This window comes from Uloborus diversus, chromosome 7, assembly GCF_026930045.1.
Source record: "Uloborus diversus isolate 005 chromosome 7, Udiv.v.3.1, whole genome shotgun sequence".
In the NCBI taxonomy this organism is placed as follows: Eukaryota; Metazoa; Arthropoda; class Arachnida; order Araneae; family Uloboridae; genus Uloborus; species Uloborus diversus.
Window position 1 is genome coordinate 100,236,108 of NC_072737.1, and position 129,855 is coordinate 100,365,962.

General features: G+C 33.6%; 2 protein-coding genes across 3 annotated transcripts; one reads left to right on the plus strand and one right to left on the minus strand.

Moving 5' to 3' along the window:
• Window positions 1-1,794: 1,794 nt before the first annotated feature.
• On the minus strand, window positions 1,795-103,755 carry LOC129226563 (myelin expression factor 2-like). Of its 2 annotated transcripts, none has more exons than XM_054861177.1 (14): window positions 103,622-103,755; window positions 83,387-83,580; window positions 83,194-83,254; window positions 82,149-82,242; window positions 72,688-72,870; window positions 66,027-66,180; window positions 61,494-61,543; window positions 61,366-61,411; window positions 51,237-51,296; window positions 46,392-46,412; window positions 18,368-18,714; window positions 14,181-14,232; window positions 6,524-6,607; window positions 1,795-2,522 (listed from the first exon to the last, which is right to left on the minus strand). In XM_054861177.1, the coding sequence occupies exons 1-14, from the start codon at window positions 103,669-103,671 to the stop codon at window positions 2,467-2,469; spliced, it is 1,452 nt and encodes a 483-aa protein (XP_054717152.1). In that variant the 5' UTR covers window positions 103,672-103,755; the 3' UTR covers window positions 1,795-2,466. The 2 variants fall into 2 exon arrangements, with proteins under 2 accessions (XP_054717152.1, XP_054717151.1); XM_054861176.1 differs by having other exon boundaries at window positions 46,365-46,412.
• A 9,299-nt stretch (window positions 103,756-113,054) lies between these two features.
• Window positions 113,055-114,536, plus strand: LOC129226112 (pseudouridylate synthase RPUSD2-like). The gene has a single exon (XM_054860711.1). The coding sequence runs from the start codon at window positions 113,103-113,105 to the stop codon at window positions 114,519-114,521; it is 1,419 nt and encodes a 472-aa protein (XP_054716686.1). The 5' UTR covers window positions 113,055-113,102; the 3' UTR covers window positions 114,522-114,536.
• Window positions 114,537-129,855: the final 15,319 nt, after the last annotated feature.

Below are 129,855 nucleotides of genomic sequence, written 5' to 3' on the forward strand. Positions count from 1 at the left end.
ACATGTCACTTAATTTTGCAATGCATTGAAGTTAAGAACTGAACAACAATGACAAAGTAAAGCAACAAATTGAATCATGAAGACCTGAAGAGTGGAACATTTCACATACTATTGCAATGGCATTGATGTCAAGAACTGAACCACAGTGACAAAGTAAAGCAACAAATGGAATCGTGAAATCTGATTTTACTGCTAATATGTTTTCACAAAATCATTTTGACCCTCTGCTTTATTTATAGTCATTAGGAAGGCTAATCTAATGGGAAATTGTTTAAGTTTGAATTTAAAAGGCACATTGCTATCGGATGAAATAAATGGTATCCGACGTATGACATTAAAGTTATATAATAATCAACAGTTTTTTTTTTTTGCTACAATAATATTTTTCTCCAGTTTTATAATTATCAGTGTCTTAAGTCAACTCTTTTTCTCTAGTAAGGTGCATGATTAATCCGTAAATGTGTTCGGAAACATTATTGGAATTCTCTTGATTTGAAGACGGTGTGCATTTGTGCACCTTCGCCTATCGGTAACTTTTTTGACTAATCTGCATTCAGATCTTTCATCTAAAGACTCCGTAGCCCACTGCTCTCTTCCTAAATTATATTCAAGTGCTCTGAAGCCCAGAAGCTCAGTGGTAGCCCTTCCACGCTGCAGGTTTAGGTTTGATCTGCGGGTTGGGCATGATTGATTCAGCTGTTCATTCCTTCAGTGGGTTGATAAAACGAGTACCAAGTATGCTTGGGAACTAAACACCGGGGATTCCGTGTTAGGCTGACTTCTTAACCGGAACATCTACCTAGCACCCCAGAGCCCTTGGTCAGAAGGAGTGAGATGGGTACAGTAGGCCTTCGCCCTCATAAGCTGTCGTGCCACTGGATTTGGTTTCTTGATTCTTAAAACACTCATTCTAACATTTTTTTTACTAAATCGCTGCTTTCAGAGAATGTCAGAAGTTGCTTGCTCTTTGTAACTGTTAGACATTCTAAAACATATATACACACATATTTTGACACTGAACATAGTATAGTTAATGACCATGAAATGTTTTTAAGTGTGTTAACATTGTATGGTTTTTTCACTGCAATTTCTTTTGCATTGAGTAAATGTAGGAAACAAAAATTACATTATGTTTGTAATTTTAGAACAAATATGTTCCTTTGCATACTTCTCTCAAAAGATAATGGAATGGAAAACTTTTGCTTTATAATAATCCAATGCACGAGTTGCATGTCGAAGTAATTGTCCCTTTTAAATCTATGAAAATCATAAGTGTTATGATATTCAAATAAAAAAAAAACATTACCCTTTTTTTAATACAGATAAAGCTAGACTAATATTTAGTGACCGGTGAGCGAGCGTAGCGAGCTCGGATCGCGAAGCGATCTGAAGGAACTGCGTAAGCAGTTCCGGGGGTTGGAGAGCGTTAGCGAGCAGGGGGCGATAGCCCCTAGTTTTATATAATTGAGGGTTTTTTTTTTTTAACAAAATCATTGATAAGAATAAATAAATAATATGATATGTATTATTACTTTTTTTCAAAGCAAAATTATTCATATAATGTGTCCTATATTTTTTGCGGAAAATGTCCTATATGTGACAAGTTGGTCACTTCTACCCCTGTATTTGGACAACCTAAGAGTTTGATCAAGTTTAAGGTACAGAAAGTGAATGAGATGATGCAGGACATCATACAGGACTTTCTGACTACTCTTTCTTGGCACACAAATTTTTATGGCAAAGAGTACTGTAATATGGTATTAAGAAATATAGAAAACACACCAAAAGACAAAATATAACTAAAAAGTTTAATAAAAGTTATAACTAAAAGTTACACATTAGAATTCGGTTGACAAAAATGTTATACATCAGAAGCATGTATACAAGTATGGTTATTTTAGTTTTTTGTGAAGTACATATGAAACAGTTGAAGTTTGTTACAATGTAGCTAATATTTCATAGGAAAAGGTACATACAAGTAGTTGATAAGCTGATAAAGCTCATTAAAATCATCTACCAACAACATTAAATAAGAAAATCACTATTCAGATCAAACAATCTACTTATTAAATGAATTAGCACAGGAAAAATGGTGTCACATTTAAAATTAAATAAAATCTGATGCGTCAATATATTAAAAATGTTAAAAGAACATTTAAAAATTATCATTTTCTGAATAAAACATCGGCACACATACTAATCATAAAATACCATAGATAAGAACTAAATTATTTATAAAATTTACAATAAATCTCTTTAAAATATCAAACTAAATTGTGATTTTTTGGGAAAATGGGAACATTAAAAGAAACCTTGACTTGTGAGCTATGAAATAAAATACCAATGGCTTTGTCAAAAAAAAAAAAAAAAAGTAAAGAGTGATGTTGCAATACAATTACAAATGATAATGTAGTAACATAAAGTCAAATTGTCTTCAAGATAAAATTTGTAATGCATGTGATGTCTTCAGTACAAGCGAACTTGAACAGTTCTACCTTCAATGCGATTTCCATTCATAAAATCTATAAAAAGAGTTAAGGTGAAACAGCATGTCCTAACACAGATTTTGAAAAATATAACCAACAATCTTGGTATCAATGACTATTTAAATTCACTAGTTCTGTGAAAAGTTTACAATTGGCAATGAAACTTGAATGTTAACACATTTTGTCAAAATAGGAACAAAAAAATCATTATTTTAAGTCACTCTCCCCCTAATTCTGTTAGTTAATAAAGTACCACAAAATTTCATTTAAAGCAAACAATGACAGGCCAGTCAAAACAAACTATATTTTTTAATTTTACTGCTCTACTGACTTTAAAAACTGTACAAAAGCTTTTACATAAAATCTTTTTGGAGCAGATAAAAAGCTTCAAGTTTATCATATAACTAGGAACAGCTCTTTTTTTTTTAAAAAAACTTCCTTGTGCAAAGTATTGTCATGCATTTCAAAAATGCATGGAAAAAAAAAACTGGTGGTTATGTTTATGAAAATAACTATGGCAAAAAATGCATCATTAATCAGTGATTGTGACTTCCATCACATTGGAAGGAGTTTTCTATACTTCTCATTAAGAAAAATTAATCATTCTTTTTAGCAACCTGTAAACTAGAATATTGAGTTATTCTAGTTTTCTGTTACAAGTTTAACCTAATAAATCGTTAATGTCTTAATATAAAAAAATCTGAGCGGACGTTTGTCACCATAAGGCTTTTAAACGGCTGCACCGATTTTGATCAAATTTTTTGCGTGTAAAAGTTTTGGCAAGCATGGTTTCGAAGCACGATTTATCGAATCGGAAACGTTTTTGTTAATTAATTTAAACATTGGATATTTATATCTCCCACGATTCATATTTATTTTAACCTATTGCTGAGCGAGAACTGAAATAAATATTTAACCTGTTGCCAAAGGGCAATGAAAGCCAGCTCTGCTTTTCGTAATGAAATTTCCTACTGTGATAAGTCAATTGAGAACAGATAAAACATAGAGAGAGAGAGAGTGAATACTCTTCATTTCTCTTAAAAGCAGCAATTTTAGGTCCCGTGCTATATTTTAAAGTAAAGTACTGGAAGAAATCGGGTTTCTTTCACTAGGTTCACGCAAAACGTGTCTTCTGTCCTCGTAGTTATTAGAAATGACGTTCCAACAGTGATCTATGAAGTGAACTGAAGAGGAACCTTGCTAAACGCAAACCAAAACTGTAAACTGAAATGCAAACTTTCAAATCCAAACCAAAACTTTTTCATTTTTGTTCCGCGTTCGCGTCTATATTGTAAAACAGTCAGTCTCTCTCGAACCACCGTAGCATGTAGATATGTGATGTAACGTTAGCTAATAAATGTATTTAATTTCTTTATTAGTTAAATTATTGAGCAGTGACTACATAAAGCATGTAACAATGACAACACTACACAATTAAAAGAAATCTAAAATGATTATAGAGAGAAGTTTCAACGTGAACAACAGATGAACAAATGAAGGTAAGCTCTTTGCTTATCTATTATCATCTTGTTTTATTTAAATTGATTTCATATAAATGGATAATTATTATTAGAATGGCCTACCGAGTTATAACAGTAGTTGAACCATGTGACCGGATCGGTGTTTTAGGTTTTCCTAACCAAATGATCAGAAAGTACCATACCTAGCAACATTTGTTTCTCGGCTCAAACACATCTGAGTTTTGGCACCAATGTCAAGAATACTTTAAGGATTATCAAACTAATCAGTACATTATTAAAGGAAAATATGGGGGAATTTAAAGACGTAACAAATGTCATTTTTGTTCAGATAATTACAACAGGATAGTTTTGTGCACAAAAGATCAGTGCAGTGGAAGATCTTTATCTTTGGTGGAAAGAACAAACTAGGCAATATATCAAGTTTTAAAAGTTTTCGTTCAGAAGATCGGACCGCTAATCGGCCAGAGTTAGCTTTGCTCACTGATCGGCTGGATTACAGTAACATGGTGGCTTGGCGCTTTTGTTTATAAATAATAGAGTTGCGTGATCATTTGTTTACAGTTTAAAGCTACTGTTAATGAATTTATTGTATCTTTTGTTTATTTGGCGAAATATTTCAAATTGCAAAGAATTGTGTTTCGTTTTTAGTGTTTAGTCATTTTAGTTGAAGAATGTGTTTATTTTACATCGGGAGGGATGAGTGATTTTCGCTTATTCAGAGAACTGTTTTTACCTTTATAATTTTTTTAAACGATATGCTTTCAATTGTTTTATTTTTTTTTCATATGGGGGATGTTGCAGCGGAATTTCAGTTTGTTCTAGATGGGTAGTTAGTTTTTTACACTTAATATCTGAGGACATTCATTATTCTTTGAGTATGGCTAAAAGAATAAGCCATCAAGTGTGGGAGAAAAAATAGTTAATAAACAACTGCTCAGTGGGCATTAGATAAATCAAGTTGTAATAAATATATGCATTCTGACACAAAGCAGCTTAAAACATTTTCTTTTTACTCATTTTTTTCAACATAACAGTTCAAACACCTGGTGGTTTATTGAAATTTTTAACTTTTCAATTTACAAAGTTTGAACAGAACAACATCTGTCGGGTCCTCTAGTAAATACTTAAATTATAACTTTACTTTAAATTTGCACCATACTGTTAGTAGAGATATAAGGGCGATTGTCCCTTCCTTGAAGAATACCTAAACCGGTAATTTTCCCAAATTAAAGTCCTGAAATACAAGTACAGTTAACTCCGATTATCTGCGGAATTGGGTGGCACAAGAGCCACGGATAATAAAAATCGCGGTTAAACCACAAAAAGGTTAAAATGAGGGACAAATAGGGTAAAAATTGCCCTTTCTCAAAACTTAGCTGTATTGATGCGTAATACTTTCTACCAACAATGAAAATACATACAGTACGGTAAAACTGTTTTATATTTTTACTGCCGAACTTAACAGAACGTCACATCCATAAAGGAAAAATGTATGTACGATGAAAGAAAGCACAAATAAGTGAATAAATAAAATCAACTGAGCTCACTCAATATATCCTTTTTAATGATGTTAAGAAAAGGAATCGGGTTTGAATACTCCAGAAACTTTTCGGAATGAATTTTCAAAGAGGCAATTTGAGACGATCTTTAGCAATGTTAGGAGAAGTTTAGATGCCTCCCTCTGGGCATTTTGTGAAATGTAAGTCATAAAGATGCAATTGTAGACATCTCCAGTGATTCTAAGGAAAATAATGGGTTCAGTGACTATCCTCTGGCAATTTTTCGGAACCAAGTTTCAAAAATTACAATTTTTTACGACCTTTGATGGTGTTAGGGGGTAGGGGGGTGTCGAAACATTCCTCTTAAATTATTACGCAATTGAAGTTTTAAAATGTAATTTTGGAATACCTTTCTTTGTTAAACTTTCTGGATCCGTCCTTTGCTACAATGCAATCTCTTTCCCCAAAACACAGGGAGAGGTTCTCCTACCATGAAGGGGTGCCTACTCACCTGAGAAAGGGCACACCCCCTCTAAATATCGCGAAGACCTCGCCTCCCCCAAAAGCAAGAGCCCCCCCCCCCCCCAAAAGTAAAAAATACCCCTCAAAACAACCCCGCCTAAAAATTTCAATGCCACAGCCTGCCATTTGTGCTGATTATCTCTAATTTTTTTATTTTGGCAGTTAGATCCTTTTTTTTTTCACTCCCTCATTTGTAACTTGTAAGAAAATGTTAATTTTGTTTCAAATTTATTTGATTTTCACCTTTTAAAAACTAGAAATAAAACTATTGTTTATCTTACTGCCATATTTTCTTGTTTCAATTGCACATGAAGAATTGCAACACAATCTAAATGAGTTCATAATAAGATTGTTAACAATCCATTCATGGAAAAATTTTTCTAGAAAAAAACCATATATATATGCCATTCTTAATCAAGAGGTCAGTACATATCCCAATTTCACCTTGAAATACAAAACTATACTTATATAACATAATTTGATACCTTGATACCATTTTCAAAATTTCTTAATAAAACTTAACAACAAAGGATACCAACTGCACGCTGGGCGTCTTGTACAGTTCCAAATCTGATGATGGCTGAACCTTGACCTTTGAAGTCGGCAAATCTCACATCCCCTGGAAAAATATTTTTCATATTTAAACTGCTTTATGGTAATAATAATAAAAATAAAAACTTGCAGAATTGCAACAAGAAAATACATTTCATTCTCTGTCACAAAACTCGTGAGCGGCAGATATTACGTGCCACTGCATGATTAATCTGAAAAATTACTTCATTCAATTATTGGCAAATCAAAAAAAGCCCACAATTTTGAAATTGTGAACACATTACCAACAAAATATTTACCAATAAAAACCCATGGATAACCATGCTTTTCTTTCAGTTAGTTACCAGTTACGTAATAAGCACGAAACTGCAGTCCTCGGCTGGAATGACTGAGTTGGCAGTTTTCATACATTTCTGCCTTAGCCCTGGCAAAAAGGCTGTAACTAATTGAATATACTTGCCTTGCCTTCAACCTTCGAGTTAAACTGAACCATTGCTTCAGTCACTCGCCTGGTCAATGCTAATCCTATATTAGCTATCAGTTTGTTTGGCACTCTTCGCTTCCTTAAGATGTTTTTCACCTCCAGCTCAGTCACTTCCTATGCCGGGGTGATGAGTGCTAATAAGCACAAAACTGCAGTCCTCGGCTGGAATGACTGAGCTGGCATTGTACAGGGTGGTTATAATTAGAGTTACCCTGTTTAGACCCCCTCTAGTGACCGTTCTACGCATCGGATTTCGATGAAACTTGGAATATATATTATATAGACCATGGGGAGCAGGATTATGCAATAAAAAAATAGTTCAAAAATCTACGATAGGGCGCGCTCTACACACCTAAAACATTCTGCAACAACAATGTTGTGTATGAACAGTCACTGCATCCCGATTACATTACCATATGGTGTGGTTTCACCGGTGATTTCATCCTTGGTCCCTATTTCTTCGAGGAGACCACGCCGCAAGGTTTTAAAAGGTGTTCCCTCACAGGACCCCGATATTGTGCACTTCTTGAGCAGCAAGTCATTCCTGCTTTGCAACAACGATCGTGTTTGTACTCAACTGTATTTATGCAATATAGTGCACCCCCTCACATTGCTCGTCCAATAAAAGCACTGCTCCGTACGCATTTTGGTGATGACAGGACAATTTCTAGGCATTTTCCTACAGCTTGGCCCCCATGATCGCCGGACCTAAATCCGTGTGACTTCTGGTTGTGGGGCTTCCTGAAAGATCGGGTCTATGGTGGAAGCATACGGACGGTGCCTTAATTAAAGGACAGCATAAGGCGCCATGTTCATGCTATTGATAGGGAAACCCTTCGTGCAACTGTGGCTCATGCTATAACACGTTTTGAACACGTGAATGACGCAGATAGAATGCACATTGAACAAATTCTGTAAATAAAATCGATTTTGTGACACAGTCTCTGTCTTATTTGATTCATGCGCCCTTTTCTAACCTGGTGGTAGGTTTTTGAACTAATTTTGTTTATTGCATAATCCTAGTCCCTGTGGTCTATATAATCTATATTCCAAGTTTCATCGAAATCCAATGAGTAGAACGGTCACTAGAGGGATCTAAACAGGGTAACTTTAATTATAACCACCCTGTATTTCATGCATGCTTTTCTTTACTGACCAAATGGTTGAAGAAAGGATTAGATAATAAAATGCAAAAAGAGAAATGCCAATCATGTTTTTTTTTCCATTACTCAGTACCCATTTGATCCAATATTGACTTCACAAAACAAGCATTACTATGAAGATGAAGTTCTCAGCAAATTGCACAAACAAACTGTAGCAAGTGAATTTAAAAACTTTAAAATCACTAATAGCCCAGTGGTTGGGGAGTTGAATACGGAAGTAATTGGTGGAAAGCTGGAAATTGCTTTAATCTATGCCGCATGGATCTGGAATGACCATACTAAGTGTTCCCCCTTCTACTAAGTGAGCTTTAGCCGTTACGCCCGAATTAGTGACAAAAAACACCTGTTTTTTCATTAAAGTAACAATATCTCAAAAATAGCTCTACATGTAGGCATACATATCAGCAAACTACTTGTAGAGATTAAAATTCTGAACAAAATTAGTATCTACAATTTATATCTTTATTAAATACTAAGCGCACAACTTAATTTCAAAGTTAGGCTCAAATCCCTAATCAAGCACTTCAAGTGAGAATGTACCTTTCCCACTCCTACTGGCCCTCCCGGAGACCCCCTGGAATAGAACGCCGTAAAACTAAAACACATGGCAGTGCTTTCCTACTTACGGAAGCAGCTACACAGCAGTGGCGGCGCGAGAACAAAAGTAGACGTCGGCGATGCAGTTTTGCGAGGCCCTTTTAATCATAAAATATTTTCAGGCAAATCATTGAATTTATGAAATTAATTTTTGTTCTAACTATTGGCACTTAGAGTTCCCAATTCACTTAATTGCTAGGACAAAAACATTTCGTGAATAGTAGCGCAATCAAAATGTTTTTTTTTTTTTTTTGGTGGTGGGAGGAGGGAGCGGGACATTGAAGGGGAAAAAAGGACCTGATAGAAAGGGGGGTCCGGGGGTCCTCCCCCAGAAATTTTTTAAAATTTGTAGTTTAAAAACGCCATTTTAGGCTTTCTTTGCTAATGTTAGGGGGAAAATTTACAGAGGTCTCGGTGAAAATTTCTAGAAATTGTAGCCTTAAAAACGCAATTATAGGTCATATTTATTGACTTTAGGGTCAGAGACTGTCCCAGATCGATTCTTTTGTTTAAAAAAAATAGGTCAAAATCAATCCCCTGCTAATTCTCGAAATTGAAGTTTCAAAAACGGAATTTTAGACAAACTTTGAAGATTTTACGGGAAGGAAGGGGAGCTCTTCCCTCGAAAAATTTTGAAAATTATGGTCCTGAGAACTTTAGCAATATTTTGTATTCATGAGCCAGTCCACTTAAACTTTTTGTTAATGTAGTTTAAAAAACCTAATTGCTAATGATATAAAAGAAAGGCGGTATCGGGACCCTTGCCCGAATATTTACTGAAATTCAAGTCTTAAAAATGCGATTGTAAGGTCATATTTTGTAATATTAGGCTCGGTAATTTTTGAAATTCAAGCTACAAAAACACAATTTTAAGCGATTTTCGATCTGGAAACGAAATTTCAGATGCTCCATAATGCTTTCGGTGTTTGTGTGTATGGAGGGGTGTGTGTTCGGAGGAGCAGCATTTTGAATATTTTCTTTTTTTTAGACGAATTTAGGAAACGGGAGAAAAAGAAAGGAAATAGGACGGGGGTAGGGGGAATAGAGTTAGCTGATTAATAAGCTGTAGCTACTGAACATTTTAACTTCAGGCCCCGACAGAATTGGACCCTGCATTTGCTAAGGCTGGCTCTGTGCAGTCTCCGCTGCACGCACTATTTTGATTTCTTTTGTGTCTGTTGCATTTAATAAGAGTTTCAATTGAAAACATGGAAATTTTAAAAACTTTTGAGAATTTAATTCTGAGAATTTTGCGAGGCCCTATCGGCGCGAGGCCGTCGGCAGTCGCCGACGTTGCCGACGCCTAGCGCCGCCACTGCTACACAGGTACGTGTTCATCAAGTTGACATACTAGATGTTGCTGAAAACAATTTATTTCATTAGAATGTAACAAAGAATTAGACTATGGATTTAGAATGTAGCAAAGGATCCTATCTTCCTACAGAATTCATTTTAGTTCTTAAAAGGAAGCGTAAAAATACTGATAGGTTACTTTCAAGTAGAACTATCCAGAGAAAATGGCTGATTGTGAGTGACATAACTTGAATTAGAAAATCAATATTATGTTCCAGGTAAAAAAGTTTCCCAGTTCACTTTTCTTGAAGTAAATCAATTTTTTAATTTACACAATTTGAAGAAAACGTAATTAATAATATAAAATATTTTGCTTTGAGAAATGGTACTAATAGCTCAATCTGTGATTACGTGAGTGAACTATTTAGGAAAAACATAACTGACTTGTGTGTGATTTGGGATAAATTACACTATGTGGAAGGTGACGTGACTGAAGTCAAAGAACGTGTAATTCAGAAATTTGTTGAAAACAGCCATAAAATACTATCATGTCGAATTAAGCGAGAAAATCTATATTGTTTTTATCACTATCCCACGCATTTTTAAACTTTCGCATGTTTTCAAATGTTTTAGCCATGCTCAGCGTATTATTTTGGTGACCCACTTGTATACTATACATTATTTGTAACTTTTTATGCCTGATGTTTTTCTCTATTATGCCCTTTGTACTTCAAATTATCGTAATAACATATTTTTTCCATAGTCAGACGTCTAATACTTATCTAATACTCTTCACTGTATGTAAAATTACTTTTAACTATGTGGTGAAGAATTTACACACTGATGAACTGCAAAAGTTGAGCATTCATGGACATAGGTGTGAATTTTTATTCATTCTCTATCATTTGTTAAAAAGATGAATAATTTTTAATGAATTACTGCTGATCTAGCAAAAAAATACCTCAAATAAGAGAATCAGATGCAATTTCACATACTCTTAGAACGATTTTTGCATTTCTGAACTATTTTTCTTTAAAGTAATTTTTGCAAATTCTTTAGTTTATGGTTTATGTGTGTGAATTTTTAAAGCTTTTCAGCTATGTTTCAAAAACTACTTAAAGTTGCTGCATGTATTAACTTTTTTGCTTTAATATTTGCTATTTACTCTGCTAATAGGAAAATAACTTTTTTAAAGTCCAGATGATTGCCATCTGTACTTGAAATTCTTGTTGTAAAAATGCAATGTATTAAAAAAAAAAAAAATACTAATCTATTGTTTATGCTGATTTCCTAGTTGCATATCATCCTATCTCATATAATACCATGTCTCACAGCAAAACATTTATTAATATACATTAAATATTTAAATTGCGTGAATTAAAAAATTGATTAACTTCAAGAAAAGTGAACTGCAAAACTTTTTTACCTGGAACACAATACTGATTTTCTAATTCAAAGTATATCAGCCATTTTCTCTAGATAGTTCTACTTGAAATTAACCTATCAGTATTTTTGTGCTTAATTTTAAGAACTAAAATGAGTTCTGTATGAAGATAGGATCCTTTTTCATTTCTTCTTTGCATTCTAATGAAATAAATTGTTTTCAGCAAAATCTAGTATGTCAACTTGATGAATACGTACCTGTGTAGCTGCTTCCGTAGGTAGGAAAGCACGACTATGTATTTTAGTGTTACGGCACTCTATTCAGGGGGTCTTCTGGAGGGCCGGTAGGAGTGGAGAAGGTAAGTTCTGGCTTGAAGCGCTTGATTAGGGATTTGAGCCTAACTTTGAAATTAAGTTGTGCGCTCAATACACTCCTGTGTGTGAAAATTGCAACACCATGAAGGAAGCATCATAGTTGAATGAAATTTAATACACAGTTGAGTGGTAATGGTACAAATAAATGATTACATTTTCAAATCAAACAAACAATAAAAAGAGATAGAAATTAGTATTTTGTGTGGCCACCACGCGCCGTAATAAGAACTGCTACACACTCGGCATGGAGTGAAACAAAGTTTGAATATCTGCCTGCGGAAGAGCATTCCATACTGTTTGTATGCGCAATCAAAGTTCGTCTGTCGAAGTGGTGACATATCGGGGAATATGCAGGCCAAGGAAGAAGCTGTACCTGCTGCGAATCAAGGTAGGATTTGACAGTCCTGCCGACATGTGAACGGGCATTATCCTGCTAGAATACAGCCCCTGGCAATCCTTGCAGGAAAGGAATAGCTTGGGACTGTAAAACTTCGTTTATGTATCAGGTACTGTTCAAATTGCCCACAATTTGTAGCAATTGTGATCGTCCATGATATGCTATGGCACCCCATACCATAACTCTGGGTGTTCGTCCACTGTGGCATTTGATAATGCACTCCGGACTGTGCCGTTCACCGGCATAGCGCCTGACATGAACTCGGCCATCATGGTGCCACAAATTGAAGCAAGATTTGTCAGAAAAGACAACCTACTGCGAATCAGCATACCCGCTCCTATGCAGGCGGCGATGGTTTTGCGTGAGAGGAATTCTGTATAAAGGAATCCTTGTGCGCAGCCCACACTGCAGCAGACATCTCCGAATTGATGAAACACACAATGAAACATTTGTAGCTGTTGACCACTGTGCTACCAATTGCCTAGAAGAAGCTGTGCGGTCCGTCAGTGCCATATGCACCAGGTGTCTCATCGCAAGCTGACGTCACATTTCGGGGTCCACTCTTGATTTCCGAGTTGTCCAACCCTCGTCCGTCCACTGCTTCTAAACATGCATGATTGTGCTGCTGTTACGCTGCACACGAGCGGCTACTGCATGATAAGACAATTCACCTTCACGAAGGCCGACGATTCTGCCCCATTCAAACTCCAAAATTTGCTCAAATTTCGCTTTCTTTCGTCGAAGAGGCATAGTAAAGATTCAGTTAACGTTTACTGTAGCATATAACTACCGATAATCATACACGCCTCGCTACAGCCATCTATTTATATTCGGTTCGATCTGCCGTTCAGAGGGCGCTGCTCAGCATACGCATGTGTTACCTGTCTGCAATTCTAATCATTTGCATATCATGCCCTACTTTACATTTCCTGCAATTTTCAGCTCACTCGCGTAAGTCCTTCGTGGTGTTGCAATTTTCACAAACAGGAGTGTATTTAACAAAGATATATATTGTGGATACTTATTGTGTGTTCAGAATTTTAATTTCTACAAGTAATCTGCCTACATGTATGGCTATTGGAAGAGTTATTTTTGAGAGATTGTTATATTAATGAAAAAACAAGTGTTTTTTTCACTAATTTGGCCGTAACGGCTAAAGCTCACTTAGTAGAAGGAGGAAAACTTAGTATGGTCATTTCAGACCCATGCGGCATAGATTAAAGCAATTTTTAGCTTTCCACCAATTACTTCCTTATTTGACCTTTTTTCACTCCCTAACCACTGGCTTATAATCGCTTCAACCTCAGTAAATTTCTAGCAACACTGAATATCAATCCTACTGAAAACGTTGAACTTATAATTTTGTTCCCTTAGAAAACTCATCAAATTTAAGTGATGACTTTTGTGCTACATGATTCAGAATGTGCAATATTCTTTTCTAACAATTGCCGAAATGATAAAAAAAATTAGCAATAAAGAAGCACTGCTATATTTGATGTACAGTAAACTCTCGATTATCCACGGAATAGGGTGGCACGGGTAACCGCGGACAAACGAAAACCACAGCTAATCTGAATAATAGGTAAAAATGATACTTAGTGTATATACAATAGCTAAAAAATATTAATAATGCTCATACATACATTTAACTTTTAACTAAAAATGTTGCTAAATTGTATCTACATTGAATATAAAAAATATGTGTAAAATCTAAAAGCGAACAATAACACAATCATGAGGGAGGAAAAGTGAAAAGACCCACGGATAATCTGACCACCTATAGTCAGGAGTTTACAGTAGTTTAATCACAAATTGAATAGAAAAGTCACTGGCTGGGGTAGAAATAACAATAATAAAGAAAGAAAAAGGAAAAGAATTTTAGAATTTCCTTATTTCTATTGTTCTATGAAGCACCAGCAGCATAATAGTGTGGATTGGTTACACTTACCAATGTCACGGAATCTGTCTTTAAGAGTCTGCAATCTGATGGAGTTAGGTAACTGAAAAAATTAAACATATGTTATTATGGGAACAATAATTCCAACAAAGAAGCTTCACCGATGTGTTTTCCAAGATAGAAGCAGTTTTTTAATACATTGTCTTTTACGGTTCATTACAAGTAATTCTTATGTTGAAGCTTTATAATAATCACTAGCGAATTTTCAAAGGCATTTTATACATTCTTTCAAAACACATCAAAATACTTAAAATTTTTCTCAATATATATATATCTCACAAATTTTACTTCAGTAACAAAATACATTTTATGATAAATTCATTTGAAAATCAAAACTAATTTCCCTGCATTTTATTTTTATTCCAAATAAAAATGGGAATGAAAAATCGTACACAAAATTTCGCTTTATTCTTCGGACAAAATTTGTAAAAAATTTTTTCTCTCTCTCTAAAAAAAAAAAAACACCCTACGCCAGACCTAAGCATAACAGCCAGCACTCTTTTTTCAGCAGCCTAATGTATTCAAATAATATTTAAATAATTGAAATCATTAGCAGTATTTTTAACCACTACAGCATGAACTCAAGGATAGGAGTTTAAGTGATCACCACTAATGTCGGAATTAGTTGAGCACTGTGGGCAAGTTGGACAGTCTCCCAGTCCGGCTCTAAGTAGATGTGTCCTAAGATAGTCATGTCTTGTTGTTATCCTAAAGTTTGCAACACCCGCAGTTTGAAAAGGGTTTTTCATCTAACTTTAAGATTTAGGGTCAATAATGAATTATGAGCAGTTTAGTTCTTACATTTTTTTCTGGGCGTATCTGCCATTCAATCATACATTAACTATTTGTGCAAATATTTTATAAAAAACCTTTAAACAAAAAAAAAAAAAAAATACTTCATGAATTTTGCTATTACTTAAACAAATAATATCTAGGATCTTTTATTTCAATTGTTTTTACTCGGCTTCTTGCTACATTTTTAGCCAATTTCTCATAATACCTTGCAGGAATGCCATACAATCCCTAATTTAGCATAGTGACTATTTGAGACATAAAAATCTAACAGTTTGGCAACAATCACATTTGCATTTTCGTTTGCTTAGTAGAATCTCTATCAAAAAGATTAACAATTTAAACAAAACAAAAAATGCATACACGTGAGCTACTGTTTGACCAACTGTGTGACAGGTTGCACTTAAATAATTATGGCCCCACAATTTTGCATTGAAAGTGAGCAAGCAATGAAAATTGTTCAGTGTGTGAAACTAAGTGTAATTAAAGCAGTCGGCAACTGGCGGACTGATGTCCAGGGGCGGACTGTGAGAGGTCAAAAACAGAACCGCCAAAAATGTTTCAAGAGGAAATATTAAATAAATTATAAAAAAAAAATATATACATATTGCTGCAGCAGTACTTTTAGCCACCATCAAAATCATTTTTTCTAGTATTTTAAAAGTAATTATGGGACTGATTTAAATGCAGAATATGAGGTTTTTTTTTTTTTTTGGACCTTGATGAAACATTCTCAAAAGTATCCGGACCCCAACTAAAATTACTTGCCGACCCCTACTTTAGTACTTCTTCAAAGCGCTCTAAGAACAAGTAGCACAAATGCAAGAAAATACAACCAATCAATATTAATTTGAACCACTCAATTGAAACAATGCCAACGAGATGCCATCCAATGAAGTTTCAGTCCAAGGAAAAAACTAAACCTCTGGGGATCACCTTCAGTTTGGAGACTTCTATGAAATCTAATTTTGCAGATTTTATAAAGAATAGTTTAGTTTTTTTTTTTATTTCAGTATATTATACAACAAAATTTGATATTTTAAGTCTGAAAAGTATATTGAGAATGTAAGACTTTTAGAAACAAAAATTAGAAAAAAATATATAAATAAATTAACTTATGAAACAGAACATAGTTTTAGAAAGTTTATTTTTTATAATTTTTTTAAACTTAGCTTTCTTTTCCCAGGTAAGTACTTTCCTTTTTTGGAATACATTAGTGAAATCATTTTGAACCCAACCTACTGCAGCTCTTAATCATATCATATAATAATAATGATAATTCAAAAAAGCATTTATAATACATAGCAACGTGAATTCTTGTATAATTCTTACTGAGAGGAAACTATCTCCAACAATGCTCTCACATGTGGGGTTATTTACTATTAACCCCCAGGACAAAAAGGGTACAAGTGTCTAATTTTAATTGTTTACTTGTTTGTGCATACTTAATTTGTGTGTTAGTTTTAATGTCTTAAAATAAATCATGTATGTGTGTTTTACGAGATATCATTTTACATTTGTTTATTAATATGAACATCTAGGTAAGCATTCACTAAAATGAGCATAAAATTAGACGAATTAAAGTCCACTGACGTATAACAGGCCTCTTTTGAATTTTTAAGATTACTCTTTTTAAGTACTAATGCATTAATTTTTAGATAATTCTGAGTCAAATTTCAGTTTTTTAATATTTTTTAGTTATAAGGGAGCAAATCAGCAAAAAGTATAAAAACTAGAACTATCTTTTAATACTATTTCCCCAAAACTAAAATTCAGATTTGGTCCAGATTTAACATTTGTTAAATTTTGGAATGTTTGCAGAAAGGAAGTTATTGTTAAAAACTTGAAAGAAATAAGTGAAAAAGAAATGAGAAATAATTTGAAATATAGGATATTACAAAAGGTAGAAGAAAATTTTAAAGCTACTTTTTTTCTTGGGAAAAATTTATCACAGACTCTTTAATAAGGTTTTGAAGAGGGTCTACGTAGATTCATAAGTTATTTTAGCACAACTGAACTAATGATCATAAAAAGAAAACTTCAAGATCAAATTCTGAAAAATTTCAAGCCAATACATGGTTATTAACACTACCGACCTATACAATCACAAAAATGAAACCCACTGTATTAAATTGTTTTCACTTGATTTTCTGCAATACAGTTATTCACTTTACGCACAATTACACTTTCAGCATTAAAACTGAATTAAAGATCATAAAAAGAGAACTTCAAGATCAAATTCTAAGAATTTTCAAGCCAATACATGGTCATTAACACTGCCAAGCTATACAATCACAAAAAAATGGAGCCCACTGTATTAAATTGTTTTCTCTTGACTTTCAGCATTACAATTGTAGAATAATGTTCCATAGTGTTTATACCATAATCATTTATTTAGAATACCTGAACCTGAACTCAAAAAATTGCTCACTACTATTAATGACAAAATTTGAATCCTCAGATAATTCCTAATTCAGATCCAAAGAATTCACTGATTCAAAAATGAAGAGAGTTGACCAATAGATTAGCAATTTAGGAGAAAAAAAAAGGTCTGTTGATACAAACTGGGAAATTCTTTTTAGCTCACAGCATCTTTCCCATCAGGCACACACAGGGCAAGTTCTGAAATTAAATCTCTCACTTCAATAAACTAATTTAAACTTCCATAATCATTCATACCAAGTAAAAGTAAAATATAGAAATCTTGACATGAAATCAAGTTGCTTCAAATGCTGATAAAAACCAGTCTAAATTCAAAAACAAACTTTTCCCAACAGTTGGAGGTTTTTGTACACATTAAATTGTTCACATCTTGTTCCATATTCATTTCAGAAGCAAAACAAATGACATAAAAATCCAACAACATTTCTTTTTTTATTTTATCAATAACCAGACATCTGCAACAGTAGATTGGCTTAGGTTAAAAATTTTGATTTTGCATTGAGCCAGCAGTTTGCTTCTGACCAACACCAATTACTTTAAAATATAAATCTAAACATTACCACAAAAGAAAATATTCTTAAAGCTACTCAGGATGTTGCGCTAATGTTCTTATAAAATATAATGCATGAGCACAAAAAAAGGCAAACTCATTGAAAACACAAGGCAAAATTCATACCTGCAATTCTTGGTGTTTTACTAGCTCAACTAGATTTAGGCTAGAAAGTTCAACACAAGCAATTAGAATGCATGGTATTAAGCAGCAAAATCAAGTCCACAATATTGATTTCTATATGTTACATAACACAAACTGCTGGACTTTTAGAAAAATTCGCAAAACTCTTTCAAGACAGCATCCTACTGCATTTAGAGACTTCTGGTTACTTCAGCACATATTTCACCACAGAAATCACACCTATGGCAATTGATTAAAAAATACAACGTACATTTCCCACTATCACTGTATCAGAAAGACTGGAACTGTTGAAGGAATCATTAGGTCGATCGAATGAGTCTCGGTATCCTCTAGACACATCCGATCCCATTTGATAGGAGTCGCGACCCATACCGTCCATGTTAGAACGCCCCATGACGTTATTATTCATCATCATTGAAGATGTGCCACCCATTCCCACGGAAGGGGAAGGGAGGCCCATGCCCATGGGCGTGGAGCCCATCATTCTGTCACCAGTCATTGAACTGTTCATACCCATTGTTCCTCCAGTCAAGTTAGACATTCCTAAATTAGTTGAACCCATACCAATGCCACCAGACATTCCACTTCCAACATTTCCTGAAATGAAACCATGGACACATGTTACCTGAAATAAAAATGAAGACAGCATTTTCATTACATATAGTGTTCTGCAAGAAGTCATCCAACCGAATTTTTACAACCACAACAACCTCATTTCTGTACACACCATCACAGCAATATTTCACATAATTCAGAATTACGACACATAATGCCTCGCAGTAAAGACAGCAAAACATTTCAAAACCAACAAGAGCTTTCTCACCATCACCAAAGTGTTGAACTCCTTTTTTCTTACTTCAATTAATTCCGCACAACAGCAGTTCTAGAACACTTTACATAAAACAAACTTACAATTAACAGCTCTATATATACACCAGACATAAAACATCCACAAATTCACTTTTTAGTACCAACTAAAAACCAATGATTACAGATGGATTATATGAGATTAAAAGCAGAGGGTCATAGAGAATAATGTTTCTAAAATGTGAAATTTGAACTTGAATCACTTGCAATCATTATGTTTCATTGAAAAATAAATTTTAGAGATGTGAGAATAGAATAAAAATTATTCTGTACCTTAACTAGAGTATAAAAATAGATAAATAAATAAACTTTTCTACTCTACAGTTTAAATGTGAAATTTAAGTCACCTTTATTTGGTTTTTTTTTTCTCTCTTCCTTTATTCTTTATCTCAAATATTATTCTGCTAAAAAAAATTACCTGCACTGACTGCATAACAAATCAAATGTAATGAGGCACAAATTTGAAAAGCTAAGTGCGTAAATTTTATTGAAATACAGAAACTTCGTCACAAGAAAAAGGAATTATGCAGAAAACTTTTTGGTTGTTACCCACCTACATTTATTACAATGTTACATGACCACTTTTCCAGCTACAACAGCTTTCAAACTGAACTTTTGAATTTAAAAATCAGCTTTTTGTTTATTCATTCCTTCATTAATACCCTTTTTAACTCTTCTGCATTTTCATAGCATTCGTGCACATTTTCAGAAGTTTTTATATTAATACAATACAATGTCTTATGAAATGCTTGATTTGTTAGCATATTTTTTCCACATAAACGATAAGAATCAATGCTTAAGAGTTTCATATTTTTCAATGTTCTAAATCATTTTCTAAGAACTGCTGCAGGATCAAAATCTTTTTAATTCAAAAAAAAAAAAAAAAAAATCCCAATGACCTGTTTATTTATTTTAAGCAATCAAAAATTGCTTATTATCTTCACTTAACCGTAGTTGATGTTCCTTTGATTTTTCAGATTAGCATTATGATGAGAATAAGTCTAGCTCGCTATTTTTTAATATTTGTTTAGAAAGACTAATTTTTTCTCGTCATGGTTACAAATTATCTACGGTAATTTTTTTTCTCAAAGCTTAGCTCAAACAGATTTTACATTTAACAAAAATGTGCTTCTTTGTCTAAAATCACGTTTTTTTTTCCAGGAAAAACACCAATGTAGTGGAACTTAAGCAACAAAACTTCATCTTAATACAAAAGTTCCAGACTACTACTTTCCATCATTTAAGATTGGTAAGAACTAAAAATACCAAATTGCACTGTAAATATAATTTTTATGACAAGTGTACAGATGCAAATTTAATTGGCCATAATAAATATCTTTATTACTGCATCCTAATCCCAATTTCTTTTTTTATGGATATGCCTTGTGATATCTAATCTAGAAAATCACCAGTCATAATATGACAGATATGAATTTTTCTTCATTTCCATTCCATTTGCAGAAACAAGAACAAGTCCTATTGTAATTCGAGATAGCAAGAAACATAATTTGAATTCAAGATGTAAAAACTGAAATAAATGTCAGGGGCTGGATGCTGGATCTTTTCCTTCTTTTTAAGGTAGAGTGATTACGAATATTAATGCTAACTAGCAAGCATATTACAAAAGACTTTCGGTAAGCTATATTGCTCTTCTCCAAACATAAATTTCAAAATAGCGAAGCAATACAGAGAGAAGCCTCTAACATTATTTGTGTATTTCAAAAACTCAAAGTAGACCACAAATAGATGATAAAGAACCTTTTTTTTTTGTTACAGAATGCTGAACCAAAACCAAAAAAGATGTAATTTGGTACAGACATTTTAATTAAATGGACAAAATGAATATCTTAATGTTATTTCTGGAGTTAGATGTCTTGCTGTTGCTCTGAGGCGACGACAACAATATTTTACCAGTAAAGATGTCCCACTTCGGTAGAAACGTCTGTTAACTGTGTTTCGACCCGAAACGGAAGAGTGGTTTGACATAAAAGCCAACATCTAGGAACAGGTTGGTGAGACAAGTTTGGGTACAAGCATGCTTGAATAATCCCGAAAGGCACTAAATTGCCAAGGCTGATGGCGCTGCATTTGCAATGCGAATCTTGTACTCAGTAGGGGGTGAAGGGGTGAAGAAATTTTCTTTCTTCTCTGCGAAAGCGCTGAAAGGGAGGTAATTAAGCCTCATTTGTCTGTTGGTTATAAGGAGGTTCATTGCTAAAGGGTAGTAAAAGAGACATTGTAGAATCGTAAAGCGAAAGTTATATGTTAGTGACATGTGGTTTAAAAGAAATGGGGCAAAATTAAAATGGCACAAAAGTATGAAATGAGTAAAAATTTTGAATCCTTAAAATAAATTAATTTTTCAGTAAAAAAGGAAACATGCGTTGTTTTTTTACTGCGAGATTTTTTTCCGTCCTTTTTTTAAATCACAATTTGCTTAACACCAGGGCCTGTCATCAGTCAGTGGACCCTGGTATCAAATATTATAAAGGAACTACTTGCGAACCCCCCCCCCTTCCATCCCTTCCCCCTTCACTTATTAATTTTGGGACGACATTTTGACCTTTTAAATATCCCGCTCCTCCTCTCTTAGTTCTAAAATGAGAGTACTAGTGGGTTGGTAAGATAACTATACATCAAAAGTATTAAATAAACGATCAGCAAACTTCAACATATTAATTAGCATACTAATTTGCATCAGAACTAAACATCCGAAGTCTAAATATTTTATTTTAGTTACTGGAAAAACCAAAGCATACTATTTCATTGTTTCGCACATATTATGCAACTCTACAATGAATTTTTGCAGTCACAATGTTCTTGACTTTTGACAAACACTAAACATGTTTGTTATTTGTTCCCAAACATGCTAAATATCCCTTCTGTTGTTGTAAATCAATTGTTTAAGGGACTTCGAAAAATGAATTCATCATTTACTGAATTATCTTCTCAAATCAATTTGGCCAGTCAGAAAATTTGAGATGGATGGACATCTCCCCAGCCAATTCTAAGTTCCACATTAATTTTTATAAAATTTGACGAGAAAAATATAAAACATACACTTGAGTACAATCTTGTTCCCTTAAGCAGGTGAATCAATTGAATCACTGATATAGTAGAGATATGCAATTATTCAAGTGCATATGCATTTGCTTATAATCTGATCTCCCGTTATACAATCTCCCTCCCCTCCATGAGACTAAGGGCCCACCCCCACCCCCTAAATATTGCCAAGACCCCTGCCCCAAAAACAAAAATCTCCCCAAGAAAGAGAAAAATACCCTTCAAAACAACCCCAACTGAGCTATGACCCTCCCTAGATGGGCACCCTGTGTTATAATGCTATTTAGCCAATTTTATAATATGAAGGAAATAATACCTTTGTGATTAAGAATAAAAGCAAAATAATACAGCGTTAAAAAGCACAAATGTGCAGGAACAGTGCAGACAAATATTTCGGCGTTACAAGGAAAGCCTTAATCAATACAAAAATTTGAGGTCATGGTTGAATATGAATTTCATGAATGAGATGCACACGATGCGACAAAAGATTCGACTCCGGCCATTCTAAAGGGTTTTGCTCTGATTTATCAGATGTCTATTCATCCATAAGCTCAAATTTTTGCATTGATAAAAACGTTCCTCGTAACATAGAAACACGTGTCTGCAGTGTTCCTGCACAATTGTGCTTTTTAGCGTTGTATTATTTTGCATTCAATTTTATAATGCTTCTTGAGAACAAAAAAAGCGTTGGAAATGTGCATTGTTGATAATATCGAGCAATATGGCAGCAGAGCAATTTTAATTGATTAAAATTAATTGGCTACTTAGATTTCAAAACGGTTTCTTCCAAAATACTACCAAATTCACTCCAAATTGTCTTTTGCTTTAAAAAAATATTTCAGATCATTTAGAGTTTTTTATTTATTAGAAACGTTTTTGTTTGTTTGTTTACAAATTAAGTCACTTTTTGTTCTGCGCACTTGGCTTCTAATGAAAACACAACACTGTCCCCTTAATTGAATAACGGATAAACGAATACCCCCTTATACGAATAAAATCTCCTGGAACGGAATATTTCCTGTAGGTGCAATGTTAGAGATCCCGCTTAATCAAATAAATTTCCCCGTTTAATCGAATAACAGTGATTCTCTTTCGTATATATTTTTGCTGAGAAATTTTTTGAATGCCTTAAAAATAAATTAATTAAGAGCAATTATTGATGTAAAAGTTAAAAATAGTATTTTTCGGCAAACAACCAGCAGGGAAAAAACATTCATAATCCATCAAAGCATTTCCACTATTCTATCTAGTTTCTTTTATCGTTGCCATTACTAACAGACAGTTGATAATTAAATTAAAAAACACAACGAAATATAAACATTGCAGAAGATAAGAAATTGATAAATATTAATTGCGGAAAACAAGGTGTTCTCAAAATACCTTGTGTGTGTGAGCAAGGAATTCACTATTATGGACTTTCTCGAAAAAATTTGAACTGAAAAAAGGTGTCGAAATAGAGATTCAAGACCCCACAAGTTGTAAGTTATATATAATTTTCATACATACTTGTATTCTATATACTTAATTATACTATTTTGTTGATTACTTAGCTTATTTAAAAAGGTTTTTAATCAAAAAAAATTTTCTTCTGTTACTTAGATATCGATTTATTATAACGTTTTTAGACAAAAGTTGTCAACTGGGAAAGGTAACTAAAATTTCCCAATATATAAGTAAAATATAATCCCAAATAATAAATAAATAAAAATCCCATTAAGACTAAACTTGATGTAATTTTTTATTTAAGAAAATTAAGGTACTCTCCTGAATTTATCTACATTTTTTCATGTGTACAAGTGTGGGTTGCTCTATAATCTGAATGAGTGGTTTAACACCTCGACACCCCTGAAACCACCACCCCTGATTCTTCATTAATGCTTTTGTTTATAAGGTTTCACTGCAGAAGAGCAGAGTTTGTTTAATGTCCTCCAAAAAAGTCTGTTTAGGGTCTGCATTAGTCTCGGGCCCTGAAAATATTATATACAAAGATCCAATTTGTCACACATCACGACAAGCTAATATATACACATCAAGAACTTACAAGTTGACTTTAATTCCGTTGTTACTAAACTAGCTAGATATTTTCTCCGTGTAGTGAATTTTCCCGAATGTAACTGGACTGCAGACTATAAAGCAAATGTGCTGGAAGCAATCCTTGTTTCAGAAGCCTATACTTTGATTTAGAAGTGGAGTTAAAACTGCAAATTTTGGGTAAAAAAGCTGAACTTATCTGAAAAGTAGAGCTGCTAGAGAAAAGCTAAATTTCATATTCTGAGTCAGAGCCCCAAACATATCTAAAATCCGTTCTCAAACTCTGGGCACCGAACATACAATTTTTTGTTCCCCTGTGTTATTCATTATTGCAAGTGCTCCAAAGTAGATGCTGGGACATTTGATGTTCCTCTCAAAGGGGTAAAATTAAGCAAACAAAACATTAACTATTTTTAAATTTATTTTTTTGTTTAAACCATTTCTTTAAATAATAATAAAAAAAAGAGCACAAGCACCCACAAAGCATCTTAGCATTTGGTTTTCTATTCCCACTCCCGCAGCAAACCAAAAAGGTTATTTAGTTTTTACAATCTTAATGATACAAATCAGCAAAAGTCAAAATAAATAATAATATTTCTTCCCTTAATATATATTTTTATTATTAAAATGAAAAGGATATGATCAGTAAAAGGGGAAAATACGTGAATTTATTCTGCTTAGTCGATGCATCAGTTGTGGAGTTTCAACAATAGCAAATAAAGTCACCTACAGTACATAAGTAAAAGAGAAGAGAAAGATTAAACATCTGAAACTCTTCAAATCTTCAGATACAAAACTTTTTAGAATCTCCATCTCCAATACCAGATGGGACCAGGACTGCCGCTACCCTCTTTTTTTCTTTGAATTAGTAGTCGGGGGAAATGGCAGCCACTCCGCCAAGCCAGTTCAACATTGGCAACAAATGCATGTCATTTGTTCCTAAATATTGCTTTTGTGTCAAATCATGTTTCCGTAAGTTTTTTTTCTCGGCGGAACTTAAAAACTGGTCGCGGAGTGAACGTTAGGGTGTGCCGAAAAAATTGAATTTCTTCGGAGCACTTAGCCTTAGTGCGGAAAATTTGTGACTCCCTAATGTTAATTATTCCGCAAAATTTTAATACTTGGAGTGAATGTCTTCCACTTCGGCAGGAGGCTTGAATTTTAGAGATTTTTAGAAAAAATTCAAAAAAAAAGAGAAAATTTCCAAAATATATTCAAATCTGCAGAAAAATTAGTTTTAGGGCGGAAAATTTGTGTCTTCCTAACACAAATGTCAGAGCAAAATTTTATGACTCTGAGTTAATGCCTTCCATTTTGGCAAGGGACTTGAACTTCAGTCAAAAGAGCCCAAAAAACAGATCTTTTTTTCTTATTGTACAACTATTGCAAAGGGGGAAAATTAAAAATTTAGAAGATGTTTAGTTAAAATCTATTTGCATGTAGAAATAAGGTCAATTAGATATCAAAGTACTTATACAGTTAGAAAATCTCATTGAGAGGTATGCAAAAAATCAGAACTGCTTTTATCATACAGATTTTTATTCATTACGAAAAAAATTACAAAATGGTTTTGAAAGCTTATTTTTTTATGCATTATTAAAAGTTTAAAGTACACAAATCACCACTTTGTAATTTAGAGTTATAGATACATCATGTATTACTGTAATTTGTAATCACTTCTATGCTCAAATGCTAGCATATTGCTGCGTGATTTTAAAACAGCAAAAATATACTCGTCCCTTTTGTCTTGGCCACATACTTGATTTGATTTTTTTGAAACCAATTTCCCGATGCGTTCAACAGCCTGTGTGTGGCAAGGGAATTGAATGAACTTTCAGTTTTCGCATGGAACTCCATCAACCAACACATTTCGTAGATCATCTGAAGGGACGTTGCGGAGAACTGGTGGAGATGTAATTTTGCAAGTGTTCCAGTCTATCAAACCAACATAATCTGCTGCCTCAAAGTGAAGCTTTGGGATATGGAATGTGCGAACAGTTTTTATCCGTGGATGCACTCTCTCTAGCCTTTAGAATTCTATGAATGCCGAGCTCTCTGATATTTACCTTTTCATCTGTTAGCATATTTAATCAATGTTTTCTGGAAAAGTGAAGAATGCATTCCGAGCAATGACAAGATCGATTACATTAAGATATATTTTTGGCAAGTATCTTGATGCATGAATGATTTCCCACACGTCTAACTCCATTTTTAATAGAATGGTATATTTTGACTTTAAACCAGGAAGGAGAATATATGCTTAAAATAAACTCGACCAAGATTTTCAACTCAACTGATGGCTTTATAGTTGAACTGTACAATCTCAAGATTCTATTGGCTATTGTCAGCCAACAAGACATATTTAGAGCACTCGGTTTGTGGTTAGCAAGATCCGGAGAGCATGGCAACTGATTTAATGGCATGAGATATTTGCAATAAATATTGTTGATCCTTACACAGTATCATCGGGACAACATCAGGCAACTTGCAATCCACTGGCTTAAACCTAACTATGGGACGCTTTTCACAGTCGTATAAGCTTTTTTCAATTTCATTGGAGTAAGGTTTTTGGTCTGACGTTTTACCATCAACAAATTGGAAAAGGTGTCACAATGGTAGTTTGTTAAAATCTAAAAGACAAATATGGAGGGGACTGCGAAGATTTTGCTCTAATAAATGAATTACTCCACCTTTTAATCCAGTGTTTACAACTGTTCCATCTGCTCCAATCCCCAAAGCAGAATACTTTGTGATGTTCTGCAACGTAAAGTGATTTGCCCAAAATTGTTCTGCAAGATAAATTCGTACTTTATGTATTTCTTTCAGAATGTTATCAAATACCGTTTTCTCATTTTTGCTCATAATCCATTGCAATTTAGAATTCAGTAAAGAACAACCAAATTTTAAAACATAGAAACAAAGTTTAATGTATACTTGAGTACTTACATGTTGTCTTCCTTAAGTAGGGTCTGGTGGGGTAAAGTGGTCATAAAATCGTAGGTTTTCAACTTAAGTGGATATTAAATAAAATAAATGCTTTAAACACTTAAACTTTTTTTGTTGTTATTTTACATTGCATTATTAAAGAACACAATACATAGAATTTCAGGGAAAAAATATTGATTTAAGTAGTTTTATAACAGTTTCATTTCCCTATGTATTTATGACCACTTTACCCCATGGGGTGGGGGAAAGTGGTCATAGCATGGGGTAAAGTGGTCATAGTTAAAAATAGAAGCAAAACCGTTACAAATAACCGTAATATTTGTATATTTCGGTTATTTTTATAGTTACAAGTATATATGCACGAGTATATGCAGGTATACATAAGAATGTATACGTGATTACCTACAGTATACGTGTCTACAAGAGTATATACGCGTATAAACGAACATCATATGCGTGTATGCACTTGTATCTCGAGTATATACATGCATATCTGAGTATATACTTGTATAGTAGACATATATACGCATATATAGGTATACATACATATACGGGTATACACGAGTTATTTCGAGGATACATCCAGTGCGTGTTTGTACATGTCTACTCACGCACATACATATGGAAGCAACGAGTATGCACGTATGTTTACGTGTAAACACGATTATGTACCAGTATAAACGTATATACGTACATTTACGTGTATATCAGTACATGTATGTATACACGAGTATATCCCCTAATACACATGTATGCTTACAGAGTGAATCCAAGCTCTGGGGCAAAGATAAAATGTGTGTGAGAAGGGAGGATACGAAGCAAAGAATCATAATGAACTTATGGTCACTGACGCGCTACATGCACACTAAGCCAGAAACTGATGGATGCAAAACAGGTCACAAATTTGTTACACAAAGATGATTTTACTTGACCAGCTGGTGGCGTGATGGTTAGACGTTGGCCTTGTACGTCTGTGGAATCGGGTTCTGACCTGGGGATGCCGGTCGGTGGATTTTCGAGATGCAGAAACTCATCAGCGCCCATGTCGTATGATTATGCAGCATGTAAAAGATCTCTATGGTATTCGTTTTGATTAGAATTTCTTAGGCAAAATCAAATTCCTACTGCAATTTCGCATCAAAGAGAGCCCAGGTGCCTCCCCCTGGGGGAAACTGGGCGTCAAAAAAACTGTGTCATACATCAGCGCCTTAATGGTGACACATGAAAGACTGATGCATTGTAGGGGAGCGCACTAGGTCTGGTTATGGCCCAGACGCCTCTTCAGGTAGGACTCTTATACAGCCCCATTGGGGAAAAAAAGATGATTTTAACCAACATTCTAGTTTTTAAGAATTATTTAGAGCAGATGTTAAAGTTACGGCCTGTAGTAGCTCTAATACATGCATCGCAACAAAGGCACAGCGACTGTTGAAAGTTTTTCAAAAGTCTCATTATTGCAACAGAGAGTGCTTTGTGATTGCGACGCATGTATTACAGCAGCCGGCCACAAATTTCATCAATCACTTTAACACTTTCTTAAGACCTAAAATGTTATGTAAAATTGCCTTTGTGTAATAAATTTGTGACCTGTTTTGCATCCTTTAGGTTCTGATTTTGCGTGCATGTAGCGCGTCAGCGTTGTGTTTGTGAATATATGTCTCTTATAATTCTTGCTTCTTCTACTCCCCTCTTACATCTTTTAAGAATTTGCCCAAGAGTTTAAATTCACCCTATATACATGTATATCATGTGCTTGTGTGTAAGTGTCTGCTCGAGTTTCGAGTACGTACGCGTATATACGTGTCTACCTGAGTATATAAGTGTTCGTATATGTACGAGTATAAGCGGGTATATACATGTATCGATAGTCGAATGTATATCTTTATAGACAAAAAATACTTGCAGTTACCCATATACTACGCGTTTATTGGTGCATTTATGTTAATACGTATATATACGTGCCTACATGAGTATATGAGTATGCATACGCATGTACTCGTATATTTAACCCTGTTTACTGTAAAAACAATACATATTAAGTGAAATTAATATTTCATTTATGTTTGCCTCATACTTAAAGTTTAAGTGACGTTAAAAGGACAATATTCGTTAAGCCTAATATTATGGCCACTTTACCCCATCTTACTTAAATTGTTCTAAAAAATTAACCAAAATAGATTCAGCTAACTGCTAATGAGTAAGAGTTCTTGAGACATGTAGGAAACTTCCTGTGCAGTCAATCTGTTCATAATTCTAACCAACAAAATTTTCCAAGAAAGTTAAAAGAGGTGTTTAGATTTTGAAATTTTTCATATTCACACAAAATATTTTATTTTACCAAATAAAATTTTGCCAGTTGTGAAATTTTGTATTCAAAATGTAGTTTTTAACTGCCCTATCGTAAAATAAAATTTTCACATTCATTCGAACATTTATTTCCAAGCTATAGCCATTTATTTGACGTATGACCACTTTACCCCATTGACCACTTTCCCCCACCAGACCCTACATCAGCTTAATTTCTTCTGAATTGGAATGGAGAAACGCAAAATATTGCACTCCTACTAGCCTTTGACAAAAGGCTTAAATATCAGCAGAAGAGAACAAGTTGTAATAGCCCCTCATTGTATAAAGGTCATGCCAGATTTACCCATAGACATTGGTTTGGCCCTGAACCAGCTCCTCGTAGCAACATATGTAAAATCAATCAGACAGTGTTGTATACCCTATCCATGCGTCCTCTCCGATTGTCCAAATTTCAATCGTATTCGTTTCAAATTCTTTAATCATTTTCATTCTTGTTTGAAGGAATTGTTAGGGGGCACATCCCATTGAAAATTTCTCCTTTCCGTCAGGAGATTGGATTTCTGCTTTTAACTTTGTATTTACCTTCTGTTTTTGTTTTCATCTCTTATTTGTTTTGTTCTTCATGGTTTCCTTTTTTTTTTCAAAGGTGGTTTTTCTGTTTATTTTTCTGGTCTATTATTCAAAATTTAAAACTTCGTTCATGTGTTGATTTCGGCAAAAGTTTTTAAAATTTCAGATGCATGTTTCTTAAATTCCAAATTTTGACTTATAAACAATCGTTTGGTGCAGCATAGCCTATTAAGGCTCTTGCATCCTAAAAACTCCATCAATCAACTTAATTTTACTTAATACCATGGCAAAGGCATGGAAGTCATTGTTTTGTGAATTACTTTTGATGTTAAGTATTTAGACATATTTCCTCTATGAACAAAATGCTTATGGAAAAATGGTCCATACATAGATATTAGTCCAGCTTTTAAAAGTTTTCTTAAAGAATTATGCCCAGATGGAGGGCCATTACATGAAATGAACATCCTTTGGTCTGTTGTACCAACATTAATTTCATTCCCCTCATTTGTATTGGGTCGTTTAAAAAAAATTTTGTCGATTTTAGGCCCCCATGTTTCACAGATAGTTTCTGAAATAGGAACAGAAAATGTATGAATAAAAAAATTAAGAAAGTTTGGGATCTGTAATTTCAGTTCCAGTATTGACCTTTTTAAAATCATCCTTTCTTGAAAAATATCTCCATTTTCTTTGCATTGATTAATGTTGTCTAGCACCCAGTCAACAAAGATTTTGTATTCAAAAAAAAGTTGATTTTTTTCTTCATCAGAAGGAGGCACACATGGAAAAGATTTTATTGTTTCGACAAAATTGAAAAGATCCATAACTTTATTTTCAATGTTTGAACTAGGGAAGATCAAATGGGAAAAATTAAAAAGGGATTTAGCTGCAGAAGTTATTATGTCTATTTGTTCTTTCTTTTCAAAGTACAAACAGCATTGGTGTAGTAGTGAATCAATGTATTTTATTATTTCTTTGAGATCATGGCAAAATTTAAAAATAAAAGAACAATCATGAGTTGATCGCAACTTTTTTGAACTTATTGGGAGGTCTGGCATTGGAAAACCCTGAAATGTGCTCTCTTCTTAATACATTGATGAGGAAAACTTTGTATATTTGAAAAATGCATTAGGTAAGGATTCTATATATTTCTTAAAACTTTCAGGATCTAAGCAATCACAAAGGTTTGATAAATGATACTTAATTATGAGTAAATATTCTTTTAAATTATTTATGAAATTTATGTAATCCCAAGGAAGATGGTCACTCTGTTGGATGCATTTGGAAGTATCTGCTAATGTGCAAATAATGTCAGCAATAATTAAAATGCTAAAAATTTTTTTTTTTTGAGATGAGTTTATCCCTTAAACTTTCATCTTCAATCCCTTCACTGGCTGAAACTAGTGCCTCATAGTCTTTCACAAAAGTTTTAATAACATTTGAAGAATGAGAAACAAATTTCATTGTTTTAAAGATCTTTGGTTTATAAAAAAACATATCCAGTTCTTGAGCACACTTGTTCAGGCATTCATAGGATGTGCCCCACATGAATTCCTTCATGCATGAATTTATAAATGACAAACAATCATGCACTAACCTATTACTAGAATGTACCTGCACTAATTCGAGCCTGTGCATGGGATCCCAAGAAACTTGAATATCTTGACGAACTAGGACTTCTTTAAGATGATCTATCACACCTAATCGAATATATTGCCCGTCTACAGCAAGTCCCACTAAATGATCTCTAATGTAAAGGAAGGTTCAGGCCAAATCTTTTAAGGGTATCGAGGATGCTTATACTCAATCCTTTCCCACTTACATCATCGCAAAAATGGTGTTCTAAATAAATGTTTTCAAATAAATTTGAATTGTTTATGTCATAACTTGGTACTCTAAGTCCAATAATGTGGCGAGTTCTGTGATTCACAGTCATTTTATCAGCTACTATGCCGATTGGTACTCCTTCATTCATTATATAAGAGGAAATAGTTTTGGCCAAAGAAGAATATACATGTGGTAAGTACATCCTGGGAAATTCTTTGGAATGATTTTTTTGACCTATAGAAGCTCCACTATTATAAAACTCAGTGATAATATTTTCATAGCTAGAATATGATGTATCCAATTTATAGCTCATATATGCAGCTGAAGCACAAGTCATGGCTATTTGTTTACCATTTTCTTTTAATCTCAATTCTTCTTCTTCTCTCTCTTTCATTTCCAAAAACCGCTTTTCATGAGTATCTGATTTAATGTGCCTTTTCATGTCATATTTTAGCTTCCTAAAACTTTCTTTTAATATTTTCACGAGTGAATGAGTCCTTTTCATTTGCGAAATCATATAAAAGAGTTGAACAGCAAGCTTTGCATGTTAAACCACCTTCAGTTCTAACAAATGTATTATCTTGTGCCCACTTTAATAAACCATCTACAGTTCTTGTGTTTGGAAAAAGATTATCACGCTCTTCATCTGTAAGCAGATCACTGGTATCGATTTTCTGTATTCCAGATGTTGATGGTAGTGACTCTTCTGTGACATTATTTCTTTTTAATGCTTTTACTTAAGCCTCAAGATCTGAAAAAGAAGTTTATTTTGGTGTTTTTCCTTCAAACAAATGAGACTAAACAATACAAAGAATAGCTTATTACATAAAGTTTATTTTTGCTATATAGTGCGTTTAAGCTTCATACAGAATATGGTGATGATTTTAAAATTGATCAAAGCTTCAGTTTTTAGTGAAAGGAAAATAAGTTGTCTTTATTTTCCTTGCAAATAATATGTACCACTAAATTTTTGGCCTACTATTTAGTATCTAAAGAATTTTAAAAATATAAAAAATACTAAAATAAATAATTAATAATTACGTAATGATGGTTAACAATAAATTTACAAACTTATTGCAGAAAATAATAATAATTATAAACCTTTACATCTCTTTTAACACTTATATAACAAGCCTACACTAATATTTATATTGCGGAGAGGATATGGGAACGGTTCACATGTGTCTCTACATGTTGTGTTCAAAGTGACCCATCATCTACCTTAGAACTAATTTTCAAAAAAAAAAAAGAATTTTTAATTTAATTACAAAATTTAAAAATTGGCATACATTTGGTGAAAATGCTCCAATAATAGTTTGCAACAATTAAATTTAGTTTATTAGTTAGTTTAAAATATTAGGTTAAAATTAGTAGAGTACAGATAATAACAAAACAAAACTGGGAAACAAAAATAACTCAAAAAAAAAAAAAAAAAAACGCTGCAGATCTCTTCCGAAAATTACTATATTTAAAACTTAAAAGATATAAAAATAAAATTGAAACATTAGAAAAAACAAACATCGAAAAAAGTCTTACCTTGAATTGATAACAAAATTGTATTCAAGATGTCTTTTTTCACAGAAACACAGTCTTCATTCTGATGATCATTTTCATTTGTACAACTTAAATCGCTTTCATTCAATGTGGCTGTGGATGAGTTGGTTGTTAAATCTTCCTCCAACGGCGCAGTAGTCTCCAGATTATCCTCAGTACTTCCTACATCCCATTTCTTAGAAGAAATTTCATCCACATTTTCCTCCGCTTGCTTTCTTTTAATACTGCCAAACAATTTATTCATTAATAGAACGATGCTTCACAGTCTTGTCAGGATGAAAACGCTGATAGTGTACTTTCAAATTTTTTAAAATTATTTCAGCGTTGCATTCGAAACAGGATACTTTGTCTCTGGCCGACATGTTTATAGTATTATTAAAACTTTGAAAAAAAAAAAAACTTAATTTATTTACAACTCAATCTTGGAAGCGGCAAAAGCTGGTAGAAATCTGCGTATCGGTCTTGGCTCATGTGTAAAAAAAAGAGAACTTACTTTTTTACGGTGGCTCATATAATAGAACAGCATATAACCTAATTCATTTCTCAAGCTGTTAAAGTTTAAAAACGAACACAATATCCAATTTCTGAGAATGAGTGAAAGATTAGAAATGACCCACCAATTTCTTTGCGAAGAGAACAGATTGATTTTGATACATTGGGGAAGGAGGAGTGGACAAAAGCAGGTGCTGTACAGTAACAAAAAGTGTTATCTCTGCTGACAATGTGCAATGAAGTGAGGAAGCAACACGTGTGGTTTTTGAACCAAACAAATAAGGGGAAGAAATGGGGGGAGAAGGGTGCTCTATGTCTACAAAAGGGTTTAAAGCAACAGGTGCTTTTACTTTTTGATATGAACAGAAAGAGACTTGAATTCTAAGCTTACAAGGAAGGAATGGACAGGAGAAAAGAGGGAAGAATTAACAGCTGAGTAATCCTTTTAAAAAAGAACTAAAAGCACAAGCTGGGGGGCGGGGGATAGGTATTGAGACTGCTCACGGAAGAAATTTTCCAAGAATACTGCAGGTAGCTATTCAGAAAATGGCGACGACAATAATATTCAAAATTTATTACATTCTTCTGGAAGGGATTCTAATTTTGAACTATGTGATTTATAAGCTTGAAAATACTTCCTTTAATTTTTTTTAATTCATCTCTTCCTCTTATTAATGAATACCATTTATAATAGCGCATGGGTCGAGCAATTTAGTTCAAAAATAGGCTCGGTATTAAGAAATCGATCACAGAGCAAATGTTCAGAAATTTTTTTCGAATAACCTCCGAAGATATAAAAAACAATGAATCTGGAAATTTTCTAAAATAAAGTCCAACCGTTTTTAATAAAAATTCATGAAATAAATATACTGACACATTCAAACGTAACTTAATATTTCTGCCGTGGGCCGGTAGACGGCAGTATATCTGCAGAAATGAGTTTTTGAGATATTTGAAGAAACGCGTATTATATATAACACTAACAATTGGGAAACGTTGAAATCAGACGTTTTCGCGCTTTTTTGTCAGCAGAAAACAAATAAGCAAGTTTGTACAATAAAGCTAACGTACCATAGATGACAAAAATGGAAAGTGAAAAATTTGCAATTACTCCCCTTTACCTGTCTTAGGCAGATTTTCTATTCGTTAATTAAAGCCTACAAGAAAGCGCGGGAACAGCCGGATGTCCGAAGTTTCCTGTATAGTTGATCACGCAAAATTAGCACTTGTTAAAAATGAATAATAAAATTTTAAGGAATTCAAAATCTCAATTTGATTTAGATACACCGTAGTGTCAGCTAAGCTTGGAAATAAATATTAACTGAGTTTAAACGCAACGATTTACAAAAATCAAACTATAACGAAGTCTTTTCAAAAATACTGACAGCAAAGGTTGATTGATACTTTGCAAAAATCGTCGGTAAAGGCAATGTTTTAAATATGCGTTTAATAACATATGTGTAATTTTTGCTGCAAGTTCCTTCCCTGAAGTTCTGCGGCCGAAAAGGGGGGGGGGGCTGCAGAACTTCTAGTGACGCCCGCTCTTCCGCGATTCTCTCCCGCAGAAACGTTAATTGTTTTCATCATGATTTTAATTACTGTAATTTGTACTTGCAGTACACTGCAAGTTTCTTCCCTGAAGTTCTGCGGCCCCTCAGAACTTCTAGTGAAGCTCGTGCATCTGCGATCTTCATTTTGTCTCTTCTATCCGAGGTGAACACAATCTCTTATGCGAGGCACTTACGCAGGTGCGATCGACATACCGCACTCCCGGCGCATAAAAGCGTTGTCTAAGGCTCCTGATAAACACTAAGTTTATCCTAAGTACAATGTTATTATTTAATTATATGTATCTCATCATTTACAAACTAAAGCTATTTAATTGTAAACTTATTATGCATGTTAGCATGTTCGCGTTGTAATATCCTTTTCGCTTTGACAAGCGATTCTTCCCGCGTACTACAACTTCAGATGAAAGTGTAAACAATGAGTGAATCTGTTTTCGCTTCCCGGCGAATTGAAGGTCAGATGACGTCACTCGTTTTCAGCCATTCTAGAAGCTTTTTGCACACATCTTTTCCGCACGTGTCGAACTTGAGATGACGCGTTATGCTAATTGGGAAAGCAGTATTTATACGCTCGTGCGATATGACTCTTTCTCTTTTTCACTTCTCGCATCTACGTTAGATGTTTTAGTTTGCCAACTTGCAGGTTGCAGTTGGGGTTTTCGGCTCTTGGCTTTTCAGCCATCGAGATAGCCATTCACAGTTTTTAGAATGGATTAATAGGAAGTTAGTTTTCTGATCGGTAGTTAGATTTGATCTAATAGATTCTACTAGAACTTGCCGAACTTAGTGTTCGTGATGCATTATTGAAATGTTAGTATTAGAGATCTATGAATAGAGATCATGAAAACCTCTTCAATGGAATATTCGGTAATACTTAATAGAATTAGTAAATAGATATAATAGGACTACAAAGTTCATGATTATACTTTAATTTTGCATATGGCTTTGAGTTATTGATTCTTCAAGTTACTTTATTATTTTCTCATTTTATCTTTTACAATTGTTAATTGTTTAATAAGTAGTTGATATTTTTAAAGAATGACTTTTCGTCACTTAATATAAGATTCTTCATGCAGTTTCTATTTAATAGTTTGACTACTCCAATCGCGTATTACACTTTGCTAACTTAATAGCTTTGAATTATCATTATTCTTTGCAAAACTTGGGCTATTCTCTTTCTTGCTTTATGCTGGAGAATTATAGCCCATCAATGGTCATGGTAGCCCAGATTATAGAGTTAGTCAAATACGAGATGAAATATAATGATGTTGTCTGAAGTCAGGTTATCGGAAATTTAATTCCTTTTTCAAGTGTCAAGATTTAAAAGAAGATTAGGAAGAATTTTTTGCAAGATAATTGAACTTTTTGTACAGGTTTATTCAAGATTTGATGAATTTTTCCAAATTTGAACTTTTTTTCAAGAGATTACCTTTCTTCAAGATTTCTATGATAGTTAGTGACGGGGGGGACCGTTCACTAATTTACAAAATGAATCGATGGATCCAAGAGTCGACATCTTTGACTATTTTAGTTAAAATTTAAGAAAAATTTGAAATTTTTTTTGAAAATGGCAGGTCCTACTTACACCATAGAAAAGTTGAATAGCAACAACTACACCGAATGGGCGGTAAATGTCAAATTCCTACTTATGGAAAAAGATTGCTGGGATATTGTCAATGGTTCCGAAGAACTTCCCGTAATTTCAAAAGACTCTGACGTCACTAAGCGAGATATCAAAGATTTTCACTACCGCAAGAGACTTGCCCTATCGTTAATTTTTCTTAACATCGAACAAGAATTTAAAAAGATAATTGAAAATATAGAAGAACCTACCTTATCTTGGCGAAAGCTCAAAGATCACTTCTTCCCGGAAAACCGTTGCATTCAGATGCAACTGTACGCAGAGTTAAATAATTGCAAAATAGAATCGGGAGAAAAATTAAACCTATACGCAGCCCGCTTAAGACGCATTTACGAGAAGATAAAAATTGTACACAAAGATTTCCCTGAAGATTTTCTAATTTTTCAATTGTTACAAAACTTACCTATAGAATTTGACCACGTAATACAATCGATATTAATCAGACCAGATGCTACTTTTAAATTTGAAGAAATTATAGTTTGTCTAATAGTAGAAGAAGGACGTCTAGCACTTCGTGAAAATTTAAATACTAAATCAGAAATCGCTCATGTGGAAACCAGAAAAAGGTTGTGTTACTATTGTAAGCAGCCTGGACACTTCAAAAGAGATTGTCCACGACTATATCGGAATTCTTCAGCCCAGAACAGGAAAGATCAAGGATCCCAGGACAGAACCAATAGAAGAGGACGGAGCCCATATAGGAGGAAACAACATTTTTCAAGGGAGAGGAATCGTTCACCTTCAAGCACCCGATGTGAGTACAAGAACTTTTTTATTTGTGAAGCTAACTTAAACCATGTAGAGGAAAAGCCCTCTGTATGGCTTTTTGATACTGCTGCCAGTGATCATTTTTCTGGAAACAGAGACTGGTTTAGAACTTTTACACCTTTAAAAAATAGCAAAATGGCTGTTGCCATCAAAAATCAGACCTTCCCGATTGAAGGGAAAGGAGATATTAAAGTAAGATTTGGAAAAAGGTCTGTAGTTCTAAAAGATGTTCTGTATTCCCCGCAATTAAGGCGGAATTTGTTATCTGGTACAAAATTCGACAAAGGAGGAGCTAAATTTAAAGGGGGGAATGGTTTTGTGGAAGTTTCTGACAAAGAAGGTCTAATTTTAAAAGCAAAACTTAAGAATGGTGTATATATTGTAAATTCTAAAAAGTCAAATCAAATTCCTTTAAATTCTAGTCATTTTAATTCTGAATCTAGTCATGTTGAAGATTTAGAAACTTGGCATAAGCGCTTGGCGCATGTCAATATTGATAGTATTAAGAAAACTAGTAAATTGCAGGGAGCAAGGAGTTTACCAAAGTTTAAAAATTCTAAAATTCAGTGTGACGACTGTAAAATTGGTAAATTTTAAAGAGTCAGTTTCAAGCCGTTGACTGAAAAACGTAGTAAATACCCATTAGAGCTTTTACATGCTGATGTATGGGGCCCTTACAATGTACCTGGTAAAAATGGTGAAAAATTTTACTTATTTATCATTGATGACTTTTCTCGACGCGCATCTTTGTATCCCATTAAATCAAAGGGTCAGGTCGCAGAAATTTTCAAAAAGCATACTACTAGAGCAGAAAGATTTTTAGATAAGAAAGTAAAAGCTATTAGGACAGATAATGGTAAGGAATTTGTTAATCATAATTTGGATAATTTTTGTGAAAAGCTTGGTATTAAACATGAACTTACTAATTATTACACGCCAGAACAAAATGGTTCCGCGGAGAATTATAACAGAATTGTCGCTGATTGTACCCGTGTCTTGTTAATAGAAAGTGGTTTGCCAAAAGAATTCTGGCCAGATGCAATGTTGTATTTTGCATACACTTGGAACAGGGTTTGTCACTCCAATCAGGACAAAACTCCATTTGAACTATATGGCGGTAATAAACCATCTGTAAAACATCTTAAGCCTTTCGGCACAATTTCATTCGTGGGCACTCCACGACAACGTAGAAACAAATTGGATGCTAAAGCCCAAAAAGGTATTATGATTGGATATGTGTTTAGTACCAAAGGTTATCGTATCTGGATACCTGATACTAACGCGGTAATTGAATCCATTAATGTTTCTTTTAAAGAAGGTCATTTTTACAAAGACCATTTTCATTCTAAGTTGGATAATAATACTTTATCATGGCCTCTAACCTCTCGTCAACTCGATAGTGATACGGATGTAGAAACTGAGGAGGAGCAGAGTCAATCTGACGTTGACGCGCCAGAAATCTCTAACAGAGAATCTAACATTCATAGTGATTCAGATTCAAATAGAGATTCAGATACTGAGGGGGATACGTCAGACGATGACAAGTCCAGGATCATGAGGAATCCAACATGGGTCAGAAAAATTGTTCTAAGACCCGATGGGTCAAGAAATGACATATATTATTTTGAAAAGAGTCAATCTAAAAGGTTAAGATCTGTTCATGATGTAAGAAAATATTGTGATAAATTAAATCTTGTTTTTGAACCATCCTTATTTAATTTTCAAGGGAAAGGTACCTTTCAGGGGGAAATTGCAAGCCATAATTCTAGTTCAAGTATAACAGAATCTTGACTAGAAAATGATATTAAAATTCCACGCACTTATAAACAGACTCTTAAGTCAACAGAGCGGGAAAAATGGCATGATGCAATGAAGTCTGAGATCCAATGTATGCATGATAGAAATGTTTGGACTTTGGCCAAATTACCAGCAAATACCACTCCAGTTGGGAGTCGCTGGGTTTATACACTTAAGAAAAACGAACAGGGGGATATTATAAGATTCAAAACACGGCTTTGTGCTCAGGGTTTTGCTCAAATTAAAGGATTAAATTTTGAAGATACCTTTTCCCCAGTAGTTCAATTTGGTATAATTCGGTTTTTCTTTACATTATTAGTAGTATGTTTAAAATGGTCAAATGTTCAATGTGATGTAAAAAATGCCTATCTGTATGCCCCAATTGACGAACAAATATATATGTGTCAACCCACAGGTTTTGTTGAAAAAGGAAAGGAAAATTTATATTGCAAATTAAATAAGGCAATTTATGGATTACATCAAAGTGGACGTCTGTGGTACAATGAAATTTTCAATGTTTTGTCAAAATTAGGATTTAACAAATTTTCATGTTGCAATTGTGTATTTTATAATTCTAGTGTAATTTTGCTATTATATGTTGATGACATCGTTATTTTTGGTAAAAAGGACTATGATATTAAAAATTGTTTAAAATTATTAAGTAAACATTTTGACTTAAAAGTATTGGGTAAGACGAGAAAACTACTAGGTGTAGAATTTGAAGAAGGCGAAAATGGCTTTCATCTACATCAAACTAATTATATTGAAGAAGTATGTAAAAGATTTAGTAAATATAATTTTTCTATCTCGTCATTACCAATTAGTAAAGGTTGTGTCTACTCAACTAAAGATTGTCCGAAAAATGACGATGAAATCAAAGAAATGAGTAAATTACCATATAGAAATCTATTAGGATGCTTAAGTTTTATTGCAAATCGAACTAGACCGGATATATCTTATGCAATTAACATTTTCAGTCAATTTCAAAGCAATCCCGGTATTACCCATTGGAAAGGATTATTAAGATTACTTGGTTATGTTTCTAATACAAAGAATTTAAAATTGAAATTAAATTGTAACAAAATCCAAATCATTGCTTATACTGATGCAGATTTCGCTTCAAATAGAGATGACCGAACATCTGTCGGAGGTCAACTTATTTTGCTTGATAATTCGCCCATAGAATGGCGCACTTTTAAAGAAAAATGTGTAAGTCTTTCAACTATGGAGGCAGAATTTGTCGCAATGACTGAAACTGTCAAAGAATTGATATGGTTTGATAGGATTTTGAATGAATGTATTGAAACTAAAACTGTAAAATCTAAAGTAAAATCCTCGCTATTTGTTGATAATCAAGCTGCTATTCAATTTGTAAAATCATCAGTTGAAAATCACAGAAGTAAACACATCGATGTTAAATTGTTTTTCATTAGAGATTTAATATATAAAGATGTTTTTAACATTAAATATGTCAGAAGTAAAGATAATTTATCGGACATATTTACAAAACCAATGACTCGCATTGAATTGTCTAAATTTATTGAAATTTTTTTCACAAATCATAAATGTATAACTTAACGCATTGTTTTCACGTATTTAAGAAGTCAAAACATAATTTTTTTTTTCTTTCAATGTGTTTATACAACTAAAAATTTATAAGTGCTTATACATCTTGTGCTGATTTGAACAGTTACTTGTTGTATGTTGTAACTATTTTCAGATTGAGTGTGTATCTATGGAAGGACTGTATTTTCTTAGGACATTTCACAGGACTGTCTACCCAATTTTTCAATCAATGATGGATGATGAAGAAATTTTTTTTCTACAATTGTGAAAATTTGAAGTTCGATGGGTTACTGTATTTATTCCCAATGAAAAATACTTTTCGTGTTTCTAATTTCTACTAATATTGTTGTAAAAGAATTTATATGTAAAGCTTGAAGCCATATGAATTTATTTTTAATTTATTGAATTTATATTGAATTTGTAAGATAATGAGATGGGGGGACATTGATAAACACTAAGTTTATCCTAAGTACAATGTTATTATTTAATTATATGTATCTCATCATTTACAAACTAAAGCTATTTAATTGTAAACTTACTATGCATGTTAGCATGTTCGCGTTGTAATATCCTTTTGGCTTTGACAAGCGATTCTTCCCGCGTACTTCAACTTCAGATGAAAGTGTAAACAATGAGTGAATCTGTTTTCGCTTCCCGGCGAATTGAAGGTCAGATGACGTCACTCGTTCTCAGCCATTCTAGAAGCTTTTTGCACACGTCTTTTCCGCACGTGTCGAACTTGAGATGACGCGTTATGCTAATTGGGAAAGCAGTATTTATACGCTCGTGCGATATGACTCTTTCTCTTTTTCACTTCTCGCATCTACGTTAGATGTTTTAGTTTGCCAACTTACAGGTTGCAGTTGGGGTTTTCGGCTCTTGGCTTTTCAGCCATCGAGATAGCCATTCACAGTTTTTAGAATGGATTAATAGGAAGTTAGTTTTCTGATCGGTAGTTAGATGTGATCTAATAGATTCTACTAGAACTTGCCGAACTTAGTGTTCGTGATGCATTATTGAAATGTTAGTATTAGAGATCTATGAATAGAGATCATGAAAACCTTTTCAATGGAATATTCGGTAATACTTAATAGAATTAGTAAATAGATATAATAGGACTACAAAGTTCATGATTATACTTTAATTTTGCATATGGCTTTGAGTTATTGATTCTTCAAGTTACTTTATTATTTTCTCATTTTATCTTTTACAATTGTTAATTGTTTAATAAATAGTTGATATTTTTAAAGAATGACTTTTCGTCACTTAATATAAGATTCTTCATGCAGCAGAAGATAAATTTCTATTTAATAGTTTGACTACTCCAATCGCGTATTACACTTTGCTAACTTAATAGCTTTGAATTATCATTATTCTTTGCAAAACTTGGGCTATTCTCTTTCTTGCTTTATGCTGGAGAATTATAGCCCATCAGCTCTCAGACATCGGAGTGATTTGGCGCAGCTTCGATCGGTCGGTTCACCTAAAAATAAAAATGGCAACCTTTTTTTTTTTTTTTTTTTGGTTCTCACTTTTTGAACAGATTTGTTCTGCAGCCTGGCTTTCTGTTCTGCGACGTACGTCGCAAATTTAGCAGTATTCTGCTTTGGGGGCTCCAATAACAAGAAGGTTTTCAAATCCACCGCCGTGAGCTTCCACATAACTATGAATGCTTTTCATGATGTCTAGACTGGACCCTAATTGGGGGGTTGCATGTACAACATATTGACTCCCAGGATCTTTTACAAGAGAGTAGTGGTTTTATACTCCAGATCGCACATAAAACTCATTTCTTTCATTCATCCGTGTTTTGTCACGACGGCAGAGGTATGTATGAACTTTGTTATGTGTTAGTCGCATTTAAGGATTTTTTATGAAATTATCTAATTTTAGGTCACTTTCCACGGCATAAATAATTATCTCACAGGCTTCAAATTTTACGTAGTAGTTTGTGATAGGAAGTTAAAACAGTCCCCTACTAAGACTTAACATTCTTCGGAATTTTAAAATGTTTTGTAAATATTATCATTTTTTAATTTTTTTCTAAAAATCTCTAAAATTCAAGTCTTTTGCCAGAGCGGAAGAAATTAACTCAGAGCTCTAAAATTTTGCTCTTACATTAGTGATAAGAAGTCACAAATGATCCGCTCTTAGGCTAATTTTTCTGCAGATTTGAAATATTTTAGAATTTTTCTCTTTATTTTTAATTTTTTTTCCAAAAATCTCTAAAATTCAAGCCTCTTGCCGGAGCGGAAGATATTCACTCAGAGTATTAAAATTTTGAAGAATAATTAGTGTTAGGGAGTCACAAATTTTTCGCACTAAGGCTAAGTGCTCAGAAGAAATTAGATTTTTTTTCGGCCCACTCTAGTGGACGTTCTTCTTCTATTACTTATATTCTTTGGCAACAATATGCCATTCTGACTATCATTGCTGTTATAGTTTAATACAGTGGTGCCCAACTATTTTTAGGTGAGGAGCACACCCCATATCAAGATGAATCTAGAGGACTAGAGCACATATAACATTTCAAAATATTTCATTCTTCCCTGATAACTTTGAAAAACATAAAAATGTAGGAAAACTAGAAACCAAGAATTGTTATCATTATTTGATATTTATTTTACAAAGGTGTAGTTTCATCTGTTTTCCAGAAACCCATTTCTGAATATTTTGCTATGAATTTTTGACTTTGAGACTAATCACCTACAAGTAGAACACAAACTAGGAGAACAGAAAAAAAATAAGTTTAGAGGTGGTGAAGTGGAACAGAAAAATTATCGCCTGGGCCACACCGGTCAACTTCATGGGTCATAGGATGGGCACCACTGGTTTAATATGATCAATACTATTTTTAATATATAATACTATTTCATAATACATACTTATTACACTCTCTATCACTTTGAATTACAATTATTCTGGCAGTAACATAAGTCACATTACTTACTTTGACTTCGTTAAAAATTACCCAATGCATAAGAATATAAGAATTAGTTGCTCAATAATTACAACTGTATAAACTTAAATCCAAGTCAGCAAACTTAATTTTGTTAATTACTTTCTTGTTTCTCATTTTCTGCATTCATTTTGTTAACTGAAATCATATTAGATCTAATATGACAAACTTACTGATGTTTAAATTACACTTCAACGACTTATTTCTGTAAAATTTTCACGTTACATATTATTCAAATTAAAATTAATAAAAATTGAAGTAATACAATAATACTGTGTAAATAGAACAAACACATGTTTGTCTCTCCCCCCAACCCATAGTGAAATGCTACAACAAATAACATAATAGTGGTAGTCAGTTTATGTATCTCTTATATAAATAAAAACTGAGCGTATCTATGTATGTCCAAGCTTCTTCTCCCGAACGACAGTGAACTGACCATCGAACCAGGTATCGATGGATTCGTAATCTTACCGTCTTCATGTTTGGCTGTTTAACATAATCCTCTAATAATAGTTAGCGGAGATATCAATTAAAAACTATTAATTATGAAGCTTGGATTTCGACATAAAATCCCTAATTTTCAAAGGCTTTCCTCCATTCAAATTATTATTCAGTGCTTCATCTCAACTTTCCGTAACAATGCTTTTATTAAAATTCGTAGTTGTAGCGTGAAGAAAATCGTTAAATGAAAGATCTGTTGCCATTTTTTCTCGAATATAAACAAAAAAAATAATAGAAATTGGTTTTCGTTTGGAGGCTTTTCCTGCAATCGGAGGTTTTAAAATGTTTACGTTTTGGTTATTTTCCCGCAATCTGCCGCAAAATTTCTGATTTTTTTTTGTTCAAGCCTGATTGTTGAACACACCTCACTAGACATAACTATTATTTTCAAGGTGCACTGTGCAAAGCCGGGCGACGCAGCTAGTAAAAATAATAATAAATGACAGAACAGAGAAATACAGGTAGTTATCAAAATAATGGAAACACCTGTGAATAAAAGTAACATTTTTGAATGCGCTTTGTAAGTAATAAAGAATAAAACTAGATATCTATTTTTTTATAGATAGCAATGTATATGATCTGGTAGTACATACACGGTAGTTTAACGAAAGTTCTGGAAGTCTTGGATTTTTTCAAGCGTGTGAAATGTTTTACCTCTCAAATTTTTAAAGAGGCCAAATTGTTGGAGCGCGTCTAGCAGGAGCAAATGTAACTGAAACATCTCAACATTTAGGCATATGTAGAGATACAGTATCTAAAGTCATGATAGCAAACACACATCAAGGTAAGACAAGCTTTGCAAAGCAAAACAGTGGAAAGAAAGAGAAGCTCAGTAAAATAAATCGACGGGTGTTGAAGTGGATCATAGTGTCTAAAAAGTGAACAACAGCAGCAAAAGTGCCCACAGAACTCAATCTTGATCTGGATTCACCAGTGTGACTAATTATAGTTAGAAGGGATCTTTTATAAACAGAACATTTACGGCAGAGTGGCGATTCCGAATTTTTTTTCCAAGTGTTTCCATTATTTTGATAACTACATGTACTATAGTATATATAAGTTTTTTTTTAAAAAAATTTAAATCTATATTATAAAACATATAATATAGATTTATTGTAAATAGGATGGCAATTAATTTAGGTGGACATCCTGTGCACCAGATTTCAATCCTCTTCTGACAGTTGTCAGAAGCAGAATGTAGTCTTTAATAATTGATTTCAACAGGAAGATACCAAAATGAAACAGCAGCCTATTATTAATTTGTAAAGACAATATTTGTTCTCCTGCTCCATCAATATTTCCAGGTTAACAGTGACTGTCTGCCTAAATCTAATGCCTAATAAGGATCCAAAAATTTTGTCTGAAAACAGCAATCTAATGCGTATTGTTAAAATTAAGCAGACAACCTTGGAAAAAAGCAGAAGGTTTCATCAAAAAAGAAATGCCAGTTCAGTTAGATGACGCAGATTATTGGTAGATATTGCATAGATATATTCTATAATTAATCTTAGCATATCTATATGATAAATCAGGGAAATTTTCACAAGTAAGTTGCACATTAAATATGTTACTGTGTTTTTCTTAAAAAATTTAAACAAAGCATTCCAATTTTCTACCAGTTGTAACACATAACATGCTCTAGGAAGCTGACATTTAGTTATTACTTAATAAAAAATGGATTTGAATAAAGAAAGATTGATGAAAATACCTTTTATGTAAAATACAGAATTCAGTTAGAATGTTTTTAACAAATAGAAGATATATGGGCATTTAAAGTTTTAACACTTACCCATACCCATTCCAAAGCCAAAACTACCTGTAGGTCCTGTTGAATTTTCTGAAATGAAAAAAAAAAAAAAATAAATAGAATTTAATTGCTGTATTTTACCAACATGGAAAAGATACCATGTTTTTGAAAAGATACATAAAAATTGAGTTAAGTTTTAACTGAATTTTCTTCCTCCTTGCAAATGTAGAAGGATTATTCTGAACTTCATTTCTTTCTTGGTCTATATTTTTAAAAAACTTCAGAGTGGCTTCTTTTATTATAAAAGAAGCCACTCTGAAGTTTATAAATTATATAACACTACATAAATTATATAGTGTTGAAAGAACATTCTAGCACTTTCCATTCAGGGATATTCTACTTAATTCTAGAGATTGCTGGGGGTTATCCATTAAGTTATATTTGTTTTTAAATGCTATAGTTGGGAGGAACCTCACTTCTCAGTGTCATATAGGATCTGCATAGTCTTCACAATGCTGCCAGGTTAGGTTTGTCCCCAACTAGTTACATGTTAGGTTCAAAATGTTGCCAAGTTTGATTTTTCCACCAAATTTGGAGCCAAAAAGGTACCAAGTTGGCAATATGCGAATATGCTTGGAAATACGGCAATTTGCTGAGGTGTCGATGAAATGATGGTGCATAAATGGTAAGGTAATACAGGTAAAACTTTAAAAACTACGGTAATTTTCAGCAAAAAATTAATAAAAATTTAGCAAGATTACAACAAATTAACCACACATAAACATAAAAATAATAACTATAGTAAAACCTCGCTACAACACTATTCTATACAACGATAATCCTTCTGCTACGATAATATTTCGTGGTCCCGATGAACTCTCGCATAAGAATTTAAGTAATTCTCCTCTCAGTATTGCGATATTCTCTACAGCAATAAACCCCTGTAAAAACGATATTTTTTTAAAATTTTCAACCCCCTTTATTACAATAATTTGGTTTTCAAATAATGAAAAATATCCTATTTTATCAACTTTTGCCTTTTTTTCTGACAAGAGAAGACTTACGGCTAATTGTGTACTTATTCCTTTTCACCACTTTAAGAATTATTAAAAAGGTTCCATACCTATTTTTGAACTTCAAAGTTTTAGTAAGAACAGCAGACAAATCATATTAACAAAATGCTCAAGAATTCCATCGAAATGGTGATAATAAACAGTATTTGTGTAGTACAACAAATTAAAAATTCCTTTTTTAAATCTATAATAATTGAACTCATTCCTAGTACAGGAGAATGATATGAAACCTGGGGACACACTTTAAAATGACGTACCTTGACCTCGATTATTTAAATAATTAAATTTACTTCAAGGATGTTATTTTACACCTTTAAGTATGCTTAATTTAGTACTATAAATTAAATTTGTGGAATGTTGTTATAACATTTTAAAATAATTTAAGTGTATTTGAGAAACGAATGGGGACATGCCAAAAGAGTGACTTTTTGGGTTTTCAAAAAAATTTTGTAGTAAAAAATTAATAGGAATGGAGGTACATCGGAAAAATTATTTCTAACTATTAAAAAAAAAGAAAAAAAATCAAATCCAAACAAACCAAGGCTCCTCCAAACCAAGGTTAGGCTCCTGGGACAAAATATTTTTAGGATTTTGGAGAATCACCCAGATACATTTTTACCTGGGTAGTGCCGAGACTACAACATAAAAATAAAAAACCCTATTGTATTCCCAAAATAAGTAGGCCCTTGATATAACAATATATATCTCTACAACAATAGTTTTCTATGGTTCCCAAGATATCATTGTAGCGAGGTTTTACTGTATTTACAAAATGTATAGCAATATATTGTTCATGTTTCTCAAAATATGAATGTTTTTTAATATTGCATAATCCTAAAACCACCAACTTTGTTTAAACAAGCTTTTGCACAACAAGGAAAAATAAAAAGACAAAAAATAGAGGCAATATAAAAGAAAGATATGACTGAAAGATAAAACATTCTCACTCCCACTGGCAACAAAGTTTTCCATTTTCTTAAACTATCTGTTAAAAAAGCAGTGTCCTCAAATGAATACCATGTTACTTTAGTTCAGTGGTATTCAAGCCTTTTCCCCCAGAAGGCTGCACTGTGTATTAAGACGAATCACACGGGCAAGAAAACGCTTAAAAGTTAATTATATCTAAGAATTTCCTAGGTAGCATCAAAAATACAGAAAAGGAACGAAAATTCTTTGAATTGATATTATGGTATGCAGCTAAGTTGTTATCAATGAAATAATTACTTTGTCTTGGAACATTGATGCACCGGTAGACAGGGGCGGCATTTCACCATTTCATTTGGGGGGTCGAGTTTCTTAAATATGTATAACTAATGTGACCAGACGTCCCGCTTTTGGCTGGACAGTCCCGCTTTTTGTCTTACTATCCCGCTGCTGGAATGTCCCACCAAAATGTCTCGCTTTGTCGAAAAAGTCCCGCTTTTTTTGTTTAAATTCCGTCACACTAGAAATATAACATACAATCTAGATTTTTTAAACGTTTTTTTTTTTATTTTTTGCTGTCAGTAAACGTAAGAACGCCATGTAAAATGTTATTCTTTACTGTTTAATAAGCTGAACTACTTTTACCATGATTTCGATTGAAGAGGAGGAGCTGTTAAACGTCAGGTGTTGGCAATATTCTTTACATCAATACTATTAAATTATTTTCAATTTGAGTTCTTTATTGGTACATTTGAGTTATTTCTTGGCATTTTTCTGTTACGTAAAATATTAAGCCTGTGGAGAAAAAAACTACACTACCCCCCCCCCCCCCCGTCATGTGTCTTGATTTTTAGCTTGAAAAATCTGGTCACATTATGTATAACCCCAAAGCGAAACCAAACACACATTAGCTAACAAGAAGTTGTAATAAAATCGGTTTAGTATAAATAAAATTAGTGTTTAGAAACAATTAAAATTTTGATTCATTGACTAAAAAGTTATTATACAAAACATCTCGCTACTAAACTTTTTATACCTTTTGGAAAAGTTATAATGCATGATTTTTGGAATTCGGAAGAGCAGGGAATCGTGTTACTAATCTATCAGTGCCCAATGTCGTGCTGTTTTGCCAGTTTAGCTAATTGGAAAAGGTTTTTTTTCCCCTTTGTGCTTCGAAAATATTTCTCTAACCTCCTGAGACATAAAAAAATCTTTCTCTACTAGCTGAGCTGATTGTAATAGTTAAAAAATAATTGAAGTAACACAAAGTTATGTATGAAAACACTTTTTATATCTTGCTCTTCAAAATCACCCAGGCTACTTCAAAAACTGTGAGGGGCTTAAACTTTTCATCATTGAATAATCTAGTCATATCGGCGCTCTCAGCTTCAATGAGATATTCTCTGCCTCCCGCTCTGTTATTCACTATTCCAGACTTATGAGTCCATAACAAGGACGAAACTGCAGTCTCTGGATGTGAAAACCATTCTGTCGGCATATTGATTGTAATTTTTCTTGCCTCATGCTAAAAATTTTACTCACTGTTTGATAGAGTAAAGAATTTTTCAAAAACCTTTTCCCGATGCAAACAAATTAGATAAAAATTCAAACGAAGTCATACATGCTAAAGAGAATGAGCTTTTTCACCATTGAAAGAATTGTTTTGCAATAATTCTTCCAGTTGTTAAATCACTGCTTTGAAGTTATAGAGAAATGTTTTTATCGTTTTAACTCTTGAAGATTATCTTGTGTCACTCCGCGATTGCATAATTATAGAGCCCCATAAAAGGTATTTGGTTGATATGTCTTTTTTTATTCAATAATCACATGCATTTTTAAGAAGTTTCTATGAAAGCATTACAATGTATTGAGCAGCTGAAACGTGTTTCTAGTTCTAGTAGAAAAAAGCGATGAACACTCATTAAATAAATATACACTTAAAAAATGAACGTAAAAGTGAATGTAAAATATAAAGGAATTTTCTTGTGAAAACCATGCAGCCACACCACTTTTCACGGGCCTCTCATATTGGACATACCATCACTGGGCACACAAGTGTGAAGTATTTAGCCTATATGAGGCAATGTCTTCTTTAGTTAAAATTAACCATGGTTCTCTATCAGTTTTCTATGTTCTGAAAAAGCCGAAAATACTTCATGAATTTCTAAGTCATCATCCAAATGACGAAAAACACTTTTTCTAGTCTGAGAATGTGTCGAATTTCATCAAATAGGAAATCTGCTGAGAACCAGCGAGATTTCCTATAATGAACATTGATTTCCGACTTACATAAATTGAATTCACCCATTTTCTATCATTCTGCTCAAAAAATTTGAGAGTGCAACCGCCCCCTCTTGACCCCCCTATTTGCCGCCCCTGCCGGTAGACCATCTACTTCAACTAATTATCTGAATGTCAACTAGATCATAGAATTAGTGCTCCATGATTTAGTTAGAGATAGTACTGTACAATAGGGTGGACTGAAACAGTTTTTTTTTTAACTTCAACGTGAGTAGTGGGGAAAAAGTGCCACCGGTGGAGCCAAGTTCACATACATTTTTTTAATTTTTTGGATTAATTTCTTCATCTTGCGCAATTGGGTTGAAGTTTAGACCAAATGCTGTTTTTATACGTTTTTAACAAAATTAGTATAAAAATAAAATATTTTTCTATTTTCAATGACTGGTAGCGCGAAACAGTGGCTATTGATGGCACTAAATTCCCCAAAAAAATCCAGCCACCCTGTTGGCTAGTTCTTCATTAAATAACTTCCACTTCAAATCAAACTGGTACTAAAAGAATGAAGTTGATCTTGACACATAAGCTTACAACTCTCAAGAAAATTAGTTATTATATTGATACAACTACTACTGTTGAACTAGTTAATAACTCAAGTCATAAAATACCAACTACTCACTGTTAAACTGCATAGGCTGTCCATTCATGCCAAGACCTTTGCCAATTCCATGAAGTCCAGCTATAAAAGCAAAAACATACCAGATAAATAATCTTACTACTATTATATATGCAAAAGTTTGTCTGTATGAATAGATGTTTGTTACACTTTCACGCAAAAACTACTGAATGGATTTTGATGAAACTTTACAATAATATAGCTTAGGCATCAGAATAACATATAGGGTAGTTTTCATCCCGTTATGGAGGGTAAACCCCCCCCCCCCCCTTAGAAGGATGATAAAACATAATTTTCGTATAAATTCTCTAATATGAGGATGAAAAAATACTTGCACTTATTAACATATGTCAGGGACCGCGTTAAGCATTCGCCAATGCGCCAAATACGATAAAATCGTAAAATCGGCGAACAAAATTCGAATTTAGCGAATTTATTGGCAAACAGAAAATTCTCTAAAATATACACAGAGGAAAAAAAATCTCCCTTCAGAAGTCAATCTAGATAAAAATTAAATCCGTTCACAAAATTTGGACCCCTAAAACCGGACCCTTCACAAAATTCCGACCCCTAAAAACGAACCTTTCACAAAAGTCCCAGACTAGCAATCACTGAATGTTGTTTTATCCTCGGAACACTCCGAGCAGATTGAGGTGGGAGCACGCGCGTTAGCATCGGATCAGAGCGAGACCCGATCCATCGGAGGAAGGATGACGTTTGCCTCTCCCCTCTTTGCGTCACTGTACTTGCGCCTCTCGCTGATTGGATATCAGTAGAGTGTTGGCCGATGCCTTGTTAAATAGCGCGTTTGTTTCATTGTGTTCGATGTCTGGGAAACATCGGAGTAAGATACCAATGCAGTCTTTACTTCATTAAAAGCTTTTATTTCTACTCTCAAATTTATAAAGAATGATAAATATCACTTAAAGTTGTTTTTAGCCATTTTTTCCTTTGAAAAATTACATATGATTGTGGAAAAACTACTTAATTTACATTTTTTTTCTCACTAAATTCCTAAAAACAGACAAAAATTCTTGGAAATACCCCTGCCCTTATCTTCAAAAAATTGTCAAAAATTAAGTTATACTTCACTTTCTGATTAAATATTTCTGCAGACAAAAATACATTTAAATTGAGTAAAAGTTAGTTTTTGACTAAAACTTTTGAAATTTGGCTAATACTTTAAAAATTTGGCGAATTTACTGGCGAACGATTCGAAATCCTTAGCGCGATCCCTGTATGTCTATCGAAAGCTCAGATTTTTCTGCTGAAGATGGCACCTGCTTGAAATTTCTAAGCAGAATAAAAATCAAGTTATGAGCTTTTTAGTTCCATGTTTGAAGGCTTTCCTTAACCTAATACAGTATTTAGTGTATCTCGACCGTCACACCCAGCCGTGCAGGGGGCCCGCTACACGGACCCCCGGACGGTGGAACCCAAGGCTTCCAGCTAAGTAGTGGGGTGTGTGCGGAGAAGAGTATTTAGTGTATCATCTCAACTCCTTGTCAATAGTGACAATTGTTGTATTGTTGACTATTTTTGCTGTTTGTCTGACTGTTCAAGACTTTTCTCAAGTCAAATCTTAAAGTAAGATTTTTGCACAAGATTGGCAAATAATACATGGAGTTGGCTGATTATTTTTCAAACAATTGACGAATTTTACTACTTATTTTGGAAACATTTCGGGTAACATCAGTTTATGGTCACCAGAAGTATTTCAGTATTTGGCGACACTATCTCTTTGATGGATATTAGTAACACAGTTTTACAAAGTAGGGAGGGGAGCCTTATCCGTTAGTTAAGTTTAAATTCATATTTTGGAAATTCCTCAAATTTGTATACAGTCGACTCCCACTACAACGCGATCCGACTTAAGCAAAATGGCTATAACACGAGTTTTTCAGGAGCGAGGAATTTTAGAGTTAAGGTGAATTTCTTGCTGTCAATATGAAAATATTTGGAAAGGAATCATGATGGTTAGTTTCGGCTTTGTTATTGACTACTAAACATTGACTTGGTGAATGTACTTTCATCCTTTTAGTATCACTGACAGCCAAGTTCCCACACACCGCGCTATAAATATAGCATTGTTAGTGTGTATTCACTGTTGGCCTAGCGCCCCTTATATAATAATTAACTAATTCATCTCACCACTTATCTCACCATAATATCAGTCACTTGCCTAATCCTAGTATGGGAGAAATTTTCAACGATGTTTTTCTACCTTCTAATGCGGATGCCTGAAGACGTATCTCACACGTGCAGTCGCCGATCTATGACGTCACGACCTTTACGTAATCGACGAAGTATCGTAACAGATCGGCACGTGCCCGATGCTCATTGGCCAGGTGCTATGCTGGCGTGTATCAGAAGGTGATTTGGCGTCCGCATGCTAATGAGTTCACTTAGGATAAAAGGAAATGTTTCGAGTAGAAAATTGACTTCTTCGGTGTTTTCTCTCTGGCTAGTTGACTTGAGCGCTCGTTTGCTTTTATGCAACGACGCGGGTTTTATTTTTAATAGACAGATAATAGATTGATATAGCTCAGCTCTAGTTCACGTTGTTTCAAATGTTTTTAATTTTATTTAACTAACTTTACTAAATTACAAAATAAATTTGGTTTTTATTTTTAAGTTGTCTTCAACTATTTTTTAATCATGCATTTCTAGTCATACATTTAATTAGGTTATTGTATTTGGAGGTTATTAGTCTTGAGCATTCTCTTGCTCATTATTCACCACCCCTCCTCATTTTTCATTTATCTATTCTAAACATGAAACGTGATGAAATATTGTGGCACCTAGGGATGCTGTTTCATCTAAAGTTTGAAGATGGAAACAAAAAGCAAAAGTTTGCGACAATTTAAAAAAGGTAAAGATTTTTGATACGCTTAAACAACTAGAAAGTGGGTCGAAAGTAGCACGCCATTAGGTATGAGTATGTTTTTAATACATACAATTAAAAGTCAATAGAAGGCAATCCGTATAAGCCCAGACCTTAGCCTTAATAAAAAGCTCGCAGAGTAGTGTTTAAGCAAAATGCAAACAGTATGAAACTGGAAGCTGCTCATGTATTGTAGATTACAGAGATCATGAAAGAGGGGTGTTACCATAGATGTAAATGTTATAAAATAAATGCGAAGCTACTGTATTTAAAAATATATTAGAATGACCTTCAGAGATTGCGGATCATAAATCATCTTCAATTTTTAAGTAATAAATGTAACTTATTGTATCTACTGTATAGTACTTTTAAAGTGCAGTGCTTTAGTATTACGACATACTGCATTGTTTTGTATTTTTATGTCTCTCTCTCCCATTGATCTTTGATTTTGTGCACCGTAGCATTATTTTATGTTTGAATAATGCAGCTTTTTTAAAAAATGAGATAAAAAATCAGCTCATTACGTAAAAAATGGTAATATATATAGTTAAAAATGGTCTAAAACAGTTAATAGGTGTCGAAAAGTGTCTAAAATGATTGGGTATGTGAATAAAAGAATCCTATACGCAACACTTTTCCACAACGTGAAATTTCGACTTACGCGAGGAGTCTTGGAACGCATCCCTCGCCGTAAGTCGGGATTCGACTGTATTCTTAAATTTTGTTTTTTCGTTTCTAAAAGAGTACTAATTTGTTCTTCATACTTATTGACATTTTACTTTTATGGGTAAAGAAAAAGCTTGATTTTTAATCACATCAAAGCAGTGTGTTTTGAGTTATTTCAGTTACAGAAGAAAACGAATAAAAGTAAGCGAGATTGTTTCTCATAATTATTACAGACCCTAGGCAATGCCGAGCATTTTTGCTATATAGAGTAACCTGGTAACTAAATAAAGAAAGTGATTAAATAGATTCTGCCCTTTACCTACCCTCAGTTACTGTCGAAAAAGGATTTATTTTTTGCTAGGAAGGACCAAATACATGTAAAGCATTTTCTTTATAGCATCTTCTGTTTGGAATTAAAAATCATATCTTATGAATATAGATTAAGCAAACGTTTTGCGCAGTTTTATAAACTTTGAAAGGTCTTTGGCAAATGTATGGTTCTGTGGTCCTTTGGCGATAAATAATGGATTTGGATTTATTATTTTACATTTTTACGCTGCTTTTAATTGCAAAAATAGAAAATGAAACTAAACAAAATGATATATTAAAACTTATTCGACAGGCAGAGTTATGATAACGGGGTAGGGATTAGTGTTCAAAAATCTTACGGCCCTATTCTCAATACCATCACAGCACGGAGATGAAACTCGGCTCCCCAAAACCGAGAAGTAAGGGAAAACTAGTTTCGAACGCGGTGCGTATTCTTCAAGTCATTTCAAGCACAATTTAGGGGAGCCGAGTTTTAACTGAAGTAGAAATGAAACGGCTGTTACCATTGGGTAGAGTGACTCACGTGACATCTTCTACCTGACTGCATTCCACGTGGTAGTAAATTCGCGCGCTGAAGAATGATTGACATATAATAAGAATTGGGAGTAGCAAAATGAATCTATAGTTCATGCAATTTTTTTTTATTAGACTCAATGTGATATTTAAAAACATCAATGCATTTTTTTAATGTTTCTGGAAAGTTTTTTCATCTTGTTATTAATTAAATGTTTTTTTGTTCATATTGTTATTAATCAAGATGAAATAAAAACTAATTCAATAATATAGTCATGTTCTCGGCAAGGGTTTCATCTGGGCCGGGCTGTAATTTACGAAATCACCCCCCTCCCCACTCTTTCAAAAAGATGTTTTATGTAAATATTAAGTTCGTGCTATTTTTTAGAAACAGCAACTTATTTTTATTTTGGCGTTATAACTACAGTTGCAATTAAAAAACGAGTTTAATTACGAATAAATTCTATGTTAAATTTTCCCTAGACGCATATGTAACGTGCCCCATCCAAGCGCAATATTGTGCTTTGTTTTCGTTGGCATTTAATGGACTAAATATGATTTAAGAAAAAATCGGGAAAGATTTTTTTATTTTATTAACTTTAAAATCCACTTTGGGTGCAATTCCGGGGCAGACCGTTGTCCCCCGCCCTCTAGACACGCTACTGATTAATATATTAGTCTCTTTCTAATATTGAAAATCTGTCAGTCATAAATGTTTTTTTTTTCTTGTGTGTGAGGTAAACATTTTTGAATAATATAGGTAGAAGCTTAATATTTTCTACTATATTGTGTATGCATTTGAAAGAAAGAATTTAAAACATAGAAAAGAAAAATAATTTACAATAATATTAAAAACTTTTTACAATGCTTTAGAGCCCGATCCCCTCCCCCCTCCATCTGTTTCATTTCGTGAAACATTTGTTAACATTTATTGTCTTTAACATCCATAAACTTATTAATATAAACGACACAGGACAAATTCATAAACTGCATTTTGCCGTGCATTAGTTTTCCATGTGAAGAACTTATTTTTTCAGCAATACAGTCCTTTTTAAAAGTTGAAAAAATAATTTTATATTTTTATCATCCAAAAATTCAAGGGCACACATATGGGGAGGGGGGCAAGTGGGAACTCAAGGCCCCCCCCCCCCCCTTAGAAATTAGAACTTCCTTGCTTTAGTATTTTTTTCTTTGCTGAAATGTAAAAACATTTCTTTTCCAGCCATTATTGAATAGGTAAAAGATGTCAAATTTTATTCACTCTAATCTGTACCGAAATCGGTTTCCACGGGAAAATATCCTTCTAAAACATGTGGAAAATATCTGAGCCCCCCCCCCTCTCCCCTTAAAATTTTGCATATGGACGCCCAAGGAAAAAATCCTTGTTTATCATTCACACCCTCATTTTTACAATCACTTGTTTTTCAAAGCTCTTTCTCTTCCCCTATCTCGTAATTATATGCGTGTTTGTATGCAAAAATAAAGTCACATTCTAATTGCTTCTATATTTACATTTCCTAGCATAAAATCAAATGTTATTTCATCCATTGAGAATATTTTTCCACATTAATGTGTTCATGAAGCTAGTAATAGTAATTTCTTCTGCAATTAAAAATCTCCTGAACCGTTTTATTTATAATTATTTGAAACAAAGAAAATTTTAAATTCTTTTAGATATTATTGTGTTGCTCATTGAAATTTTGTGGAACATTCAGCTTCATTCTATCATTTTCAGCCTTGGAATGATTTATGTAATTCGGTCTCCCAATTGGACAAGATACCTTGCTATTTCAATAATTGATCTGAGTAAAAAAGTTGCAACAGGTACTACTGTTTAAGAAAAGTAATTGATTTTTCCAAGGGTGCCCCCCCTCCCTCTCGAACACTACAAAGACCCCCCAAATTGGATGACCCCTCTAAAAAAAGAAATTATTCCTTGATCACCCCCCCCCCCCCCAAATTTCATGGCATATTCCGCGCCATGACCCCCCCCCCCTCCTCCCCCAGCCGAATTGAGCACTCCTGATTATTTTGCTTCAGACCATTTTTTCATTTTCCCCAAACTCATAAAAATAATGGTAAGTGCTATTTTGTCACATTTTTCACAAATTTAAAACAAAACTTTAGCAATTATCAAAGCTCCGTTAGGACGTTATATGACCATAATTCAGGGAAGAATTTGTTTAAAAAACTATTAGCGGTTTAAAAATTGTTTGACCAGCATTTTGAAATTGGTGTAATGCTGCATTTAAAAAAAAAAAAAGTTTTCGTGATCCAGAAATTATTTGATAAAGGATAGTTTGTAATGGACGAAAGTGTTCTAAGATATTCTCTCAGAAGTGGCATCTAATACCCCCCCCCCCCCAAATAGTTATTTTTTCATGCAGTATTTTTTTGTAACTTTTTTGTTGTTAATTGAGGCGAAAGTTTGAAATACGAAAAACGGTGCGGCAGAAATAAATCAGATTTAAGAAAAAAAATATTTTCTTACCAATCGCAACTTTTCCGCGCTACAGTGACATGGAAATTTTTAAAAAAATGATTTTTTTCGCACCATTCTGTTGAGCATTGCATTAATGTTTTCGGCCGTACTTTTCGATAACACCTATAACAAATGTTAATTCTGATTAAATTTTGTAATTAATCTTTGTTTCTATCAAGAATGTTTTATCAATAGTTTCTAGCATTTGCAAATCGCTCAAAATAATCCAAACGGCCGTCGTCCATTTTGTTTGCTCACAAAGGAATGATGGGAAGGAAATCTAGTTTTAAACTGTCGAAGTTCCGGTCACAAATGGACGTTTCGGCTCTGGAAGTGGGCGTTTCGTCAAGGTTCCGTGACCGAGTTTAAAGCCAAACCGGGATGGAAAATAGAGTAGTTTTTCAGCTTCGAGGTTTAAGCCTCGGTTCGAGTTTTAACCGGAGTGGAGAATACCGGTGTTAGTCTACAGGCATTACAAAAACTGGGGACATACCATTTTTTGGTAACTATTTGACCTTTGCCTGTGTTAATTTAACTTGAATCAATAAAAAACTACATCAACATGAGCAAAGCCTGGGGTAAAAGCTGGAAAAGATATAAATGAAATAAGAAACTTTTTTTTCCTGCCTTATCAATCATCTAATTTTTTTTTGAACAAAATTTTCTATTGTTGCAATTTTGCTGAAACAGGAGTCATTTTATTAGGATAACATTGTTTTATAATCCCAGGTGTAAGAATTTGGACATTTTGTGCAATAATTAAAAATAGAAAGAAATGTTTGTCCAGTAACATCATTTGATAATAGAGAATTTGTAATAAAATAAACTTTTGGAACAAAAACAGAACGACTATATTATTATGTCATTAAGTTTTAAACAGCAGGAAAGATCAAACAGAGATTGTTTTGATGAATCAACTTCATAGTGTGCAAAAAATAGGTCACATCAAAAGTTACACTAATCAAAAGTAATTTCAAATTTCACAAATGGATGTAACTATTTTTTGGCTCCATGGATTAGTAAAATAAAAGTACAGAATTATAGCCAAGAGTATTAAGTGTAACCCATTCAGAGCCTTAGTAAACAAATTTCATAGAACATCCCAATGTTCCAAAATGGTAACATGCCGGAAATAGGAGATTATTTAAAATTTATTTATTTATTTATTTTTTAAATCCTTTTATTGTTAAAAGCGATATTTTAAATTTATTGCAACGAAGTAACTTCGTTTTTATCTGGATTGTAGAGCAGTGTTTAAAAGGACAAAGTGTTTTAAATTGCTAGGGATGCCCTGCATCTGAGCTCTACAGGGGTCAAAATGGTTAGTGGTTTGATTTTAAGGGCTTCAGAGTCAAAACACTAAGTTTGAATGGGGGGCATGGTTCAAGCATCAGGTATCGAGGGGAAGAAAATTTTTTGGGTTTTGCTAGAAATGGAAATAAAGTGTCGAACAAGAGTAGTGATTTTGACAATTGTGATTTAGGAAATTTCAGGGTGTTAAATGAAAGCAATTTGGGCATGCTTAAAGTTTACTATACCAACGCACGCAGTATTAGGAACAAGAAGGAAGAATTGAAAAGCATAATTATAGATGAGAAGTTGGATGTTATTGGAATTACAGAGATATGGGCTACCGAATTTGATGGCTACCTTTCACCTGAAAACACGCTTACTTTTATATTTATCTGTATATTTTATTCCAAAAAATCGTTTGACGCAGTGTAGCCTTCTGTTGGGCATAAATGCCTGTTAATAACAACAGTAAATAATCCTATCTCATCACCTCACAACACCAATAGTAAAAGAATGTTTTTCCTTACTTATAATGTATTACCAATCATTCTGCATGACTGGGGTAAAAGATTCTTATCAGCACTCATTCACATTGGTCGAATCAACCGAATGTTTGGTTTCACTTTCGTCCACTTTTGGCGGGAACTCCGTAGTGGATGACGTCACATCGAAGCTTCTAGAAGGAATCTGATGGCACGTGTGCTTAACGATAGCAATGATGAGTGTCCGTTCACGTGACTCGGATATGCTAATGACCCGGGGGGATAATTAAACTGCTCGCGGCTTATGCCTTTCTCTCTTTGATCATCTCTCGTCGTTGTAGGCGGTCGCTAGATCGGTATTCGAACTTGCTTGTTTGTGCCGCTCGCCCTTTATTGGAAATGATGAGCTGGAGTTAGCTTATTTCCAAATGGGTTTCTTCGTCGAAGTTTTTAGTCGATAGTCATGCAGTTTGCATTGCAGTATTAGTTATCTCGTGCAAAAGTAGCATGTGGAGAGATTATGTTCTTAGTATCTATTTTGATCATTTACAGAGTATTAACTATTTACATTATTGTCTAAATAAATGTTATACAAGTTAGAAATAGTTTATTAGTCTTATTTAAGAGCTAACTCTGCTAGTATAAAGGAAATATTGGGGAAATATTATTAGATTAGAAATTCTCTCCAACACCCTCAAGGGCTCTTGTGCCATAAAAAATAAACAAACCAACCAACCAACCGAATTTGATGTAGATTTATCACATATTGTTGGGTATAATTTGTTTAGACAAGATAGAGTAAGCAAAAGAGGTGGTGGGGTTTTATGTTATGTTAGAGACCATTTAATTTGCTATGAATTGATCATAAATGATAAATCTACTGATATTGATATGGTTTGGCTGGAGTTGATGAGCAATAGGGCAAAAAATTGTGCTTTGGAAACATTTATAGGCCACCTAATTCAAGCCAGGGACAAGATGAACAGATGTTTTGTATTATTTATGTCCAGTAAGGGATCCGTCATTATAATGGGGGGGGGGGGGGTTGCAATTTTCCAGGTTTTGATTGGAATAATTTTTATCCTAGAATGGCATAAAAGAGGAATTTTTAAAAGTTATTGGTGACTGTTTCGTAGATCAAGTTGTAACTCAGAGGACTCGAGAGGAGGCGATTTTGGATCTAGTTTTCTGTGACGTAGGAAGTTTTGATCAAGGCCCTTGCCTGCAGGAACATATATTACCACAAGTTGATTTTTAGGTCAATATTTTTCAGTACCTATTTCAGCATAGTTGAGACATTTCGTGTTAAAAGTAAAGTATCAAAGTCCGCTAAATATTTTTCAAAAATTAAGAACTTTTAAAGATGCATAAAAAAGGAAGCGTATATAATTTGATTTTGAATAAATATTTAGGTTGAACTATCACCCAATAAACAGTTTAAAACTCACAGTATTTAATGGAGTAAAATTTAAATCTTCTTACCAGGTAATTTGGATGGTATTGCATCTCCATCATCGGCAAATTTATCCTACAATTCAAACAAATTAAATATGAGCATAACATTTAAACTCTAACTAAATCTTATCAGGTTCAAAATTACATATACATACCATTCGCACATTGATTATTCTTGCATACAGTCTCTGTCCATTAAACATTGCTAAAAAAGTTAAGATTTAATAACAAGAAAATATAATAGATACCAATGCATACTCAGATCAGACACTTTGACTTTCTCAATTTTTATTTTATTTTATTTATTTATTTATTTATTTATTTTTTTTTTTGTCTTTGTTCAGAAAAAGCAACTTTTAATTGCGCATTTGCAAACTTTGTAGACATGCAAATATAACTCAATTTTTTGATAAAATAATGTATGAGTTTATGTATGTCAAGGTTAAAGTCTTTTAAATCCATGCTTTAAAATGCATACCTACACACACACACACACACATACATTATCTTTTATGATTAAGAATGTTTTGATAGGTAGAAACATGTTACCATTCAACTAGTACAACAATTTCCTGACCTAGTTTATTCAACTTGGAAATTATCCATAAACTCATTCGACATGGAAAATATCCCTACTTGTTAGAGAATATCAAAACACTTTTAACCAATTTTTAAAAGCTAGCACTACCGTATTTTCCTGCATATTATCCGCGGGCGGCCTATAATCCGCAGGTCCTAAAATCGGCCTGAAGAAAAAAAAGCTTCGTATAATCCGCTGCGGCGTATAATCCGCGGATAATACGATGTAAAAAGATAAAGTTTGAATTTAACATACCATTTGAGCAACTAAACTAAAAACGTGAAAAAGTAATTACTTTGAAGGCATAATCAAAATTAATCTGAAAGATAATCTAAAATATAATGATTTCTTTTTGAAATCTTGATTATAGTTCGCTAATTGTTTGAAAAACAGAGTTAAGTCAAAGGAGCAAACGGTCTAATCTTGTGCAAATGGCTACCTATTTCACTGTAATGTTGCTTATTTTACATGACCTGAATCGCAAAGAGGAACATTCAAGCAACGTAAAATAACCAACATACAGGCAGGCAGGGATGAAGAACATGCATGCTTCGTAAAATAAACAACATTCAGTCGGCGTACGATCTCGATCGGTGAGTCCTACTGTAAAAATATTGAGGTTCAATGCGTTGGTGTTAAGCGAAAAAAAAATCACAGATAATCCGCGGACTATACGCAGAAAAATATGGTAAGTTATGAATGAAACACAATTAACGTTTAGCTTTGAGAAATGTAGTAAATGAGAATAATAATTGATTGAGGAAGGAAGTGTTGCTAACTTTGGGTCTATCTAAATTTATACTAGTAACTGATTGATAATAACTTAAGAATGTATACACCATTTTCTTAAGTTATGAAAATGATTTCATTTACATTTCAAAGCAATTTACGTGTATGGCATTTGATAGTCACATTTATTTTCTTTCTCAATATTGTTTTGAAGGGTTTTTTTTTTTTTTTTTTTTATCGTTTACTAGTGTTCGCCCAAAGGTTGAAGTTCTTGAAAAATTTTGTTTGGTGTATTTTTTTTAAAGCTTCCTAGCCATATCAAACTCAAAAAAATTGGACGATCCATTCACATGGAAAGAGTTATTTAGGGGGAAAATGTGTTAATTAATATCTTCATTAATTATAGTGTCTGTTTTCAAAATGTTCTATTGATAACACTAAAACTCTGAACTAGTTACTAAACAAAAAGAGAATGAAGGAAATCTGTTGACAAACAGAAGAGAAAATAATACCAAAAGAATTCCCTTCATGTATTAATATGTAAAAACTTATTTATTTTTAAATAATTTCTTTTCATTTTCAATTCTTTTAGAGAATATTTATAAATGAAAATATATAAAGGAATGCATGCGCATATGTATATGTACATATGTATATAAACATGGGTGGGTAAGTGCAAGATATTACTTAAATTCCTCTAAGCAAAAGATATTTATTCAGTAAAATATCAGCAGTCTGGAAAATTATGTCAAAATTACTGGTATTTCGCCTGTAACTCTTCTTTTTTTTTTTTTATATTGATCAATATGGTTAAACAAAGATTCAAGACCTTTTTGAAACGACTCTCCACACTCCTTTTTTTGGTCAGCATCAAAATAAGTTTCTATCTTTTCCTTTATAAAGTAAAATTATTTTTCAGTCACTTCTTATAAAATTTGAATGATTCTCAAATTTGTACATGGGACTACCTACAGTAATTAATTGAGAAGCATCTTTTTTTTTTTTTAATTATACTTAAGCTTAGGGTGGTGAAGCACTCCACATTAGCTATGAGTTCAAATGGGAGTTACTATCAAAGTAGCAGGTGCTCATATGCACCTGGTAAGTAGCAGGTGTTCAAATTTTTCTCTCAGGTGGTAGTTGCATTGAAGTGTTCCTTTCTTCCTTGTTGTGGGGGTCATTAGCATCATGAATATAAGCCTGGAAACATTTGTACAAGTGATTGCACTCAGAGTAAAAATGAACCACTCCGGAGTGTTGGTAGGACATTAAAACAGTTTCAGACCACAGGAAATCTAGAAGCAACCACTCACTAGAAGAGTTTTATCCCTCTTTTTATAGGTTTTTTACAAGAAAGGATTTATCTTTGATAAAAATGAAATCAACTGGTTTTTCATTAGTTTGTAGTATTAGTGAAATAAAAAGATTTTCTTCCTTAAAAGCAGCCTAATTTCTTTTTTCCTTGACTTAAATTAAGATGTACTACTGAATGAAAAAATAAAAATCTGATTACAATTTATCAATGAAATTTTGATCTCCTGTACTAATTAAACAACTAAACCTAAAATTTAAAAATAGTTTTAAATTTATAAAAACATTTTTTAACTACATAATAAAAAAAGGCTTTTTTTTTGGAATTAATCTACAATTTAAGTAATGAAGATTTAACATAAACCGTATTGAAATAAAATTAAAAGGCTTTTATTAAGGGGGGGGGGGGGGGTAAAGCATTTTAAAATACTAAAAAACGCCACCCATCTAAATATGTAATAACTTCAAAAAGAAAAAAGTGCATAACTTTTATTTAAACAAGATTATAAGATCATAAAATGACAAAAGAAGAATGAAAATTATTTGAAACTAGAAAATCATGGTTGAAAACTGCTTCTCCAGTTGAGCAAAGCAACTGCCTGTTTGGAGATATTTTGATAGCTGAAAATTTGGGTTGCCAAGTGTTGGGCAATCCATTGTTCCTTTGTGGCAAAATCGGAGAGGTCAAAGTTCATTAGCTCTCTTTGTTGCCAAAAATTAGGCAACAATGGGAAAAAATTAACAAGAATCTCAGCTAAAGAAATATTCTTGTAAAAATCCAAAATTAAATAAACATTCTAAATTGTAAAGTAATTCATGATCATGAAGTGAAATACACATCAAGTTGTAAGAATATATCTAAAATTAAATAATCATTTTGTATACATAACAGAGGAAATTATTATGATGTGAGACACTTGATGAGTCTCCAGTTGTTATCCAAACTTTTACCACAGGTTAAGCAAAAAGTTTGTTTGCAATCTAAATACCATAAACATTGCAAAACATGAAATTTTACTTTAATTAAAAGAATGGCTGTTTTTGCAAATTTATGAAAAAGTTATAAGCGCAAATATTTACAGTCTGACGCCTCAATCCTTCATAATTACTGTATAGAAGTGTTTAAAGTTAAATAAAAGGGATCAAATCGCACTGCAGTGACACGATTTTGCCTTATTTAAGACTCACTGCTTCATAAAGGAAATGATCATATGACTTGCTATCTAGTAATCACAAAACAAATAAAAGGATAATACCAAGCCATGGCAAAGTGAAATTAAAAAGTGATATTGATTGATCAAAAGAAAAAAAAGATCTCTGATTGGTACAAAAGAAAGATATAAAAATCATGCTGAATAATGGTAATGTTGTTGCTTGGAGAGATGATAAAGAAGGTTTTAATGTTGTTTGATTTTGTTGCAATTTAGCTTAAATTATCTCCCCTTTTAATACAAGTTTTAATGGTACTTGGCGGCTTATTTTACTAATTTGGTGTATTCTTTTTAGTGAAATGAAATATTTAATGGTTTTTGTAGGCTTATTTTACTTATTTTGTGGAATTCTAATATAACTTTTTGTATAGCTGTGGCGCCAAGAATTTTTAAAACTCACCAGGATTGCATTCCTGCAACTTTGCTATAAACTATGATAAAATAATAAAATGTTATGATAAATAATACAAAACTGTAAAGATATTCTGAATTAACCCCAAACTCCAGTAGATAGCGATAATCAAGGACCACCCTTTATGTTTCTTCATTCTTCTGAAATGACACAGGTTTACCAGAAAAGCTGTTAAGTTACTGGATCCTGTTCAAACTAGTCAAAACAAAACATATCTCTGCTTGTCAAGCGGTGCCTAAAAATATTATGAAGCTTTAAATGAACTACTGATGAAATAATGCCATCACGCATGCTACGGCACAAGGTTCGTTGTTGGTGACACCAAGTGTTACACGATCACATATGGATATTATATATACATGATTTCTTAAGTAGTAAGAACAAAAAAAGCTCAACAGAAGCTGAGAAGAGCCCATGCACTTTTTTCAAACATTAAAAAGGATACAAATTGCTTGGACTGCTTCCAATGGATGTTCATATTCAGCTGTACCATGACCTTTGCTTTTGCCTTCATTATCTACATTCAATTCTACTTTCACAAGTTTCCCAGCAATTTTAAAAATTTCTTCCAATTTCTTTTCAGTCACTTTATAATCTAACTGTAATAATAAAATAAAGTAAGTTTTACTTTTCTATCTCCCATTAGAAATACATAAGAAATGCTATTATAATACTTTTCCCAAGGTTAATTTTGAAGATTTAGATTTTTCATCGAAATGATTATCTTTTAATACAGTGACACCTGTGTAAGTTGACCACTCGCGGTGCAGTACTTTGGCGGTCAACTTAGACAGGTGGTCAACTTATAAAGGGCGTTAATGTTTTTTTTTGTTTTGTCATTTCTTGCACCATGTATTCATTTTTTGAGGAATTCACCCTTACTCTTTCTTTTCAGCTCCAATTTCATTTTTTAACATTATTGAAAGTGAAACAATAATTAAAAATACTATTCTAATACTTTCGTTATTTTCAACTTGTTTTTAACTATATTAGACACTGTAGTTTTAGAAATTCCATATATGCCAGCTATTTTTCTCTGGCTTTCTTCATTTTCAATTACTTTTAATATTTCATACTTTTTATTAATCTCAAGCTCCACTAACTTTCTTTTTGAAACCTTTTTATGTAAAACTTACAGCACGAAGAGCAACAAGCTCGACTCTCCCAGTTCATAAAGGCAAAATTAAAATGTCCTATCTCTTAATCCCTTGCACCAGAAACATGTAACTTTACTCATTCCTCATTAGCAGGCCCAAATCTGCGTACCCGCAGTGCGAGGGGCCCGCATCCTTAATGGGGCTAACGGCCCTAGAAATTGATGAAAAAATAGGAAAAAAAACTAGCACTAAGGCTTACTCGCTTTTCAAATAGACACTGCTCGCCAGTAGGGAGAGGCCCTTCATATTTTGTTGCAGTGAGCCCAAAATGTACAGATCCGGGACTGCTCTTTTTAGCAGAATTCCTGTGTTGCCACAACATATTGCAACTGAAAGAAAGGACTTTGAACTTTTCCACTGACAACTATTTTCATTGAACTGAGTACAAAAAGCTGTCTCAAATAGAACAACAAATGAAAAACAAGCTTGGAGAATAAAGAGCAGCATAAGCTTTATGCTGCTGTTAAGTTCGTAAAATGCTATAGTATGTCATCAAAACTTTTTTCTTTGAAAGCAATCCAAAAAAAACGATATTATTATTATTATTATAAATAAATAAATAACAAAATAAAATATTCTGAAGAAAGTTTTAAAAAATAAACCAAGTGGTCAACTTACAAAGGGTTTTTTAAAATACTCCAGACCAAATTTGGCGTACATTAGTGGTCAAGTTAGACAGATGGTCAAGATAGAGAGGTGGTCAAGTTACAAAGGTTTTCCTTCATTATATAAGATAGGGCTAATTCCGTTCCTGACAAAAGCGGTCAACATAGACAGGTGGTCAACTTACAAGGGTGGTCAACTTTACAGGTTTTACTACCTCAAAAAAAAAAAAAAAAAAAAAAAAATTTAGTGAATATATTTAAGTTTAATTTATTTTTTTCTAATTTTCTTTTTAAATAGTTATATACTTCATTCTTGATGAGAATATCAATGTTTGAACATTTCTAAGAACTGCATTTCCTATGCAATTGTATTTTGTGGACATCATTTTAAATACATGTTTAGGCAAATACTATGCAAAATGTCAACAAAGAGAAATTAAGACCATTGATATACATAGGGATGGATAAAAATAGGGCTGACAAGAAGTCATGTCAGCCTAATCAGAAACTAGTGGCCCGATAATTAAGGGCGGAGGTGGGAGATTGGCAACCCTCGACAGAGTACGGACAACACCTAAAATGGTCTCTGCATATCTCTCATAAGAGAATTGGATACTCTTACAGCCATAACTTCTCTATAACGTAGTTTCTTGTACCGTTTTAGGGCAACTGCAACTACTCTGCACATCCAATAAATTAATATTCAAAAGCAGTTATATGGTTTTGTATACTTGTGCATCAGGATGCAGAATAAGTAAGTCGCACTAAAATGTCCACAATTTAATGTGTCCGTCAAATAATTAAGTACATGACTAAATTCAACTAATGTAATGGAAATTAAATCTGGACATAAAATTTATTTCGCCAAAACAGATTTTTTGTAGTGCAGTAGAGAACCAATTATCAATGAAGTTCGGGACCATTGTTATCACGGATATCTGAATTTCCCTGTTCGCTAAAAAGCGCTATTGGCCGCTTGTTTGTAAAACTTAAATTACTATAACAAATAGTTATGCATGTTAAAATAAGAAGAAAACAGTTCAGAAATGCTTACAAATTTTGAAAGATTAAAAACTAATAGTGAGAGAATAATTTAAACACCAAAAAACTTAAGTTATTTATAATACCTGAGATTCTGTTTGGAAAGGAAAAAAAAATCCACCACCCCCAAAGCAGAATACTTTAGGATGTTCTGCAACGTAAAATCATTTGACCAAAATTGTTCTGCAAGTACTTCAAGCACCGTACGTGAAAAAACGTGACATTTTCCACAAACTGGGTGTCAAAAATCAAAAACTTTTCTGTTTAACTGGACTGTTGCTATTTATTTCTGTGGAAATGAGATATTTCCAGAAACATCACAGCTTTCAACCAAATGACTAATTAAAGAGCGCTGAATTTGGAAAATTAGTTGATCATAAAAACTATAAAATCAAAAAAAAAAAAAAACTTTAAAAAAGTGTTAAACCTAAACCGATTGAGATTCTCCAAAAATAGTTTATTTGCTTTCTAAAATGCATAGAAAGAGCAAAGATACAAAATTTTATAAAAATCTGAACCTAGGTGGTAAACCATTTTTTGGTTAATTTTACATGGCATGAAGGAGCAATTAAAATAATGTTACTTAATAAATAAATTACTAAACTAATAAATAAAATGAGCCGAGTTTGGGCTGCATATAATAAAACACTTCAAAACTTTCTAAATAATTGAAATATTTTCTGGATGCAAAGGGATTGAAATCTCAAACAAGACACGCAGTTTCCGGCAATGGACGTGGTTCAATGTTGGCCAGTTTCCAAAACATACGTGTATGGTCGAAATTGCAGTGGATGAAAACCGTTTAGGAAAGTCCTACAAAGGACTAATCGAATTCAACATCGCGAACTTTCCAACAAATTATCGTAATTTGCGAGAATTTTAGATTTTCTTCCAATTTTAAGAAATCTGCAGAATTTCTGCAAAATTCTATCTTGAGTTGGATGAAGGTATCCCACAAAACAGACTTGACATGTACGTGAAAAGAACCTTCATCCAAGAAGAAGGAGTTCCCCAGGGAAGTATGCTAAGCGTAACTCTTTTCATAATAGCAATCAATAGCTTAATCAACCAACTGCCTCCTGCCATAAAAGGTACCATGTTCGTTGATGATTTTCAAATTTCGTTTTCTTTCTTGAGCATGAGTATCATTGAAAGACAACTTCAAATAGCCATCAATAAAATATCACAATGGGCGAAAGAAAAGGGCTTCACTTTCTTTGCTCAAAAAACCTTCTGTATTCATTTCTGCCGTAAAAAAGGTCTTCATCCTCTTATTGAAACTAAATATCTTTAAAGTCTTAGCAAACACTTCTTGGGGTGCTGATACAGAGTCTGTGTTGAGAATTTACAGGGCTCTTATACGCTCAAAACATGATTATAGATGTCAAATATATGGCTCTGCAGCAAAAATTTATCTGAAAACCCTGGATCCAATACTTAATCAGGCACTGCGCATCTGTACAGGAGCCTTCCGAACCTCACCTATCAACAGTCTTCGTATTTTAGCACATGTTATATACGTCTTAAACTCTCCTTAAATTTTTACTTCAAAACAAAACGTTACACCAATCATCTGTTACACCTCCATATTTTTCATCCATCTAACGTTTTCTTATTTCTGCATCATCTATCAGTAACCCCAATATTTGGAATCCGAATGCGACAGAGGTGCTCTCAGATCTGCAGATATCAGATTTTAATACTCTCAGCACAATAAAACCAATTGAACCATGGTGCGAAGTAACTGTACCTACAATCAAAGACCTCAATAAATTCCCCAAAGAAACTACCTCTAATACAGCTTACCAACAAATCTTTTATGACATAAAAAAACAAATATTCAGAATATAAAGCCATATACACTGACGGATCAAAGGCAAACGATGACGTCAGCTTTGCTGCAATAATTAATGGTCAAGCTATCACTGATAAAACTACACCCATCATGTTCAGTTATTACCTCGGAAATAAAAGCTATATTTACATCTCTACAATCAATAGCCCAATCCAACCACAAGAAGTGGATGATTTACACCGACTCAAAGAGTTCAGTAGTAGCCATCACTCACTGCAATAATAATAGCCACCCTACAGTCTCTCATTCAGTCCTATCATTTATACAAAAGCCCATTCTTCTTTATATGTTTTTAATATTTATATGTTTTTAAGGCTGTCCTTTTTTAATACTAGTACTTGAAAGTTTATCTTTTTACTTAAGAATATATGCATACTTTTCCTTTTTCCTGACTTAATTCTTGAATGAAGAATAAATAGTACGTGATAAAAAATCCTTTGATGCAGTATAGCCCTCAAGGGCTTTTGCGCCACGCAAAAATCAAATAAACCAACCAACTTATCTTGAGTTGGAAGATATTCGTAGAAAATTTGCAGTTTCTACAAATTTTCTGCACCGCAGTTTCTGCAGATTTACTGCATCGTGGTTTCTGCAGATTTTCTACAGAAATTTCATTGAAATTTGTAGAATTTCTGCAGAAAATTTATCAGTTTTCCTCTCACATTTGAACAGAATTGTTCTGCAGCTCAGGCATCTGTTCTGCAATGTACGTCGCAAATTTAGTACTATTTTGCTTTGGGGTCCATTCTTTGATGTTTTAAAATGAAAGAATATGAAGGGAAGGGCAAAAAATAAGTTTTTGAACCTAAATGTGCGATTTTTCTACTATAGTGCATAAAAAAATTTGCTTTCATGATAGTGTTTTTTTTTTTTTTTTGTAAAGGTTTTATGTTTGCGATTATAGTAGTTATTGATAACTTATGCTTCTGCATTTCGTTAATATCAACAGAAACTTGATTTATGAGTTCTTGCAGCCTTATTAGTCTTGCATTTAATGGATTTCTAGATTTCACGATCAACTAACTATCCGGAAAATTTGCGAATCTGGTTTTTGGCGTTTCCCACACTTTTACGAAGTTGCTAAATGCCTTTAATTAGAGGCCATTCAATAAAATACTGCATTAGAATGCGACAATATTCATTTCCTTAGCTTTCAATTAAAATAAAACATGAAAATTTCAGATTGACGAATGTACTTTTTAATTCAAGAAAATATTTCGGAAATTTTGCCCCGCATAAAGGAAAACCATTTGAAGTTACTGTTTGCAAATATTTTCCCCGAGTTTTCCATGAGTAATATACTGTTTAATTAAGAAATCATTCATATTCTTTTTGGTATCTCTGAAAAAAAAAATGCTTTATTTTTCAAAATATGCCAAAATGGCGTATTTTTAAAAAATGGCGGGAGAAAGTTGACGGTTTTCTGGTTCCCGGATAAAAGGTTCTGCACTGTATTGTTATTCGTTGTAACGAAATTTTACTGTGTTTACAGGATGAGGATGAAAAAGGATTGAAATTTAAAACAGCATTCTGGATGAGTGAAGCACGTGTTCTATGCTGCTATGTTTAAAAAAAATGTGAGTTGCACAAATTTTCTGATTTTTTTTTATTTTCTCTTTTATTTTTATTGTAATAAGATAACTCAACTTTAAAATAAAATTTTTTGCAAAGTTAAAGTTGTAAGAAAAAAGCAAAATTTTCTGAGAAATATCAGAAGCAGGAGATCTTGAGAATAAATAAGAAAAATCAGAAATGCACCAAAAATAGTGGAACACTAGAACCTGTTAAAGGGAAAGGTGAATCAACGCCTGCCACATGCATAAAGGCAATATTACTGTGAGAGTCCCCAAAACACCCCTTGTTTTGCTTCTATTTTTTGGCATTTTTACTGACTGAATGAAAAAATAACAAAATTTGAGATGATAAGTGAAAGTGACAACAATAAATGAAGTGTCTGAGAACAAAAATCAATTTTTTAATCATATTCAAACATCTGAGACTTGAGATAAATAAATACCTTTGTGCTGAACAGTAAAGTAAGAAAAACAACGTTAAAAAAAGCACAAATTTGGCAATTACAGCAGACACGTGTTTCGGCGTTACATGGAAAGCCTTTTTCAATGCAAAAAGTAATGAGCTATGGATGAAAAGACATCCGACAAAAGCTCATTACTTTTTGCATTGAAAAAGGCGTTCCCTGTAACGCCGAAACACGTGTCTGCTGTAATTTAGCAAATTTGTGCTTTTTCTAACGTTGCTTTTCTTACTTTATCTGAGACTTGGTTATTCTGATAATTAAACAAACAGTGACATTATCTGCAAAATGCACCTACTATAGAACAAAAAATTAGTGAAACAATTTGTTGCAGAATTTAATAAAATAATAATGCAGAATAAATATTTTCTGGGAGAAAAATTTAAATCCTATTAAATTTTTATTAAACTTACATTTGAAATGAAAACTTTGTTGTTCAAAGGGCCATGTATTCCTAAAGACTTCAAAAATACAGGGTTTAAGCCATAGGTGTTAAATTGTGGTTCATTTCTAAACTCATTGTCAAACCTGTCATTCATGAAATCTCGATCAGAGCCTCTGCCAGTTGATCGCCTTCTGTCTACTTCTCCTGAATCCTTGAACAAGAAATAAATAATAAATTCACATCTGCAAATGCAAATTCAAAAAAAAGTAAATAAATAAATAATGCAGTGAACCGGTAAATTGAATCAGTGGTTAATTGATTCAACTGCTTGCGGCGGCTACAGTAATAGTAATCTGTGTGTTTTTTTTTTTACAAAAAGAAAACGACAAGAATTTCAAATGTTTCAAGCAGGGTTCGTTGATTTAAATCAACCTGATTTAAATCAATTGATTTTTTTTAAAAAAAACATTGATTTAAATCAAGTGATTTTTTTTAAATCAAAATCCTTATTAAAATCAGTTTATTTTATTTTTATGAATTAATTTTACATTTTTAGAATGTGTTGCTCTAAATTTAACTGCACTGCATATTACAATCTTAACTTCAACAGGCAAAACTATATAAATCCCTCTTGATGTGTGTGAAACAGATTTTCCTTCTTGCAATATTGCTTTTACTCCAAAATTACAGTTCAATTTAGTATCGAACCAAATCAAAATTTTCAGTTTTTCTCATACACCATCACTGATATAATTAAGAAAAGTAATTGCTCAACACATTCTTTTACACTAAAACGTACATGATGATGGAAACCATATTTTTAAGCAAAGCACAAAACAAAATCACTTCTTATCAAAGTATTATAGCATATTTATAAATCTTAGTTTGAAAAGTAAGCTGAATAGATTCATCTTTTGTATGAAATATATTGTTTATAAATGTAAAGTAATAAATAATTATAAATTTAATAAAAATCAAACAAATCTGATTTAAATAAAAAATATTAAAAAAATCACGAATCCTGGTCTCAAGGGAAAACTTTCAGTAGTACAAATAAAATATTAAAATCTTCTCAGGGTCAATCAGATCAAAATCAAGCACTTTAAAAAACACCCTTTTTTTCTCCACCTAGAATGTTTTCATCGGGTTTTTGGTAAATCATGAATTTTTTAAACTTTTTCTATTATTGAGATTTGAACATGGTTCCTGAAGATCCCAGTAAAACACATGGGCAAATTAAAAAAATATAAATTTGAACTGAATGGAAGGAAAATATTAGGACTGTAGCATAAACAAATATTAAGAGTTAAAATGAAAAATATTATTAAAGTTTAAAAACTTTAAATTATTATTACAAAATTATAAAATTACAAGGGACCACAAAAAGAAGAGCACATTATGTTAGCAAAAACATCATGTCAGAAAATTTCATTTTTTGGGGTCATTTGTGCAATTGCTTAAAGATGCTTGTTTAAGAAAATTAGGCGAGACATTCAAAGCAAATCTAAATTCTTTGCGGAATTTCTGTTGTTGTAGAGAAACTTAAACTGCTACATTTCATGAGCAATTAAAAACATATGATCATTTTTAAAAATAAAGCTAAAGAAATTTAAGGAAACAGAAGTGCCGAGATATTTCTAAGAAATTCAATCAATATTAATTTTTCCACAAAAAATCAAAACATCAACAAAGATAGGAGGATTTCCATATAGTCCTGGAGCCAGCTAAATTTGATCAATTATTTCTTTTTAAACAATAATTGGTGAGACGCATCAGGGAATGGTATAAAAACGGCCTTTTTAAAGTCAGCTTGCGTGTCCGTGGGTGGGAAGTGCGGCGGTAGCCTCCCTCGCATGCAGAAAAAAAATAAAATTTCAGTCATTTCCTCCAAACTGAAAATTTGTTAAATTATAGTTTGCACAATATCTCGAAGAAAAAAAAAGTCAGCTAACATAACTCAGTGGATTATGCCTCAGTTGGTAGGTTGAACATGTAAAAAAAAAAAAATCAATTTCCTCTCAGATAAAAGTTAGCCTGCTGATAGCTTATATGCAACTGTGAATAAATACATAAGTCAGCTGGCTGTACCCCAGTGGAAAGATGGTCAGCTGATACATTGAAAGTTATGACGCAGGAGTTAAAAAGTGGGAGCATCTATCTCCTATTAGAATGAATCAGCAGACGAGTTTTCCGTCGACTTCATGCCAGCTGACTTTTTTTATTAGTTAAGAGAAGAATATTAACAATCAGAGTTGTCTGCAAGCATTGTTTCATCATCATCTGTACAAAAATAAATATATACACATATGGGTCATTCTCCAGAAAATGTAACTTTTGAACGCATAAATTTTTCAATTTCGAAATCTTTTGTTTTCTTTTTTTTCCATTCTTACATGAAAGTGTTACCTACTAGAAGTAACCATAAACAACAGCCAAAAAAATAAATAAATAAATAAATGCCTTGTTCAAGGAAAAAAAAAAACTTTTAATATTTAAAAATTGAGGCCAATTTAATATCAAAGTAGTAATTTTTTTTAATTGTACAAACAATGAACTATTTTAATGTTTACTGTATTTTGGGGAATAAGCGCCGCATTGTAAAATATTCTTAAAGAAAAAAATTTTAATGTATGCGCCGCACCTTCCATAAGGGCGCATTCAACATTAAACAACTTAAAAGCACAATCAGTAGTAAAGAAAGTCGGATTAAAAGTATAAAAAAAAATATTTTTTTTGTTTTTCGTTAGTATTTTTAATTAACAATAATGAAATATTTTTAAAAATCCGCATTTTGCGCTTTTTGCCTTCGGATTCCCTAGATTGGCCTTTACTTTTGACGGTTAATTTATCCGATTTCCAACGCAAACGCATCTCTCGTCAATGCCACACTCTCTGGCAGCAAGACATTTCCAATTGCTTCTGCCTTTATTACCTTAAACTTAAAGGCTGCAGTATAACTTTTCAATTGCTTAGGAGCCATTTTAAAAGCAACTCTGAGAAAAAATTCGGTAAAAAAAGATAAGCCAAGAACGCACAAACGACAGCAAAAGATGCAACACAACGATGTGAGTGAATAATGAAATTAGAGCTAGGAGACAAGTTTTCAATCAGGTTGCTTGACCGAGCAACCCACTTTTGTGAGGGGGGGGGGGTGGTAAATTCCCTTCACAAAACTGGACATCCATCCAAGGGCGCCCATATGCAAAACTGTAAGGGAGGGCTAAGATATTTTCCCCGTGGTTCAGCAGGATATTTCTCCCATGGAAACCGATTCAGGACAGATTTTAGAGCTAAAGCGAATTTCTTGATTTCAACACGAACATATTTGGAAAGGAATCGTAATGCTAAGTTTCTTCTTTGTTATTGACTACTAATCATTGACTTCGTGAACATACTTTCATCCTTTCAGCATCACTGGCTGTTCAAGTTCCCACACACCGCACTATAAACATAGCCTTATGAGTGTGTATATATCACCTCTCCTCAAAAAATGTTCATTTATTTATTCTAAATAGATAGGTGATGAAATATTATGGCACCTAGGCATGCTGTTTTATTTAAAGTTTGAAGATGGAAACAAAAAGCTAAAATTTGCGACAATTTAAGAAAAGGCAAGGGCTCTTGATACGCTATTACAACAAGAAACTAGGTCGAAGGTAGCACGACAATTAGGTATGAGTGAATCTTTCATATACGTATAATTAAAAGTCAAAAGAAGGCAATCCGTATTAGTCGAGACCTCAGTTTTTATATGAAGCTCACCGAGTAGTGTTTAAGCAAAATGCAAAAATATGAAATTGGAATATCCTCTTGTATTGTAGATTATAGAGACCCTAAAAGAGGAGTCTTACCATGGATGTAAATGTTATAAAAGTAAATGCGAAGCTTCTGTATTTAAAAATATATTAGAATGATGATCAGATTGCGCAGCATAAGTCATCATCTTCATTTTTTAAGTTATAAATGTAACTTAATGTATCTACTGTATAGTACTTTTAGTGCAGCGCTTTATTAATACTACATACTGTACGTGCCGTACTGTTTTATTTTTATTTCTTTCTCTCCCATTGATCATTGATTTTGTGCATCGTAACAGTATTTTATGTTGAATAATACAGCTTTTTTAAAAATACAGTAAGAATTCAACTCTTCATGTAAGAAACGGTAATATTTAGATAAAAAATGGTCTAAAACAGTTTAAAAGGTGTTTAAAATGATTGTGTATGTTAATAAAAAAAATAATATACACAACTCTTTTCCACAACGCGAAATTTCGACTTACGCGAGGAGTCTTGGAACGAATCCCTCGCGTAAGTCAGGATCCGACTGTATACCTAAAGCGTGAAATAGAACACAATAGAATACAATGAAATTTTCGATTTTGAAAGTATAGTAATATTACCGTATTTTCTTGTATATAACCAGCAGATTATTTGTTTAAAAAGTGTAGTTAATGAGGTGCGGATTATACGCTGCAGTGGATTATCCAATATTTTTTTTTCAAGAACATCAATATTCACAGGATTCACCGGGAGACCGCTGCCTGTATGTTGTTTATTTTACTTAGCTTGAATGTTCTTCCGCTGCCTACAAGTTTTTTTTTTTTTACATAGTTTGAATGTTCCTCCTATGCGATTCAGGCTGTGTAAAATAAACAACATACAGTTACGGATGAAGAACAAGATTGGACCATTTGCTCCTTTGTTTTTAAGTAATTAGGGTGCTATTATCACATACTATAATAATCTTCAGTTGGGAGGAAATTAATGAATTTTTAATTTTATTCTGCATGCGAGGGAGGCTACCGCCGATCATCACACCCACGGACACGCAGCTGACTTTCCTGAGGCATTTTGATATCATTCCCTGACGAGTCTCACCAATTATTGTTTGAGAGGAAATAATCGACCAAATTTGTACCTAGCTCCTCCTAGACTATTAATAATTCAATGAAATTTCAACTTTCAGAAAAAATAAAAATAAATAAACAATGGGCTTTGAAATTAAAGAGATTTTTGAGAAAAAAGAAAAGACAAAATTTTCGATCGTTTAAGACTTGACCCTTTGTAAGAGTTTATTGAAATAAAGCACTTTCAAGGACCCGTGGGAACCCTGCTTCTATTTCTAAATCAGATAATTGTAGGAGCAGGTCTCCAGACTACTTATAATTGTTTTTATTCATGCCTGTAGAAGTTCAAAGTTTTTTAAACTTGAATGTGGAAGTCTGAAGTTGCAACAGCAAAAATGAGAACCAGTGCTCCATCCCACCACTCCTTAAGGAGAAAAAGGCTACAAATATGTTAATATATGCTGGTGAAGATCATGTAAGAGCCCGAAAGACTAGTAAATTAAAGAATAAAGATGACTGGAAAGAGTTCGGCTAGAAGGAAAAAAATGCATAAAGAAGCAATAGCCATTTTTTTTAAATTAAGATCTGCTCATTTCTGTCTGATTAAACACCTGTCTACAAATCTAGCACACATATTTGCAAGAACTGAAAAATGGATAACTTTCAACTGTTTATCTGTCTGAAAAAAACAGCCTCGCCAACACAAATGGAGGTTAGATCCTTATCAATTTCTGAAAAAGTTACTTTTTAGTCTTTTAAAATATAAAATTTTTCATTTGAACTTGAATGGGTTAGGTTCCAAATGTAACAACAGCTTCTAAAGAATTACTGTATTTGGATTGAAATAGGGTACAGGATTGCACAGAACAACATATAATAGGGAAAATCCTGTATAATTCAAAATATGGTGAAAGATCCCCATCCCCTCCCTCATAGATTTTTTTAAACTTTTGTGAACTGATAATATTGAGTCAGTCTCACAAAAACAGTACAAATCAGCTTCGACACTTTTGAATTTTGTTTATTAATTTTTATAATTCCTGTCAACTATATAATGCATTTTTCTTAGTTGATTCTGCATTCATTTGTGTACAATCAAGTATCAAATGTTTGTACATAAGTAATTCATGAAAAGCTGTTAAATAATCTGATCATTTTATGCTATAGAGAAGACAAACAAATAAGTCTTTAAAAAAATTGCTCTAATCATAAAGAAAGGTTACAATTACAGAAGAAGCATAAAATTAAATGATAATTCTAAAGCTGTTATTGTTTCCAAATTGAGAAGAAAAAAATCATTAATTCAAATGCAACAGAATGGTCACATTCAACAATTCCAATTAAGTACCATTAAAAAGAATAAAACTCACCTTGTTTGTTGACTGTAGAATTCAAAGTACCTAACTCAACTCAAAGAAGTTATACTACTTATGCCATCTTGAAAATATTACCAGATTCAAAGTAATTTGTTCATTTTATTTTCGAAATGGCTACGACATAGTGGGCAACAAGAGTTATAGAAACGCAACTCGATAAAACACTGCCTTTGAAGGTTTTTTCTTTAAAGTTTTATTGCTATAGTTATTGTTATGTGAAATCAGTATTGTAATGCAAAATGATTTTTTACAGGAATGCAAAACTAGATATGTTTCAAATTTTAATAAACCACTAGCCTGCGTGCCCGGCGTTGCACGATCTACTTAAAAAATGAAAGAGATGTCCAATTGATGTTTTTGTATTACTCTGACATCAGTTTCTAAAGCGCTAAGGAGTAAATAAATACGCTTAATGCAAGGTTTGTAAAGCACCAGTAGAGCATATTTTTGTCAAAATTCTCTTTAACGTTAATCATAGTTATCAATGATACAAGTTATGAGTATTTTCAATTAGCACAAAAGATGAAAATATATGTATTATCAACTATAATCTCTGGTCACTTTAAACTGAATTAAATCTGATAGACTATATCTGAAATATTTATGTACAATTACGATCATCTTTTTACATAAAATGACACACGCATTTTGATTGATTATGTGAAACTAAAGCACCAAAACTAAATAAATACCAATAAGCATTAATTTAATGCCAAGTCATCAGATTCCAAGCTAGCTTTAGTTAAAATCCTTAAAAACAATTTTTTTGTTCAACTCTGCTTCACTTAAAGAAATCCAAACAATCTTAATTTAACATGTTCTTTTAACGATACAAACTGTATTTCAAAAATAGAAACAGGAAAGAAAAAGAAAGTTATTGCAATTCGAAAACTCACCCATGTAACGGGAAAAAGTTCAACAAAATAAACATAATCAGTCGCACATCCTAAATGTATCAAAATATGAGACCGGTGAACGATAAACTTACACTACAATCAATAAACATATCTAAAGGAACAACTTTCCTATGCTGAAAGGAGTTAAGAACGTCGAGTGTAAAAAAATAAAAAAAGGACAGACGATAAAATAAAGGCTATATCCGAATAGAGCAACCAATTTTAAACTAATTTGAAATGAAATTCTGGATGGAAACGTTGTTTTAAGATTTGGACAGCAGCCAAAAAAATCTCTTTTAAAACAATTATTAGAATTTTATTTGCTCATACGCAAAATGGCAACAGGAAAGAAATAAAAATTCCAGAATAACGTTATGTTAATTAACGTTTTAATTAATATCTCCGCTAATTAAAGTCGTACAATTACGAGATTGGTTCTATTGTTTTCTTTGGAAAATTTCGAATTGATCGGTATCTCGTTCGACTCTAGATTCACAGCGGTTCTCGAGGAGATCGATCTTCAGACCAGGGGCGGATCTAGAGGGGGGCCATGGGGGCCATGGCCCCTCCCAAAGCCTTGTGATTGTAGGAATTTTTTTACGGGAAAAAAATATGAGAAGATAACAAAAATTGAACACATGTATGTTACTGAAAAAGAAGTATAGGCCTTAATTGGGAGATGAATTATATCCCTATCCTCAAAACAAAACTTTTATTTCCAAAATTTTTCGCCATCTTTTACATTATTTCTTGATTCCAACTACAGTCACTTGGACGATCTCTAAATGCTGCGGTTCTCAGAGTATACCTATTGTTCACAAGACCAAAGAGAGCCTAAATTTTCGTTTTTATGGCTTTAATTTCGGAACTAGGAGGAGAACCCCCTTTTCCCATGCCCTTTCACAAAGATGCCTTGATATGTAGCAAAAAATTGCATTTTAAGTCTTTTATTTGGAAAAAATGTCAACGGAAAGGTAGCTTATCCAGCCCTTATCACTTAACTTGCTTAAAAGCAACTTAAATGAATTTCTTTGGGACTTCAATTACAAACGAGTTTTGAGAGGGCCCTCTCCCTTCCTAGTTTATATCGTGATGATAGCTTTAAAAGGAGATTTTTCGGAGGAGCTCACGAATCTTCCACCCCTTTCTAAAATATGTATAAATATAGTTAAAAATCGAATTTTTTAGAGCCTCAAAGGCAAGATATTTCCAGGAAAGAAGGATTCTGAGCACCTTCACACTTCCTTTTAATGTAAGCTAACATTACCTAAAGGTGCATTTTTAGGCTGGACAGCTGAAGAGCACCCCTCTTCTTCTAACTTCTCAATGTATAATAACAGAATATTTTGGTTTCTAAGCTTTATTTTCAAAAAGTATTTTGGGGCCAGTGCCTGAAACCTGACCTTTCTCCGTACATCATCAAAAATAGACAAAATGCGTTTTTAGTTTCCTAATTTTCAAAAATACTCGGAAATTTAAATTTTGAAACATTTTTGAGGGAGATTCCTAAATCCACACCCTCACCTCATGTCTCGTTACCCCGAAAAATTAGTTTTTAAAACTTCATTTTAATAAAATTTCTGAGGAGTTATCAGGGCCCAATTTTTCATTAGGCAGAGTAGGCAGTTGCCTAGGGCTGCAAACTTTTTAGAGGCGGCAAATTTGCTACACGTTTTTTCAATTAAATTGAAATTCTTGAAAGTAAAATATTAGCATTCTTTCATTTTCCACAGAGACAGTTTGTTCTTGTAATTTAATAATGATTACTTTCACACATCTTATGAAAGTCAAATGTTCTTCAATCATGGTATTTGCCGAATAAAAAATTTTTTGGGAGATCACTGTAATCATTTCATCGGGGCGCCTCAGAATGTGAAACGCCATCATTTCTTCATAAGTTTGACAGTTTGAATCTGGGGAACACTTTTTTACGTTTTTTTGAGTCAAGGATATTTTGCTTCTTTTAGGGCGGAGGGGGGCGGCAGCTTTCAAATTTGCCTAGGGGCGGCATAGAGCTAAATTCGGACCTGGGGAGTTTGCTCAAAAATTTCGGATGGCCCCTCCCAAAACAATCGGCTGGATCCGCCACTGCTTCAGACAGACAGACCGACAGACAGACAGACAGACGGACGCGAACAGATTTTAATATTATAGTGGATTGCTGTCATTGTGCTTTGTTCATCGATTAATATTGAGGGGGGGGGGAGAGAAAAAGAAAAACGGCAATGCAAATTTAATTTTTCCTTTTTATCCAAAATTCATAAAAATGATTAATACAACTCTCAATTTTACAACAACAAGGCACACAAGTGTGTTTTCTAAAATTCAAATTTCTCTTTGTTAACAAATCTTGGACAAATAAACTTACCAACTTTACATTCAACATTCTGCCTCTAATTTCATGTTTATGCATCTTTTCCACAGCTTTCATGGCTGCCTCATGATCTTTAAATTCAACCACTCTATGCAAAATAACCATTTAAAGATATTAAATTTAAACCAAAAAAATTAAAGGACTAAAAACATATGGAGAGCATAAAATTAATAACAGTTTCATGAAGGTACACCAAAATTTAAAAACATGGATGAGTTTTAATGAAAGATCCAAAGAACAAAATAAAAAACAAAAATTTCATCATAAACTTGTGTGTAATTGTCATTTTTTTTTTTTTTTTTTCAATTCTTGTAAAGACGATGCTCTAGCTATGGCCACACTTTGTAGACAGCCCCAAAGGTGACATAATGATCAGATTCGACTTGTTAAAAGGGTCTCTTCACAAAATTTCAACTACCATAATTACAAGGCCAAATCAAAAATTCATCAATAAAGTACAGTGAAACCTGTGTAAGTTGACCACTTGTGGTGCAGTACTTTAGTGGTCAACTTAGGCAGGTGGTCAACTTACAAAGGGTTTGTTATATGATTCTCAGCCAAATTTGGTGCATATTGGTGGTCAACATAGACAGGTGATCAACTTACAAGGATGGTCAACTTGACAGGTTTTGCTGTATTATGCAAATCAGAAATCTAATATTATATTAATAAATTAGGAATATATTTTCAAATTTAAGAAAAAGATTTGAATTTGTAACCCCCCCCCCCCCTCACAAAAATAGTACACCCTGAGAAAAACCATGGACAGACTCCTGAGGTTCTTAGATTTTAAACTTATTTTTTAATAATTTTGTCAATATTTTTTCATAAACTATGTATAATACACATTATTTCATGTTTAAACTATCAGTTATTTTTTTTGCAACATATCCAGTTCCTGAGTATTTGGCAACACTTTGGGTAAATACATAAAAAATATTTACCTATTAACTGGGTATTTGTCGGTCATACATCACAAAAGCTGACACATGCTTTTTCTTTTCTTTTTGAACATAACTAAAAGAAAAATATAACTTACCCACAACCTTTGAATTTCCCACCATCATCTTCAAACATATCAACAAATGTAACATCTCCAACTAGAAGAGAAGTAAAAAATAAGTTTTTATTAAGTGTTTTTAATTTTAAACAACCGGACATATTTTTAATTTTCAAATTACTCTAAGTTCGTAATTTTCCCCCCAACACTGTTGAAATTCTTTAAAAAATACCTTTCTCTCGGAAAAGGTCCTTAATTTCCATCCAGCGGCATTCAAATGGAATGTTGTTAACAAACACTCTGCGGGAATTTGATGAACTGGAGTGCCTAGCATCTGGGCTCCGGTCCCGCCTACGGATCTTATTTTTGAAATCATCATCACTGTAAGACCTCTCATTAAAATTTTTTCTAAAGGGTGACCTTGATCTAAAAGAAAAATTTTAAAATGAAGAAAAATATAATAAAAAAATTAATCAGGCAAACTGATAAACTAAATGAAGATAAATGCACCCATTTTCATTTAACAAGTGAAAAATCTGCTTTAAAACGGTCATGTTTCTTAATTCCCCCTTCCGCCCAATGACATCAAACCTTCCAAGGTCACAAAAAACTTTTTTTTTGGCTCTATACTAGTCACTGCTTTAAATCTACACTATTTACTAGGACTGGGTGATATCAGAATTTTAATACTGCGATATATCGCTCTCCAAATATCGATATTTTTGATATATCAAGATATTCACAGAAGAATTCAAAATTTTCCAAGGGGGAGGGGGTGCAAAGGATGTAGTTCAGGGCAAATTATATTGAAAAACAACAAAACGTTTCCAAATATGATAAATACAATTGTTTCTCTAATTCAAACTTTTCTAGAGGGGGGAGGGTGCAAGTAGTATAGTTCAATGCGTGACGAAACTGCTTCACAACAAAAAAGTATTAAATATTCAATTCAATATTTTGTTTGAATCTTTCAATTTGAGCTGTCTCAATAATTTGAATATACGTATTTTGAACTATATTTCGTATTAATGTCTTAAATAGTTTATTTTAGCCATTTAATAGCTCTTGCTTTGAGACTTTTTACTTCTTAGTTGAATAACATTAGTAAGTAAAATACTAATAATAAATCTCTCTCTCTTTAAAGAATGCAGGTATGCATTTTGGAGACTCACACCATACAATTACTGTTTCTTATTTATGTCTAAACATACATTTCATTTTAAAAGTTATGTACTTTTAAGGTTATTTTCATATGATATTTACAATCATTTGTGAAATCTGATAACTTAATGTTATAAAAATAAAACACATATATGTATTGATATTGACTGGTCATTAGGTTGGATGTTTAATATTATATTTATACATGCTTTGTAAAACTGACATATATACCTTGACACAAAGGTAAATTAAAAAATTAAATGAATAAAAAAATATATATTACCTCTGAAATACTCCATCAAATAAAAAATTGAGAGTAAATGGATACTTGCAATCAAGGCTTTTTGATATATCAATAATATTATTATTTTTGTGCAAGCATTCTTTGTAGAAATACAAAAAAAAATGTCTGGGAGAAAAAAACATAAAATTTGCTGACCTGTGAAAGTTAGGATATTTTGTAAAAATTTTATAGTGGGGGGCCTCTTTGTTGTGGAGGCCCCGGGGCAGTAGCTTCACCTGCCTTCCCCTAAATCCAGCCCTGTCAATGTTAGTGGTTTTTTAGCTATTGCATACACCATAGTTTGGGCAACCCAATCCTGGTGACATTGTGAAAGCAATGCAGACACACAAAAAAAAAAAAAAAAACACTTTCTCTATTTCTTTTCATTTTCTGCACTGCTTATAATCAGGGTTCATACCCTTTAGGCAGAAAAAAATTCAAGCACTTTTCAAGTACTTTTCAAGGTAAAAAATTTTGTTTTCAAGGCAATATCATAAATTTGTACTAAAAATATTGTATGCAGATTTCATTTACTACAAACACATAGAAATAAGGCAATAATACAAAAAAGTATAGGAAAGCAAAAGTGCTTTTTCTACAACGAGAGACGCTTTGATGAAAGATCTACTGCGTTGAAAGTTTTTCTGAAAATGTTTGAAAAGTTTGGTCATAAAGAGAAGCAGATACCAAAAGGTTTAATTTTGAGGTTTTTCAAAGGTTGCAGCAGTCAGAGGTTTGTATATGTTCTAGAATCAGCAAATTAATACTTAAAAAAAAAACCTTTCATAAGTGCTTTTAACTTTTAAGGGAAGAAACTAAAATACCCAAGTTCAATGGCATTGCCAGAGAGGAGTTTTTGAAGTCATTCCCCCCCCCCCCCCCCCGGGTTTCAACATTTATTTCCAATATCTATACAGTGGTTTATTACAATATAAGGGCGGTTAGGACTAAAACACTACCCAGAAAGTTATTTCAGTTTTCACTATTAAGTTCTAAAAATATTAGGTTTGCAAATCATTTATAAGTATGCGAATCAATTATTCGTATGTATTTATTAGCTGTTCAGCCAATAAGGCATTTCAACTGTCCTTGAGTAAATTTAAAAATTAGGAAGTAAGAAAAGTTTATGAAAGTCCACAGTCCAGTCTCTACACCTCAAAATATACAAAAGCAGCTTAAGCAGTGATAAATACTGTGAATGCAAACTTGAGCCTATTCAGCTTTCATTGATTAACTTGCAATAGACAATAAATGTGCAAGTTCAGATTTATAGAGCCATATTTCGAAATTGAAAAGATTCACAAGAAGTTGACATATATTATGACAAAAGTAGTTTTATTTTGGGAAAAAATGGGTTATTGTTGAAATTAGAATGTAAATTTAGAAAGGCAATAATATTCAGGTGATTTGTGAGTTCATAAAAAATTACCTGAAAGTTTCAAAGAGCAAAATGGGGCGAGGGGGGGGGGGAATAATTTTTAAAACTAAGACCCCTATTACTTGAATATACATATGTACAACAACAACTTTGCTATGCATACAATTCATAAAATAGTTTATTAAGTCAAAATATTTCGCATAGAAATACCATGCCCAGTGCCTGTTGATAACCAGCAACAGGCACTGGGCCTAGCTAGGCTTGTACTGGTCAATTTATTAGATCCAAATGAAGATGAATAACCCTCCTTAAGCTATCTACCCCTTTGCTGATTAAAGCCTCTTTCGGTAAGCTCCAAGTACCCACAACCTTAATAAAGTAGTAATTTTGAACATTTGAGGAAAAGGGGAAAATTGGAGATATAGGGAGGTAAAAGCATAAAAACGAACACTACTGGATTTCAAGTGAATAATCATAACACAACCACCCCTGTTATACACCTTATTTATTTTAGCAGACATAAAAAAATGATGTACTTATAAATAAAATTATATAAATCAACTTTATATTTAAAATACAAACTTTAAGTTAATTTGTTAGGTGCTCAACTACTGAAATTTAAATTTTTAAAAAAAAAATCTGCTATGACCAAAAATTAGGTAAAGATAATCATTCAAAATTGCAAAAATAAATTAGCAAATAATTAAACAAGACCAAGGTAATAAATTCTTTAACTCTTTAGTTATTAAAATAAAAAATAAAATAAGCTAATCTGATATAGCAGTGTCAAAATAACTACTAATTGCCAAAAATATAAAAATATTTACAAAATGCAAAAGGATTGAAATCTCAAACAAAGGAAGCAAATTTTCGCGAATTAAGTTTAATGTTGTCATGTTTCCCATAAAATAAACTTATATTTTACTGAAATTAAACATAAAATATGCTAATCTACGGTAGCAAATATGAAAATAACATCCGATTAGTGAATATATTTAAATATTTGCAAGATGCAAAAAGATTAAAATTTCAAACACGAGAAGCAATTTTTCGCAAAGTTTGAGTTCGTTCGACGTGGCATGTTTCCCATGAAATAAATTTATTTGTTTTTTTATTAAAATTAAACAAAAAATATACTAATCTAAGGTAGCATATGCGAAACTAACATTTGATTAGTCAAAATATTTAAATATTTGCAGGATGCAAAAAGATTGAAATTTCAAACACAAGAGCAATTTTCCGCGAAACCAGAGTAAGGTCAATGTTGTCATGGTTTCCAAATTAATTTCTTTGTTATTAATGAAATTAAACAAAAAATAAACTAATCTAAGGTACCATATGTCAAAATATCTTTCGGTTGTAAAAAACATCAAAATATTTACAAGATGTAAAAGGATTGAAATCCTAAACACGGAAGCAATTTTTCGCGATGTTGCATACTGAACACATGTTCAGAAAATTGCATTGGTGAAATACTTTTTTAAAACTTCTAAGCACAATTCGTTGATTTTTGGGAGAATTTAAGCACTAAGAAACTTTTTCAAGGTTTTAAAACTTTTTCAAGGTTTTCAAGCACTTGAAAATGAACTTTTTTTTTTCAAGCACTTTTCAAGGTTTTTCAAGGGCGTACGAACCCTGATAATTGAAAAAAAAAGTTGTTGCAATGAGAAATCTATATTTTTTTTGTCTTTAAAACTTAAAGAAGTTGTTTCGTACAAAGTTTGAACAATACTGTAAAACTGTGCAATCTAGTACAAAATTTCACAGACTGGAAAGGGCAAACTAAGTGCCTTAAATAATTTTAATTGTTCTCGAGTCCTTGAAACGGATTAGATGAGTCTTTGAAATTCCTAAGCAAAGGGTACTTCAATTTTATTTCTTATCAAGTGTATAAATTATGAATTATCTACATGGGCAGCTCCCTCACTTTTTCTCTCAGAGGACTGCTGTCACTGATTTGGCAACCCGAAGACAATTTTTGCTGTTTATTATTGTAATACACAAAACAATATTTTGCTATTTTTTCTAAGATTTCGGTAGTTCTAATTACCCCTTATAAGGCTTCAAAATGCAGAATTTTATATCTACTTTACAAAAATTCCTCCAGGGGAGAAACTCACCGGACCCCCTAAAATTGAGTAGGTTGTTGGTAGGTAAAAGTTATGTAAGCTGCAAAAGAGACCCAAAACCTGAAAAAGTTTAGAGCTATGGAAAAAAACCCCAGCCTTGATTACAACTAGTGATGTAAAAAACCTGAGTATTTATTTTTAGGGGTAAATACCCAGGGTATATACCCGGGTAAATACCCAGAATGGGTATTTATTTCAAAATTTTTTTACTCAACTAAAATACCATTCTGTATGTATTCCACTATGTATATATATAACCAACCATATACAAAACAAATTTTTACCCAAAACTTGTATTTTGATCACATATTAAAGAATTTTTGTGTGAAACAACTTAGCAATCTATTGTGATATTCACATTAAATGTATTGGATATGCCTAATCACAATGTTGATAGACAAATTTCAGATATAAAAAGCCATTCTACACAAAGTAAAAAGCTTAACTGGTTACAAGAAAAAGCAAACATCAATTTTTTAATGTCCTAGTCTTTTATAACCCAGTAAGCAGACCAGCAACAGGCTCTGGGCCCAGCTAGGCTGATCCTAATCCGTTTTATAAGTCCCCAATGAAGATCAATTGCCCTCTTAAAGCTATCCATCCCCTTGCTCATTACCACTTCTTCCGGTAAGCTGTTCCAAGTGCCCACGACCCTACTAAAGAAGCAATTTTTCCTTATTTCCAGGTTAGCCTGAGATTGGAACAGCTCAAAACAATGTCCCCTTGCTTGCTTTCTGTGAGAAAATTTAACCCGTTAACATCTTTCATTTTGATAAATTTAAACAACTGAATCATGTCCCCTCTGACTCTCCTTTTCTCCAGGCTATACATATTAAGCCTATTAAGTCCGTCATCATAGTTTAAATCTGAAAGTCCTCTTACTAGTCTAGTAACCCTTCTTTGAAACCTTTCCAACACAGAAATATCTTTTCTGAGGTAAAGAGACCAAAACTGAACAACATACTTCAAAAATGAGGTCTTACTAAACTCCTATATAAAGGGAGAAGAACCTCTTAGATTTGTTTGAAATAGATCTACTGATAAACCCAAGCATTCTGTTGGCTTTGTTACTAGCAATGCTGCACTGTTGACTAAACTTGAAATCCTGATTTATTAAGATATAAAGATCAATAACATTTTTTGCCTCACTAATGACCGAACTCCGTAAATAATAACTTTGTATGCTTTTTTCCATGACTTAAGTGTAACACTTGACATTTCCCTACATTAACTGCCATACCCCACTATATTACAGTACTTACACTGCACAATCTTATCTTTCTTAAGATTAATAAAGTTCCAAGCAGGTCCTTTTTTCTTCCTCATCTTTCGGTTTTTCAGTTTTCAAAGCAAAATTTAAAGTTTTGCCAGTACGAATACAAAGTGAGTGACAACCTGATCACAAATCAAAGCCAAAAATAACTAGTAGCATGATACTATGAAAAATTCAAAGTTGATAAGTTATGCTGGACCATCTATGTGACAAAATTAAACTTAAGTCCCTTTGTTTTACCCCATAAAAAATTGAACTATCCTGACATCCTATTTAAGTTTTAGAATATTTCATTCTAAATTCTGACAGTTTTTTTGATAAGATTTCAATAAGCTTTTAATTAAAAAATTTATAATACGTATGTAAATTTTTATATTTTAATCTTTCGTTTTACGGTTTATGTTTAAAAAAGAAAATAATCACTTTTTGATGATACCACCTAAATTTTTTTTGCAAAATGCACAATTACTAGGGAATTTACCCTGCTTTCGGATAAATACAAAAAAAAAATATTTACCTTCCCACCCTACATCACTAATTGCTAAAAAAGTTTGAATAAATTTTCATCATGAAGTACTGGGGAGCAAATGCAAATGAGCAAAGCAACAGAAAACAATATTTTGATTTTTTTTTGCTTATTAATGTGAAAACTTTCTATATTTACCACGTTATCACTTAAACAGCAGTATAATAATTAATTATTTTTCCAAACATCCCTCATGCTTCTTTTTTTTTTTTTTTTTTTTCACTTTGGGTATGACTAACCTAGATTGTGATTTTGAAATCCTGAAGTTCATCGTTGAATTGCTTATACTTCTCCAATTATGACATAGATTCTTTGGTTCATACGATATGTTTCTTTCATAATTTCAAGTCTTTCAATAAAAAATATTATGAACTGTGTAATACATATATGTATGTATCTGTTTTATCAATTATTTCATATTTAGACTTTTAAAAAAAATTTCCCATTCAATTTTAATGTTTTTTGTAAAATACCCAGTTTTTGGGTATTTACCCAGGCCTAGGGTAAAAGCCCAGGTAAATACCCAAAAAATATTTACCTACCTGCTGGGTATTTACCTGATCCACATCACTAATTACAACTAATATTGCTCAAAAAAAAAAAAAAAATCCTGCCCCCAGGAACTCAGTCCTAAATCCGCCTATGCATAGTTGCAATCAGGGGCGGACTGGCTGACTTTGGCCCAGTCAGCAAAAGAGTATTTTGGCCCACCTCTGTAAATTAAAAAAGTTGAATTAACCAGAGTACCGGATCTCGATTCTTCCGAGTCGAGCAAAAACATTAAACTACCGCTATAGTTCCTATTTCCCTTTAAATTTCTAAATCAAGTTTTAAAGTTCTAAAAAAAGAAAAGAAAATTGAGAAACGTAAAATAAAGTTAACACTGACATATTTTTTATGTGCCTTCAAAGGATACTAATGGTATAAGTCTGAAAAGGCACATCTTTAGGCATAGGAAGGACACGAGAAAAGGGAGGAATCAGGTAAATTCCCCCGAAAGTTTTTCGAAATTGGTTGATCTGTATAGGCATCAGGAGAAAAGAATTGGGCAAAGGGGTTCTAGTTCCCTTCCAAGCGACATTTTCAAAATTGATGTCAAAAAGCGTAATTTTACAATTTTCGGTAATGTTGAAAACAGGAAAAAGAAAGGGTTCCTCACGATTTTGTTTTTTTAACTTTTTTTTTCAAAATTGAACTCTATTTTTGGCTATCTTTGTTTACAATAGAATGTCGAGGGCTATTCTTAAAAATTCTCCAAAATGGGAAGTTTTCAATTTTAGGTATCCCTTGGTAAAATTAATGTAACAGTGAAGCATCGGGAGCTTTCTACGAAAACATTTCGATTTTGAAGTATTAAAAAACAAAAAACTATTATTAGTCACGTTTGAGAGAGGAGGAGGAGGCTCAGTGATCTCATTTGGAAGCATTTAAAAACAGAAGTATACTCTACCCAATTTTAAACTGAATTTAGTTACTATAGGGAATCCAGCGACTCTCCTTAATGTTTCGATATTGGAATTTTAGAAACATAATCCTATAATGTGTTTGAAAACATTAAAAGGAAAAGGGACAGGTTTCTCGAGTGTTCAGCCCCCCCACCCCTCAGATTTTTTAGGAGGACGCTGTGCCCTTCCGCTTTTAAGCAAACTTTTGAGCCTTAACTTGATCATCCCTCCTTGCCCCTTAAAAGTTTAGACAAAATTGCACAAAAGCTCTTTTCTTTCCAAAAGGTAAAGATTCACCTAAGCCTATCCTTGAAACGTCACTCTTGCGTTTCAATAATTTATCTACAAGATCAGATTAGAATATATCTGTATATTTTTTACATTACCTTTAAAACTAAACATCAAAAAGCTTTCCAATACTTTAAAAATAATTACTATGGAAAACACTTGAACATGGTATGTACCTAGAAAACCGAAAAGTAAAAGGAGCACCTTTTGTGTTCTACAAAACTTCTCTAAACAGTACGCTTTTATCTGTAAGTGCACTGCACCTTTTTTGGTCTGGGGGAAACAGTGGTTCCCTCAGGGCGTTTTTTCTGAAACTGAAATCAATTTTGGGCTATAGTGCTTATAAAAGGGTTACGGAGCTATTCCACGAAAGTTTCAAAATGTGAAATTCTAGGCTATCTTTAGTGACTTTAAGGGACCGGTGAAGGTTCGAAGATTTTGTCTGGCAACTTTTCGATATTTAAATCTGAAAAACACAATTGAGGGCCTTGATGCAAGAACCAAGAACTAAGTAAGTCCAGACTCACTTATTTTTGGTAAGACCAACAAATAACATCAGTGTACGGTAAAAAGGCTAATATCTTTCCCACATTATTTACTAGAAAGCAGAGGTCTGATCTTACATTTGATTCCTATTGTAGCACCAATCGAAACTTCTATACTATCGGCCACACACAAAAATGAATTTAAAAAAAAGTTTGGAATGAACTGGCTTTTGCTTTCGTCTGAAAGATTTAGGAAATATCATAAAATGAATTTTTTAAAAATCGGATATGTTCCCTTTTGATAAATTACTCTTCAACTAATACAACTCCAAAAAATAAAAATAAAAAGAAAGAAAAGAAACCTTGCCCAGGGTTCGCGTTTACGCGCTATAGCGGGTTTTTTACGCAAATTTGCAGGAAAGGGACGCAACTTCCGCGAAAATTCGGGTCCTAGGGACCCAGAACACCCAAAAGATAAAAACCAGAAAAAAAATTGTGGAAAATGCTGAAGATCTATCTAGTGAATGCTTTTAAGCTTCAATGACCAGGAGAATCAACAGAAAAGGATTAAAATGACCCTATCTCTTTATCAGCTATTCAAACACACCCCTACTGTTGACCAGTCAATGGAATTTTAGTGATAAGACTGGAGCTTACAGTGACCTCCTGGGCAGAGCTCAAGGAGCAAAATATTGCAAGTTCATAAATAGCCCATTGTACTGTCTTCTAAGAATAAGTTTTCCCTCAACTTTTATCTTGGGGAAATTCCTGAAAACAACAATAAAGATCAAAAGTAAGAGTGGTTTCAATGCAATCTTCAGGATTGATACAGGACAACTGAGTAGTAAAAGCTTATCTATTTTGCATTCACCTAACCAGAATTACTTTTGAAAATTATCTTGCATCCTCAATAAAAGGATGGGTGAAAAAAAAATGGCGAACATTTTCCCGATCGCGCAAAACACAAAGTTCTGAACTTAACATTTTTCTTGTTAAATTACTTATGAATATGAATTTTATACAAAAGCACTTTAACCTTGTTCATTTTCTAGTAATTCACCTATTCTGAGGGGCTATTTTTATTTGGACTTGCAAAAGTCACGTACTATTAATCGATCGCGCCATTTTGAAAATGGCGAAATTTTAAAAGTAGCACCAAAGCCAACACAGATATTTTAAAAGAGTCAAAATGAAGTCAAATTTTCTAATTTAAGATTGCAAATGAGCAATTTTCATACTCATGTGAGAAAATGTTTCGTTTTTGCGATCGCGATTTTTGCGTTGGGTTAATTCGCTTGCGATTTTTTTCTATTTCTATGAAATTGCCATTGATAATTGATGGAGGGGGGGGGGGCTGTTTGCTTTTTTTCACCTAGAAAAATGTTCATGAAAGCAAAGGTTAAGGGAGTGCTTTCTGCTTGATCAATCAAAGGCATTTATTTTTTATTTCATGGTAAAATCCAACTTTAAAGTAAATTTTGAGTTTACCTCATTGTAACTGACTAAATAGTTTCTCAAATAACTAAATCTTGCAAGTGTATTATTTGAACATATGATAATCACAGAAAAAAGGGCAAAATTAACCAATTTAGTTTATTTCATACCTTTTTCAAATAACTATGTGGATAGTTTCTTTTCCTTAAGTATAAATAGTTGTATATTATTCAATTATGTGCTAAGATTTTCTGTTTAAAATTTAAGGGACTCGTGTTTTCCGCCAAAGGACCCAAATCTATTTCATTAATGGGTCCTTAGGACCCAAGTTACGGATAGTTGAGCGCGAACGCTGCTTGCCCTTCCCAGCACTCCGGAACTCAGTCCTAAATCCGCCTGTGTTCAGGAGCTCTCTCGAAGTCGAAATTTTGTTCCGTTTCAGATTCAGTTCATCGTAGTATAGACTTGCTTTAGCTTTCCCATATGTGATTTGGAGATGAAAATACTCGTACAGCGATAATTTACAATAGACCAATGAAATATCTTGCCAACTGACAGCATTTAGTTGAATCTGTCACAACCAGTGTATACCAGGTGCGTGCCCAGAAATTTTGGGGCACGTCACAAATGACTTTTACAGGCCCCCCTATCTTGTTTACCCCATACGTTCCTACATATCTTTCACCCCTTATTTAAAAAATCTCGGGCCTTCTTCAAGATCGGAACAAGGCCAACAGCTGTCCCTTCTCCCCCCGTGTTTGCCCCTGCTCGTGCTCATGTATCAACACCCCAAAGCATGATCAACACATTTATCCTTTACAAGCAGTGCAGGGGCCGTTTTGTCTAATGGTGCAGGTCCCTTCAATTTTTGTTAATAGGCGTACAAATACAAGTTTTTAACCCGCTTTTTTCGTCCGGGTGCTTTTTCAAGTTGCGTCGGACCCCAATTTCTCTGGCCCTCTCCCATTTCCTCAATGTGGGAGCCATGGTCCCCAGAGCTCTAAAAACTACAAAGAAAGTTGATAAAAGAGAGGAAAGCATTCGTACGTAGTGAACTTCGGCTATTTACTTTGGTCCCTGCTTAGGGTAGAAAAAAAAAAACCTGTTTCCAAACGTTTTTTTTTACATAGATTAAACGAATTACATGTTTTAATTAATTTATTTTTTTAATGACACTTTAAAAAATGTTAGGTATGAATTTAAATGTATTAAGTTCAATAAAAAATTGCTTGAAGTGGCCCACTGGGCGGTTGGCCCAGTCGGGAAACCCCAACTAGCCGACCTGGCCAGTCCGCCCCTGGTTGCAATATTAACATTGACAAAATGATCCTATTTTTTTAGTATTAGGATCATTTTTCATCCTCTTTACAAAAAAAAAGTTTCAAGTGATTTTGAGAATGTTTGATTTTTCAAATATGTACCATTCAACATCAAATTTTTTTGTTTAAGTTTCTGAAAAGAAACTCCATCTGAAAAGATTCACTCTTCAATATCTGAGATAGGTACAAACTCTTAATTTTTCCATAATCTAAACAGTCAGAAACAAACACATAGGATTCATGCATATCTAGTGCATAAAACTATTACGAGAATTAGCCCAGTAATACTTTGAATTTTTTTTTGACTGTTAAATAAAATTTATGAAATCCACCTGTAAACAACTTTGTTCACATGCACTTTGCTTTATAAATTTTCTTGAGGATGCCTTTAGTTGCTTTTCAGTCATTTGAATTGAAAATCATATCAAGAGCAAGAATGTGTAAATGAATATTAAAAATATTACCAAGATAAATTTTCATCAAATAATTATTTTTTAGTATAAATGTTATTCAATTGAAACACAAAGTAAGCCTACGATTTGGGAGTTTTCTGCTAAAAAATAAACTAATAGCATCATTTTAAACCGAAATTAGTAACGGACATACTTAAGTAATTCAGAAAAAAAAATTCCGAAGCATTTTTAGACATATTAAATCGATTGTTAAAAAAGTTTTTTGAATTATTCAGAACTTTTGAATATTATGCAAATCAGACAGGCGAAAAGAATTTTTTTTTTTTTTGATATTTTCCTTATTAAATACATAGTCTAACTTTTTATCCTTGCATACTTCTATTTCTAACCAATTGATAGATGCCTAAACATAAACTCATAACCAAAAATCCACTGCAAGTATAAGCATTAGCAACACATCTTCAAAATCAGCAAGCTTTCCCCTTTAAAATGAGGTATCATTCAAGTTTTTACAGCAAATTTGAATTTTTGAGAAAAAGTTTAATTTGAGATGATTTTTCCCAAAACCTTTAAACCAATACTTGCACTTCTCAATAATAAAAGAAATCCAAAGCATAAATGAAAAATTTTGTATGCACAATACACAGTGTGTGCTATAGTTGGGAAGTAAGGTGGTCCCCAGAATTATTTAATTTTTTATTGTAAAACTAGTGCAAATATCCATCTTTTCTTTTTTGAGTTCCACCCCTAACACCAATGTTAGTTTCCTCATACGTTTCCTTTTTTTTTCCAACAGGGTTCGTACTCAATTTCAGAAATAAAATGAAGTAGCTTTGAAGGAGTAAAATGAGATTTTGAAGGAATACTTTTGGCATTCCCTTGTCACATGTCATATTTTTCATAAACATATTGCTTTAATATAATGTGACCAGACGTCCCGCTTTTTGTCTTACTGTCCTACTGCGGGAATGTCCCGCCAAAGTGTCCCTCTTTGTCGAAAAAATCACCCTTTTTTTGTTTAAATTCCGTCACACAAGAAATATCCAGGGGTAGGAGTTCAAATTTAAAAATTCCAGGACATAATTTTAATAAAATTCCAGGACAATTCCAGGACATCATTCATGACTTTACAGATTACTTTCGGAGCAAGTGGAACCTACAATATATAACTATTATGGCACAGAAGAATAAATGGTTAATTCAATCTGTTTATTTACTTAATTATTTATCCAGGAAACACTGGCAGTACTGCTAGCAATAAGTATATCTACTAATTTTCATCACTATAAAATGAAAACTATGATCTCCAGCTAGCAGATGAGGCCATAAGATGGATTTAGAAGGAAAATAAACCAGGGGTTCGCAAATTCTTCCGATTTCTGGTACCCCTATATGAGGAATTAGAGGGTACTATGAGGAATTAGAATTTCCTCCTAGCACCCTACTCTATGTGTTACATGCAGATTTAGTGATACCATGGACACTTCGTCTTCTCCTAGGGAATCCCAGGGTGCCACAGCAAAGATTGGGAACCCTTGACATAAACAATGAAATAAAACTAGCAACTGCAGCTGCTAGACCCATGAAAATTCAGTATTTTTAACAGTTCTCAAAAAAAGAAGAAAAAAGTTATCAGCTAAAGTAATATCAACTTGCATGTAAATTTCAAAAAATACTCTGTTCATGAGATGTCAAACTATTTTCTAAATAATTATGATAGCAACACATTTTAGTTTAGATGTTTGTTGAAACATTGTTACATATATACATTATACACTCATGAACATATTATATATTAATACATTTTTAATGAGAAGCAATTCTCTTGATTTTTTTAAATTCATTAACAACTTTACAAAGATCTTGATGAAATAAGGACCAACAAAATGAACAATCTAGCAACTTACCTCTTAAAAACATCACTGAGCTTTACTGTGAATTGAAAAAGTAGGATACACAAGCAGAATATTCTAAATGTTATGTATTTATATGTTCTCCAAAGATTAATAAATTTCCATAAGTTATTCAAATGTTATTAACAGGCTTTTTGTAACCCAAAGATGAGGAATAAACATGAATTACAAAGGAAGGAAAATTTAAGCTTGCCTTTGCCGGAACAATATTAGTAAATAAAAATTGAGATTTCCAACAAAATAAATTTTTGAAATTGAATTAACATTAAAAAAAAAATTATGACCAAAATTTTAGAAAAAAAATTAGGAACCTAGTGATATTTGCCAACTAAAAAACTATAATTGCAATGGGCTTTAAGGAGTCACATAACCTCAAAAATGACCTTTTGACCCAAAAAAATTTTAATGGATTTTAAAATTGCTTTGAACACACGGAAAAAATATCAATCTAGCTCAATTATTTAAAAAGTTATGCATGATTTTAGTTCATTCCCGCTATGTGTTTTAATGGAAAAGCAAAACTTTGAAGTGTTTTTTCTGAATGATCCTTTTTTGTGCTTCCATGTTAGCAAAATCACTAAGGATTTTTTTCTATTAAGAAAGTAATTTTTAAATAATATTTTTTTGCACTCAGGATAATATGTTTAACAAAACTGTGCATTGAATAAGCATTTTATAAATTACTAAAATTTTTAGAGCATGTTGAACCTTTATAAAACATAAGATAAGAAATTAAGATTGTTTACATAATAGATCACAGAAAATGTTCAAACCAATATATAAGCAAATGAATGCAGAGATATTTCGACATAATTATTGTGATCATTAAGCAAAAAACATTTTTGAAATAAATGCTAAAACCAAAAAGCCTTAGGGTTTTTAAAAAATTAAAATTTTCAAGTTTTCGTATTTTCGGAAAAAGTGGGCAGCTTTTTTAATCTTAGAAAATAAATTATTGATTGTTAAATAAGTGTACATGCAACAGTTTAAAAAAAATACATGTTTTACTTAAAACTGAAAAAATTGTTGTGAGGGTAATGTGACCCCTTAAGCCACCAAAAAATAGACAATGAACATACATTAAAAAGGAAATTTGAGAGGGGAAAATCATTTAAGCTTTGGCCAAATTTTTTTAATATTATCCTGGCAAACTGATATAGCCTCCCTGGTCACATTTAACTGGTGAGTTATCTTATGAAGTTCGTCATTGCCAGTTGATAATAACATCTGAGCTACTTTAATTTCTGCCATATTGTTCATTTTAATGCCGTTGTTGAGTCGTTCAGACGATTCTATCAGAATTTTCTGTGCTGCGGCCTGACTGTCCAGCAAATCTTTTTCTTTTCCAGAAAGTTCTTTAAGCTTGTCTTCTAATTTAATTTTTTTCTTCTTCTTGGCATCGTTCTCAGCAATGGCTGCCTCTTCAAGTTTTCGTTTCAGGTCATTCTGCTTTATTTTCTCCTTCTCTTGCTCGAGATAGGAGGCGTACTCTGCATGGGATTTTTTAACAGAAGACAACATCTCCTTCGTTATTGGAACAGCTGCTACGGAATTGTTATACGAACGAATTGCATCCTTACATATTCTCAGAGACCTAATGCACTTTTCTGAGAGTGATGCTCGGTCTTTTGTGACAATAGAATTGTTAGCAGAGAAACCCCTCTCAGGTCCAGCATTTCCATGTGCCAAAGTAAGGCACGACTTTACTAATATATACAAATTTTTAAATTTATAAGTACCAGTGGCATCCTTAATTTCAGAAATACCAGCCCAATACTTACAAATATCATTACTTTTTTTAAACTCCTCCTGATATTTAGTCAAATCCTGACACATATAATTGATCCACTCCGAGCCAATTTTGTCACACATTGCATCCGTTTTTATCACTTTTGACATGTGCTTGTACAGACGGTCAATTGATTTTTTTGAATTTTCTTCCATTTGACATAATGGATGCAGACATTGTACATCTCTTAGCAAAGGGTTTGCTAAAGGTAAATTTTTCAATAAATACTTCGCACTTGCTATGTAACATGATCTTATAGCTTGTAATAAGGCTTTGGAATTTTCTAAGTTACCCTGTAATGCTCTTTTTGTGGCAGAGCCTACATCCATTTCTTGCAACTTACTCCACGATTTTCCGGAACTGACACTAACGTTTACAAGTGAAAGTCCTTCTTTCATGATCTTTAACTCTGTGTTTTCTTTTTGCAAAACTTCAAGTTTGCAAAATTTAGACATAACAGTCTGAGCAAGTTCATTTAATTTGCTGTGCATTATATGAATGACTGGCTCTTCTGCCTGGAAAAGTTTTAGGAAAGGCATAAAAATTCCCGCAAAGTAAGAAATGAACTCGAGATATGCAAGTGTATCTGGGTTCTTCAAAAGGGTTACAATGCGAGTATACCTCTCAGTAGGCTTGAATGAACTCTGCTTTGGGAGGAATTTTAAGAAATATTCAGTCAGAGCTGAATATTGCTCAATAATACGGTCACATATTGGACCAAGAGTGAGCCACCTGCTAGTTATGTGGCGAAGAAAAAAATGATTTGCTGCACACTCATTCAAGCTGTCCACTTGTACATGGTGAAAATCTTCTCGCCGGGCAGCTGAAAGTTTAAACCATGTGTAGACATCCATTGCAAAGTTGTCAATATTGAAATTTAGTTCTTCGAGACCATGTTTCAAAGCATTATGCATTGTATGCAAAACACATGATCCAAAATCAATGATGCTAGAAATTTGTTTGCAATTTAACGATGCATTTAACATCTTCAACGCACACAAGTTCACAGCAGGTCCATCCATGGAACATTGCAAAAGTTTTTCTGCATCAAGACCATTGCTTGAAATAAAGTCCAATATTACTCTCACAATCACTTTGGCATCAGCATGGCCAAGAAACTCGGAATGGCAATATGACACAATCACCTTTTTTTTAGTTTCAGACCAATAGCCTATGTGTAAGTCAAATTGTTTTTTTATTTGACTTGTGGTTGTTTCATCAAAATGCAAAACATAAAACGATGAGCCTATGTCTCGAAAAAGGTGAGATTTAAAAAATGGTGCTAAACCAAAATTAACAACATATCTCACCTTTTTTTCAGACAATTTTATGCCTTTTGCAATAGCAGAATCTTCAAAAATAGATGAAAAAAGTCCTGCAAGATCCCCAAGCGAAGAAAAAGAAAAATTATTTTTAATCGCTTCCAGAATTAAAAGTACTTCAGCTCTGAGAATCTTGTCAGCCTCTGAAGTTGGTATAAATTTTGATCCACTCTTTGATACTAAAGCTACTTTTGCAACTTCGCCTGAGCTGCTTCCAGGCTGACTACTAAACGTAAAAAAGAATTGGTTTGCTGTGCTTTTCACTTTAATTTTATGCTTTTCACCATCAGCATGCGATAGAACTGCAGCAAATCCCATATTAGCGATGCTGAAATCCTTCAGGCAAACGAAGCAATGGGCAGAAAGTTCACTTTTTTTTGATGCAGAACACCATGTTTTTATTAGTACATCACTTCTGTCCTTGCAATCCAACCAAGAAGAAGAAAATTTGGTATCTCTTGGCATTTTTTCAGTCACTAATCCAATGCTCCGTATGTATTGGCAGGTTAAATTAGGGAGCACAAACTAAAATCTCCACGTGCATCGAGCACTTCTCTCAAGAACATCCACGTGCAACGCGGACAGCACTCAGAAGCTGCGATGGTGATAATCTACACGAGCTACGCGAACACGATGCACAACAACGGTTCATTTCATTTCACTTCATTCTGCGCCACCGCGCACCTACACTCGCAGAGCAGACAGAAAATTCAGGGAACATCTTGAATCCCCGCACCGCTTCATTCCCTCCCTCCGTAGAACTTTCTTTTCTACCAATATTTTTACAGCGGCGAAGGTGTGAACGTGAACCCTCCAATCCTCGAGAGGTGCACGATCGCTTCGCACACAGCGCATGCGCTGAACCTAGATGGCCCACGTGATCAGCTGAGGAGACGGTTGACGGCAAATGAATACAGCCCGGCGATGGGATTGCAGTTTTCACGCTTTTTTTTTTCAACGGGGAAAACTTTATTTTTTATTCATTCAAACAAAAAGAAAGGCTTGAAATTCCAGGAATTCCAGGACATTTTTAAACATTCAAGGACATTCCAGGACATGAAAAAAAAATCAGGAATTCCAGGACAACTCCGAGCCCTGAATATCACATACAATCTAGATTTTTAAACGCTTTTTCGATTTTTTGCTGTCAGTAAACGTAAGAACGCCATGTAAAATGTTATTCTTTAATGTTTAATACGCTGAACTTTATTGTTACATTTGAGTTATTTCTTGGCCTTTTTCTGTTACATAAAATATTAAGCTTGTGGAAAAAAAAAACTATTCAACCCCCCCCCCCCCCCCCCCGTCATGTGTCCTGATTTTTAGCTTGAAAAATCTGGTCACATTACTTTAATAACTGTGTAATGTCACTTTTTGGCACCCTCTCTCTTCCCCTTGTCACAGCTTCATGAGCCTGTCTCCTCTTTAAGTCATGACATCACTAGTGGATGACTCTTTTTACAATGTCAAAACTGTAATTTACTAAACAATTGCTTTTTAATACAATCACTTAATATAGCACATGGGTCATTCCACGGTATTTTTGACATTATGTAAAGTCCGTAATGTGACCTTTTTTTGCCATAATTTTTTAATTTACCATCTTATTTGCAAATTATTTTATTTTGAGCTGGTGTGTTGGTAGGAAAAGATCAAAATAAAATAATATGCTAATCAAACAGTAAATTAAAAAGTTATGGCAAAAAAGGTCACGTTACGGACTCTACATAAATGTCAAAAATATCATGGAATGCCCCACATCTATTTATGTATTTTTAAATATTTAAATATTAATTGGACAAAACTTTTGCTGCTGCGAGTGTGGTGGAGGGAAAAGCAGTAATCTTAAAACTTGAAAAAATAGCCAAGCACCATTTAAGCATGATTTATTACTTATGAAATGTCTTTGTCATCTAATAATATTTTCACGTTCAACTTTTATGACTTCTATAACTAATTTGTAAATCATATCTTTATGGGGAAATATATCAAACTATTACATTAAAATCACTCTTATACCTTCGCCCATGTGACAAAGTCAAGTTGTTGATTGAAGTAGTTTAAATTACTGTCATAGAAGACAATTATGGAGTCTAGGTCTAAAAAAGAAGGAGTTTTGAAGGAGTTAAAACCAAAATGGAGGAGCTTGAAGGGCTCTTCAAACGTCTTCATTTTGGTTTTAACTCCTTATTTCATAAGTGTAGTAAATCATGCAGCTTACAATGGATCCTAGCTCATGTTAACATCGAGCGCAACGACCAAACCGATTCTCTTTCCAAGGAAGTTAGAACTATTGATCCTACATCCTACTCTCTTATCTACTACATTGTGTGATGCAAATGCAGTCGCGAAAATGAGACTTTGTGCTAACCCAATGAAGAAATACCGCTTACCTGAAATGAACTACAACAGAGACATAACTACCATAATCACCAGACTCAGAACGGGGTACTTGAAAGGCATGAAGATTATGCTTGATGGATCCAGAATTTTCCAAGATCGCCTACATTGCCCAGGCAAACAACTCGACCCGGAACACATTTTCAATTGCCTGTCCATCGTTGTGCCGCTCTTCAAAATGAACCTGAACTGAACCTTTTTTTTATGCTTTAAGAACAAACAATAGGTGTAAATTTTAAGCAGGGCTAAGATATGATTTAGATCGAGGCCAATATTTTCGGGACAAGAATGGAGACATAGTATGGAGTTTTGCACTTTCTGTCAAGAATGAATGCCTTAAATTTTAATTTCATGCTTTTTCTGCAGTGAGACAGAGTACCGAACAAATAAATAAAATGTTCCTTTCATACTTCTGTATTTAACGGTTTTGATATCAGATTCAACATTGCTTGCAGAACAATTTTGGTCAAATTATTTTACATTGCAAAATATTCTGCTTTAAGGGATATAATAATTTTCAGTTCTTTAAAATTATTTTATAAAACTCATAACGGGTAACAATTTTAGTTTTCAGCTGTCACACATATTACAAATTAATTTAAAAAAAAAAAAACTTAGAATACTCTTGTGCATTTAATTGAAATAAAAACTTCACGCACATTACGATGGAATCGCACTTTTACATTCCACAAAGGCACCAGACTTATAAACAAATCTTAACTCAGTATTGAAAAATCTATACACGGTATTGTTTCAAACACATCAGACAACTTGAATCAGTTGTATGAACATAAAGAATGTCAACAATTACATTCAAATAAATAAAAGTAATCTACCGGTTAGATTTTCTTAGGAGCATTTGGGAATGAAACATTGTGAATTTAATTAACACATGCGATAAAACAATACCTGGATCTAGAGCTGTAACTTTCTCTTTTCATTCTCCCTTCAGAACTCATATTTATTTACACAAAGTATGAAACAGCAATCAAATAAAATGTTCCTTTCACAGAAGTTTCTGCAGCGGCGTCCTTTGAGTAACAAACCAAACAAACAAACATTTGAAGTTAAGGGTTTGTTCGTATAGGGCAACTTTTTAAGAACCAGTCACTTTTAAATATTGCGTTCGACGAACAAAACCGGTCAACCGGTAACTAACCGAATACTATCCGCAGCGTTCGATGATCAACCAGTTAATACCATTTTAAGCTGTTGATTGGTTGATTGAATCACGTGATCATTAGCTCGTAGGTGAACAGCCATTCGGTAGTGACCGATAGAGGTCGTCGAACGTAAGTAAAGGGTATGTTTGCATAGAGTAACTAGTCAACCGTTGTTAACTGGTTACTAACCAGGCTTCCGTTAATCGGTTGCTCTATTCGAACATTTAAAATAGGACGTTGCTACTACTCCTCGAAAATAAGCAGCTATGATTGGCTAACGTAGTCTACTCCAGTAGGGACTACTTATTGGCAAAATAATCGCTCATTTTGGCGAAAAACTTCCAATTCTACAGGAAATAAATTACATGACGAATTATACAGTTGAGTAATATTGTCGGTTGCCATTTTTTTCTTGCGTAAAGAGAAATACGCTCGGAATCAATATTACAAAAGCTTTGAGGCTTTGTCGTAAGCGAAAGCATTTTAAATGTTTCCTTTTTGATTACCTATTCTTTAAGAAATGCTGATGTGTATGAGAATTTTGTGGGATCCATAGACTAATAATAAGAGTAGACCGAGCTTTCTCAGACTTGCTGATGAAAAAAATTGGTTCATGGATACATCACGTGACTAGTGGAAAGGCTTGGCGAAAACTTTGGCAGCATGGTTGCTAGATGGCAGCATTATCTATAGTTTGGCACTCGACATGTATTTTAAGACAATGTGTTTTCATTAAAAAAAACTTCCAGGTGCAGAGATTGAACTGTTTTTCTTTTAGTTATGCATTATTTTGACATTAGTAATAGTTTTTGATCAGTTTTCGGTAACTTTTATTTCATTTGGAGTTGTCAGCGTTGGCGTGAACGAAATGGCGTAAACGTTTTGCGTTAACGCAAAAATGTACTAATCGATATCTTAAATTGAAACTGTAGGTAAAAATCTTACCGTTTGCTGATTCTTCTTGGTCGCTTGCATCTTTTATTGCTTAGAGAGTTATTGAAATTGACTAAAGAAAATGCACAATGCTATCTAAACGAAAAACTCACTATATTAGCAAAATATTTACAACTTAGAATAACAAATTTACAAATCGGACTCCATAAAAGATCATTCTTCCGTGTTCCATCAATTCTATTTATTTTATTTCTCTCGGGCGTTGATCGTCTGCTACGATTAACGCCCGCTGTTGCTAGGATATCCACCAGTCACATGGTTTGGTTTATGAGCAGCAAAAGGGTTGCCATAGCTCGGTCTACTCTTATTATTAGTCTATGGTGGGATCCTTATTGCGATGAGGACTTTCCTTGAATTTGTTTTTTTCCTTTTTTTGTGGGGGGGGGGGGGAATGTACTAGTACTAGTTCTCATGGGTTTTCGAACTAGTATTATAGAGTAGAGTCCCTACATTTTTAGAGGGCGGAAGGGGTTAAGAGCTATGTATTGGAAAGGAGATCTCTTAATACTCTAATGGAGACTTTTGGAGTTGTCTTTCTTTTTATAATATAGCTTGAGTTCTTGAGTATTAAATGTCCCCATTCACAGGGGTGCCCACCTAGGGGGAGGATCATGGCATTTTTAGGGGGTGCTTTTAGGGGTTTTTTCATTTGGGGGGGGGACTCTTGCTCGGGTGTTTTTTGCGATTTTGAGGAGTTGCGCCCTTGCCCATCGGGGATGAGCACCCCTGTCATTTAAATGAAGATTTTCAGGGACTACTGTTCTTAATTTGATGCGTCGCTTGAACAGGACCGTTGACGTTATTTAGGAAGAAATATACGCGGAGAGAGAGTTCATGGTACACAGGCTGCTTTAATTAGGTTTTTAAGGGGCTAGTTTTAAGTGATATGTTTATCCTCATTTTAGAGGGACTCTTTTTACGGGAGGGGGGGGGGTTACTCCGGCCATAGACGCCCATATGGGTGGCAAGGGAGGAGGGCTTGCAAGCCCTCCTCCCTTAGAAATCACAGAGGTGTCCCCCTAAGGGCAAGGGCGCACCCCTCTCAATATTGCGCTCCTCCACCCAAATGAGAAAAATACGCCTCCTTATAAATATTTTAATGGCACAGTCTGCGCCATGACCCCCCCCCCCCCAGGTGAGCACCCTCGGAAATCAGAACTTCCTTGATTTTAGTACTTTCTAAATGTATTAACATTTCTCTAGCTACTAATGAATAAGTTATTAGAAATGTCAAATGTTTAATAATTCTAATCTGTACAGAAATCGGTTTCCACGGGGAAAATATATCCTGCTACACCATATGGGGAAAATATCTGGGTCCGCTCTTCACAAAATGTTGCATATGAGCGCCCATTTTCCGGGATCACAATGATATATCAATACTCTGGGTTTAAATGGAGTTAGGACATCGCTCATGAGAAAGATTAGGCACTCTTGATACTATTAAACTGTTTCTTCATTCCAAGATTGTCACTTTTGGGGACTAGGAGGTGTCGACGGCCCCCCCCCCCCCGTCATAAAAATTTTTTTGGACTAATGTCAACTACTATATTTTATCTTAATGAATATTGGGAAGGTCAACACTATTTTTAGTATTTCTTCAGGAGAGAAATCCGACTCCGACTTTGTATGCATATCGCGCGTCAGCATTACGTTAACGTCATATGTTCCTAAGCATGAATCTTGCTTTGTAACCGTGGTTCTGAGCTACACACAGACAGCACAGCTTATTTGGACGATATAGTTATGAATCCCCTACTTTATATATGCACAATGGGAGAGGGGAGCATGAGTGTCCTCGGTTCGAGGGCTGGATCTGCGTACCTGCAGACCCCGCGGTGCAAGGGGCCCAACGTCCCAAGAAATTGGGGAAAAAATTGAAAAACAAAAAGTTAATTAAATAAATAAAAATAAAAAAATACACAAAGACTTAATTACGTCACACACATACTACTACAGATTTTTGGGGCACAAAATTTATAGATCCGGTCCTGCTCAGTTCAAAGTAAAATAAAAAACAGAGCCCCTGGTCAAGAAAAAAATTGGGCCTACCAATACATGACCACCAGAGCTTGAGTTTTCCTTCAATCGGAGACTACCCTCCTTTAAGACTAAACTGGCCAAATAACGGGCCTGACCCCCCCCCCCCCCCACGACTATATGGCCTATTGTGGCAATTGTTCCTGACAAAAAAAAAGTACTTTGTGCTGATTAACTAATACAAATACGACGACCAGCCAGCAGGGGCGGATACAGAAAAATCATTTGGAGGGAGTACGGAAAATTGAATAGCCCTCTCCCCCGCCCCACCTTCGATGTTTCATAATAAAGTTTTAATGACTTTATTTCTCCTTTATCTAGGAATCTACTTCGAAGTACATGAATATTTTGCACTAATATACTTTTAATGTGGACCGAAAACATCTTTAATGTTTCAAGTCATTTAAATACTAAACCCAATATAATGTCACCGAGATGCTAGACAATGAGCAGTTTTACTCAGGAACATTTGGCATTAAGATTATAACACAAGGGCAAGGTTATTAAATAAACCCATACCTCACTTGAGTTTTTTTAAATTAATTTATAAAGAAAATCATAACATATAAGTTTTACTGAAGAATTCAGAAACTATTTTTGTGTGAATTTCAAAACAATTGCTGATTTGTTCTTGAAACCATAATACAGTCGAGATAACATATTGATACTACATGCCATTTCCATTAAGAATCATGGTTTTTCCAAGAAACTACCATATGATTTCTTTCATTTTGCATTTTTTATAAGCTGAAAAAGAATCGCAAATAGGTTCCTGGATCAAAATGACTCTTTTAGGCGCGCCTACAAATTAAAAAAGAAAAATTTAAAAAATCAAAATAATTGTTGGTTCCATCCAAGAAGAATTAGTGGACGAATCGCGATAATACGGTCCCTTGAATTCGAAACTAGTGAGTTAAATGTATTCTGCCACTCTGAGCCTCTGACTCCAGTAATACTGTCTTAGCAAGCAAATATGCTGTGTGTGTTTTGTGTTCTTTTTAATTAACTACGTAAAAAATGCAAGAGAAAAGTCAATTAAAATGTAATAAATAAAGTAGTGAAATTAATTCATCCTTTGGGGGGGGGGGGGCAACTCCCAGCCAGTGTAGCGTAGATTAGGGTTGGTGACAAAACCCCTCCTGGAACGTTGGTTAAAAAAAAAAAAAAAACCTCAAAACCATTTATTCCGAGAAAGAAAAAAAGTGCGATTTTTCCGTTTATGTCATAGTTAGGAACAACTACCTTAGCGCATTACAGAAGTGGGAAAAGCAGATTCTGTATGTCGAATTTGGAGTTTAGGTTAGGGTAGGAAAAAAAAATAAAACGCCAAGAATAATCTTTTCACGGATTAATCGGTAAAATAAATTTAAGTGATTGATATGCTAATTAATGGACGTATCTCAACTCCACATCAAGGAAAATTGATATTCCGATGAGATTCTTGAGTCATTAAATACAAAATTAATCAAAAAATTTATTTTCCTTTTTTCTCTTCCCATAATAGGAGAAAACAAATATAAAATATGTATACACAAACCCCAAATAATGAGGAAATTAATAAAATATTTATAAACAAATAAAAATTTTATGTTTTAAATATTTATTTAGCAAGACTATTTTTCGTCGTCATGGTTACAAATCGTCTGCATTCAAGGCTTACCTCAAATAGTTCTTGCATAAAGGGTTTTTTTTGTATAAAATCAAGTATTTTTGGGAAAAACATCTAAAAATACTTAATTCTGGTAAGGATAAAGGTATAACATTATACGCTGTAAGTATAATCTTTATGAAAAGTGCACGAGTGCAATTTGGTCATATCTTATCTTTATTACCCCATCCTAATTACTAGTTTTTTTTAAATGAAAATGCCTCGTTTTACCTAACCTAGAAAACCACTGGTCATGATATGAGTGTGAATTTGTCCTCTACTCCCATTCTATATATAGAAACAAGAAACTCAACGAGTAGGGTCCTATCGCAATTCGTGATTTCAAGAAACATAATTTGAATTCAAGACGTCAAAATTCAAATGAATGGCAGGGGCTTTTTTTTTCAAGTTACAACAATTTATACGTTTTCAAATAAAATTGAAATCAAAGTTTATGTGTGGTCTTTGTATTACTGTGGGGTCTCTTGACCAGAATGTGCTACGCTGCAAATGCTTGAAAAAAAATGACAGAATCTTGAAAAAGAGATTAAAGAAACAAAATTTTGAAATCTAAGAAATCATGGCTAAAACTAAAACAAGTGAAAATGTGTGAGGGCTATCAGCTAAAAACAGGTAATTATAAATCATGTATACAATTTCTTTTACTCATCATTTGTCCTAACATAACTGAACCAACACTTATTAGCAACCAAACTTCAAATGATTAAAATGTTTTTTTTTCCACCACACTTCTAAGATTTATATGAAATGGCTAGATGTAGTTGTTAAAAAATACATAGTAGCTAATTCGAGAGGTTGCAGAAAATTTATAACAATCTGGTAGAAAACATTAAATATACAGACACATAGATTTGATAAAAGAACTTTATTTATAGCTTCCAAAAATATACGCATGGTAGGTAACAATTCAAATGATCAAATCTTTATTTCTTCATGAATGAAACAGAAATATAACTGTTTAACAAATTGGATTTGATCAAAAGATCCTAATTCAAGGGAAATGGAGCAAGCCTCCAAACAATATGGTAAAAACCTTTTAAAAATTAACCAATTCCTCTTAAAGGAATTGTTATGAGGCATGTTATGTCTTCAGATACTTCCACCCTTTTTTGATGACAAGCAGACAAATTACACAAAATACATTCAATATTTTGTCCCCATGTCTTGTTAGTTTTACCATTATCCTGCATCACACGTTCTACGTAGGATGCCATTAAAGGTGTCTTAACAAGCTTCTAGGCAAATATCTACAAAAAGGAGGATCCAAGCTTTAAATCTTCAAGAATATGCTCCTACTTAAGTCTTCCATTGAGCTTACAAACTTACTTTCTGAATTTTCATTTAAACTATTTTACAAAAATTATGGGTGCTATTAAAAAAGATGGGGTAAGAGATATCAAGACATGAAAGAAACAGGTGATCTAAAGAAGCTCCAAACATCTCTATATGGAGTAAAATTGGGTAACTTTTTCATCAAGGGTGTGTAAAGAGGTTTCAGAAGGCATAAAAATTACCTAACAAATACACAGTAAAAATTAATTTAGGTTAACTATGCCAATCACTGTAAATTCAAGAGCTCAATGAGCCTGAGCTGTTATCTTTCACTAACAGCTCAGTTAGCTAAAGCTAACACAGTTCGCTTTTGCTCCTCAGATTTGTAGACAAAATACTACATAGTACAGTTAACTCTCAATCACAAAGTCCTGAAAAACCGGCTGTAACCTTTGAGTTACGGGAAGCAACCACAGCATTCTCAAGAGTTAGAGACCCAATGAAATCTACGAAATAAAAAAATATTCGAGTTAGAGTCAACTGCATAACACAAATCAATGAATAATAAAAAGTTAGAATATAAGGAAAAAATTCATGAACACTTGTTATTTGATGATTTTAAAGTTGAATAATTTCCTCCTTGATTACTTATTACAGATTAAAACTCTTGAAATATCGCACACATTCATACTTCTGTTGAATCAGTTATTACTCTTCAGGCTCTGACTAAATTGAAAAGCATAAGCAGAGGAAATGACAGCAAATGAAGCCAAACCTCTCTACTATGTGCCATTTAGAGTTTCTGCATCTGCACATGCGAAATACTTCTTGGACTGCAGGGGAAAAACAACTTAATTTAAAACTTAAATGCACCAATATTACCATGCATCATAATCATACTGGAATAATACACAATGCATTGTTTTTTCTACTTTTTCAAATATCAAATTGCAGTTGGTTCTCTGTTTAACGACATTCTATTGAATGACTTTTCATAGTCCCAGATACTCCACTGCAGTTTTAGAAGCATTCTATTTAAGTACGATTTTTTTGTGGTCCCCTGAAAGTCGTTAAATAGAGTCAACTGTATTGTATTTCTCATCTATTTCTAATTAAATCATTTATTTAATAGGTTAACAAGCTGTTTTTAATAGCTTACTCTGTTTAACTTTTTTCGAACACAAATCAATAAACAATCAAAAGTTAGAACACATGGGAAAAAGTTCATGTAGGCTTGTGTCATTTGTCAACTTTTAAAGTCTAAAGTTGTATGATTTTCTACTTGATTACCTCTACAGATGAAAACCCTTGAAACATTGTACAGATCCATACTTCTGTTGATTCAGTTGTTACTCTTCAGGCTCAGGCTAAACTGAAAAGTACAAGCAGAGGAAATGACTGACAGTAAATGAAGCCAAATCTCTCTACCATGTACCATTCAGTAAGGAATTCAGTTTCTGAAGCTGCACACCCAAAATACTTCTTTAACTGTGGGGAAAAAAAACAACTTAATTTAAATCTTAAATGCAACAATATTACAATGCATCACAATGGAATAGTACGCAATGCATGAGTTTTCCCTGTTTTCATAAACAAATTATTATATTTCTGTTGTCTATTACACCAGGTTTCTACTTACTCAGATGAACAATATAGAATAGCATCCAAAAGGAGAACAATTATAATAAATTAATATGAATTTCTGCCTTCTGTGCATAGAAAAAAAATCAAGAATACCAAATATCAAGTGGGGAAACACTTTGCACACAATGCATTTTAACCTGGAGTGCTCGCAGACATATAAGATAAACACACCAGTTGTGATCAGTGCTTCAATAGAGGCCACTTCAAGGTTAATACTTTAGAAAATAGGATTCCAGGTCTCCCAATGGATTCAAAAGTGCATCAAACATCATTTACACCTCAATACGAAATATTAAATACATTGTAACATTTTACCGGCATCAAATCATATTATCCACATGCAAGGCGGAGCGAAACAATTTTGTAATAGATTAACTAGGTGCATCAATTTTTAAATACATATTTGATTCTTTAATAATTGAAGTTTTCAATACTGTTTTTTTGGGCACTCATCTAGTTTTTTTGTGAAACAAAATAAATTTAATTATTTAAATTTGCCTTACCAAATTATCCTTGGGTACTTTCCGTTTGTTCATGCGAGTGAAACCATTGCAGTGGCCTAACGTCATAGTTGCCATAAACTCCAGGTCAAAATCACCAACGATTTAGCTGTTATTTACATCCACTCGACAAAATGCTGTCCATCTTAAGATAAAAGTAGCCTCACAAAAACGGGACCAGTAATGCATTGCCATGAAAAGAAAAAAGAAGCCAGGAATATAATACCAACATTACAGTGCAACAAGAATAACACACAGTAAAAGAGCTATAAAAACATTATTGAAAAGATATTACATGAAGCAATTAGCATTAAGTATAAAATTACCCATAGCTATTTTAATTGCCTGTTGAGCTGTAGGAGCTCTTAGTATAAAAAATGGCAGTTAATGCAATAAATGTATCATCAAACAGAAAGCTGCATTTATGTTGATTAAAAATACACCAAATCGAGGTCCCAAAAAAAAAACAGAAATTTTCTTTGGTGACTAAATACGGTTCATAAAACCAATCACCGGCAAACTTAGGCTCATTAATGAATTCCGACACATTTTGAGCAATGTAGTTATTTATAACCTTATAAAACAGCTAATATATGCAACGTAGTATTATTTTTTAAAGAGGAAGCAACTTGTAAGAAAATTAGATTAAATTTCTTACATGTCAGTTCGGTGTACTGGTCAACACACAAAACTTATACTCACTTGGATTTCCTTTCATTTTTGTCTTCTTTCCATTTTTTGGCACTCTCGCCCGCCAAAAACATTGGTGTATTTTAATTTGTTCAAATGAAGAAAACTTCGCCCCTACTTCAAAAATCATTTCTCCATAATTACAATAATTAGATCATTAAAATACTATCCATATGGGAAAGAATGCTGAGAAAAGCACGAGGCGCAGCAGTTGCTGCCAAAAAACAACACGAACGTGATCGCCAAATATCGAGGACGTCTGAAACCACGCCAAGTTACTTCAAAGGTTGCTAGAAAAATCGAGGAGTAGCAGACACTTCCTTTAAAATAAGTTGACAACATGCCGTTAAATAAAGCCTTTAACTGCAATTGCTGTACATTTTTGCTCATGGTTTTTAAATGTAAACAAACAACAAATTGAAGTAACCTCTAATTAAGTTTTTTGTTGACTGTTAATCATGAGTACTGAAGAAAATGGCAGAAATTCTCAGAAGTCTTTGTTATCAGATTCCTTGCAAGAAAAGCGAAAATCTGATTCTTTAGGTGGAAATAATAAAAGGCGTAAAAGTGCTGCTCCAGAAAAAGCGCAGCGTGGTTTCACAGAAGCCTCATTCGAAGAGGCTGAATACTATTTTGACAAGTATTTGAGAAAAGTATATCCATATCATTTTACGTACAAGACATTTTGCAAAGGTCGGTGGGTTGGAAAGCGACTAATTGATGTGTTCAGTGAAGAATTTCGGGCTCATTCAAAGAAAGAGTACGAAAAAAATATCACTGAAGGTAACATTAAAATAAACGGAGTTACAATTACTTGCGAATACGTCTTGAAAGAAAATGACTGTATCACGAATAAGGTTCATAGACACGAAATTGCCGTGCTTGCTTCGCCCGTACAAATAATACATTCAAGTGATGAACTGATAGTTATTGATAAGCCTCCATCAATACCTATACACCCTTGTGGTCGATATCGTCATAACTGTTTACTCTTTATTTTGGCAAAAGAGTATAACTTTAATAAATTGTACTCAGTTCACAGGCTAGATCGTCTAACGTCTGGCCTTATTGTGTTTGCTAAAACTATTAAAAAATCGCAAGAGATTAATGAAGCAATACGAGACAGAAAAGTGCATAAAGAATACGTCTGTCGAGTGGAGGGAAACTTCCCCGATGGTGAAGTATCCTGCAAAGAGCCTATCGAAGTAATTTCTCCTAAGATGGGTATTTGCATGGTTAGCCCATCCGGAAGAGACTGCCATACAGAATTCAAAAAACTGAGCTATAACGGTACATCTAGTGTTGTACTTTGTAAGCCTTTTACGGGACGTATGCACCAAATAAGAGTGCACTTGCAGTACTTAGGGCATCCAATTGTAAATGATCCAATTTACAATCATGCTCATGCTTTTGGACCTTTAAAAGGCAAGAATGGAGACATCGGCAAAACCAAAGAGCAGCTATTGGAAGATTTGCTGAACACTCACAACCTTCAAAAATGGCTTCTTGAGGACTTTACTGGTGTTACTACAGATGCTGGTGTTACTACAGATACTGATGTTGCTACAGATACTGATGTTGCTACAGAAAAAGATGGGGAGGAGAGTTTACATGATAGTAAGGAGAACAGAATATCACTTAAAGCCTTAGAGTACTATGCAAAATGTGATGGCTGGGAGGAATTGGCCAAGAAATACATAAAAGATGATAAGAAGATCATCCTTGATGCTGCATGTGATCTCTGTCATCAGAAGTACATGGATCCGGAACCAAAGGATCTGTTGATATTTCTTCACTCTTTGAGGTACAAGGGAGAAAACTGGGAGTTTGAAAGTAAGTTTCCCCTTTGGGCTAAAGATGACTGGAAAGAAAATTGATTCACTGTTTTGAAACATAATATGCAATAAACATATTTTTTAGATGTTACTATAGCACCTTTTTTTGCAGTTTTCTTTCTATTATTTTTTGGTGGGATTTATTCATAAGGTTGTCCATTAACTTTCAAGGTTTTGTATATTAGGTAGAGACGTACCAAGTAGCACTTTAGCCGAGTACCAATTAGAAACATACCGAGTACTTGGTACTCGGCCAAATTTTGATCAGATACTCAGCCAATACCGAGTAGTTATAAGCATTGAATATTGTTCAATACTTATTGTACAATTAATAAAAAAAAGTAGAAGAATATAATATACTGCAATCATTTACAGTTCATATTCACAAGTCAAATTTAAATTATGAGAATACTGAAGTTTTTTATGCTTCAATGGAGTAAATCTTTATTTTAATGTCCCCCAAGTTAATAAAAATTAAAAATGGGTCAAAAGGTTAGTATAAAAAATATGAAATTATTATATTATTGAATGGATTTTTGCTACAACCAAAAATTATTTAGGCTAGAATTGACTGAGCTGGCGGTGTATTTCATGTATTTCTGCCTTAGCCCTGGCTATAGGGCGGTAACTTACTGAAAATAGTTATTAACTTAAATTGATCAAATGTCTTTATATCATCTTCAAACTGTGAGTAAGAAGCTTAAATTAGTTAAGTTTAGTGAGTAAGAAGCTTAAAACAATATTGTAATGTTGTTTAATTTAAATAAAACAATATGGGCATGGGTGGATTTAGGTCAAACGTCTAACAACTCCCTTCTTTTAACATGAAGTTTTAGGATTGCCATATAGCATGAAAGAGTCAGTGGGTTCATTCAAAGGTTGTATTTAAGGGAGGAGTCAAAGTGGCCTGGCAATATTATGCAGCAGAAAACGGATAAAAATAGCGATTGTTTCTCATAATTACAGAACCAGGTAACGCCGGGCATTTTTGCTACGTAGAATTATCTGGTAACTAAATAAAGTTATGAAATAGAGTTCGCCCCCCAAAACTTTTTTGATAGAAAGAGTTATGATAACGTGTTCGGGACGAGTGTTCAAAAATTTTGGCGCTAGAGCCATTGCAAAAGTTGCATTAAAATGTAAAAACTCCGCCAAATTAATTTTGGTAAAAAGATCATTACGTACTATGAAGTATTGAAGTTAAAATTAATCCGCCAAATTAGTGTAGCAACACCCTTAAATAACATTAAAACTACTATTAAAATGTAAATTAATCCACCAAATTCTTTTTTTATCTCCAGTTTTACCAGGAGTCTACGTTAGTAAATTGGCGAATTATTTAAAATTTTTATGAAACTTTTCTTTTTTTTTTCTTTTTTGTGTGTGTATTTTTAAGGGTTAATAATGCTAATTAGGATTTTGTAGAGTTAATGCCCTTATTTTAATGGCGACAATGGAGAAAATTGTTCTTTCTTTCTTCCTTTTTTTTCCCCCTTTTCTTTTGTTTTTTTATTTTTTTTTATCCTATCGAAACTGTACTGAAGAATATTTTTGGAAATAATCATGACTGAGATCATCAAAGGGAAATGTTATTTGAAAACGCTGACAGAGACCATTCTAATAGACACTTTTGGGAATTTTTCTCTTTGCGAAATGAGAAGTTTTTTGTACTATTGTCCTAATTTAAATGGAAACTTAAAAATAAAAAAGAAATTAAAAAAAAAACTGTTGTCCTTACTCTAATTTTAATGGTATTTTCACTCTGAACTTTTTGGTATTGTAATCAGCACCATTTACGTTATTTAGAAACAGTTGATTTCCTTCTAATGGGGATTTTAAAGGTTTGATGTTCTCACTCTAAAGGGACATAATTAGAATCGGGATTTGTAGTGATTGTTGACTCTATTTTGGGACGATATATCCGGTAAGAAGCTATACATTATACAATAATTTGGATAGCCGGTGTAGCGCTGGATATTATTTGACGGAGATCAGGATTATAAGGAAACTGTTTCACTTTATTTAAGAACAGTTGACCTCACTCGAATTGGATTTTTTGACAATTACTCAAACTAACTTCTTTAGAACTCCTGAACGTTTTCGTGATTTATTTTGTGTGATTTTTTGGGTGTCTTCCCAGTTTCGCCGACATTTCATTTACCCCCCTTCCCATTGATTTTCAGTTTTAATCATACCTTTTGATACATTTAAAGGTGCAGGCAATTTGAAATGTCAGCGAAACTGGAGACAAACCATTTTTTAGTAACTGTTTGACCTCTGCCTGTGTTGACCGTCAACTTGAATCGATTGAAAAAAACTACATCAACGTGAGCGAAGCCGCGGGTAAAAGCTAGTATAAGATATTACTTAAGTAAGTGATGTTTGGTACTTCCTCCAAAAAATGTTACCTCGTAAAAAGTTTAATTTTTTAATTGTTTTCTATGGCAACAGTTTTGATAATTGTTGTGTTCTTTCTTTTTTCTTCTTGCAAAAGTGTTGTTGCATCTAATGAAGTAGTGGCTTCATCGTTGTTTATTTTGAAGTAGTGGCTTCATATATATTATTAGAAGTTAATTAGTAGTAGTGGCTCCGACTAATAAAGTGTGTTGATTTAACTTTTATACAGTCCACATTGTGTTTTGCAAGTATATTCATTTCGAACCAGGACGTAACATAGAAATGGTCCTCCAGAGACCGGAGCTTTGAGTAATTAGCCGGTGAGTCATTTACAATTATTGTTCACTTTATTTCGTCAAACTATGAATGAATTGAAAATAAAATTATTTGTCGCCAAGGCGGCATTAAATCGCCATAATGAAAAAGTAGTGAATTCTGTTGAAAAAGCCGATTTGGTGGAACTCAAGTTATTTGAAACCAAGACAAATAAATTATTGGTAGGGATAAATTCTATTTTTGATGCAATTTATGGAATGTGTAACGAAACTGAAATGGAGGAATTTATGAATGAAAATTATTTACTGCAAGATATAATTGAGGACCTTGCTTTAAAAATTAATCGCGCAAAAGATAGTGTGAATGTGAAAACCGAAAAACTTGTTCTAAAAGAAAATGGCGACAACTCCGCACAAGTTAAATTACCTGTTCTTTCTCTTCCCATTTTTTCGGGGAAAATTGAAGAGTGGTTAACTTTTAAGGATTTATTTACGACTAGTGTTCATGAAAATAAAAGCATTTCAGATGCAATGAAATTGCAATATTTGAAGGCTAGTTGTAAAGATGAAGCGTTAAGAATTATAAATTCTATGCCGATTTCAAATGCAAACTATTCGGTTGCTTGGCAACTACTTGAAGATAGGTTTTCTGATAAGCGAGAACTAGTAAATGCACTTATTAGAAAATTGTTTAATTTACAAAGAATTAATGAATCACCTCAAGCAATTCTTAATTTAATTGATTCAGCTAATGAATTTGTGAGCTCTTTGGCTGTTATAGGTCATAAAATTGAAGAATTTGCTGAAGTTATGGTTGTTTACGCATTAGTTGAAAAACTGGGCAAAAATACGAGAAGTTGGTGGGAACGGGAATTAAAACTAGTATGTTGTGGCCATCACGAAACTTTCTTCTATACTTTTCCTTTTTCTGATCCCTCCCCATGCTTGACGAGGAAGCAATATTCCTACCAAAAACAAAATTACACATGCAAAAACTTGACGACCATCCCAATGTCTGAATTATTGTAAAAACAAAACAAAGAGCGAAAATTGAAAGTTACTTTAAAAGCCTTACTTGAATTAATTACAAATATTTTATTTATTAACAAACATAAGATGGCAACAGTTAAAAATTTTAAATCATTGAGATAATATTTCCGATCATTTCCATACAATTAAAATCACGAGAAATACGCAGACGACAATCTATTTCGATTTATCTTTCTTATTGTTGCATTAATAAAGCTATTTTTATTCGCAAAAAAAAAAAAAAAAAAAAAAAAAAAAAATCAACACCTCTTGGAGCGATTGGAGTCAAAATTGAACCAAAGCCTGTTTACGTATGGATTCGCATATATTCCAAATTTCCACCAGAACGTAGCTTTACTTCTTGAGATAGGGCACTCACAATAGAAAAAAAGAACGGGTAATTGCGCTACCCCCCTTTTTAGCTGTTGACACCAAAATAAAATCAGCTCATATACCCACTAAGGGCTACTTGTCGAAAATTTTTTGTTTGATTCCGTTCGTTATTTCTTGAGATACAGCAGTCACAATCGACGACAAAAAACGTTCTATAACTCAACCCCCGTTTGAGCTATTGACATCAAAATTGTATCAGCACCTGCTCCTGTTAAGGGCAACATATGGACCAAATTTTGTTTGATTCCGCCAGTTACTTCCTGAGGAATACCAAGCACGCGTAACTCAAAAAACGTCCCGTTGCTCCACCCCCCTTGGAGGAATTCGCGCCAAAAACCAATGGGCACAAGTTCACATAGGGGCACATATGTGTACCAAATTTCGTTCAATTTCATGCGGTAGTTTTTGCTGTAGAGCGGCCACAAAAAACTGGTCACACACAGACGTGACACACACACATACATACATACACACACATACATACACACACACAGACAGACAGACATTTTCCAAAAATAGTCGAAATGGACTCAGCACACCTCAAAACGTTCGAATCCGTCAAAATTCGAAATTCGAAAATTTGCACGAATCCAATACTTTCTTATATGTATTAGATATAGAAGAAAGTAAAAAGATGAATTAGGTACCTTGGAGCAATTATTCTCATTTCTTCGTGTACAAGCTCGTACTTTACAGAACAGTAAAAATTATTTTAACGAAAAGAAAAATTCTAATTGCAAAGTCACATCTTTGTTGACTGAAGCAAAAGTAGATTGTACATTTTGTAAAGGTAATCATGCATTGGTGAAATGTTTTAAATTTAAAAATGTGCCTGTTCAGAAAAGAATTAATTTTGTCAAGTTTATTAATCTGTGTTTTTGTTGTCTTTCTTCCTCTCACCTGTTAAAATTCTGTAAATGTCCTCAAAAATGCAAAGAGTGCGCAAAACCGCATAATTCTATACTGCATATTGATAGGGGTGATAAAGGTATGAGTGCAGTGAATTCGGACAATAAACAAATCTCTAGTACACTCTCTATTGAAGCTGAACCTTTTACTCCAGGAAAAATGTGCAATTCTGATGAAAGTAAAAATAACGCTAGGCTTTCCGGTGAACTTCCTAGCATCTACACAGGTACTACTTCTCTTCAAGTGGAAGAAAGAGTATCCAGAGGTGAAAATAAAGAAGTATTGCTATGTACAGTTCTTGTCAAGGCCTTAGATTCTTCTGGGAGGTTTCAGTTATGTCGTGCCTTATTAGACCCTGGTAGTCAAGCTAATTTTATTACTGAAGATTGTGTTAATCGACTTGGATTAGTTAGAAAAAAAGGCAAACATAGCGGTGTCATGTCTTGGCTCTACTGCCGCTCGTACTAATGGTCTTGTACACTTGGAGTTTTCTCCGCATTTCGATTCTAAGCCAAAGCTTAAAAGTTCAGCGTTTGTAATGAATAAAATTGTGGGAAATCTACCGCACACATCAATTGATGTTGGAATTCAAGAAGCCTTCAAGGATCTAGTACTCGCAGACCCCTCTTTCCATAAGTCAGCTCGAATTGACATTTTGCTTGGTATAGATATTTTCTTTCAAGTGTTAAAAGGTGAAATTAGCAACAGAGGTAATGGTTATCCCTCAGCAGTTCGTTCTTCTTTTGCCTGGATCATTTCAGGTTCTGTCAATTTATTTAGGGATAATGTTCCACTTGTGCTAAATAATATAGATATTGATACTAATGAACTTATTTCTAAGTTTTGGGAGTTGGACTCGGTGCCATCTGTTACTTTTCTATTAAGTGCTGAGAAGGCTTGTGAGGAACATTTCAAAAATACTCATTCTAGGGCTGAAGATGGAAAATACATAGTAAAACTGCCTTTCCACACCTCTCCAAAAGAATTAGGTGAATCTAGACAGCATGCTTTACGCAGGTTGAATGCAGTTGAACGTTCCTTAAGCTCAAACCCGGCAAAATATAAACAGTACCAGGATTTTATGAAGGAATATCTTGAACTGAAACACATGGAACCTGTTCCCGAAACTGATTATGCAAAGAGTGAAGCATATTACATTCCTCATTTTCCAGTTTTGAGAGAGTCTAGTACAACAACAAAATTGAGGGTGGTGTTTGATGCATCGTCCAAATCATCATCAGGATACTCCCTAAATGATCTATTGATGGTGGGCCCACGCGTGCAGTTGGAATTGTATCCCATTCTACTTCGATTCAGAACATTTCCAGTTGCAGTCTGTGCTGATGTGGAGAAAATGTTTCGACAAATAAGGGTACATCCTGAAGACGTAGATTGGCAGAGAATTTTGTGGAGAAGTAATTTAGAAGAACCGGTAAAAGAATACAGATTACTCACGGTAACGTATGGAACTGCACGTGTGCCATTTCTCTCCACGAGAACAATACATCAGCTTGCCTTAGACGAGAAGGATAGCTATCCCCTTGCTTCAAACGCTACATTGAATCATTTTTACGTTGATGACCTTTTAAGTGGTGCGTCATCGGAAGAAGAAGCATCTGAGCTTGTGAAGCAGTTAAAGACAATGATGTCAAAGGGAGGATTTAATCTTCGTAAGTGGAAATCTAATAATACCAACGTGATTAAAGAGCTCCTAGATGAAGAAGAGGCTGCAAACTTAGAAACTGAAGTTAAGGTTCTTGGTATCCAGTGGTGTCCAAAAGCTGATTATTTTAGTTTTAGCATTGAGTCTGTGAAACAAAAACTAGAATACTCCAAGAGGGAAATACTGTCTGAGATTTCCCATGTATTTGATCCTTTGGGATTGCTTTCCCCTTGTGTAGTGTTTATGAAAGTGTTACTTCAAGAATTGTGGAAGTATAAGCTTTCTTGGGATCAAATCATTCCCGAAGAATTAATTGGAATTGTATATATATCATTTTGTGAAGAACTGCATCTCCTTGAACAAATGAAAATTCCAAGATTAGTTCTAACTTCTTCGCATGCAGATATAGAGTTGCACGCATTTTGTGATGCTTCAGAAAAAGCGTACTGTGCAGCAATTTATGTGAGATGTTTATTACCGAATTTGGATTTTCGTGTGTCTTTGCTTACTGCGAAAACAAGGGTAGCACCGTTGAAAACTCAGTCTCTGCCTCGTTTGGAACTGTGCTCAGCATTGTTGCTAGCTGACTTGTTAGCTGCTGTTTTGAAAAATATTCAAGTTCCAGTTCAGAATACTGTAGCATGGACTGATTCCAAAATAACTCTCGCATGGCTTGCAACTGAACCATATAAATGGCAAGCATTTGTTGCAAACAGAGTGTCTGAAATTCAGACAACCATCCCATCAGTCAAGTGGTTTCACGTCCCTAGAACTGAAAATCCATCGGATTTAGGAACTAGAGGTTTACTTCCGTCTCAATTAATCAGCAATGACATGTGGTTACGAGGTTCAAACTGGTTAAGTCAACCTATGAGTAGTTTCATACAATTAGACGTTACAGAGACATATTCTCTTCCTGAATGTGCTATAGAAAAGAAGCAAAAAATCATTACGTGTGCATCTAAATTAAAATCTGTTCCTGAATTCGTGGCAAAAATATCTTCGTTTACAAAGTTGATACGTGTTTGTGCATGGGTTTTGAGATATTTGAACGATAGCTGTTCCAGTGGTACCAAAATCTCTGGTTGTTTGACATCCAAAGAACTTCATAACTCAGTGCTTTGTGTGGTGCGAACAATTCAAGAAAATGAGTTCACGTCCGAGAGAAAATCGCTAACTAAAGGAATGCCATTACCGCGTAATAGTAATTTGCTTCCTCTAAATGTGTTTCTTGACTCTGACGGCATTCTTCGTGTAGGAGGCAGACTTTCCAAACACCAACCTTATCGTACGATCAAAAGCATCCCATACTGTTACCGAAAAATCATAGCTTTACAGAGAAGGTCATAGATTACTATCACGCAAGTTATATCCATGCTGGACCGCAGCAAACGTTGTCTTTAATAAGACAAAAATTCTGGTTCGTTGATGGTAGATCAGTTGTTAGAAAACAACTTAAGAAATGCTTCAAGTGCTTCAAGTTGAGTTTGAAATCGGCTCCTCAAGTTATGGGAGATCTTCCGGCGTCAAGAATTGAGCAAACTCGTCCCTTTGAAATTGTTGGAATTGATTTTGCTGGACCCTTTTACACAAAATGTGCTCATAAAAGATCAGTTACCAAGTTTAAGTCTTACATTTGTCTTTTCATTTGTTCAGCAACCAAGGCAGTACACATAGAACTTGTCTCAGAATTATCGATTGCTGCATTTCTAGCAACATTGCGCAGATTTATATCCAGAAGAGGATGTCCAAGTAAAATACTATCAGATAATGGATCAAATTTCAAAGGAACTTCAAGAGTTCTTAAAAGGTTATACCAATTGTGCCGTGAAGCAGAAGTGCAAGATTTCAGTTCAATGAAAGGAATAGAATGGTCCTTCATTCCTCCATATACACCTCATTTCGGAGGACTGTGGGAAGCTGCTATTAAAAGTACTAAACAATTGCTAGTGAAAGTGTCCGGTTCTGCGCTTCTCAACTTTGAGGAGTTTTACACGCTCCTTCTTCAAATAGAGGCCTGCCTCAACTCCAGACCTCTTACCGCATTATCATCCGACCCATCTGACCTCAGTGCCCTGACTCCAGCTCATTTTCTTGTTGGGGGTCCCATTCTCCAATTTTCTGAGCCAAGTACTTCATCTAGAGCTTCTTCTCTCTCTGAGAGATGGAAGCTCATTCAGAGACTTCGCCTGGATTTCTGGAACCGCTGGTCAAGAGATTATCTTCATACTCTTCAACCTCGCTCCAAGTGGTGGAAGGTGCAGCCAAATTTGAAGGTTGGGGACATTGTTCTAGTTCACAGAGAAAATGCCGCGCCACTAGAGTGAGCTCTTGGTCGGATAATTGAACTTTTTCCTGGAACTGATGGAAGCGTCCGAGTAGTGACTGTGTATATTAAATACGGACCTTTTAAAAGAGGCATAAATAAGGTTTATTTACTTCCAATTTCAACTTAGCTATTTATTTATTTAAATTTTCTTGTTATAGTTTGTAATTCAGTTGTTGCCATTTATTATTTCTAAAAAAATTATTGCATTAAAAAAAAATATGTTGAAACCTAATGAGATTTCAAGGGGAGCGGTATGTTTGGTACTTCCTCCAAAAAATGTTACCTCGTAAAAAGTTTAATTTTTTAATTGTTTTCTATGGCAACAGTTTTGATAATTGTTGTGTTCTTTCTTTTTTACTTTCTTCTATATCTAATATATAGTTACTTTCTTCTATATCTAATATATAGAAGAAAGTATTGGATTCGTGCAAATTTTCGAATTTCGAAGGATTCGAACGTTTTGAGGTGTGCTGAGTCCATTTCGACCATTTTTGGAAAATGTCTGTCTGTCTGTGTGTGTGTGTGTGTGTGTGTATGTGTGTGTGTGTATGTATGTATGTGTGTGTGTGTGTATGTATGTGTGTCACGTCTGTGTGTGACCAGTTTTTTGTGGCCGCTCTACAACAAAAACTACCGCATGAAATCGAACGAAATTTAGTACACATATGTGCCCCTATGTGAACTTGTGCCCATTAGTTTTTGGCGCGAATTCCTCCAAGGGGGGTGGAGCAATGGGACGTTTTTCGAGTTACGCGTGCTTGCTATTCCTCAGGAAGTAACTGGCGGAATCAAACAAAATTTGGTCCATATGTTGGTATTAACAGGAACAGGTGCTGATTCAATTTTGGTGTCAATAACTCAAACGGGGGTTGAGCTATAGAACGTTTTTTGTCGTCAATTGTGACTGCTGTATCTCAAGAAATAATGAACGGGATGAAAGAAAAATTTATCGGCAAGTAACCCTTAGTGGGTATAAGAACTGATTTTATTTTTGTGTCAACAGCTAAAAAGGGGGTAGCGCAATCACCCGTTCTTTTTTTCCATTTTGAGTACCCTATCTCAAGAAGTAATGCTACGTTCTGGTTGAAATTTGGAATATATGTGAATCCATATGTAAACAGGCTTTGGTTCGATTTTGACGCCGATCGCTCCAAGAGGTGTTGATTTTTTTTTTTTTTTTTTTGCGAATAAAAATATTTTTATTAATGCAACAATAAGAAAGATAAATCGTAATAGATTGTCGTCTGCGTATTTCTCGTGATTTTAATTGTATGGAAATGATAGGAAATATTATCTCAATGATTTAAAATTTTTAACTGTTGCCATCTTATGTTTGTTAACAAATAAAATATTTGTAATTAGTTCAAGCAAGGCTTTTGAAATAACTTTCAATTTTCGCTCTTTGCTTTGCTTTTGCAATAATTCAGACATTGGGATGGTCGTCAAGTTTTTGCATGTGTAATTTTGTTTTTGTTGGGAATATTGCTTCCTCGTCAAGCATGGGGAGGGATCAGAAAAAAAAAAAAGAAAAATATAGAAGAAAGTTTCGTGATGGCCACAACATACTAGTTTTGTTTATTCTTCTTGCGAAAGTGTTGTTGCATCTAATGAAGTAATGGCTTCATGCGTTGTTTATTTTGAAGTAGTGGCTTCATATATATTATTAGAAGTTAATTAGGAGTAGTGGCTCCGACTAATAAAGTGTGTTGATTTAACTTTTATACAGTCCACATTGTGTTTTGCAAGTATATTCATTTCGAACCAGAACGTAACAAGTGATGTAAAAGATAAATAATGCAGAATGAATTGCATGTGATGCATATCCAGACAGGTTACAAATTGAAAAATAATATAGATATAGATGTTACGAAGACATCAAGAATGCAGAATTCTTTCGTAATTATTGGAATAATTAATATTGGAAGTACAATGATGTGCTGTAAGTTTCGAATTAAATTTTGTTTAAATTTATCCACTCATACCCCATAAGAGTAATGAAAATGAAACGACCGACTACTGGGCTCATACATGGCCGAATATTGGATTCCCATGGCCGACTACTAGAGCATTTTCTCGTATTTACAGTTGGTTAGTTTTTAAAATAAAAATGTTTTTATTTCTAAAACAATTTATTGAATCATTATCAGAAAGGTATAGCCTAAAGTCTCGCAATGGTTTTGTTATTGTGTTGATTGCTGATATTTATAGGTTAACAAAAAACAGCAATCGCTCTCTTAAATGGCCGACTACTGGGGCTCTTACCGATGCCGTCGCAACTGGAGGCCCTAGCGCTGAAATATGACGTCACTCAATCGAGGCAATTGGATTATGTTGGCGTTTTATATTGGCATGCTTCAATTCAACTTTTCATTGTTGAGAAATAAGTTGATTTTATTGAATTGAAAGAAGACTTACATTTGAAAATGCAGTATCTTTTTTTTTTTTTTTAATTTATTTCTAATGGCAAGATTTTAAGGCAACTACCAGGGCCGTCGAGAGAGGGGGGCAAGCCTATGCATTGCAAGGGGCCCGTGAGAGATTGAGGGGCCCGCGAAGCGGGCCTAAGATGAAGATAAATCCCCCTCCCCCTTAAAAAAAACTTTTTAGTTTGAAGGAAGTCTTTCTCCTAGAGTTAAGATTAATAGTTAAGATTATTAGTTTTCAATCGAAGTGAATTCAGTGAAAGTGATGAGGCTCGAAGTGAGAAATTCTACTTGTCCTTATCTTCATAGCCCACTATCGACGCCTTGAACCAAAAATAAATGTGACTTTTTTTTTTTTTTTTTGCGTGAATTCCAAGGCTAAAAAAAAAATTGCTTCTTTTTGAAAGCTAAACAGAATTTTAGTGAAATGGAAAAGGGGCAAAGAAATTTAAAAAAAAAAAAGACTTATAAATATAAGCGCTTGCATTTTCAGCGTTCGAAATTCAAAACATAGGCAAGCGACGCAGTTCGATGAAAAGATTCAAAATGTGAGTTGATTTAGTTTTGAGTACAGTGATACAAATTGAAACTAGTTCTAGTGTTGTTTCTGGAGTAAAAACGGGAAGGGGGCGATTGGGGGCACTTTGAAAGATGTTTCCTTATCAAAGTGCATAGAACGCCCTTACATATCTAAAAAGGGCGCACTTATGTCACCATTAATTAGAATCAGTGCTCGATTTACCTATAAGCAAAACAAGCTATAATAACTTAGGTCCCCAACTCTCGAAAATATTGCATGATTCGATCCTAAAAAAAGGAAAAATACTTTTAAAAATGAATTTCATTTTCAAGTGCTTAAAACCCTAAAGAACTTGGGGCATTTTAAACTTCTTCAAATGCGAGGAGGGGGGGGGTGCCAAAATGTGCCATATTCAGCTCCTCGCTACATTCTGCATCAAAAATGTAAAAAAAGTATGGTTATGACGTTCCTGCAACATATTGCTTGCTTGAGATACATTTTCGTGACTAGCATGTTCACATTTTGCTATTTATTTAAACCTGAATTCCGTATTTTGAAAGTTATTTTGTTATTGCTTGCTTTTGTATTACTTCTACTGCATACTGTCAATCTGTTTCGCATGAGAAAAATTACTACACTACCTCTATTCCTTTTCGTTTTCTGCACCAGTTGTTATTTAAAAATACAAGTAGTGCAGACTAACAGGGGTTTCTTACTAAGTTAGAATGCATAACAATACGAGCAAGTATTAAAATATCAGAGATTGGAAAGTACAAATTAACTGCTTTGAATAATTTTAATTGTTCTAGAGGCCTTGAAAATAATTTAAAAAGTTTCTGATACTGCTTGAAAAGTGCTTCAATTTTATTTCCTATCAGTTGTATAAAGTATGATTTGTCCGAATGGTTAAGCTGTTATTTCCACCATTTCTTTTAAAGCATATCTTAATCTTGATCGTTTTTCAGTTAATTCAGTGTTCCGTTTGTTGGTGAGTTGATAAGGGATGATAGAAAATTAATTATACCGAGAGTCGATGTGAGCAAGTGACAATGCGTCATCGTTTCTCCCTCGTCGCTCTTCCTCTCTATCGATTAATATTAACGATTCGTCGCACCACGAGCAGTTTGTATTTTGTATTGTCTTAGTTTGCAAAAGAGTGTAAAGTTTAAGAAATTTTTGTTTTCCTTTTTTCTTTCCACATATTGTAGTTCCTATTATCCCGTATAAGGCTTCAAAATGCAGAATTTTTTAGTCTATTTTTCAAAAATTTTCCCGGGGGAGAAACCACCGGACCCCCTAAAGTTGGAGATATTCTACCCTCAACTCAAAGGAGGAGATCCCTGCATCATTCTCCTGATATCCCTCCTCCTCCAAGGAGGTAAAAAAAAAAAAGACAGACAGCAGAAATATTTTTTATTTATTTAATTATTCATTTCTGTTAAGTACACATACACACGCGCGCGTAGGAAAAGACACATCGTAAAGAAAAAAATATAAAATGGCCTGTTTTACTACCGATATAAAGTTGTCCGAGCTACAAAAAGGGTCCCCCATACCTGAAACCGCAAATCAATTTTAAATATTTATGTGAAAACGGTGCCTAGAAAGAGGAGGTTAAAGATTAAGTAAAAAGTTAGGGGCCCTGAAGAAAGTTGCATAGGGGCCCATAAATCCTGTCGACGGCCCTGGCAACTGCAGATACAAAAGTACAACTGGATTAGGAATATAAACAAGTGGAGGACAAAGATACAAAAAATAAATGAACAAATAAATAAAAAAGCAACTGTAGCAAAAGTCTATGAATCCAAAAGGCTCTTGACCTCCCAGTATCGGCCCGCAAGAGAGCGTTTGGAAAGAACAGGGTAAATGACGAGATGGTCAGCATCCATGATCCGTTTCAGATCACAAAAACTGCAAGAAAATACATTAAAGTTTTGTATAGATATTAATAGACGGATATTCATAATTATTTTTAGAGGAATGTTTGTCTATATAGCAGATATGTAGAACTTAGGGGCAGATTTCCAGAGTTATTTCAACTTAATTTTTTCGAATCTCGATTTAAAATCGCTGTAGAACTAACTACAGTTAAAAAAAATACATGTGTTCTTACGTAAAACTATTTATTTGAATGAAAAATACATTTTAAAGAAATTTGAGATAACACATATTTGTTTTAAGGAAAATTATTATTATTATTTAATATTTTTGTGCATACTTAGTTATTGTTTCAGAAATTATCGACGGAGAACAGTCATCTTTTCATCTGTTTTTGAGGTTGAATAATTCCAAAAAAAAAAAAAAAAAGATCCTAAATTTTCGCCCCCCCCCCCTCCGTGTCCGTTTATTTTGTCGTGGTGGGGGGGGGGACTTGCGGTTTGGTGAGTTCGGGACGAGCTCTTGGGCGGAGTAGTGATCCCCCAGTTGCTCAAACAGAATATTGACGGAAGGGGATATTTTTTCCCTTCCTTCCTTCACCACACTTACCAAATTCGGACAAACCCCCCTAAGCTAAGGTGTCTCTACCGTGCCGATGACTGCGTGGTACCGGGGGTAGTCGGTGCCTCAAACGGTTGACGTCAGCGATAGCAGGCGAACCCTGATGTATAAGCCTTACCCCTGTGCAGGGGGGCTACAAAGGGGCTAGACCCCATTCTTTCCCCTCAGTTCTCCGGTCCCTGCTTGAAAAAAATCAAACTTACTAAAGTCTTTTCTCCCCCTTGTGGTGAGCGTCAGAATGAATCGCATATCTCAGCAAAATTTTTTGTTATCAAAAGAAATGAAAACCTTACATTTACTGCTGTCTTATAATTCTAAACGTTTTTAAACTATTTTTTTTAGCTTAAAGTTGCCTCCTGATAATGTAGCAATCTATGGTGAAAAAATGGTTAAAATCGGTCCAGTAGTTTTGAAGATTACCCCGGACATACATACATACATGCACACAGAAGTAGCCATTTATGTATAAAGATTTCATTGTAAAGTTGTCGTTCCTCTGGTCCTCTGGATAAAGCTTACTACTTTTCACTTCACAGGTTTGATGGTGATTCTTTTAATTTAACACGCACAAGTAAGGGATTAATGCAACACATCTTTCACACGCTTTGCAGATGACTCAAAATGATAAAGAGATGCCTTGCAAGATGCAGACGATGAAAAGTATGTAGACTCTGAGTGGTGTCTAGTTGTTCCCCTTTCTTTTTGATTGTAAGCAAATGTTCCAAAAAGCTTCTTTTGCATGTTCTCTGGGGCAAATCAGTATTAGTTCCCATGCAAACTTAAGGGATGTTATTATTTGCCGACCACTGCCGATTTGGCGATATATAGCCAAGGTTATGATCGCCATGTTTTTGTCGCTAACTTGGTAACGTATCGCAATGTTGGTGACAAATATGATGTAAAAAGTTATTTTTTGAATCCGGTTTAAAGCGGGTAAGC

Coding starts and splice junctions, on each gene's coding strand:
- LOC129226563 (XM_054861176.1), bottom strand. CDS start 103,671: ATGAGTTCTGAAGGGAGAATGAAAAGAGAAAGTTACAGCTCTAGATCC. Junction 83,255..83,386: donor GGACCTTTTCCGAGAGAAAG/GTATTTTTTAAA, acceptor CTTCTCTTCTAG/TTGGAGATGTTACATTTGTT. Junction 18,715..46,364: donor TGGCTTTGGAATGGGTATGG/GTAAGTGTTAAA, acceptor GTTTCATTTCAG/GAAATGTTGGAAGTGGAATG.
- LOC129226112 (XM_054860711.1), top strand. CDS start 113,103: ATGAGTACTGAAGAAAATGGCAGAAATTCTCAGAAGTCTTTGTTATCA.